Source organism: Eschscholzia californica, unplaced genomic scaffold (assembly GCF_041429995.1).
Source record: "Eschscholzia californica isolate CP2 unplaced genomic scaffold, dmEscCali1.0.p SCAF_4, whole genome shotgun sequence".
Classification (NCBI taxonomy): domain Eukaryota; kingdom Viridiplantae; phylum Streptophyta; class Magnoliopsida; order Ranunculales; family Papaveraceae; genus Eschscholzia; species Eschscholzia californica.
The window spans coordinates 33890980-34012368 of NW_028238461.1; the positions used below are offsets into that span (position 1 = coordinate 33890980).

At 38.6% G+C, this 121389-nt stretch overlaps 2 protein-coding genes, 1 long non-coding RNA gene and 1 pseudogene across 4 annotated transcripts; 1 reads left to right on the plus strand and 3 right to left on the minus strand.

Annotated features, from left to right (window-relative positions):
• Positions 1-10549: 10549 nt before the first annotated feature.
• On the plus strand, positions 10550-24803 carry LOC147544245 (serine/threonine-protein phosphatase PP2A catalytic subunit-like). 2 transcript variants are annotated; one of them, XM_086636359.1, is made up of 11 exons: positions 10550-11124; positions 11614-11670; positions 19423-19506; positions 20057-20128; positions 20894-20965; positions 22298-22338; positions 22995-23064; positions 23537-23713; positions 23826-23915; positions 24010-24117; positions 24214-24803. In XM_086636359.1, exons 1-11 carry the CDS (start codon positions 11038-11040, stop codon positions 24277-24279), a joined length of 924 nt encoding a protein of 307 aa, XP_086492485.1. In that variant the 5' UTR covers positions 10550-11037; the 3' UTR covers positions 24280-24803. The 2 variants fall into 2 exon arrangements, with proteins under 2 accessions (XP_086492485.1, XP_086492484.1); XM_086636358.1 differs by lacking the exon at positions 24214-24803 and having other exon boundaries at positions 24010-24199.
• A 6253-nt stretch (positions 24804-31056) lies between these two features.
• On the minus strand, positions 31057-33800 carry LOC147544246 (small ribosomal subunit protein mL103 (rPPR7)-like). Its single transcript, XM_086635267.1, has 2 exons — positions 32241-33800; positions 31057-32119 (listed from the first exon to the last, which is right to left on the minus strand). Exons 1-2 carry the CDS (start codon positions 32781-32783, stop codon positions 31460-31462), a joined length of 1203 nt encoding a protein of 400 aa, XP_086491393.1. The 5' UTR covers positions 32784-33800; the 3' UTR covers positions 31057-31459.
• A 2555-nt stretch (positions 33801-36355) lies between these two features.
• On the minus strand, positions 36356-106438 carry LOC147544247 (uncharacterized). The gene is made up of 3 exons (XR_015223497.1): positions 104882-106438; positions 83752-84067; positions 36356-39047 (listed from the first exon to the last, which is right to left on the minus strand). It is a non-coding gene; the product is annotated as an uncharacterized LOC147544247 (long non-coding RNA).
• LOC147544248 (syntaxin-112 pseudogene) lies at positions 44590-49584 on the minus strand (annotated as a pseudogene).
• Positions 106439-121389: the final 14951 nt, after the last annotated feature.

The following is a 121389-nucleotide window of genomic DNA, read 5'->3' on the forward strand; positions in this document are numbered from 1 at the left end:
ATATACTCTTTCATGCTTGAAAAAGTCACTTTAACTCTGTGGTATTAACCACTCAAATAACCCAAAACCATCTATCTTACATTTTAAATCTCTTTTGCCTAAAAAATAAAAGTATGAAATTCATAAATCTAGCTACATTTGAAAGAAAACCCAAATTTCCAAACAAGCTAATAAATTTCGAAAGTTATAAATTGAATCCTCAATAGAGCTTTGATATTCACACTATTGTTAAGGTTGAAAAATGTAGATTTGAGATGCGTAATGGGAACAGTAAAAGAAAACGAGGATGAACCTAGATAAAATAGTTGGTACCAACATCAACAAGAACTTTATCGGCATGAGCAGAGTTTTAGGTACATAGAAAGATGTAGTAAGTTGAACAAACATTTTCATTAAAACCATAATCAAAGTAAAGAAGTGAAAAGGGAAGAAAAATACCTCAATCTGCTGGAATCAGACATAACTTCCTATTTATATGTCGAACTTTCATGACGAATGGAATCAGAAATGTAAGTATCCCTGGATGAGCACTTGAATGAAATCGATTTCGATTCCTCTCTAACGACGCCCATTGATTGTGAAGGACGAGAAAGGACGGTAAAGACAGACTTCAAGGAGGTAAGCTGTATCATTTCAATTGAGTTACATTTCCTCGAGGAGATATCCAAATGCGGAAGAACATTATTGACCATAAAGATGATACAGTTTTTGGACAAGAACAACATACGAAGTGGAAAGAATATTACTTTCAGAATAACTAATAAGCACATGGCAGTCGATTTTTTTTCTAGATTGAACGGTCAATTGTGACGACATTAAAGAACATATAACATTATAATGTCAATATTTTAGGTTTGCGTATGCCGATTCTCAAATCTAATGTCGATTTTGTTAGGCTAGTATCCCATTGACTCTAATATAACATAGTGTAAAGATGCCGAAAGGTATTGTGCGGTTTTGTGTTATCCAATTAGACTGTAGCAGAACTTGCAGCTTATATCATGTTCCACTGTGAAATGGCACTGGTAGACTTATAGAGGGACAGTGGGTTTAATTTTGAAACAACCATATAAGCAAGGTTAATTGGCTTACCACTCCCTGACTTTATCCGATTTTGGTGTTTCCAGAAGCACCATTTAATGGAGTGTATTCCCAAATGTACCACCTAATTAAGCTCTGATTCTTGCAATATTCAAGGTACCCACTGACAGAGATCGCAGTACATGTTTCAGATACTATGTCTTACATGTTTAAACTCCAACGAAAAAGTATGCTAATATCTCATCTTCTTAACAGTATCAACATATTCATCCTTTGAGTATTATACTAATCAGAATACGAAATTTAGATACAAGCAAATGTTTTATTTAACTGAAAAGCGCAATAGCTGCTTCATAAATTAAAGAAAAGACACTCACTTAGCATTTTCAATAATCATCTTTGCATAGCTTCTACATTTGGGGTAAATCAATAACAAAAGAGTTAAAACATGTAGACAATAATAAAAGTAAGAGAGATAAAATGACTCAAACATTTCAATAGTTAAACATCAAATTACGTAAGGTATACATCCAACGATTCTTTCAAGTTCTACATTATCATGTTTTTTTTTTATGAGTCTCTACATTATCATGTTGATAGTAAGATAAAAAATCAGATTCATGAGATTCCACCCTATGAAGCAAATATTTCTTCTCTTGATCATTGAAAGGTTCATCATTCCCATTCAAAGCATTCACATGAGAATTTATTAGTAATTGAAGCACCTAATCAATCCTTCGTTAGCTTTCATGTATCTTTTTTCTTTAATACAGTAACATTATGCGAATTAAAGGTCTCTATAAAATAATCGTGGCGTAAAAGTGTAAGATTCTTAATTTATGACTTAATGACTCACCCGGGTAAACGAACGGTCTAGATCGTATTCAAGCTCTGAATTTGTTAGTCTTCTAGTGAACGTGAGTCATTTAGTTAAGTAAAAAATTGTCATTGTAGCACTCCCTATAAAAAAAACGCCAATAATAACATATGTATGCCCTTTAGAAGTTTTTCTTATATTTTCTGAACCATACCAAACACAAAAATAGATTTCTCATTCGAAAAAAAAAGTTTTCACCCACCAAATATTTTCTCACACAACAAACGGACCCTTAGCTACCTAATACAAGTGTTGGGTTATGTTGTATCCTAGTGTTCTAAGCGGATTCTCAGACATCTAATGTCTAACACTCATATCCCTTAATCTCATGCATAAGCTAAATATGAACTAAGTAAATAGAGATTGTTACCTTAACCGTTATTTTTCCCTCGAACCTTTCCAATCGAATGTGAAGACCAAGAACTCCAATTGTAGCTCCTCTACTTGAGACACCTGAGTAATCAACTTTATCCCTTTAATTGAGGTTAGATGAAGAACTGCTTCTTCTTTAGACTAGATAGATAGTTGGTAACTATTCTTTCTTTCTTTCTCTACTTGATGTTGTAGAGTAAGAAATTTCTTTGAGAATTTTCCACCCCTAAAATCTTCTAATAATGGCCTTATATAGATTCCCAGTTAGAGTTCAACCCTAATTAGGTTTCCTAAAAGACCAAAAAGATGAGGTTTGGGATTTTAGAAAATAGAAACTACTTTCTTTTTTCCCCTACACAACTATTTAGGCCGACCAAGACACGCCCTAAAAGGGAAGATCTGGCCGGCCCTATTAGTGTGGTCGGCCAAGCAAGGTCGAGCCCACTAATGGGCCTAAAATCCTCTTTTAAGTGCCCGACCCAAATACCCTTTTATTCGGGCTTTTGTACTATCTTTGTCTTGACTTTTCTTAGACCTTTTGGACATATTTTCGGATCTAATCCGTGTATATATGTCTCATCCCTCTAGTCATATCTTCCGATCAAGTAGACACTCTTTAATGTAACCCGATGTAGGATTCGGACAAAATTAGCCACAAATTACTTTGTAATTCGACGATCGTAGTTGGTTTCTAGCTAAACACTACGATCCCTAAATTGTCCGGACTTGATGATCTTCTTCATCAATTGTCTTACCCGACAAATTGCTCGCATTGCATCTTTGGTCGAAGGACATCTCCTTCAGTTTCTCACTTGTACTTTAAACAAGTGCAATGCTCGATTCCCGTGTCAATTTTTATCCCATCTGATACGTCATATCTTTCAGACTTTCTTGATCCCGAGTACAACTATCAACTAAACGATTAACTACTTAATCCGTTTGAGTGTGGCCACACATTTTCAGTTGATACTCATCAAGTGGCCCCGAGACACTGTTCCTAATCTAATTAGGATGACACAATCCATTCTTGTACTCCCACTTAGCTTCATGTTTATCATGTCTGACTCGGTGTCCGTCTTTATAACCTCCTTTTACGACGCGACGTTTAACGGAACCTAAGTCAGACATTCCTCACATAAGATGAGTGAAACACTCAAGTTTTGAGGAATCTCTCCAAGTTTGTCTGTGAGAGGTATTTGACGTTCATTACCCTCATGTTGGGTTATCCAGTGTATATTCCTAATATACACCCACGTAGATGATTTGAATACTTCTATTCCTATAGCACAAAAAACAATGTTATCTTGTCGATCCCACGTGCTAGTCTTCATAGGTCTTTGTTGTCCATGTAATGACCTGAACTAGGGAGATGATGACAAAACAATTACAAGTTCACTTAATAGGTTTCATTCATCAGATCACGTATCTGACAAACCTGTTTAGAATATTTCTTCATCGATGGACTAACGTTTAAATACTAAACCAAATTTAGACGATGAAATAAACAATGTTTTATTTATTGATAACAAGAGTTGGTAAATTTGAGTCTCCTTCGTAAACTACTTTACTCACTCAATTTACTAGTCTAGGTGGTTCTAAATACACCTAAGGCGTTAGGCCCTTGTATGACTTTTCATACTTTGCTTTGGGTGACAGTTTAGTTAAGAATTATCTTTTAAACCGAAGGTTGTTTCCTTCAATTTTCTTCGATAATCGCTAGTGTCTCTTTACTAGGATGAATGCTTCTAAAGCTTTAATTATATTCTTTCTTTTGTAGAGTTTGCAACAATATGTAGCTTGGAACTCTTCCAGCCTACTTTCCTTCCATGTCTGGAGGTTTGCAATGTATGACATTTTCAACTTTCCTTTTTCACTTTGTACCAAGAACTTGTCCTAAGTGCTTCCAAAGTTCTTTTAAAATGTTCTTTAGTTGTGGTTCAGTTTCTTTTTATCTGAATTCGAATGGTGGCGACTCATTATATGTCTTAGGCGAATGCTAATCATGTCATACATGATCGATCTTATGTCTAAGCACAAACATCTTTCTCATGCATGCTTGCTCGCCAGAGCCCATGGACTATGAGTCTTGCTTTAGCTCTTTGCCATGAGACTTGGGTCGAATATCTCTTAGAGTTTTCGCACTGGAACTTTCAAGAATCTTATCTAGTAAGTTTTCTTGATTTAGTCCTATCATCCTTTCGATCTATTCTTGTAAATATTTGATGCCCAAATTCATTTCATCCTATTGTGTGGTCCCTTATTAAGTCAGTTCTAAACTGTTTTCAACATCCAATGTTGTTCTCGATTTTAGTATGTCCTCCACATACTGGACCTGAAAACGGTATCATTCCCACTTACCTTCTTGAAAATCCTAAGGTTCAAGATTTTATTCGTTCTTTAGGAATCAGACATCTTTAATTTCCTCGTTGAACCGAAGATTCTAACTCTTACTTGCCTGCTTCAATCCATCGATGGATTTCCGAAGCTTGCATACTAACTTTTGAAATCAATAACTTTTAGATTGTTTCGAGTACACATCTTGTTTCAAAGGAAGTTAGTTTTGATCTTCATGTGTTAGTGTGATCTTTATGTACTTAAGCGACGAGAGTAAAGATCTTGTTATGACATTGGAGTTTGAGAGAGTAGGTGAGGCGGTGCAGGACTCCGAGATAGAGCTGGAATGCGGAGGTAGGTTGATGTCGGTTATTAGTGTTAGCGTATCCATGTGTATTTCAAATTTAGAAAGAGAGATACAGTGACGCGATGGGATTAGGGTTTTAGTGGCTTATATAAACAAAACCCTAAGGAGATATTGTTGTCTAATTCTCACGAATCTCTTGTGAGACTTGTTTGCTTATCATAGTGGCAACCATCGCGCCGTTTTCGTCATGGAGTAGGTCTCACCAACCGAACCACATAAATCTCTTGTGTTTTGTGTGATTGTTCTTTATTTCCTATTGTTTTTCTTGGATTACTCGATTTCGATCGTATTAAACCCCAATTGTCATAACAATATCCATCACTACCACCACCACCATCATACCTCAACAACCACCACCACCCAACCACCACAACCACTACATCTCAACTACCACCACCACCGCACCTATGCCACCACTATCCCATACCTCCATCGTACCTGCACCACCGCTACCACAATACCTCCACCACCACCATCATACCTCCACTCTACCATACCTCAATCACATCAAAACCACTACCACGCTCCCCATCACTATACCGATGCCACCACCACCACGATCGCCGATATCACCACCACCTCTTTCACAAGGGTAATAATGAAAATCATAAATAAATGTAATTAAAATCAAATATTTTTACGAGAAAGAAAAATAAAATAGAATAATAAATTACATTACCAAAATTGTTTTTTATTTATAAGTAATATTTTGGTCAAATCTATTTTCGATAATTTTGTATTTTTTTGAACCAAAAAAACTTTCCAAAGGACGTTTTTTTTGTTGAGAGTGATTTTTTATTTTTATTTTACGAGAACATCAAGAAACACAAAAGGTCGATCAAAGGAGAGAAAATTTCTCTCTTTGGTCACACAACTACCGTACCCTCTAGGGCGAAGCCCTTCTCCCACTCCCCCCTTTTTCTCTCTCTTAACACGACGACGACGACAATGATAGATTAACTACCCGATTAACTGCTCCAACCTCGGAACTCTTCATTATTCGGATAGGAGAGATCCATGTTCCAATAACCAGTTGTATTTATGTTTCAATAACTTATTGTAACTTCCATGTTCTAGGTAGTTTTATCCATGTTCAGGTAGTGGTATAGGCTTATAAAAGCCTCTTTGTCTTTGTAGTTAGATAGGTATTTTTCTGAATTTGCAGTGTATTAGAGTGGAGACGAACCAGTAAATTCGTCAATTTAATGTTAGTTCTATCAATCTGGTATCAGAGCCAGTTTAAGAATGGGAAAGCGCAATCGGTCTGCTCAAGAGATGGGAGGAATCGAGTTCGATTTGCAAGCTTACAGAACCGAAACAGACACCAAGCTTAAGGGGCTGCAAGAATCACTTGATTCTATTGTTACTAAGCAACATGAGTTTCAGAAAACAATATTGGAGGAGATACGGCAGCTTCGGGTAAGTCCGAAGCAACCGATTCATGACGTATCTGGGTCTTCTCAGTTTGTTCGATCTGAATCATCTGCTGTGATGGTTCGCCCTTTCAAATTAGACTTTCCGATATTTAATAATGGTAATCCCCTTGATTGGTTGTCTAGGGCAGAGAGGTATTTTCGGTATCATCGAATACCGGAAGACCAAAAAGTGGAATTAGCTTCTTTCCACCTTGAAGGTGATGCTACACCATGGATGGACTGGTATGAAACTAAACATGCTTTTACTTCATGGTCTCATTTTGTTGAGTCTTTTATGAGACGATTTGGTTCACGGGGACATGAAGATTTCAATGGGGCCCTTTCAAAATTGCGTCAAGTTGCGTCAATTGAGACGTATGAGACAGAATTTGTTCGGTTGGCTTGCCGTGCACATGACTGGACTGATGAACAACTCACTGGGTGTTTTATAAGTGGTTTGCAGGATGAATTACGTCATGAAGTGAGATCGTTCAAACCAGAGACACTCTCTTCAGCTATGGAATTGGCCCGTATTCAAGAGGAGAAATTGAATGCTCGCAGGCTCTCCACCAAATGGTCCGTAGTTAAGTCCCCAAATGTGGCTACATCAAAAGGGGCGACAAATTATAACTCCCAATTGGCTGTCAACAACCCATCAACTACTTCGATGCCATCACAAGTTCGTCGCCTCACTCCATCAGAGGTGCAGGAACGAAGAGCAAAAAATTTGTGTTTTAGTTGTGATGAGCCCTTCCGCCAGGTCATCGATGTAAAAAGCCTCAACTGTTGATGATGGAAGGAGAATGGGTTATTGAGGAAGAAGAGGACAACAATGATGAAACGGAGAGCAATCAACCTGCAAAAGTGGAAGTAGCTGAACCCACCATATCCATCCATGCACTAACAGGCTCACTTAAACCCCATGCAATGCGTCTTCAAGGATTTGCAAATCGACACAAGGTAAATGTATTCATTGATTCAGGTGCTACAGACAATTTTATGCATCCGTTTCTTGCTAAACAATTAGGATTTGAGATAGACTCAACCAGTACATTTCGAATTTTATTGGGGGATGGGTTTATAACTTACTCCAAGGGATGCGTTGCTAATATTTCTGTTAAACTTCAGAACTATCAATTCAAGGCAGACTTCTATTTATTAGTCGTTGCAGGGACTGATGTTGTGTTGGGTACTACCTGGCTACGGTCACTTGGCCCTATCTTATGGGATTTTAAGGAGCTCACCATGACATTTACTATTGATCAACAAACTTATACCTTACAAGGTAATACTACTACTCATACTGTACTTGTTGAATGCCATGTGATGCAAAGGTTATTGGCTTGTGAGAAATTTGGAGTTTTGGCACAACTCGTACCAGTCACTACGACAACGAAAACTCTAGCCAGTAGTGATCGACAAATTCATGAGTTGTTGGCAGCATATAAAGATATCTTTGAGACGACCATTGGTCTTCCTCCCCGTCGCTTATATGATCACAAAATACCACTAATTCATGGTACTTCTCCTATTAATGTGCGACCTTATCGCTACCCTCATTTTCAGAAATCTGAGATTGAGAAAATTGTTCAAGAGATGCTACACAGTGGTATTATACGTCCTAGTGTCAGTCCGTATTCATCTCCTGTGTTACTAGTGAAGAAAAAAGACGGGAGTTGGCGTATGTGCATTGATTATCGTGCATTAAATGCTGCCACAGTCAAGGATAGGTTCCCAATCCCTGTTATTGACGAGTTACTAGATGAACTTCATGGTGCCATCATTTTTACAAAGCTTGATCTGCGCTCGGGATATCATCAGATTCGTATGCACGAGGAAGATATACCTAAAACAGCATTTCGCACACATGATGGCCACTTTGAGTTCTTGGTCATGCCGTTTGGACTCACCAATGCCCCATCAACATTTCAGTCGGTTATGAATGATGTATTTCGTCCATATCTTCGCAGGTTCGTCCTTGTCTTTTTTGATGATATTTTAATATACAGTCGTTCTTTTGATGATCATGTGAAACACTTGACCGTTGTGTTTGAATTATTGAGGGAACATCACTTGTCAGTCAATATAAACAAGTGCATCTTTGGGGGCGAATCTGTAGAATACTTGGGTCATATAATTTCAGCCCAAGGTGTGGCTGTGGACAATTCTAAGGTACGTTGCATCGAAAATTGGCAGAAGCCTAGTACATTAAAGGGGTTGCGTGGTTTCTTGGGCCTAGCTGGTTACTACCGCAAATTTGTGAAAGATTTTGGCATAATTTCTAAGCCATTGTCAGATATGTTGAAGAAGGATAACTTTATATGGACTGAAAAATCTATCGCTTCTTTTGAAAAATTGAAGAGAGCTATGACTTGTACTCCAGTCCTTGCATTACCAGATTTTTCCAGGCCTTTCACTGTGGAGTGTGACGCATCTGCTGGTGGCATAGGAGCTGTATTATCACAAGAAGGTCACCCAATTGCATTTCTTAGCAAAGCTCTATCCGGAAAAAACTTAGCTCTCTCAGTTTATGATAAGGAGATGTTGGCTGTTGTCTTTGCAGTCCAAAAATGGAGGCCATATCTATTGGGTCGACCCTTCAAAATACTTACTGATCATCGTACAATTCAGTACTTTTTGGATCAACGCATCTCCACACCGGATCAGAACAAGTGGTTGCTGAAATTACTTGGCAATAACTATACCATTGAGTATAGACGTGGCAACCTTAATACTGTACCTGATGCTTTATCTCGGCAGCATGAGTTATTAGCTATGATGGGGTTATCTAGCCCAATATTCAGTGGAGTCAATGACATCAAACAGGCATGCCAAGGGGATCCAGAGTTAGTTACTCTTATGCGAAACTTACAAGCAGATTCAACGCCACAAAAAGGGTTTTCCCTCGTCAGTGATACACTTATGTATAAGGGTAAAATCTTTGTTCCACATGCTTCTTCATGGCGTCAAAAGATTATGTTTGAATTTCATTCTACGCCAACCTCCGGTCATTCAGGTTTTTTACGCACTTATAAGCGTATAACAAGAAACTTTTTGTGGCCTGGTTTACGCAAAGATGTGAAGCGATTTGTTGCTGAATGTGATGTTTGCCAACGTCAAAAATATGAAACTATTCATCCACCGGGGCTACTCAATCCTCTACCAATTCCTACTGAAGTTTGGCTTGATATTTCTCTCGATTTCATTGAGGGATTACCCACGTCTTCTTCAAAAAATGTAATTCTGGTTGTGGTAGATCGCTTGACAAAATATGGTCATTTTGTACCATTATCTCATCCTTATACTGCAGTTCAAGTGGCTGAATTATTTGTCAAAGAAATCTTTCGTCTTCATGGTATGCCTCGCACCATTGTGAGTGACCGAGACCCGATTTTTCTCAGCCAATTCTGGGAAGCCTTTTTCAGAATGCAAGAAACGCAACTATGTAAAAGTTCAGCGTATCATCCTCAGTCCGATGGTCAAACAGAAGTCTTGAATCGAACTCTTGAGAATTATTTACGCTGCTTCGTGGGCGATAAACCGTCAAGCTGGACTAAATGGCTCCCTTGGGCAGAATGGTGGTACAACACCACTTTTCAATCATCAATTCAGATGTCTCCTTTCCAGGCCCTATATGGACGACCACCTCCAACAATCCAGACTTATCTTCCTGGGTCTACTAGTGTACATTCCGTAGACATGGCCCTTCGTGATCGTGATCAAACTCTTGCCCTATTGAAGTCTAATCTGCAGTCGGCACAAGCTCGAATGAAAATGTTCGCTGATCGTAATCGGACGGAGCGCTCTTTTGAAATCGGAGAATGGGTATTTCTGCGGTTACAACCTTATAGGCAGCATTCTGTTGGTCGTCGTCAGTGCCACAAGCTTTCACCACGTTTTTATGGTCCATTCCAAATCATTGAGAAGGTCGGTTCAGTTGCATATCGTCTAGACTTACCAGTTGAATCGAAGATACACCCCGTGTTTCATGTCTCCTTACTCAAATCAAAGCTTGGGGCACATAGCACAGCAACAACTACATTACCACCCATTGCAAACTCAGGCTCAACACAATGGATTCCAGAGCGTATTCTTGATCCCGGCCTTGTCAAGCGTCACAATAAAGCTGTTACTAGACTTCTCATCCAATGGAAGGGGGTGCCAAGCGAGGATGCCACTTGGGAAGACGCCGATGTTATTCGAGCTCGTTTTCCAGAAATTCTGGACTGAGAACAGTCCATCTTAAGGGGGGTGGATTGATAGATTAACTACCCGATTAACTGCTCCAACCTCGGAACTCTTCATTATTCGGATAGGAGAGATCCATGTTCCAATAACCAGTTGTATTTCTGTTTCAATAACTTATTGTAACTTCCATGTTCTAGGTAGTTTTATCCATGTTCAGGTAGTGGTATAGGCTTATAAAAGCCTCTTTGTCTTTGTAGTTAGATAGGTATTTTTCTGAATTTGCAGTGTATTAGAGTGGAGACGAACCAGTAAATTCGTCAATTTAATGTTAGTTCTATCAGACAACGGGGAAAAAGAAATCTAGGGTTCGGATCTCGAATTTCTGTAATTTTTCTGAGGGATTTGGTAAGGTAGGTGATTAAAGAAATTAAAGAAGTTGAGTTATGGATCCAATTCCGTCGAACTCTCATGGACATCTTGACGAGCAGATATCACAGCTTATGCAGTGCAAACCCTTATCTGAACAAGAGGTCTTCTTCTTATCTGCATTTTCATTCTTATCTGAGCTGATAGATCCAGTGCTCACGACGGATCTGAATTCATTCTGGATTTGTTTTTACTACTAATGAGGATTTGGATCGTTTTATTGTTTGAGTCATCTGGAAGTGATTTAGATCATAATGTTGATATTTATCATGAATTGGAAGTATATTGCTTGGAGATCAAAGAAATTTGATGGCTTTTTCTTTAGTAATCTGAGTTCTTTTCTTAACCTAGATGCATGTGCTTTTTGCATTTTAGGTTGTTTGTTTGTGTATATTTTGGTTGAAAATTACATGGTTATTAGCTTCCTGCTTTGATAATTTTTAGGCTTTAGATCAATGATTAAATAGTATTGAGTTCTATACATGTTCATTTTTAATGCCCATTTTGGACCTTCTTGGTATATTAAGAAGCCTTGCTGTTGCGAGTTTAAGTGATTTTATTGAAACTCTGTTTCGTTTTTTTTTGTGGGTTAGGTCAAGGCATTATGCGAAAAGGCGAAAGAGATATTAGTGAAGGAAAGCAATGTCCAGGTTAGTCTTTCCTCCTTATTTTTATCTGCTGTCATTATAAATTACTGGTCTCTTTTTTAATTATGTTCATCTATATTCTGGCATGTTTGTTTCGTCAGCATTTCAAGTGATAATCCGCTTCTGCTATATACGAGTCTATGACTATTATATATTTGTTCGTATACCGAATGAACTCTTTGACGGACGCATCAGCGAAGGCTTTATACGAAGTTTCACATTGCACATAATAACAATTTGTAGTTTTTCTAGTAGATTTAAATAAATGTTGACTAATTTAAATATTAATTCATCCCAAAATTTCATAAAAACTCAATGAAGAGCTCTTTGTAAATCTTAATTCTCTTAACTCTGAAAGTAAAACTTGACCTTTAAAGTGAATCAAATGAGGCTATATTATAAATACATCTTCACTTGATCTTGGAAACTCTAGGCATGAAAATTTAGCTAAAATAACAATTATCCCAAAGATCATGCATCAAGTAAATAAGAAAACACTAGAAAATAAAGTAGAAACGCTTGATGGGTTTACTTTGGCTTCTTCATGGGTTTACTTCTGGAACAATGGCAAGAGGTGAAGAGAAGCAAGGAATCTAGAACTATGGAGCATGATTCCTGAGGCCATTATTTGGGGAATCTGAAAGATAGAAATAGCAAAATCTGTAAGGAACAGAATACTTATATACTTATAGTTCAATTGTAAAGATGATGTAAAACGTTTGCTGTTCCATTGGTCCAGAAAACTAAGTAATGTCAGAATGATTTCTTCAATGATTTAGTTCAAAATTGGAGGCTTGGATATCGTAACAATGTAACCTAGCCACTGATGTAGCCTAGGGATAAGTCATGTAGTGTGTGTGTGTAGTGTGTGTGTGTGTCTAACAGTTAGTTATGTTAGTTGTGGTATTTAGAATGGTTAGGAACTATTTTTGTTTAACTTGGGACAACAGCTAGAGTTCTCTAGAACTTGGACAGCAAGAGGCTACTTGGACAGCAAGGAAGAAGCTTCTAGAGACTTGGCAGCAAGCTGCCTCTTTCTAGAGACTTGGGCAGCAAGTTTTCTACTCTATAAATACCACCTCAACCTTCACAAAAGGGAGATCACAACTAAGAGTATTCAGCTATAGCTGCCTCCTAAATCCTACTTCTCAAGTTTTCTTCTTCCTCTCCATCATCTTCTTCTTCCCAGGTTCGTTCCTGTCCTTTCTAACCTTCTTTTCTCTCTTTTCTATCTCTCTCTCTCTCTCATCTGATTTCTTTCTCTCCTCTAGTTCTATTTTCTTCCTCTCTCTACTTTCTCTCTGAGCACCTTTCTTTCTCTCAATTTCTTTTCCTATTCTCTGACTTTCACACCTTTCAACCTTGCTGTTTTCACATCTTAGTACTTATTGCTTACCCAAGTATTGTTGTCTAGTGCTTGTCCTAAGTTAGTTATGTTTAGGAGTCGTTGTTTGGTAATGAGGTTGTGAGGACTAAGACTTATTGGTTGTTACCTGAACTTAACTTTACTACTTTTGTTTGCTTATTTACTTTGGGATTAATATAATTTGCTACTTGTTGAAGTTCTGGTTTACTCCCATTGTTATCTTTATATTTCTAAACCCTAGGATTGCATCAAGTGGTATCAGAGCATGGTTTAGTGTAGTTTTAGTTAGCTGAAATCATCATATTGCATTGCACATCAAGTGTTACATAAAACTCCAGCAAGCTTAAACTATAATTTATTGCATAGTTAGCTGTCTTAGGTTTAGATAAGGCCCTTCTCATAACATTTCGAGTCTTCTAAAGTGTCATCATTTAGTTTAGGCATTCTGCATTGCTGTTTTGCATCAAATGGCCAACCATAACCAAAATCCTCAAGGAGAGGCTTGGCATGAAGCCTTCCAACGCCAACAAGAGGCAATCACACAAATACAAAACCAACTAGCCCAACTAACCAACCTGGTCCGTGGCCTTAATGCTAATACACCACCTCCTAATCGTCACCATCATAGGATACCCCCAGAGGTCACTCCAGAAAGTGACGATGAAGATGATTCTGAACCAGTCATTCCAAATTGGGGTCGTAGAGTAAATAGAATAGTCAATAGACCTGTTATGACCACTGATAGGAATTGGGATCAGGGAATAAAAGTTGGGGTAATCGACTTTGAGGGGCGCTTGCAACCGGAAGAGTTCCTTGATTGGGTTGATGATGAGACATGGAAATGTCCCATCTGAGTCTCTTAATTTAGACGAGTTAGTCTCTCTAGAGCAGTTACTCTCACGAATTACTCTCTTTTATGTTCAGGTACCTTTTTACAGAGTTACGTGTGCGAAACGGATAAAGTCGGAAAGAATACAGACGAGGGGCATTTTGGTCATTTGTTGATTCTGATTTCTTGATCAAGATTAGTGTTCGGATGGAAAGTAGAGTCCAAGACGAGCCCGTAGGCGAAAACAGAAGTCGAATCGGGGTCCGGACGAGCAATTTAGGTGAGGTCAAAGATTTGGGTCAAAATCATTTGACCAAAACACCTAGAGCCACGTGGCGCAGATCCGTCAGGAGGACACAACGCAATCTGACGGTAACATGAGTTCACGGTATACTGTCGGGAAGCTTGGTGGGCTCTCGGGTGTTTTCGGGATCTTATACCAGCAGCAGTTGGGTGTGACATGGCCCATGGTACTATGATGCTCCCTTACACACGTCACATGGATCGACGGCCGTAGATATTTCCCACAGATCCCGTGTATGTGGCTCCTGTAGTAGTTTATGTTGGCTGCCGCGCGAAACACTGGATCGTTTTGATCTCTCCTCATCAGTACGTGATGAAGGTGTCATTATCTTCTCCGATTCTTTCTTAATCGAAGATACTCTTGAGAAGAGAGAAGACCCGAGAGTGAAGAGATAGGTTGGTTGGGATTGTAAAGTAGAAAGTTTAGAGGAAGAACTGAGATTGAAGAGAGAGAGAAGACCGAGAGATGGAGGAACATATTTTTTGAGAATCAAAACAGAGATAGACCCGGAAGAGGAGGAGATATATCAAAACCGTATTGGAGATAAAGACCCGAGAGAGAATCGGATCGAGAGAAAACCGAGAGAGAGATGGAGGAGATTTTGGAGATGAGTTCGAATCAAAGAGAGGTTGGTTGGGCTATAAAAGAGAAGGGAAGCAGAGGGTATCAGGATCACGAGATATAGAACAGAAAAGAAGAAGAACAGGGGAGAGAGAGAGAGATAGAACCGAAGCTTGAAGTGTTGATTTTCTTTTTCTATTTTTGATTTTGCTTTGTTAATCTTCTCTTCTTAGTGAGAAAGAGAGAGAGATTACAGAGAAAGAGAGATAGAGAGAGACAGAGAGATTAATATGAGAATTTTGTAGAGAGAGAGAGAAACCCGAGAGCTTTAATGGAGGTAACTTTTGATTTCAATTTTATATCTCTTTGTTTTTAATTACTTTGTCTTTGTGAGAGAGATAGAGAGAGAGAATTAACAGAAAGATTAAGAAAAGAGAAAGAAACTTAAATATAAAGAGAGAAACAGGAGGTTGAAGAAGGTGAGAAAATTATTTTCCAGAGAGGAAAATATTTCCGGGAAGACGAGAAAATCTTTTTCCCAGAGGGTGCGTTTGGCAGATTCTCGGGAAAAACAGAAGGAAATCAACTCCTTAAGGGTCTGTTTGGTGGGAAAATCGCAGAAAAGTAAGTTTCTTTCATCTTTTTCTTCTATTACTTCGAATATTTATCGAATCTAGCATGAGTAGCTAAGTCTTTTATATCTAGGGTTTAGATGAAGTTTAAATAACTATTCTAATAATAAATTTATTACAGTTTTTATTGTTTTAACGATAATATCTTCCGGGTTTTTAGACCGTTCATGGACTGAAAACCTGAGTTATACAAAGAACTATCAAATTAGACCAAAATTAATTTGTCCTTAGAATTGTTAGGAGAACGGATTCGAAAACCCTAGGTTCCCTTTTTCTGAATATCGAAATATTTATTTATTTATTTATTTATTTTCCTTGAGTTTTATATTATAGTTCTATTTCATCACCATCAAAACCAATTTTAAATCTCAATAGTTTTAAGGTTAGAATTAGTTTAACTTAGTCTCTGAGGAACGAACCGGTCTTACCGGAACTATTACTTGACGCCCGTATACTTGCGGGTGGAAACCTATTTAGGTAACTTTTTAGGCCCATCAGTTGACAGGGTCGACCAATTCTTTGAGTGGAAAGACATGCCAGAAGAAAGAAAGGTTAAGTTTGTGAGCTTAAAACTCAAAGGACATGCCCTCGTTTGGTGGAAGCAAGTGCAAGAAATGAGAATACGCAAAGGAAAGGAAAAGATTAGATCGTGGGATCGCATGAAAGCCAAACTTCGCGAGAAGTTCCTTCCGTCTGACTATCGCCAAAAATCTTTTCAGAAAGTTTCACAATCTGCGTCAGAACAACCGATCCGTTGATGAGTATACTGAGGAGTTTTATTTGCTTCAAGCACGAAATGATCTAAATGAGGATGAAGATCAGAGTGTTGCTCGTTATATCGCTGGATTACGCCTACCTATTCAAGATTAGGTTGACCTTCATGACATAACACGAGTAGACGAGGCGTATCGCTATGCCTTGAAAATAGAGGGACAACTCAAGCGATCCTCAAATCGCAATACCATATCGAGTTCAATGGAAAGATCTCAAGTAGGTAGCCAAAGGATCAATGAGGCCACAAACCTTCCAAATAATGCTAGGGCTAACCAAGTGATAGATGATAGGAACAAAGGTATCCTTGGCACAAAACCGTTTAATTGCTTCAAATGCGGTGAGCTAGGACATCGATCATCAGAGTGTCCTAAAAGAAAGTTTGCTCCACAATCAAATCTGATTGACCAAGGTGGCAATGACCCTTGTGACAAGGATGGTTTGGACCAAGAAGAATCACGTGGTGAAGAAGATGCCACCGAAGAGATTAACGCTGACACTGATGGTCAATTTCTTGTCATTCGTCGAATCATGATTGCTCTTAAGATCCAAAAGAGTGATAGATGGTTGAGGCGTAATCTCTTTCGCACTACTTGCACTGCAGGAGGCAAATTATGTTCACTTATCGTTGATGGTGGGAGCACCGAGAACTTTGTTTCCCAAGAAATGGTCGACAAGTTAAAGCTAAAGACGAAGCCTTTGACTGAACCATATAACGTCAGATGGTTCAAAGAAGGAAATGAGGTTCTCGTCACGGAACGTTGCTTAGTAAAATTCTCTATAGGGAAAAGTTATAAGGATGAGGTTTGGTGTGACATAGTCCCATTGGAAGTTTGCCATATATTATTAGGTCGTCCTTGGCAGTATGATAGGAAGACACACCATGACGGAGAGAGAAACACGTATACCTTTAAGAAAGATGGTGTTGAAATCACGTTGTGTCCTCAAAAGGACACCGAAATGCCAACAAACAATGTTGCTCTTCCTCTCCCCAAAGACTGATCGAAGCAAATCATGATCCTCAACTCACCCAAACTTGAGACAGAGGGGGGCAGTGTTGCTTGCCTTTTAGTTTGTAAAGAAGTCAAAGAACATTCACAAAATACAGGTCTTTATACACCCCTATCAATACCCAATAAAGCTTGGGATGACGTTAGTATAGACTTTGTTCTAGGTTTACCAAAGACTCTTAGAAAGATGGATTTTGTTTTTGTGGTGGTCGATAGATTTTCTAAGATGGCTCATTTCATTGCATGTCATAAAACATCAGATGCATCTCATATAGCTCAATTGTTCTTTAGGGAAATAGTTAGGTTGCATGGCATTCCCAAAACATTCACGTCAGATAGAGACACCAAATTCATGAGTCATTTTTGGGGATCTTTGTGGAGTAAATTTGGGACAAATCTTCAATTTAGCAGTGCTTATCATCCCCAAACAGATGGGCAAACGGAAGTAGTTAATCGCAGCCTTGGCAATCTGCTAAGATGCTTGGCTGGTGAAAGGCCACATCAATGGGACTTAGCTCTACCGCAAGCTGAATTTGCCTATAACAACTCTCCTAATCGAACAACTGGCAAGACTCCTTTTGAAATTGTTTATGGTTTTCCCATTCCACATATCCTTGATCGTTCCCCAGTTCCATATCATGGTCAAGATAGTGCTGAAGCAGACGATATTATTGATCATATAAGGAGTGTGCAAGAAGAAGTGCTTGAGAAACTGCGAGTTTCCAATTCCAAATACAAGGAGGCAGCCGATAAAAATCGCAGTGAATCTTCTTTTTCAGTTGGAGATTTGGTTATGGTTTATTTTAACCGGGAAAGATTTCCCGTGGGGGCATATAACAAGCTGAGTAAGAAAAAGTTCGGGCCATATCGTATTCTCAAAAGGTTAGGTGACAATGCATATCTTTTGGACCTGCCAGAGGATGTACAAACGTCCCCAATTTTTAATATTTCAGATATGTCAATGTTTAATGGTGGGAATCCACCAGAGGCAACACGTGTACCTGGAGTTTCTTCAGTCAATGCTACTAAGAGTAAAGATCTTATTGAAGATGTTGTGGACGTGAAGACTACCAAGACTCGAGGAGGAATACTACGAAGGTATCTTGTTCGATGGAAAGATAGGCCAATAACTGAGTGCTCGTGGATTGATGAGAAGGAGTTACAGCGACATCGTGAAGATTTGTTTCAAAGACTATCAGAAGCATTCTCGACGGAGTCGAGTTCTTCCCACATGGGGGAAACTGATGTAGCCTAGGGATAAGTCATGTAGTGTGTGAGTGTGTAGTGTGTGTGTGTGTCTAACAGTTAGTTATGTTAGTTGTGGTATTTAGAATGGTTAGGAACTATTTTTGTTTAACTTGGGACAACAGCTAGAGTTCTCTAGAACTTGGACAGCAAGGAAGAAGCTTCTAGAGACTTGGCAGCAAGCTGCCTCTTTCTAGAGACTTGGGCAGCAAGTTTTCTACTCTATAAATACCACCTCAACCTTCACAAAAGGGAGATCACAACTAAGAGTATTCAGCTATAGCTGCCTCCTAAATCCTACTTCTCAAGTTTTCTTCTTCCTCTCCATCATCTTCTTCTTCCCAGGTTCGTTCCTGTCCTTTCTAACCTTCTTTTCTCTCTTTTCTATCTCTCTCTCTCTCTCATCTGATTTCTTTCTCTCCTCTAGTTCTATTTTCTTCCTCTCTCTACTTTCTCTCTGAGCACCTTTCTTTCTCTCAATTTCTTTTCCTATTCTCTGACTTTCACACCTTTCAACCTTGCTGTTTCCACATCTTAGTACTTATTGCTTACCCAAGTATTGTTGTCTAGTGCTTGTCCTAAGTTAGTTATGCTTAGGAATCGTTGTTTGGTAATGATGTTGTGAGGACTAAGACTTATTGGTTGTTACCTGAACTTAACTTTACTACTTTTGTTTGTTTATTTACTTTGGGATTAATATAATTTGCTACTTGTTGAAGTTCTGGTTTACTCCCATTGTTATCTTTATATTTCTAAACCCTAGGATTGCATCAGCCACCCACCCTTGTGTTTGTACAGTCTTTTCCTATCTATAATGTTTTGAAGTTTAAAAAAAAGGGATTGGTTGGTTATCATTAAAAGCCATTTGAATCTGTAAAGTTCTTTCCCTCTTCTCTATAAGATTAACCAAGGGGTTCTGAATCATGGAAGAAAATGATGAAAAGAACTCGGTGGAATTCTTGCATAATCTGCTGGGAGCTGTGACATGTTAATAATTGGACTGTTTTTTAATTTGGTTCTATCTAATGGAATGGCAGCCTGTAAAAAGTCCCGTGACAATATGCGGTGATATCCATGGGCAGTTTCACGATCTTGCAGAACTTTTTCGCATTGGAGGAAAGGTACTTAATTTGTATATCATCTTTTCTGTTTTGTACTTTAATCATAGAATGGATAAAGAAGTTGTAACAGTATCTGGTAAAGAATTCTACGTGGTGAAACAATTTCAACTTTCGAATCTACTTGGATAAATATAAGGATTCTACATCTAAACTTAAATGATGTCTATTCTATTCTGCCTTGTCTGTCGAGATGCTTCTTTAGCATTTATGTACATCATGTTCATTCTCTGATTTATGTTTCGGCTCCTTTTATGCTTTCATATTATTAAATTTAGATCCAGTGTCAGGCCTGAGAAAATGAGTTTTAGAGTTGGTTCCTTAATTTTGTTTGATTTCTTTATTGTATTGAAATATCTTAAACCCCAAAAAGTACTTGTCATTAAACTGATCAAGTGTATGCTTTAATCTTTTCTTTTTTGCATATCCTAAGTTGTTAGTAACACCCTTCCTGAATCTTTCATTTCGCACTTAATACTTGTCACTTTTTGATGAGCTTAAATCTTTATTGTGATGACTAGATTTGATCTTACTTTGCTCTTTTGGTGACTAGTGTCCGGATACAAATTATTTGTTCATGGGAGACTACGTTGATCGTGGGTATTATTCAGTTGAAACTGTAACGGTAAGTCCAACTAGACTATTTCATTAAACCATGTTGTAGCTAGTCAACTTTGTTACGTTGATGAGATGTTTTTTTTTTGAAACTTTGAATTAATATTAAAAAGAATGGGAATAAAATACAGGAATGGAACACAAAAGACAATATACAATAAAAGGGAGGCTGAGAACTAGGTCGGCCTAAAGATACATAATGATCGCCTCCCAATCGGATACAAAGTCCATAAGCATTAGGTTCCTAGCCCCAAACTAGATTCCTGTTCCGTTGGAACAGGAACGCTAACACGACATCCACTGTCACTACACTTTTTGGGTTGGACTCTTTGAATATTATTTCCTTTCCATCTTTCGCAATTACCCAGATGATCGCTATTGGGATCATCGACCAGACTTCTCTTCTTGATTTTTTGGAAGATTCTTTTTGTTGAATCATAACCTCTTGAAGTTATTTCGTTGTTCACTGTTGCCTTTGATTTTTTGGTTTCTAGTCACACAGTTTTGAAGGCGTATTTCCTTTGTTTGTATCAGTGTTCGTCTTCGTTGGTATTCAATTTGATTACACTTGAGTTTACTGTCGAATGGATGTAGCATTCCTATGTTTCCGGAATATAATACATTCATTAGGATGTAGTCATATAGATACGATTGTTTATCCATGAGTAAACTTTAGATCTTGAAGGCCAGTTTATCAGTTTGCTTCCTAAGATTTGGTGTATATTACCACCTAATCACCTATAACTATATATACTATCGTTTTTTGTTCTTTCAGCTCCTCGTGGCCTTGAAAGTGTGTTATGCAGAGAGAATCACTATTCTGAGAGGAAATCATGAAAGCCGACAGGTGCAGTGTTTTCCTGTTACTTTCTTATTGATGCATATTTGCCGTGAACTGATTTGATTATAAAACAAAGTTAACTCTGGACAATTGATTTTAGACACATGAAATTCAGGGCACACTTTTCTTATCAATTTTGCAAATTAAGTACATATAGGATGTAGAAATGGTTCTACAATTTATGTGCCAAACTGCCAACTTCCTGTTTTTATATGCTACTACAAGATACAACTACTGCCACAATGATGCCTGTCTATTGTTTGATCGTATCAGTGTTGCCTGTTAAGTGATGTTGCTCCAGTCGTACTATACTGGTTTTGAAAGTAAACATTTGCAACTTACCTATAATATAATATATAATAAAAGAATATGATAAGTTTATGGCTTTACTGTAGTAGAATATTCTGTAGAAGTGTTTCTTTGATTAGTTTCTCATATCCGTTCGGAGGTTGCTTGGCACAAAAATGGACTATGCAAGGCTTTGTCAAACTCTACTGTATAACCAAATCAAGCTGTAAACTGTAGAATTGAACTTCGAAAGCTATTCTACTTTTATCACAAAATTTTGAGGAACATAGTATGTCCAAGTAACTTAAAAATGAGACTAGCAGTACCCTTTGAATCCATATACTATCATTCTCACTTTTATGAAAGAGACATAAGTATGCTATCTTGATGGGACTTGTACTGAAGATGAAGCGATCCAGGCAGTACTAAGATTTTTTGTGGAGTTCTTGTAAGTAAAATAAAAACAATCAAATACTACTTCTTGTGTTATATGAGTCACAAATGCACTTTTAGATCCTTCAGACATAGTGCCGAAAAGAATGCATGCCCTCCTTTAGCTTTATTTGTATTTTGAGTGTCCAACGTTTCTAATTGAACAGTTTTCGACCAATTATGTCACTACAATTAACTTTAGTGTTTTACAGAAACCTCGAGGAAACTTCACTGTTTGGTAATCTTGATAACTTTATTTACAACTTATCAATGTATCATTTATTTGTTGATTTAATTGAGTATTAGTTAGAGTGTATTAAATAGCCATTTTTTTATTCTTATTTGAGCTGAGACGTGAGACAGTATGTATATATGTAATTTTGGTATCTTGCTCCGCCTCACACCACTAACTTAGGCTTCGTGCCCTTGCGTTTCACTCTTGTCAGCCTCGGGTTTAGTGCAACATCACTGCATGAGCCTGAAGTGTATAAAAAAATTGCACATACCCTCTGTGTGTTATTTTTCTTCGTGCTTAGCAGTTCATGCTAGGAAGTTTATTTTAAACTGGATAGTGTATTTATAATTGTTGACTTCAAATTTTACCTTTACTTCATGCAGATAACACAGGTTTATGGGTTTTATGATGAATGTTTGCGAAAGTGAGTTTCTTGCATCCATCTTGCTCCTCATGAGTTCTGATATCATATTTTCCAGTTAGATCATTAAAATAAATGTCTTTTGTTAGTGATGTGGTTTTATGATGATTTGCTTCACTTACATTCTCTTGAACATAAGGAAGTGCTTTCGTGGAATATGGCTGGGTTAGTGTTTTTATTAGTCTTGTGAAAACTGTAATTTTCGATCATTGTTTGGTTCAACATAATTTGGGTTGAGTTCCATGTGGCTTCCACTTCTCTGGGAGATTGTGTTAGTAACTTCTATTAACTCTTGTATATTGAGAAAAAATATGAATGTCTCACTGGTGACAACAGGAACATAACTAGTTGGGTCATTTCGACTGAAAAATGTTGAAATTTAAAACCATGATCAGAGGGTTCAGTATTCGTGTTTTTCTTTATACAGATTTTCCTAGAAGTTGTGCGAGTTGTTCTTTTGCATGTCATGTCATTTTGCAATTCGATATCATATTCTTTGGATGTGGGGGGGGGGGGTGGGGGGGGGGGGGGGGGGGTAAAAGCAAGTATACGAAGTTTTTAGTTACCTGCTGTAGCTGAGCATTCTCTTTATTGTAGTTGTTTTAGCTTTTGTATACCATACTGATACTGATCATTTCTTATTGTTAATTAACTCATAGGTACGCCAATGCTAATGTGTGGAGGAAGACATTCACTGACCTTTTTGACTATTTCCCGCTGACTGCCTTGGTGAGTAGAACTGTTGGATTTCTGTTTAACGTGTTTCGGTTTTTGTCAGTGGTTTGATACTATATACTATATAAATAATCTGGGGTTAGATAAAGTGATGACATATCATTAGGATGGGATCTTTTTTGATAATTAAGTGATAATGCTCTACTTGACATGATATACCAGACTACTTATTTTTTGTATTTTTGTGTCATTTTCATGGTATTTTTTATTTAGGGATCATACATGTATGTAGAGTTACTGCTATATATATAAACCAGTTTTCACCAGTCTGGCTTTGTAGTTCGTCGACTAGCCTCGGACTGAGTTGTTAACTTACATTCATATGATGTCGCCGGGTAACAATAGAGAGATGAGGTGGTGATAGAGGTAGAAATATTGTACTTATAGTCTAACAGAGGAGATTTGTGGTGCACCATAGCAAAAGAAATTTCTGATAATATATTTCCGCTGTTTGAATATTGTAAAGGTTGAATCGGAAATATTTTGTTTGCATGGTGGATTGTCCCCATCAATTGAGACCCTTGATAGTATACGCAATTTTAACCGTGTACAAGGGCCCATGTGTGATCTTCTCTGGTCTGACCCAGACGACCGTTGTGGCTGGGGTATTTCACCGCGTGGGGCTGGATACACATTTGGTCAGGTAAGTTGAAACGCCTCTTAGCTTATACTTTTCTCATTTATTCAATTATTATTTCTTTCGGAAGTTCTAAATATGTATTCTCTGAAATAACGGTGTAATTTTGGTCTCCCAGGACATATCTGAGCAATTCAACCATACCAACAACCTAAAGCTGATTGCTAGAGCTCATCAACTTGTGATGGAGGGTTTCAACTGGGGACATGTAACTAGACATTCATCTATTATTTCTAATTCGTAAAGTTTGAAGTCGGAATAGTTCTCGTAATGTGAATTGATTATGGCGTTGCCCATGACAGGAGCAAAAGGTGATCACAATATTTAGTGCACCTAATTATTGCTATCGTTGTGGAAACATGGCATCTATTTTGGAAGTCGATGATTGCCGAGGCCACACTTTTATCCAGGTCTCTCTCTCTCTCTCTCTCTCACACGCACACACGCACACACGCACATTTATGTTGCTAAGACTGGAGGTAGAATAAGAATGATTTTTCTTGCAGTTTGAGCCAGCTCCAAGGAGAGGAGAGCCTGATGTGACACGAAGAACACCTGATTACCTCTTATAATGCGCTTCTTTATTGAGTTGTGGACTTCCCAACCTGCAAAATGTTCAATTGCTGGATGACGATGATGTTCTTGCGGATTGGGTTCGGAAAAATGTTCAATTGCTGGATGATGATGATGTTCTTGCGGATTGGGTTCGGAAGGTGTTTATCGGATGATAAGTTATTTGAACATGCTATCCTTTTGTTTCTGTTGGTGATTATTCTTGGCAGAAGATAAGGGCATATAAAATTAAGGTACCTACTAGAATTTAGGGCTCTCGTTGGGAAGTGATGCTGTATTTCCTTGAGAAAGGATGAGAGGCAGCAAAGCTGCAGGAGGTTGTAACGTTTTCAGCAAGACATGGCTAATTCTTATATTTGTTTTCTTTTGTTAATTTTGTTCTTTTTCTTTTCTTTTCTTGATTTTTAGAGGGAAGAGAGATGACATTTTTAGTGGTGCTCTCTTATTCTTCTTCTAAACTCTATTTATGTTGTATTAACTGATTTCTTTTTGTCTATGTGGGTCTATTCTTACCTTTTTCCTTTGTCTGTGCACTTATTGGCTACACTGGTTTCCGTTTTACTTGTAGAAAGCACTCGAAATGAGAAAAACATAGGGCTTTTCGTTGAAATGATGAAAGTAAGGCGAAGCAAATGACTAGCATCCTTAAGGTGCGAGTCTCTCTCTCTCTTGAAAAACGGAGCCCTTGTTGTCTCTTCTTTCACAATTAGTCAAATTCAAAAATCTAAATATTTAGGTAGATCTTTGAAATTCTTATTTTTTTATTTTTTTATTTTTTGAATCCAAGGGAAACATACCCATTAATAAGTGATAAAATCACAATGATACAAGGATGATAATTGTTATTTCTCTCCTCTGGATACCTCATGCGAATTACATACCTGTAACTGCAAATGCCTCCAGAAGGACAAGAAATTGGACTAGACACAAACGCAAGGGACCCTAAAGATCCGAGAAAAGAGATCCTAAAGATATGACAAAAACGAAATAATAATACTAAGAAGTAGACAAAAACAGATAATACAAAATAATAAAATACTAATCAAACATCTCCGTCACAGTTGCCGGAAAATCGCCATTGCCACCGGAAAACCGTCGTCGGAAAACCGCCTTCATAACCGGAAAACCGCCACCACCATAGGAAAAACTGTCATCATCACCGGAAATTATCCAAGAATCAGAACGAGTAGATCTGTAACCTTCTTGATCAATCTAACATTCAATCTTTTTCTGATCAAAACCCTAAATGAAAATCTGGACTTTCCAACCAACGACCTCCTAATAATAGTTCATCCATGAGATCCAAATCGATGTTGGTATCCGTGTACATGATGGTATCAAGATGAAATCTGCTCGCTCACTCAGAGTCTTCAATTGATTAAAAACGCAGAGGCGTTCAAAAACACGTATTCCCAAATCGAAACTCTCCTTTTCCAGCAAGAGAGTTTTATGGAAAGAAAAATCGAGAATAGCCAACATTAACTTGGGTGACAAAAACACCCAATATTTTCATGCCAAGGCTACTACTAGACATCGTAAGAATAAATTTCTTTCCATTAAGAGGGAAGATAATACTTGGGCCAGTGATGAAGTGGAGATATCTAACATATTTTCTACTCATATTCAGAAGATTTCCACTACAGCGGGCTCAACGATGTCCTCGAATATTAAAGAGTGTTTCTACCCTCAGATCTCTTCCGCTCAGAATGAGTCTCTCACAGCGATTCCACAGTATGAAGATATTCGGATTGCCACTTTCTCTCTCAAGTCAGGAGCAGCTCCTGGCCCTGATGGCTTTCCGCCCTATTTCTACCAGTCTAATTGGGATACCGTGAAGGAAGACATCCAGCTTATGACTTCCTCCTTTTTTCAGAACTTTACCTTACCGGCGATGTCTAATCACACTCACATCTGCCGGCTCCCCAAAACCAAAACTCCCCAATCTCCGCCAGATTATCGGCCGATAAGCTTGCTGAATACCACGTATAAAATCATTACCAAAATTCTAGCCAATAGGCTGAAACCTATCCTGGCCGATATTATTTCTCCGTTTCAAGGAGCCTATGTTCCGGGTAGACAAATCACTGATAACATTATTATCAGCCAGGAACTTATTCATTCCTTCAAAAAAGTTAAGGGTTCCAAGAGCTACTTTGGTCTCAAGCTGGACATGTCTAAAGCTTTCGATAGAATTGAATGGAGTTACCTAGAGAATGTTATGAGATTGATGGGTTTTTCGAGTACTTGGATCAACCTCATCAACACATGCATCTCTACAAGTTCAATGGTGGTTCTCATCAATGGGCGTCCAGGCAGTACTTTTAATGTCAGTCGGGGTATTAGGCAAGGCGATCCGCTTTCTCCGTTTCTTTTTGCCATTGCCATGGAAGGTCTTAGTCGCCTGCTTGAAAAGAATTTCAATGATTCCTCTTTTATAGGTTTTCCTATTCCTCATTCGAACATCTCTATCAAATGATCAAAAGTAAACTCTTTTATAGGTTTTCCTTTTCGCCGATGACTGTATCATTTTCGGGCAAAACTCTCTTGAGAATATTTTCAACCTCAAGCAAATTCTTAAGGAATTCAGTGAGGCTTCTGGACAAATGATCAACTATGCGAAATCGAACATTTTCTTCTCTAAGAACTCGCACCCTAAATTCAAACGCATGATTATTAGAGAACTTAAGGTCCATCAATCGTCTTCTGGTGATAAGTATCTGGGCACCAACCTCTTCATTGATCGCAATAAGAAACAGGCCTTCAACTCTACTTACTCAGATCAAAAGTAAACTTGCCAAATGGCAAACCAATCTCCTCTCGCAAGCTGGCCGCTCGGTAGTTCTCTCCACCATCGCAGCGGCTGTTTCCCGATACCAAATGCAGTGCTTTGCCCTACCCAAAGGCATTAGTGACAGCATTGAGTCTATTCAAAGGACTTTCTGGTGGGGAAAATCCAAAACATTCCATACCATTAACTAGCAATCTATATGCAAACCACGCAAATTTGGTGGGCTCGGTCTTCGTCTGCCTCATCTTGATAACCAAGCTTTTCTTCAGAAACTCAACTGGCGCCTCGTCACTAACCCGAATGCGATTTGGGTTCAAGTGCTTAAAGGGAAATAATTTCATAATTCCCATAAACCCAAACCCCCCAAAAACCATCAGTCTTGGACGTGGAAATCTATCTCCAAATATTACCCTCAGATTGAGAATCTTATCTTTTGGAATATAAACAAAGGCGAGAATATCAATATATGGGCTGATTACTGAATACCGAATTATCCACCCCCCATTACGAACCATACCGGCTGTACGTTGGAAAAGGTATCTGAACTTATTACGGATGGTATGTTGAATTTAAATGTTATTCATACTTGTTTTAATAATATATTTGCAGGGTCATTCTCAGCATCAACATTAATCCTAACCAAGAGGATAAAGCCATCTGGACACTGACTAAAGCTGGTAATTTCTCACTCAAATCTATGTACAACCATTTAAGAACTAATATAGAGCACACGATACAAGAACAGATGGATTGGTTCTTTATATGGAATATGAATACACTACCTCGCATTAAATTATTTCTCTGGAAATGTTGCACTAACAGCTTACCGGTGAACGCAAAAACTGGTAGATTTATTGATAATAATTACTCATGTGTTAACTGTTATGAGGATGAGACTCTTGACCATGTGATGCTGCATTGTACTTTCGCAAAAGCAATTTGGCATTATCAAGTTAGAACGAATCATATCACTACTACTATACAATGGATTCAACAATGGAAATCTCTAGAGGAAGAAACTATAAATCTATATGCTAAAATTTTATGGTTTATTTGGAAAGCACGATGTGAGAATTGATTTACGACGAATAAACAAAATCCATTACAAATGATCGAAAGAATTAACAATACTACGACTACACCGTTCAAGAATGAGTCCAATACTACAACAAATGCAGAGAAAAAATGAAGATTCAAACATGGAGACCTCCATCGACACCATTCATAAAGATCAACGTCGACGCCTCATTTATTAGTCTCAACGAACCGGCTGGGATTGGATGCATTATCCGAGATGCAGGCAAACTTTATAATAGCGGCAGCGGATACCGTACGCGGACAACACGCAGAAGAATGTGAAAGCTTGGCTATATTACATGGTCTTTTATGGACGATTCAACTAAAAATCTCTCACGTGCAATTAGAAAGCGATAATCAAGCATTAATTCAATATCTCAATAGCAATGGAGGAGGGATTCACTGGCAGTCGCAAAGAATCATCCAACAGATTAAAGACATCAACGACAAATTCACAGGAATAATCTTTTCTCATGTGTCAAGAACTTGCAATACTCATGCAGATGCTTTAGCTAAAAGGGGTCGTACACATTGTCAAAAGAAAATTTGGAATGATGTTCCCTCTTTTATTTCGGATGTTTAGTTGGTATGTAATTGACGTTAGTTTTTTTAATGGTATTTCTCTTCATCAAAAAAAAAAAAGATGAAATCTGCTCTCTTCAATTATATATAGGATTTTTTTTTCGATCATTTTTGTTTTCCAGAAAAACCCCATCACTTTTGTTGTTGGATCCCCAATTTCAAAGATCATATAATCTTAGGAACCAAACCAGAGAAGAATGAAGAACAAGAAGAATAACAAGAGGGATTTTCAGTAAGGGTTTCTTTTGTTGTTGGATCCCCAAATTTCATGTACTAATTTGTTATATTTTCCCATGAATCGCAATACAAAACCATTCAAATGAATTAGGTACCCATGAACATCCCTAATATGTATGATACCCTAAGTACAGTAAAAGATCAGATCTAAAAACAACAAAAGTAAACAGCAGCTTTTGAAATTCTTATTTGGGGTGTACCTAAAAATTATTGTCAAGCTCGTGTAGTCGGTGGTGTAGGATAGGTCATTTGCTTTCTTCCCAACAAGTAACAAGTTACTAACTCTCTACCTGCACAATCTATCTCTCTCCCACACAGGTTTTTCTATCGGCCAGCGCTTTGGGGAAAGCAAAATAGTTTCCGGAGTGTGAAGACTTGGTAAAAAATTGGTCAATTTTGTTTGACAATTTTATTTAGGAGAAAGCAAAATAGCTTTTCCACCTCAGCTCTCTCTCTCTCTCCACCTCACGTCTCTCTCTCCACCTCATCTTCTCTCTCCCTAACATTCTCTCTTCTCCGATTAGGTCGCCGGCCGGAAAATTTTCCGGTCGGCTACCTAATCGGAGAAGACAGAGAGGTGAGGTGGAAAGAGAGAAGTGAGGTAGAAAGAGAGTGAGGTGAGGTGAGGTGAGGTGGAGTGTTTTTTTTATTTCCCCGGAAAATTTCTAAAATTCTACATATTCCCTTTAAAATTTCACACCTCGGAAACTATGTAGCTTTCCCTAAAGCGCTGGCCGTTTCTATCACATAATTTTTTTTTTAATTTCTCATCTCATCTCTTTTTTTATTCCTCTCGAACTCCTAATCTAATTTGTCTACCTCCATAGCATCCATCTCTTATAAAAAAATCATATAAATAATTGATTTTTTTTCCTTTTAATTCTTTTTACGAAAGTCGAAAAAATCTATATGTTTAGTATTTATTTTGCGAGCCTACCTTTTTATTTTCTACTTAAATTCTAGAGCTAGACTTTGTACATAGAATTAAAAGTCTTCTTAAAATTTTATTTCCTGGAAAATGATACGCCAATAGTATAGGAACGTCATGAGCTTTCATTCAAAAATAATACTTTGTACGTAGAAATGAAAGCCTATTTAAATTTTTATTTTTCTATAGTTTCATATTTAAATAAGATTGAGATATAACGTTCGTTGTAATCTAAAACATTAGTTTGGACGGCTTAGATTTAAAATAATATAACTTCGATTCAAATAAAAGTTTCGAATTTTCAAAATTTTAATAAAATTTTTTTCGAACTTAATGATCAACGACTTTAATGAACCACACCTTTACAAGTTTTAAACTTTAAAATTTCTGAACATTCTAAGTTTTGAACATCTATGTGCTAGAGGTCCTGAACAAAAAATATCTAGTAAAAAGATCTTAACGAATAACAGAATTACCTATGATCACATACATTAATTCTAGTGAATGTCAAGTTTTTCTTAAGCGTTTCATGTTTGAATTATTAACAAAAACTTCACGTAGATCTTATTTGTTCTAATGAGAATTTCCAGAATCACTTGTTCTGGATTGAAAAGTTACAATAGATATAAGAATAATGATAGAAAAGTATACTATTCGGCAAAAACATTATGAGTTAGAATATACCAAAATAAAATTTTGCAAGTAACTTTAGGCTTATCCGGGCTAGCTTAAAATCCTAGCCCGGCTATTGGTTGTAGCTATTTAGCTATGTTGCTTCGCTCAATCTTTAGAATTTTCAAATTTTCTGCAAAACAAATTATATAATATAACCGCTACTTATCATATATTGATTGTAATGGTGGCAAACGGGTTGTGTCGGCAAGGAAACGGACCGGCACGGAACGTCGCGTGCTGTGTCATGCCGACCCGTCACGGGCCGTGGCGGGTCTGGGATTTTAAGCTCCCAGATTCGTCAACCACGACACGGCCTGTAGCGTTCTTAACCCGTCACGGCACGCTAACCAGTTAGAAACGGGTACTTCATTTACAAAACATTACTGTTATTTTGTTAAAATAGTTGTTAATTGATAAAATTAATGGTTAATAAAATGATTAAGTAATAAAATAAACATAGATTGTACAGTTTAAACAAAGATCACAACGTTTGACTTAAAAATTATTTATTGCTTTCTCTTGTTACGTTTGCCAACAACTGGCCCATTAGCCACGACCCGGCACAGAAACGGCTGGGACCGCCATGGAAACGGCACGGCAACGGCTGGGTCGTTACCATGGGGCGTTTCAGTGCCAAGACCTTGTCGTCTAGGCACGACACGACACGGCTCAAAGTCGTGCATGGCATGGCTGTGGCGTGTCAAACGGGTCCGTTGGCCACCACTAATTGATTGGGAATATAATAAATAGTTAACTAGGTAATAAATAGTAGTACACAATAAAATTTGACGTTTCCAAAAAAAAAAATCAAAAACTTACAAGATGGTGTCTCGGTCTGTCTCGGCCGAGACACCCAAGGTTCTCGGCCAAACGCTAACTCGGGATTTCGGGATTAGAGTAGTATCTCCTTCTCATCCACCTTCCTAAAATATTCTTTATGAACTACATGCTCCAGCACACCTAACCATTCAATCAAGAAACCATACGTTGAAGTCCCTGTCAGAACCCCTTCCACCTCAAGTTCTAAATATAGATGCAAGGCCTTATCTAAAAGATTCTTGTTCTCATAAGCTGCAAGCATGCTTGAAGTGCACCTATCATCTGGTCTATAACCCAATCTTATCATATTATCGATGTAGCGTCTTGCTTGTTCTGAATCACCATCTTGTCCATAGACATCGACAAGGAACGCGCAAGACTTCAAATTGGGTTGGATATGTGCTAACTGCATCTTGGTATAAATCGTTTGGGCTACATTTACGAAAGTCATGATAATCCATTTGTTGGTCTTCATACCTGATAGAAAATCCCGTCTCCTTATGATGTCAAATGATGCCTTTGCACGTTCGACATTATTTGTCTTGTTATACATCTGAACCAAGATAAGGAACGTGATGATATCAGGCGGGATAAACCAGCATTTATCAGTCAACTTCCTAAGAATTCTCTCGGCATCATCAAATCGATTATCCTTGGTATAAGCGTGCATGAGCTTCAAGTAGTCACGACTGTTTGTTTGGAAAGAATCCTCGTCCAAGACATGCTCCGCCATCTACACCAACCACAAGGACAGAAGTAGATAAATGTTTTATAATAAAACTACGGAAGTCAATCAAATAGTATTTTACAATGAAAACTATGGGTTAAAAATCAGAAATAAAAAAGTGACCGACCTTGAAATATAAACCCAAATTTCCTTGTTTGATCTTATCAAGCAAAGTGAGCCAATCAATCCTATTGGGTTGAAGAATCTCAGTGAATTCAGTCAAAAGTGAAGATGGTAAATCCTCAGTCTTCAATGACAAGATTTTTTCATGAACCAGCTTGCATTTTCCAGTGATCTCCTTGGGTTCTCCAGGGGCAATGAGCTTGTCAGCTTCATGAATTCTATCAACAACTTGAGCAAACCTTGGATCTGATAAATCAATACCATAAATATGATACTTAATCTTCCCTTCCACATTCACATTCTCCTTATCAACTGTCTCAACTCCAGCTTCTTCTTCTTCTTCTTCTTCTTGGGCTTGTTGTTGATCTTGATGAGCATGAAGAAGTTCTAATTCTTGAAATAATTCACATTTTCTCATTTTACCTCTTCTCCATTTGAATATCATCTCCGACAACATATCTATTCTTAAACGAGCTTCACTAGTTTTTTTTTTTAATATGACGAGCTTCACTAGTCTCTTCAACATTTCTCCTTTCCTCTGCAACATTTATCCTTTCATCAATTATATCTTCCAATACTGATGTACTTACTTCCCAAACTGTTTTCCACAAACCTTTACTAAAATTTTGAGATGGCTTGTTATCAAGACCATAAATATTACTATACTTAATCTTCCCTTCTGCCCGTGGAATAGAAACTTTCTTCTCTTCCACATTCTCCTTATCATTCTCAACTTCTTCTTCTTCTTCTTCTTCTTCTTCTTCTTCTAGGGCTCGTTCTAGATGAAAATCTGAATCAAGCATTTGTGCAAGTCCACCTTTTTCCAACTCAGATATTATAATCAAAAGCATTGCAAGAGTGGTTTCTTTATCAATATCTGGGTATGCATCAAAAAGCTTACCTTTCATGATCAAAGAGAATCTGGTTAAGAAGATAGTCATGGGACCACCATCTTCTACCCATTCTAATAAAGAATCTGAATCATTGATGGGTTGAGCATGAATCGACCTACTACTACTAAAGATGGATAAAGAAGAAGAAAACAAATTTGGGGATTTTATGTTTTTAAACAAAGGGGATGAGGAGGAGAAGGGTTTAACAAAGGTAACATATTTGGAAAAAGTTGAGGAGTTATCAGAGGTGGTGGTGGTGTTTGTAATGGCAGATGATGTATTTCTACTACTGTGAACATGAGTAGAAGAAGAAATAGAGGAGGATAATCTCAAATGTCGTTTCATGAGATTATTGATTGAATACCGTCTGGATACCGAGATGAGCTTTAGGTTTCTCATTGTTAAGAAATCAACGAGGAAGACAGTAGTCAATCTAGGGGGATAGAAAGTAAGATCCAGATGGAGGGATATATATATATATAGAGAGAGAGAGGGACGATTTGGTTCTTCAATGAGAACTAATAAAACCCTAGAGTTTTAGGTTTTGTTGATGTTAAACTGTTAAATGGGCTATGGGTGTTTCCGTATAAACGCAATCCTCCTCCCTAATTGGGACAAGGATCAGTGGTTAGCCGGATCGATACCCTTAGAAAAATCGATTGCCGACGCCCAACTAATAAGAGCCCATCACACAATATATTGGTAGGGCACTGACAATCTTCGCAACTAACAAGCATACTCTTTTTTTTGTATTAGTAAGCAGGGTTTAACGGGCCCAGACCCGGCTAGCAAGCGTTCTTGTGTTTTCTAGTAGGCATAAAATTTGGCACAATGTGGGGGTTGTCTTAGCCAAGGTTTGAATGAGTTCATAATGTTGATGTTTTCTTTTTTATTAACACAAAATGTGTTGGCCTATATAGCCATTTAATTACATCATTCAAAACCATAGGTAAGAAAGATTGTATTATTCCATTTCGCGTATACCGTTCATTTCAAATAAACAAAAGAATTTTTCATAGCATTCAACTATGAAATGTAGTCATATTAAATATTACCACAATAGTTCCCTATGTAAGAACCCGTATTTTTTCAAGCTAGACTGATATCAAATCAAACAAAAGAGAATGTGCAAGAAACAAGGCTATTAGGCAATAAAGTCCTCATCAAATTTATACTTGTATACTTGCTCATATATGTGAGTTTAAATTTAACATTTTGTATTACTATAACAGTAGGTGTCTACCGACTACCTCCCCAAACTTCCTATTCTCTAATCGTTTGTATACTTTGTCAACAACCATGGCTGGGCCTTGTTCACACGAGGGGCGATATTATTTATTTCACCACGGAAACTGATCTTAATTTTATTTTGAAAGAGCCCACCAACAAGAATGAATAGAACTAGGACAAAATATCTTGGGGAAAGGTTAGGGGCACTACTGGTTCTACTAATGGCACCCACAGTCTCTCTTTGACTTGGTCTAAAGTGTTGGACTAAAGTTTTGTTAATCTCACACCACAAGATGAGTAGTAGCCAAAGAGAGGTTTTTTCCGATGATGCATCCGAGAGTTAGAGAGAGATGTATCAACTGAGTTAGAGTGAGTGAGTATTACTTATAGAAGAGGTCGAGGAGAGAGAATTACATGAAGAAAGAAATGGGTGCTTCTAAAGGCACCGGATCAAAAGGCTATTAGCATCCGGAAATTTTATTAAGTCGGGTCAATGGTCATTGATCCAAGTTCTCTATAAGCACCGGTTTTTAATGTGGGTGATGTTCACCTTTGTTTGCTTCTTCCATCTTCTTCTCCAATAACAATGAATAACTGCCAAAACAAGAAATGTAACTCAAGTATTTCTCTATTGTTGTATCCATATAAGTGAAGATTCATTTACAAGAGGGTTACATGCATTCTTAATTTCTTATTGTGATAGCTTGCCGAAATTAGTTTACTCGAGCTCGGAGAAAGACATGTTTAATAAAGCTATGAAAAGGTAATTCCTACACTAGTTATATGATATTTCTCATTGAAACTGGATGATAATCAAAACTCTGAGATGAAAATTATAAATAATCTCATTCTCTTTATCAATATGTCTATTCCCTAATTCTTCATTAAAAAGGTTAATTCCTCGTTACCAAACCCTAATTCCTCAAAAATAAACTCTAAAAGAGATAGATTTTCTTGGACTTACAAATCTAAACCCTAAAATACGAATACCATGAGAAGATAAAATTGGGGCTTTCCGCACCTGAGCTTTATCGGCTAACTGAACGACAAGTGAAATTGTAGTTGATGCATTCAGATCTGAGATGCCTAGAGAGTACTTTACCATTAGGAGTAAGACCAACAATGGCAACACCGATATGATCATCGACCTTGAAGATCTTCTTCTGGTGAGAGGAAAGCTCTGGGTTAGCTTTGTTAACACTTGCTAAAACGATGTTTGTTTTTTATCGGAGACCAATTGCAGCAGAACCTTGTTTGACGGCTTTAATGGTGTACTCAACCTGAAACAATCGACCGGCTGGACTCCATGTCGTGATGTCGGTATCGCATTTGGGTGAGGGTTAAGTTGGCTTTGACCGGTGCCTACATAGTTGTACGGTGCTAACAGAGAAAGGAGTAGTTGGGTCTGGTGCTAATAAAGATGGATGCCAACAGCCTTTTGGCCCGGTGCCTTTAGAAGCACCCGAAAGAAATTTACCTATAATATATGTAAAATTTGAGACTAGTTCGGAAGATGGGCACTACCAAAAAGAATAACTGTTTCACCACATTGGAGACAAATAAAAGAGACATCTGGTCGTGGTCGGTGAGAAAGATGCGTAAATAATTAAGGATAAATATAATAAGGTAGAAGGAAAGAAGTCATAATGCTAAAAAAAAACAAGTACGAACTATTTTTGCTCTCAATTGTTTTTTTTGTTAGATTGAACTTTAAATCTGCAATACATCACGAATAATATTGATATATCATGGTTATATGTGTCACGAATTTGGATGAACATTATAACCACCAATTAAGACATATTTTGTAACACCCCTATTCTCTATATATATCAAATTAGGTGGAAATAACAAAAACTCTAGGTCAATTTGGGGTTGGGCCTAATATGAAGAGTAAGTTAGTGTGGGCTTGAGCATCATAAAAATAGAAGTGGGTTAGAAGGAAAACTAGGACTGCTTGAGTTAATTATATAAAAAGGGGTCTAGAGCTCTTTTTGTAGATCTAGAACAAAACTTAGAGAGAGAAAGAGAAATGGTATTCTTTAGAGAAGATTTTGATGAATAAGTTGAAGAAATCTATGTATTGTTTATGTTATGGTTAGTATATCTTCTTAATCTTCAACAAGCCACTTAGTGAATGAAGATTGGATAAAGAAGAAAAGAGGTAGAGATGGAGTTCTCTAGAGAGAGAAAGAGGCATGATTGTGGTCTTGATGTCATCTAAGGCAAAAGAGGTAGATTTCTTATCTCCTAATTATTTTGTAGGCTTTTTCAATTGATTCCATGATAGGTTTAGTATTGTTAATCACATAAAGTTCTATAAAGAATGATTGAATGATTTAGATATTAGTTCTATCTTGAATTCCATAAAATATCTATATAGGACAATGTTTTGGTCTAACTTCAAAAGTAGATCTGGATTTATTGGTAACGAATCTAGGTGTCTATCTAAAATGGTTGGAAATGTCTGTTTGTCTACTTTCTATTGGTTTAAACGGTGAGTTAATTGGAGTTCCGAGCGAAAAGTTACGATAGTTTTCGTACGAGGTGTCAGAGCAGTCCCTACTGTATTTCTGTCTAGATTAAAAGTAAATCTGGTATTGATTGGTAATGAATCTTGGTGTGTATCTTATATGTTGGAAATTTCTATTTGTCTACTTTCTAGTGGTTCAAACGGTTAGTTAATTGGAGTTCCGAGTGAGGAATTATAATAGTTTTCGTACGAGGTGTCACAGCAGTCCATACTGTATTTCGGTCTAGATTAAAATTAGATCTGGTATTGATTGGTAATGAATCTTGATGTGTATCTTATATGGTTGGAAAGGTTTGTTTGTCTACTTTCTAGTGGTTCAAACGGTGAGTTAATTGAAGTTCCGAGTGAGGAGTTATAATGGTTTTTGTACTAGGTGTCGCTACAATCTCCAATGAACGAATTGATTGAGATAATTCACATGGTTTCTATTCTTTAAGCAATGTATTTCCTAGGTATATGATACCTTATATTGGTGAGTCTATATTTGTTAACTATTATTGTTATTTGTTTGTTTAAGGTTGTGATCCACGTGGAGATCTATTATGAGCATCATCCATTTTGATTTGTCATGTGTTGTTGGCTTGAATGGTTTGGTGAACTTGTTTGTAATTCTTTATTAGAGCCAATATTTGTGGTGTGATGCTATTATTATTGTATGATGCTATTATGTGTGTGATGCGATGGATGTGATGGAGGGTTGAATGAGTTTATGTGGTTGGTTCGACCCTCTCTACCGGAAGTGATGTAGGTATGGAGCGTATGAGGTCGGTGCTAACACAATGGATGGCCTTGTGGGCCACACTCTCATTCGACTTATGTTTGTTGTATGATGCTATTATGTGTGTGATGTGATGGAGGGTTGTATGAGTTTATGTGGTTGGTTCGACCCTCTCTACCGGAGGTGATGTAGGTATGGAGCGTATGGGGTCGGCGCTAACACAATGGATGACCTTGTGGGCCACACTCTCATTCGACTTATGTTTGTTGTATGATGCTATTATGTGTGTGATGTGATGGAGGGTTGTATGAGTTTATGTGGTTGGTTCGACCCTCTCTACCGGAGGTGTTGTAGGTATGGAGCGTATGGGGTCGGCGCTAACACAATGGATGACCTTGTGGGCCACACTCTCATTCGACTTATGTTTGTTGTATGATGCTATTATGTGTGTGATGTGATGGAGGGTTGTATGAGTTTATGTGGTTGGTTTGACCCTCTCTACCGGAAGTGATGTAGGTATGGAGCGTATGGGGTCGGCGCTAACACAATGGATGACCTTGTGGGCCACACTCTCATTCGACTTATGTTTGTTGTATGATGCTATTATGTGTGTGATGTGATGGAGGGTTGTATGAGTTTATGTGGTTGGTTCGACCCTCTACCGGAAGTGATGTAGGTATGGAGCGTATAGGGTCGGCGCTAACACAATGGATGACCTTGTGGACCACACTCTCATTCAACTTATGTATGTTGTATGATGCTATTATGTGTGTGATGATGGAGTTGATGGAGGGTTGTATGAGTTTATGTGGTTGGTTCGACCCTCTCTACCGAATGTGATCGAGGTATGGAGCGTATGGGGTCGGCGCTAACATAATGGATGACCTTGTGGACCACACTCTCATACAACGTGGACACCAACTTGTCATATCATTCGACGAGAGTTGGATGATTGTGTGTGTTGGCATAACGTTTTGTCGACTTAATTGTTAAGTTAGGGTTCTATAATGGTCTATCTTGGTGAATAGTGTGATCTTTTTATACCTATTGAAAAAGAGAAAGATTATTATCACGAGAGTTAAAATTGGATTAGAATACGAGGACGTTGAAAGCCTAATAACCAAGAACATAAGTTACTAATTTCTATATGCGTGTGGTAAATCTCGTTGTATTATGTTAGTTGTCACGTTAAATTTCAGATAACGCTAATAATAAATATGAATGAAATACTTCCTTGATTGGGGATTGAGCTTGCCTACCCGAGACTTAGGTTTGAGGAAATCTACTGCAGTTGGGTTTTAACCCAGCTATTTCATTTTTCAGGTATTGTTTGTGCACCCATGGTAGGCGTCGCTCGTGGATCCAGTTTGAAGGTCTCAAATCTTCGATTTCAAGGCGGCTTGAGATTTAGGAATATGGGGCGCTACATATTTGACCCTAAAGGTCACATAAAGACTTTTTAGGGTCCACCAAAAGGGGATGAAAATCCGTCTGTTTCTATATCTATTTTATTAGTTACATAAATTTTGTGGAATAAATTTGATGACGAACTGTTTCGGGCAAGACTCAATCTGAAAATCTATTTTATTTATTGCTTAAATTATATGAAAAAAGGTCAAATAATGTAATTAAGCAATTTCAATTAATGGGTGGGCCGAGAAATTCACTTGTTCCTTTTTTTTGAAAATTGACTACAATGTACGATAGTCATTACGATGGCGTCGATACATCAAAGATGTGATAAGCACAATACTACTGTCAAATTTAACAAAAACATACCTAAAGCCCTACTACATTATTTATACTTGAATAATTCCAAATTCAATAACCTAAAGATTACACGTCTTCTCGGAATAGAATCCGAGACCGACTTTTGGAGTATATGTCAACACTTTAGAGCATCTCCAATGCAACACTCAAACTCTAAATCTTAGAGTGCCACATAGGATTTTTTACAGTTTTTCTATAAAATCCATCTCCAATGCAAAACTCAACATGAATCTCTAAAGTGATGTGTCAAGATTCATTTTAGAGATCCTTAGAGCATCTCCAATGCAAAACTCAAAATAAACTCTAAAAATCCTATGTGTCGAGATTCAAATGTCAATCTCTATTTTTTATCTTTCCTATTTGTCAAGATTGAGGTCCTCTATTCGGAGGACTTCTCCAATGCAACACTCTAAAACCTCAAAACTTGTTTATGTGGCACTTAGAGATTTAAGTATTATCATTTGTTTTTTCTTAAAATATATGAAAATGCTGAGTTGGCACTAAGAGATATCTCAAGAAGACACTCTAGAAATAGAGTGTCCTCTTGAGATATCTCTATTTCACCCTCGACACGTCATCTCTGAGATTTGAATTGAGTTTTGCATTGGAGATGAATTTTAAGATAAAAACTCTAAAAGTCCTACGTGGCACTCCGAGTTTCTAAGATTGAGTTTAGCATTGGAGATGCTCTTAAGAGGACACTCCTTAGAGTGTCCTTTTGAGTTTCTCTAAGTGCCACATAAGCAAATCAATTAGTTTTAAACTAAAGAGTTAATTCCTATATGACCCCCTACTTTGTGACCAGCTTCCTTTATGGCCCTCTTTTTTTCGTAAATTCAAATATAGCCCCCTATTTTCAAGTAAATGTCATTACTACCCTTCTTAATTCTAAATTTAAAATATTTAAAAAAAGTTATTTCCACCTCACCCCTCTCTCTCTCTCTCTCCACCTCATCTTTCTCTACAACTCACCCCTCTCTCTTTCCAACTCACCTCTCTCTCTCTCTCTCCAACTCACCCCTTTCTCTCCAACTCACCTTCATCTTCTCGGATTGAAGTCGCCGGCTGGAAAAATTTCCGGCCGGCGATTTCAAAAAAAAAAAAAAAAAAATTTCTCTCATCTCTCTCTCTCTCTAAAAATCCGGCGAAGGGGGTTTCCCTTCGCCGGAGCCGTGAACAGACCAGATCGGCCTGTTCACGGTTCCGGCAAAGGGAAACCCCCTTCGCCGAATTTTTAGAGAGAGAGAGAGATGAGAGAATTTTTTTTTTTTTTTTGGAAGTCGCCGGCCGGAAAAATCTCCGGCCGGCGACTTCAATCGGAGAAGATGAAGGTGAGTTGGAGAGAGAGAGGGGTGAGTTGGAGAGAGAGAGAGGTGAGTTGGAAAGAGAGGTGATGTGGAGAGAGAGAGAGATGTGTGGTGGAGAGGAAATGAGGTGGAATTATAATTTTATTTTTATTTTTAATTTTGAAAAAAGATTTAAAGGAAGGGTAGTTAGGACAATTACATCAAAAAAGGGGGCCATATTTGAATTTACGAAAAAAAGGGGGCCATAAAGGAAGCTGGTCACAAAGTAGGGGGCCATATAGGAATTAACTCTAAACTAAAATATAGGTTTTTAGAGTTTCTCTTGGGTGTTGCATTGGAGATGGTTTTGAAATAGAGTGTCTCTAAATGGTCAAATAGGAAAGAGACCATTTAGAGATCTATTTTTCACACTTGACAAATAGAATTTTAAAGTTTTTGTTGAGTCTTGCATTGGAGATGCTCTTAAATCACTTACCACTTCCAAGATCTTATGAATCGACCCTTTTTGGAAACTTCCAAATGGAAACGGAAACACATGGGAAACTTCCAAACGGGAACTCAAAAATGTGGGGATTGAAACCTCTCTTTGATACAAACAAACAACAAACTCAGATGATGTCCCTTTCTTTTACAATTGACACGTAAGCAAATTAAAGTATGACTATGACCCACTTCATTTTTAAGTACATCCAACAGTATATTCTATTTGGGAAATCAAACCGACCCAGATTTCCTTTTTCTACAAGGTAACGACTCAACTTGTATCCCAAGCCTTCTCTCAAATAAATACATACCAACTTGAAATCATCACCTTTCCATATGGCCCCCTACTTTTTGACCAGCTTCCCGCCTGGCCCCCACTTTACGAAAAATACCCATATGGCCCCCTTCCGTTATAACACCGTCATTCTCTCTCCTCCATCTCTTTTTCTCTCTCTGCCATGTCACGCCACATCATCTGTTACGCCACCTCATCACCTTCTCCGGCAAAGGTCGCCGCTCGGCGACCTTCAAACTAAATTTTTTTTTTTCTCTCCTCTCTCTCTCACTAAAATTTTTCTTTTTTTTTTCTTTCCCCTCTCTCTCTAGATCTAGAGAGAGAGGATTGATCCGTTCAAGGTCCAAACGACCTTGAACGGATCAATCCCCTCTCTCTCTAGATCTAGAGAGAGAGAGGGGAAAGAAAAAAAAAATATTTAGTGAGAGAGAGAAAAAAAAATTAGTTTGAAGGTCGTCGGCCGGAAATTTGGCCAGCCGGCGACCTTTGCCGAAGAAGGTGATGAGGTGGCGTAACAGATGATGTGGCGTGACATGGCAGAGAGAGAAAAAGAGATGGAGGAGAGAGAGTGACGGTGTTATAACGGAAGGGGGCCATATGGGTATTTTTCGTAAAGTGGGGGGCCAGGCGGGAAGCTGGTCACAAAGTAGGGGGCCATATGGGAAATAACCCAAAAAAAAAACTAGAAATCACCTCCCCACTTTCAAATTTCAACACTTCTCTCTTTCTCTCTCTAGAATTTATTCATCATTCAACCCTACTCTCTACTTCTATACACAATATGACAACTAGTTTGTGTAACTTCTTCCCCACTGATTTACTTCCTTCAAATTTCAATTTCACTCAGATGAATTGTCAAGTATAACTAAAACAAAAGCAAGCAGTCAACCCATCTCAAAAGGTTGACCAAGGAGATCAAATTAAGCAGAAGCAAGAAAGGCCTCCAATTTTGAAGATGAAGAAGATTCAATTTCATCCAAATCATCCAGTTTTTCCCATCTTTTTGGACCCTACGGGTAAAATCAGACAAAAGCAAACAGGGTCGGGTCGGGTCGGGTCGGGTCGGGTCGGGTTGATTTCAAGTTTTCAACTACTATATCTTTAAGAGCAAAACCAACGTGATGGGGGCTGGGGCTCCCAATTCAGCCCCCAGCCCGCGGCTTCCAGTCCGGGAGCCCCGGGGCTGGACTCCTGGTGGGGATGGGAGCACGGACTGAGGGGTTTCCAGCCCCAAATTATAACCGTTGGGAACTCCCAACCGGTTAAATGGGATGGGTCCCCCACCGTCTTTTTTAACTTTGAAAATGTAGTTTTATGAACTTCAAAAATGTAATTTTTTTTATGTAATATTTTTATGTAATATTTTTATGTAACTTTTATTAATGTATTTTTTTTAATAACACTTCATTGATTGAAAAACAAATACAAAATAAAGTAAACTAACTCCCAAACAAACACATAATCGAAATACAGAAAAATAAGTAAAATAACGATAATAGTTCCATCAGTAGTCCACAAGTGCTCTACAAGATCTACCCTTAATTGTGTATGAAAATCGTTGTTCCCTATCTTCTAACTCGGTTAGATACATTTCATATAAAATTTCATCATCTTCCATATCTTGTAACTCTTATTGAATGACAATATTTGCCAACTCATAAGTAAGATTCATTGAAGGGAGAGAGAATATGTAAAAAAATGTAGAAAATTTAAAAATAAATTTTTCATGGTTGAAATTTTTTTGGAGCCCATAATTTCATGGTTGAAAAATTAAAAACAAATCTCACACACATACACCACACATACACATATTTTGGTTTTGGGAGACCAACGCTAGAATTGAAAAAAGCTCCTGGACTCCCAAAATTCAGGAACTCCCAAAATTGGGAGCCCGAGCCCCACATTGGCTTTGCTCTAATAGAGGAGAATTAATAGTGAACCAGACAGATTTTGTGACTTTTTCTTTCTATTTTCTATTTTTCTTGTATTATTTCGGAGATTTAATGGGTATTATATGCTAAATTGAACACCGATTTGTCTTGTTATGTTCCGGCAGTACATTAATAACCTAATTTATTTCTGCTTTTAGCTAGTTAAATTTCGATTTTCGTTGCTAATTGTATTGATTTCATGTAGAAACTAGAATTGTAAACTACGTATGCAGTTAACAGAAACCCTAGTTGAAAAACAATGGCCAGTTGAAAGTGAAGGATAAGTGGTAGGTGGAGTTAATGATACTATTAATCTTGATAATGATTGTTGGTGTTGTGAAGAATAAAAGACGGAAGAAAAATAAGTGAAATAGAAGCAAAGAGATAGAGACAAGAAGAACTAGATTGTATTCATATGTTTGTAGAGAATTTCTCTACTTTGGTACATTGGTATTAGGTACACTAGTACTTTGATATATTGGTATATAAAGTGTTTTGATCCATTAGCTAAAGACCTCCTTATATAGGCCTTTGAAGAGATACACATCTAATACAAGAGTTACATGTAATGAATGGTGTTTAAATACAAATAGTGGTGGAGAACTTATGGTGGTGGGAGTTACAAAGTGTGGTGGTCATCCACCATAAATCAAAGATTTATAACACTCCCTCTGGATGTCCACCGCATCAGAAATTGTCTCATTAAAACCTTACTAAGAAAACCTAATGGGACAAAACCATAGTGAATGGAAAAAAAGTACAAATCCTTTCTTCTTGTAAATATCTGATGAACATATAATCTGCCTCATTAAAACCTTGTCAAGAAAAACTTTGTGGAAAAAAAAATCTTAACGAAGGAAAAAAGAGTACAGTGTGAAAATATAGTATACAGTGCCTTCATAAACATGCTACCCCTCATGAAGGTTGAGGGCATTGTTCAACTTTTTAACATCAGCTTCTTTTTGGTATATATACACAAAAATATAATAAGTAGCATTTGACATTGCATTCAAATAATGTTTTAAAGTTCATGCATACTTTAAATTGAAGTTTGTTAAATCCTTCAGGGATATCAATTGAAGTCACTATTTAGTGATCCGTAGTTGTGTATCATGTACATCGGTAAGACCACTATAACATCTTCTGGAACTGACGTACACGCATAAGATGGTGTTTAATTCATCATTCGATGATTATTGTTTAAGATGGAGTTGTCTCGCCAAAACCTTGTCAAGAAACCCCAACGGGATAAAACCTGAACGAAGGAAAAAGACTACAATAATTAGAAAATTAATTTTCAAGTACGCATAGTTGCCTCATTAAAACCTTGACAAGGAAAACCCAGTGGGACAAAATCTTGACGAAGGAAAAAGAGTACAACGCGTAAAATTTTAACACTGATATCATATATCATACTTCCTCTTATAATATATTAATCAGGAGTTCATCCTTCTACAAAATATATGAATTATTGTCCTTTCTAAAATACAATACAATGTACGTTATGTACTGTTTGTACCAAGTTAGGTACTTCTGGACCTTAATTTTTTATGATAGATGAAAACTCGAGACAATATTAGTTGCTTTGAAACTTGGAGCTTTTTAGTGTTTCAGAAAATATTTATTTTCAAGATTTTCTTTACTCGAATAATCTTGTTCGATACTTTACTCTGAATCTTTGATAAACTCTCCAGGAGTCACAATATGAGTTATCAATACTTCATAATATAACTCGAGGATTTGCAATTCATATAGAAAATTTATGAATGGATGTCAACCCTTTATAGACTAAATGACCTTTCATTTCTTACATATATCTACTTTATTACCTTCAGGGTAATTCTCATTTCGTGCTCCGACTTCGGGTCTGAAGACTTAAATATTTTGTAGAAAAATCCATAAGTAATGAATTATTTCGTCAAAATTTAGTCAATTACTTTGAGTAATGTAGGATCAATATGATCATATTAGCTACTATTTTCAGAAAATACATCGTTTCTAACGATTTTATTTGATTTCACAAACTTCCACAAAGTGCATATGTTTTAATGAGTTTTCTCATTTGAGTATGTGTGCCTCGTTAAGGGCCATTGTCTCTTTTCAGACATATCCTCTTCAGGCATTTTATTTAGGAACATGAATCACATTTTTTCTAAATTGATAGCCTCTTCAGGAGGATTCTTATATAAACGTGTTTCTTCAGTGCCCAAGAGTAAATGCTACTTTGATAAACTCTGATCATTTTCCCTGACTTTTATCTTGTATATGAGCATATTACGCTCTGAAAAAATATTAATATTTGGAGATAGTAAATTCTCTATTTATCAATTCTGAATGAGAGAAACTTGATAATTTTCAAGTATTTAACGACATTGAATCTATGACTTCCTCCCCCTAATGTCGATAGATTTGTCTCATTTGATAATAAAAATCATTCATCATATGCACATATACATCAAGATTGTGACAAAGACGAAAGAAAAATCAATTAGTTCACGCAAATTTTGATTTCTATTTTCATATCATATGATCTGTAGGACCAAAATTGCTATCTAGTCACAACTTCAGATGTGAGCAATTTGGTGTAGTATCACAGCTTCAGGTGTGAGCAATTTGTTATAATATCACAACTTCAGGTGTGATTGATTACACTTGAGATATATTATCTTAATGTAATTTTTCTATTAAAATCAATCATCACTTTCTTTTTGGGTATTATAATTTCAGGTATAATATGAAAGCGGATATTCAACAAATTTTATTTTCCAAGAATTTACAACTCATCGTCGTCTAAAGACGCGAAAGAAAATAGGGTTATTTCCCAAATTTCCCCAACTTTGTGACCGATTTCCTGCCTAGCCCTCTACTTTATCAAAACTACCCAGATGGCCCCCTTTTTCAGTTACCATTATAATTCCGTTAACTAGTCATCACCTCTCTCTCCTCCATCTCATCACCTCTCTCTGCCAGCTCATCTTCTCGCCACCTCATCGTCTTCACCGGCGAAGGTCGCCGACCGGCTAATTTTCCGGCTCGCGACCTTCAAACATAAAAAAAAAAAATCAACCACCGAAAACAAACCTTCTCTATTTCAAACACAGTGACCCTGTTACTACCATCAGCCTCTTAAAGTCCACCGTATAAATATCCTCAAGATCTTGCTCAGGTAAACCCTTAGATAGACAAATAAACACAGCTAGAGAGAAAGAAGATTAAGATAAAAATGAAGAAGCTGCTACTTTGTATAGCTTCGATCTGGAACTTGAAGAAAACTAATGATATTACTTGATTGATTTGAGATCTAAGATTTGGATTTACTCTGTCAATTCGTCAAACGCAGTTCAGTAAGTGAGTAGTTCGATTTAAAATTTGGAAGATAAAGAATTTCAAGTTTAGGTTGTTGAGGATTTTGGTACCGATTTGAGATTAAGTTGAGAGTTTTTTAGGGTTCTACTGTTGATTTTTCATGCACAGGAGAGAACAATGTGAATGAAGTCTGTTTTTTGAAGTTTGACCAAGAAGTTAGATGAGGTTTGCTCGATTCCGGTATTAATAAGAAATGGTGATCTCGTGAAGAGTCGGTCAATGCAGGAATTGTGGATAAACTTGTGGGGTGGGGTGGGGGTGGGGGGGGGGGGGGGGGGGGGTTCTTTAGTTCTTCTTTCTCAGATCCACCTTCTTTAATCATCTTATCAATGAATTCTTCACTTGGTACTTCTCCTGTTGCATTAATATACCTCTTTTTCAATCCTTCCTTATGTTCTAAAATAATTCTTTCTCTCAAATTCTTGAAATCATTCATCTGATTCTTAACACATTCGTTAAAGAAATACGAGTTCGATCTACTGGACTTCTGATGCACCTGAAAAGGTTGCACACCCAAGCGGAGGTATCAAGTAGTACTCCGACAAAGTCGGGTCGATCCAAGGATAGGAAGGTAGTTTGGATATCGAGGGGTCTAGTTCACCGGTTTAAGTGTCACTCGCCTACTTAGACCAAAGCGGAAAAGAATAAAGATAAACGGGGGGTTTTGATTGAATAAACAACAAAAGGATAAAGATAAACGGGGCGTTTTGATTGAATAAGCAACAAAAAAATAAAGCAAGTAAAACTAACTAGGTTATCAAAGTAAAAAAAAAGGGCGAGGGAGCGAGTTGAGAATAAGATTGACTAAGAGAGTTGGGTGAGAGAGGTGTTGAGGGTCTAAGAATCCGTAAAGGCGATCTTACGACTATGTACGGTCCGATCGAATGTGTCGATACAAAATCTAAGCTCATTTCCTAAGATAGATGTCTATAAGCACTATGTATATCCATTGATCATACTTAGTCAAACAAACGTCCTAATCGGCTAAACCCGAGTCATCGAAGGTGTTGTCTAGTCGCCTAACTATGTGAAGTGCATGACAAGACACATGAAATTTTGACTTAGACTACTATCAATATCGAATACTTCGCTTCATCTATTAACTATGTGAGGTGGATGACAAAACACATGAAAATACGATGGAAACGATAATCGAAATAAAAAGAGCATCGATTTATTATCGAACATTCAAACATACATACATCATCGCTTAATCAAAATACATCATCTTTTAGCCTCGACAACAAATAATTAGCTAACCATGGCATGGAGTTATTTCACATTAAAGCAAATGAAAGAAGAGAATTAAATAGCTAGAGTTTGAGAATCCCCCTTTCGATTTGATCGCAAAAGCTATGGTCGATAGAAAGATAAACCATGTAGTTGCAGCCGATCTCCCTATAGCAGAAATATGGGTCCCCTTAGCAGTGAAATATTAGCTCCCCTAGCTGAAATCTTGTTTTCCCCATATCCACTTCATCTTCTTCCTCAAAATAGTGTAACTCCATGAAAGCTTAAATGAAGCTTTCTCTCTCTAAGAATTAGAATCAAAACCAAGTGAAATCAACCCAAAACTATTAGATTCAATCCTTTCTCGCTCTAGAAACCTAGATCTAAAAGAAAACAAGAAGATTCAAGAAGAAATGGTGGTGGAAAGATGAAGAAAAGATGAAGAAAAGTTGAAGAAAACAAAGGAATAGAAGGCTAAAAGAAAGGGGTTGAAGGGGGTTGCTTTGGCCGAACCAAGCTTGCTTGTTTCCGGCCAAGCTGCTCGCCGGAAAGCTAATGCCCGGTCAACAGTAGCTCTGGCCGAACAGCAGCTCGGCCAAGCTATGGCTTGGTCGGCCAAGATCCTCTCTCACTCCTTTCTTCCTTCATTCTCTTCTTCCCTTCCTCTTCTTGCCTCTCTCTCTAACTCCCACCAAGAACACTCTCCAAAACCCTAGAAACTTGATTCCGAAGATGATAGAATGGCTGGCCTCTTTTGTTTCTCTATCCAAAAAGTAACTTTATCAAAATGCCCTTGGGCTTAATTAAAGAGGGTGCCTTCAAGATCATCTTCATTTATCTTATCTTCTCTTCTTTCTTATTTCTTTTTTGTCATGGGCTTGGGCTTTGGTTGTCATTTAGAAACCAAGAGGTGCCTCCATATTTTGTCTCTAATCTCTAATTTTCTGAAAAGGACCAAAATGCCCTTTGGCTTCTTTCTTCGATAACTTGTCCGTCCTAACTCGGAATTGACTTCTGTTTTCACCGTCGGACTTGTCCTTGACTCCAATTGTCATTTGATTTGCTTGAAATTATTTTCTCTCGTTTTGGGCACATGAAATGATAGCGACTAATGCTTCGTTTTATTCTAAATAACATGCTAAACTCCAAAATTGGTACCTAACATGGAAAACACATAAAAGATTATTGATAACACTCGAAAAGGACTAATTAGGCTAAGTTAGGCGCTCCAAATGTGACATTTTCGTGTCACATCAACTTCCTTCTCTGTATGTCAAAAAAATTTCTGTGTTTGATACATTTGATTTGTCTAGTGATTAATTGATGTTTTTGGCTCTTAGAACTGTAACCATGTCTGAATCCATTCGATCTCTTAAACCACGAAAAATTTTAACACCGTGAGTTGTTTTTGTCTCTTCGTTTAAGTCTTGAAGATTGACGAGTAAGTTTTTAATTTCTTCCATCTCTTTCTTGATTAAACCAACTTCTTTGAAGAACATAAAAAGGTTATCTGTATCAGGACCCATATCGATATCTTTCGTACCTTGTTTCTTCAGTTGTACATAACTCATATTCGATTTGGTCATTAAATCATTAATTTCTACCAAAATTATGAATCCACCAGCAAATAAAAAATAAAATCAACCATAAAATTGACTAAGATTTGATATTAAAGACAAGAAATTTGCAAACAGAATCGACCCATTCTCAACAATTCGACCCTATCTCCTCCTCCTCCTAACGAATCTTGTCAATGGAATTATAGATCAAGAACTCGACCCCGCCATTTCTAGACTTGTCTATGTAACTTCTGATGGTTGATTTCTAGAAATCACTCTTCAAATCTATGTAACTCGACCCTTTATTTTGTTGATTTGTTAGTGTTTTTGATTTTTTTTCTATTTTGTGTATAAAAATCACTCTTGAAGGTTTGGGTTTTCTTATGTTTGAAGGGAGAGGGAGAGGGATTAGTTAGAGAGAGAGAGCGAGAACAGAAGAGAGATTTTTATTTTTATTTTTATTTTTAATGATTGAAGGTCGCCTGCCAGAAAATTGGTCGGCCGACAACCTTCGCCGGTGAAGAAGATGAGGTGGCGAGAAGATGAGGTGCAGAGAGAGGTGATGAGATGGAGGAGAGAGAGGTGATAACTAGTTCACGGAATTATAACGGTAACTGAAAAAGGGGGCCATCTGGGTATTTTTGATAAAGTAGGGGGTTAGACAGGAAACCGGTTATAAAGTTAGGGGCTATTTGGGAAATAACCCAAGAAAATATTATCGCCACTTAATGAAAATTTTATTGCAATACAAGTGCAACGAAAATTCTGATCTTGTATTCTCCTTAAAAGAATTTCACAAAAATTGTCTTCCTTCCACCATGAAGAACTTTTTCAAATTTAATCAGACTATATGTTGATATAATGAAATGAGTTTTTCATTTTTGCCACTTCATTTTTCAATCTGAACTCGGTGAAATATTTTTCTTGCAACAAGTTTAATTATAATCTCTTAACAAGAGATGGAAAATAATTGAAGTATTGAAATATCAATGTTTTCATTCTTCAGGAATGCATTGATAAATTCGTTTTGCAAGTGATCGCCCTTTTGGTGATAATTAACCAACTCATAGTGGTTATGTATTTTCATCCTTCAGAGATTTGATTTATTATCATTTCATATAATTTTTATACTTCAAACTCTTCCAGTTTTTTTTTGTTGAGATTTGAAGACTTATTTAACACAACCCAAACTTCAGGTTTGGTAATCTCATATTCAAACATGTGTTTCAATTTGGTTGCAACCAAAATCAGATGGTTAAATTTTCTTTCTTAAAGAAAATTGAAGTACTTATATGAGATAATCAGGGCCGTGGCTGAGAATTTCGGGGCCCTGTGCCAAATTTGAATAAAGACTTTTCGAACAATAAAAAGATATAAGTAAAAACTAATCAGATTGCAAGATAGCTAAACAACAGAAGGATGAAAATCATAGTTGAATGCAAATGTGTTTCAAAGAAATCAAGATTATTCGTAAATAAATTAAAAAAAATCTATTTATTATATCTTAGACTATTCGTTTATAAATACAAATAACACAATGAAATTTCAACTATTATAAATTGTCTGCATTTTAATATAACATTGTATTGAATATTTAGTTTTCAAATTATTAAAATAACTAATCCAAAATGAATATAATTTATTCACAAAAACAAGATGTAATGGAGCAGAATTTAGAAGTTAGTTAACAATTGTAGTAGAAAAAAGTAGAAAAAAATAAAGGGATTTTGGAGGTAGAAGGACTTGAACCTGCGTCACCAATATGGAAGTTGGGATTTCTTACCAGTTGGGCTACTATGCTTTGGACGTTAATTATAGCTCCAATCACATAATGTACTAGTCCAGTTTCAGAGATGGGCCCCTAATGCTGGGGGCCCAGTGCGGTCGCCCTGCCTGCTCTGGGCCTTCCACGGGCCTGAAGATAATTTTATCATAGATTGTAAAATATAAGCAAAAGAAAAATGAGTTATAAGAGTAAAAATTGATTAGATTGGAGGCATAACTTCCCTTGACCTTACCATAGGATGATTCATATTAATTTACAATATTAACCCTTTGGTCATTATCATCTATGAAATTCTCATATCCTTTTGATATGATTCGATATGTCTCAACAACCATAAAACTAATGGTTAGCAGATCAAATAAGAATAATAAGAAAGTTTTAATAAACAACAAGGCAAAATCCAAATACCATGTAACTTACCAATTACAATTGAACAAACTTACCAATCTTTATTTTGTTTATATCTTGATCAAGGAGTTGATAATTTCTTCTTCCCTTTGATTGTAGAGCAATTCATGCTGATAACATGTTGTGAAAAATAAAAGGAGGGAAGAAGAAAGATAAGTGAAATTGAAGCAAAGAGATAGAGACAAGAAGAACTAAATTGTATTCATATGTTTGTAGAGAATTTCTCTACTTTGGTACATTGGTACAGTACTGGCCCTGACTTTTGGGGGACCCTAGGCGAACTATCGACGGGACCCCTACACTTTAAGTCGAAAAAGTATAAAAACTAAAATATAATTGCAAGTCGTGGAAGTCGAACCTCTGACCTTAGGTTCACTAATAAACTACTCAACCGACTCAACTACCCAAACAGATGTGATGTACATGTGCATAAAATAACACATATAATAATATTATTTATATATATAATGTTACATAAATCGGGGGCCCTCTAAATTTGGGGTGTCGCCTGGGTCGCTGATGGGTCATGAAAATGTCCCATCTGAGTCGTTTAATTTAGCCGAGTTAGTTCGTTTCGAGTGTTTATTATAATAAAATGGTTGGTTTTCTTGATTAGGTGATTTTTGCAGAGTTAAGTGTGAAAACGGTTAAAAACGAGGAAAACATGCATGAAGGGTATTTTGGTCATTTGGGGTAAAGGAAATTCTGGTAATTTGGTCAAGGTCAGTGCATGGGTAGAAATTGGAGTCCAAGATAAACCCGTAGGAGAAAACGGAGGTCAAATCGGAGTCCGGATGAGTGAAATATGCTAAGTCAAAGTTGGAGTCAAAGGAAGTGGACCAGTGGGACATTGTTGGGTTCCATTCTGGCTTGTGGGATAATAGCGGGCGACGTGGCACGTCCAGAGGCGTAGAGCATTAGTATTCGGTGTACCCTCTGAACATTGAAGTTCCATCCCAAATGCACAAACGGACAGAAGACATGTGGTCCCTCTTTTCTATTTTTTTAACCCCCAAATTTACCATTTAGCCCCTCCTTTTTGTCCCACTCAAATTTCAGCTTATAACTAATTGACAAGTGGCCATCTTTTCACCATAACTCTCACCAGAAATTTCATATTTGCCCCCAATTGTACTAGTTGATTCCTTAGCCAATGCTTATCTATTTCTTGGAGATAAAGTAACCAAACCTTTCCATTTTTACCTTTTTCAACCTTATCATCTAAAATCCTAGCCACCACCAATATAAATAAACCTCTTCCTCACATTATTTGGTAGACTTAAAAACCCTCTCATACTCTCCCCTCTTAGCCACTCTCTCCTCCTTCTTGTAGTAGTAAAACCCTAAAACCATTTATTTCTTTAGCCTCCCTTTCCAATCTCCATTTTCCTTTCTAACTTCTTCTCTACAGTTTCTTTCTACTTCTAATTTCCTCATTTAAACTTCTAATTTCTCCATCACTCATCTCTAAATCTCTTCTTCTATTTCTCTTCTATCATCAACTAAAGGGCAATTATTTGGATTTGGAGCATAATTTGGATCATACTTGGGAATCATTGGAGCAAGGAATTGGGTGCTTTCTTTTCTTTCCCTCATTTATTTCCATGTATTTTTTTTTTATCAATGAATATGTATCTAAATTCAATGACTAGCTAATCTTGTATCTAGGGTGTAGAGGAAACCCATACTTGGGCTGATTTTGAGATATGTTATTAATCAATGAATCCTTATATTGAGCTTCAGTGCCTATTGATTGTCATTTCATGTTGATTCTATGATATTTTCATCATTCATGCATTATAATTAGATATTTCATGCTTTTATTGAGTTATTAGATGGGATATGCTTTTTAGATAATGAATGATAGTTTAGGAATTTAGTTTTATATGATAGTCAATCAAATATTCTTGATTTTGAATCGTGTTATTAAAGAATATTATCCGAAACCTAATTAGTTCATTAAGCTAGGTTTTGAGTTATAAAAAAAAGTGATTTGTTGATTGAATGCTTGTCTTAAGTAGTCCATTTATGTGGTGAAATCGAACACCCTAGATTCTTCTTCTCACCTTGATTTCATTCTTATTAGTCTATTAGTATTGTTTTCCTCCTTTAAGTAGTTTCCAAATGAAACCGAAAATTCGAAAGGGGTTTAATTCGAGATTTAGGTAAAATAGCTTGTCCTTTGGAACGATACTCGATCTTATTTTAAATACTATAACACTTGGGGAAAAGACCTAATTTTAGGCCTATCAAGTTTTTGACGCCGCTGCCGGGGACATGTTTAATTTTATTTTCAATCTTGAATTAGGTTTTTTATTTTTTTGTCTCTTTTGATTACTTTGACTTGCTTTTCTTTTATTTGTGTAGATTCACAAGAGAGCTAAAGGGAAGAAGCATCAAGGAGGAGGACATCAAAGAAGACCACCTTTTTAGTTATTTTAGTAGTTTAGTTTTTATTTTTGGTGAGAGTGTGTTATAAACTCTTTTTTGTATTTCTTTATTTTTGTTGTTTTGTTTTACGACCTTTATTGTTTTGACCCTAAATTGGAGGGCATTTAATTTTGTAACCGAAACTAAGAAGCCTCGGGTTCGCACACTTGCGAAAAGAGTGGCCCGGGTCGTCTGCAAAGGTCGTCGCCCGTCTTGAACGGGAGGTAACTTCTAGATCACCCACGAATCTCCTGTAAGTGGGTACTTGTGATGTTTTTGCTTGCCTAATTGATTGCTGAACTGTTAGTTTAATTATCATATTAGTAAGGGCATTAACCCATTACAAGATAGGAGTCGGATTTCATCACCGGTCTCTTGCCCATTTAGGTAACAACATTGCGCGATCCCAAGCCTCACTTAAAATTAAAAATTGATTTAGAAATTGGCCAAAGGGTAACGAGCTTATAAGACCTTCTTGACAAATCTCGAACTTGATTAGTAATTGGAGTTTTTCCAGGAAGAGGGAACGATCCAAGCGCACAATTCTTGATCGTTGTATTGTGACGGAGTAACTCCTTATAAGAATCATAGTTCAAGCTTTGGAAAGAAATAGAAGCTGTCTAGATTAATTTTTAGGTGAAAAAGACTACCCGGTCGTCTAGATTGTGTCTAGGTTGCTTGGTGGAGTCAGCTTGCTTGCTTCGTTGTTTTCCTTAGGATCTTCGTAGTTTCCTTACTCTTTTTTAGTTTCAAAAATAAAAAAATAAAAAGTTTTTCAAAATAGTCTTGTCATTTGGTTTTTGCTCCCTAAGTTACGTGATGGGAGGGGTCATTTTGTTAAGAGTCTGATTTGAGTGTTTTACTTGAAAACCTTTCTTTAAGCGAGACTATGGAGGATCACATTGATCAAGCTAGGGTCGAGAATCAACCTATGACTCTCAAAGATTACATGCATCCAACTATGGTGTGTCAGACATCATGCATTAGGTTACCTGTGACTAACACTTATTTCCAGATAAAGTCGGGTATTATCAACATGCTTCCGGTGTTTCGTGGTCTAGAGAATGAGAACCCGTACTATCATGTTAGGGAATTTGAGGACGTATGTAAGACTATGAACGTCTCTAACTCGATAGATGTCGTTACACTTAGGTTGTTCCTTTTTTCTCTAAAGGATAAAGCAAAGTCTTGGTTTTATGCCTTAAAACCAGAGTCTATTTCTACTTGGGCAGAACTTAGTGGTGTTTTTCTACAAAAATTTTTTCCCACGCATAAAACTAGAGCTTTAAGACTGAGTTTGCTTAATTTCGAGCAACTCGAAGGCGAGTCTCTCCATACATATCTTGAGAGATTCAAAGATGTTTTACTAGAGTGTCCACACCATGGGTTCGAAAAAATGAAACTAGTCCAACTATTGTATGAAGGACTAGACTATCCTACCATATCCCTGGTTGAGTCATTCTGTAATGGCGGGTTTTCTAATAAAACTGCCGACGAGGGCATGGCCTTTTTAGAGGAACTAGCCGTGCAATCTCATCAATGGGGAACTTCGAGAGAACTTGTGTGTAATACATATAATCTAAGCTGGAGAAATCATCCCAATCTCTCTTGGTCTAAAGGTCAGTACCAGAGTCAGCCTAGTACTTCTATGAACCATCCTGAGTTCATTGCCTCTAGCGATCCTTATGCTCAATCCAGTGTCCAACGCTCTTCTGAAAAGAAGATGACATTAGAGGACACCATGAACACGCCAGAGTTTATGCAAGCGACCACCCAGACATTGATTAGTCTAAAAACCCAGGTGTGTCAACTTCAAGAAGCCTTTAGTCAGAGAGAAAAGGATGAGGTTCTGAGTCAACCTGTAACGTCCCGTGCTTTCGATTCAGAAAATATAAGACTAAGGTTAGGCGAAGGGCCATTTGAAGTTTAGAGAAAGTTAGGACAAGGACTAAATAAACAACTGGTGCAGAATTTAGGATGTTTTCTGCGACCAGGAAATATTTAGGGGCTGCTTTGCAAGTTGATAGAAATTGAGGGACTAAACTATAAATTCGAGTGGATAAGTTGTAAACCAAAAAAATCAGATTTTCTTTCTCTCCTTAAACCGATTGAGATTAGGGCTTAAGCTCAAGGGAAGAAATTGATTAAGATTGAGAGTTTGGGTGAATTTTAAAGAGAAATTTTGAGTTCAATCAAGAAGTAAGTGTTGTTCTTAAGCTTTTTTGTTTAGGTTTTTGATGAAAACTTAATTTTCTCTCTCTATGATGTTGAATTGAGTTTTAATGGTAGTTTTCTTCATGATTTGAAGAACTTGGTGAATTGAAGAGGAATTACAAGAGACTAATCAAGAGGAAACTATCTAAATCAATTTTATTGGAATCAAGGTAAGGAATTTTGATCCCTATGGTTGTATAATGAATTTTTAAGGGTATTTCCTTACCTTTATGTGTGATTCTATGATGTTAGTTAACTTAAAGAGTTATGAAGTTATGTATGAAGAATCAAGTGGATGAATAGGTCAAGACTTGATGAAAAACAGTAGGTTTAAGAACAAAACTGCTACTGTTTTTGGGTGTTTAGACAGTCTTAAAGGCTTCGGAAGAATTTCGAGTCTTCATATATATTATAGCTCGTCTCGTTCCGATTCCAGAAACATATTATAATGATTATTCGGAGTTCGGATGAGGATGATATGATGGTTAGAGTATGCAGCATACGAGCAGTAAAACTGATGCACTGCTGCGTATCTTTTACGTTTTTCCGGTATGTTTTAGTCGTAATTAGGAGAAGACACCTGAGAATGAAACGCTAGGAGTGAAGTTAACTTTCCGAAAACTTAAGAATCAGTTGAATCGGATTAAGGACTAAAGAGTATTGTTTGTTTGAGTGCGCAGTGCGCAATCAAGACTACTTTGTGTGTTTATGCATTTTGGATACGGTTCATTCGGATTTTAGCAAAGAGAACCGATAAAAATGTTAAAGGGCATAAATATACTTTAAGCGATATATGATTCAACTTAATTGAGTATGACAACGAAAGTTTTTAAATGGTCGAAAGTACTCGGTATAGTCGATTTCGTTACAAGGAACAACTTCGGAATAGTTTGGTTTATAACGGAACCTAATATAGGTTGGATTTGTATATTAAGGGTGTGAATAAGATATTCGTGTTGCCAGAGTGAAGGTGACTCTTGTGACCTCGGAATCACATAATAGACTTTATGGAATCGTCCAATGGTTTAGGACGCAAGCTAAGTAATGAATGTTATATCGTTTATGGGTTCTTCAGATATATTGTCTTCTTAGTTTGCAAGATCTCCTCAGACAGTTTTCTGACTGTCAATTGACCATCTTGTTCCTTGTACTTTCAGCAGGAAGCGAATACTACGTAGAAGAGAGACCCGAGGAGTCCGAATCTCAGGTGGACGACAACGAACCGGAAGTGTACTACATCTGAGGTAGGATCCTATGAATCTTACTTGGAGCACGGGTATTCCCCGTTTCACCATTATATATATAGTCATTTTCTTCTCTTTATGGTTCTCTAGTTCAATTTATGATATGATATGGTATGATATGAATGTAGTGGTGTGCTATATGTTATGGATGTATTTCTTTTCAAAACAAATTGGTTTTTTTCTGAAAAATAATCACATGGAGGCGGAATCGCTTGATCTGTGTGATCGTTTTGTGTGAATTGTAAACACGTGGTGGCGGAATCGCTTGAGCTGCGTGTATAACATGGAGGCGGAATCGCTTGATCTGTGTTACGTGTATTGATTGTTTGACGCCGGGCATTGGTTGGTCCCCTTGTTTATATTTCTGTTATGGATTAGCCATGAATTCATGTTAAGGGTTACACTCGGTGCGTGTGGCCAGCCGTTTGGTAACGACCATTCTTGTTTACCCGGAATGGGGTCCGAGAGAGATTGGGAGTTGGGGTATTCCGACCCTTGGAGTGATTAGGGGACTGACCAGTGCCATGTTTGTTTATTTATTCTGCTAAGCCACTGGTGTTTGTGGTTTGAATTCTGTAATGACTTGTGGTTGATACTTACAATGTTTTCACCAAACGGAAAGTGGGTGTTTACCCGAGTTTTTTTTTAATAAGAAAATACTTAATCCCTTAAAGTGGACACTTATAAAAGCTTGGCTTTAAACAGGGTTTACCCTACCTTGAGAGACAAGAAAGCTCTTCTCCTTTGGGTTGATGGGACCTTTAGGAGGGCTCTGTTCTTGTAGCTTTGGGAGCCTATCAGATCATTTAATATTATTATAGGTTCATGCATATGTTTGGGTATTCTTCGAATGGTCAATGAGTTACCTTGCGAGGAAGCGTCAGATCTGGCCGGAGATAGGACGCGCCTCAAGACGAGATAATTGTATCGCCGTGGGTATATGGCTCTACTAAGCGACGATACTCTTATAGTCGTCTGGGCAAGTCATGACATATTCTAAGCGTATCATTGTTTGGGTGAGATTTACTATTCGATGCGTATTGAGATCACAAGTTAGCCCGATGGGCGATGATGACGAAGGGAGAGTTACGGAAGCTCTTACCGGGGTATTACGTGGATCCATGTGTACACTGCAGTAGTCAACTGTTCGATAAGGCGCCGCCTGCCTACGTACTAACAAAGGCCTAACGGTTCTTCGTAGCCGAATAGTAGGTGACCCCGACTGAGGGCGTATTCAGTCATGATCTTGGTAAGCTAGAAGAATTATCTTGCTGTATTGCCTTGCTTGATGTGCATAATATCTATTTGTACTATTGTATCACCTAAACTATCGTTTTATTAAAATGTTGATGTGTGGTGCGGGTAGGATGTCTAGGTATCCTACTGAGCTAACTTTCGAGTTATCTCACTCCTTCATTTGTTTTTGTTCAGGTACTATAGTTCCAGATCGATCTAATCTTGCTTGTGAGCAACTGGTGATGTGAGATCGATTTGTTTTTGTATATTTTGAAGTTATGTATATTATCAGAACGAACAATATATATGTATCACTGTAGTATATAGTAGGTGCGAGATGTTTGGAGTTTGTAGTTTGTTTTGTCAGGATATGAGTTTATGTGCATGTATATATGTATGTTTTGGCAGGTTTTACAGGTTTTATAGACTCAATTTACAGAGGAAACTCTGCCGAAATTTAGTCTCGTCTTTTTGACTTTTAGTTCGTTTTCAAAAACTATGATTTCTTATTAGATTTCCGCTGCTTCATTTTATTTGTTTGATAACAGAGATAAGTGGGTTGGCTTTGGTTTATTTTAGAAACTCTGTTTAAGCGAGACTGAGACTTAGTTTCTTTTATAAACTGCCGGGCAAACCGTGTCTCGGAACACGGGGCGTCACAGTTGGTATCAGAGCATGAGTACGTGCATTGGGCCGACTGGCATCAGAATATATTCTGTGCAATAATGAGTGAGGTAACTAAAAACACCAAGGCTTGATAAATTCGTAAAAGCTTCAAGATAAAATATGAAAAGATAATAATATTGCTGATTTTATTTTGTTTTATTTGAGATTTTAAGATTTTGATTCTATCTTTGCTGACTTTTATGTGCTCAGCACATCTGAGTCAGGCCTACATGAAGGTCCCACTCAGATATCATAATGTGAGTAAGGTTCCTTTAACGGTAGGTCACTTACATTGTGATTTTGTTTGCCGAGCACATTGCCTGCAGAAGATAGTGATGACAATCAACTGAGCATTATTGAGGTACGAATTGCATTCATATTAGGCTTAGGTTCATATCATTGGTTGGTTGTGGATAGACTTCTCTGATTTTCGATACTTCGATGTACTCTGAAAATGAATACTTGGTGAACGGTTTACATTGGTCGTTTGTTTCCTCGATTATTGTGCAAGGTGGTACAAGTGTCCGATCAAGTATTGAAAAGATGGTTTGGTATAAAGTTTTGGGCAGGACGGCATATTGATGTTGTGAAAGTATCAAAGACAAAAGCGTTTGAGGAGGTTAAGTGTAGTTGACTCTTGACAGTATACAAGTTCACAAGGATCGACAATAGGAAAATGTTAAGAACTTTACGAGATGAACATTGATATATTAGTTCATTTAGGACAAGGATAGTGAACTAGTAAGCTAATCTCCATAGAAGGACAATTTGGAAATTTGCAACGACTCAAAGAAACCGAAGCAAGAAATGGTGCTAACGACCAGGTGTCCAGCGACAATAACCTAGGACATCAGTCAAGGAATAATATGCGTGGTCAACTTATCTGATATGGATGAATTTGTGGTAAAATTTTGTGAGCCTAAGTTACTCGAGCAGGTGATTCTCATATGAAGACATTGCCAGGAGTAATTAACCTAGGTGAATCGGTAATATGAGAAATGCTATCGAGTAATGAAGAAGCTACAAATTGAACCACTAAAGAAGTATTGTGATCACAATGGTGCGAAAATATCTCTACGAAGGATTAACTAGATGAGTCGGACCTTTTGTGTTATGGACCTCATGGTAGTTGTACACCTTCTTTCATTTATGAGTTTCGATCAGATCAATTAGAGAGAGTTGAGGTTGACTTTGATCGGTTTTGTTTCGAGCATGTATTGTTTTAGTTTGACTACAAATAAGGTATGGTCTGGTTGAGAGAGAGTTATATGATAGAGACACATATCTTTTTATTGACTATAGTTGTTGGTGGTAAGATTTAGAGGAATCGGTCACATAACCTTATCGATAGATTCACCAGATGGTAGTTCGTCACCTGAAAATAATAGATGTGTTGGTCTACATATTTATAGATGTGACACAAATGTTAGTTATGTCCGGGGTTTTAGTCAGTTGTCAAAGTATTATCTGTGAGAAGGATAGTTGCCTAGGTTCAGTTGTTATCTGGTACATCTTTTCATTCAGCTGGACTATACGAGATGGTATTCTCAAGTTATGGGTTGACTCCACGATATTGAGTTCGAATTTTCTGAAGGATATATATTTTTCATATAAGACTATTATGGTTTTCATCGACAACATTCAGCTTATTTAGAGATTGAGGAATTATGGCTAGCAAGTTACTGTTGTACTGCTAAGGCTAATGTGTAAGGTTGAGTCATATTGAGTCGACGAGATATTTTGATATTGAGATTATATTGATAGAGGCTCAACATAAAGACTGTGAATACGCAAAACTGAAAGCCATTGCAGACAAAGAAGATCAACCTGATTGGCGTTTGACTGAGGATGGGGCATTGCAATTTCAGAGACGGCTTTGGATTCCTGCAGATTCAGTATTAAGGAATGATATTTTGGCTGAGACACATAAGTCAAAGTATACGGTGCATCCAGGAGGAACAAAGATGTATCGAGATCTACGAAGAAATTTTTGGTGGCCAGGTATGAAGAAGGATATTGCGCTATATGTAAGCAGGTGTAACACTTGTCTGCAAGTTAAGGCGGAAGATCAGAAACAAGCAGGAGAGTTACAACCACTTCAGATACCAAAATGGAAATGGGAGCATATCACGATGGACTTCGTAACTGATTTGCCACGGAGCAAGGAAGGATTTGATGTTGTGTGGGTTATAGTTGATAGATTAACCAAATCAGCCCATTTTGTACCTATCAGTATGAAGTTTACACCAGAGAAGCTCGGTTGGCTATATTCGGAACAGATTGTTAGACTTCACGGAGTTCCAGTATCCATTACCTCAGACAGAGATCCGAGATTTACTTCTAGATGATGGGATAGTTTGCAGAGAGCTCTTGGTACTAAATTGAATTTGAGTACAGCGTATCATCCTCAGACAGATGGGCAGTCGGAGCGGACTATTCAGATTTTGGAAGATATGCTTCGTGCTTGTGTTTTAGATTTTGGAGGACCATGGCAAAGATATTTACATTTGGTAGAGTTTGCTTACAACAATAGTACACAGTCAAGCATCGGAATGGCACCTTTTGAGGCGTTATATGGTAGACCATGCCGATCACCAGTTTGTTGGTCAGAGGTTGGAGTAAGATCTTTGCTTGGGCCAGAAATGGTGGAGGAGACTACTGAGAAAGTGAAATTGATAAGGGAAAGAATTTTACGAGCACAAAGCAGACAGAAGAGTTATGCAGATCATCGAAGAAGATTACTGTCTTTTGAGGTGGACGATCATGTCTATGTGAGAGTATCACCAAGGAAGGGGATTCGAAGGTTCGGACTACGAGGAAAGTTAGCACCAAGATATGTTGGTCCCTTTTCTATTTTAGAACGCATTGATCAAGTAGCTTACAGGTTAGCCTTGCCCCCACATTTAGACAGGATGCACAATGTGTTTCACGTATCTCAATTGCGGAAGTGCGAGCCAGAGCCAAGTCAGATAATCAGATGGGAGAATTTAAGTTTAGATGAAGATGCTACCTATGAAATCCACCCAGTACGGATAGAGGGTCGAAAGGATAAAATACTTCGGAGTAAGGTTATACCTTTGGTTCGAGTTTTATGGCGACATAATAACGTAGACGAATCTACTTGGGAGACAGAAGCAGATATGAGAGCACATCACCCGCAACTGTTTGATACCGAGGTATGTACTTCTTTTGATTTTCCTTCTCTACGTTCAATTTCGAGGACGAAATTTCATTTAGGGGGAGAGAATTGTAACGTCCCGTGCTTTCGATTCAGAAAATATAAGACTAAGGTTAGGCGAAGGGCCATTTGAAGTTTAGAGAAAGTTAGGACAAGGACTAAATAAACAACTGGTGCAGAATTTAGGATGTTTTCTGCGACCAGGAAATATTTAGGGGCTGCTTTGCAAGTTGATAGAAATTGAGGGACTAAACTATAAATTCGAGTGGATAAGTTGTAAACCAAAAAAATCAGATTTTCTTTCTCTCCTTAAACCGATTGAGATTAGGGCTTAAGCTCAAGGGAAGAAATTGATTAAGATTGAGAGTTTGGGTGAATTTTAAAGAGAAATTTTGAGTTCAATCAAGAAGTAAGTGTTGTTCTTAAGCTTTTTTGTTTAGGTTTTTGATGAAAACTTAATTTTCTCTCTCTATGATGTTGAATTGAGTTTTAATGGTAGTTTTCTTCATGATTTGAAGAACTTGGTGAATTGAAGAGGAATTACAAGAGACTAATCAAGAGGAAACTATCTAAATCAATTTTATTGGAATCAAGGTAAGGAATTTTGATCCCTATGGTTGTATAATGAATTTTTAAGGGTATTTCCTTACCTTTATGTGTGATTCTATGATGTTAGTTAACTTAAAGAGTTATGAAGTTATGTATGAAGAATCAAGTGGATGAATAGGTCAAGACTTGATGAAAAACAGTAGGTTTAAGAACAAAACTGCTACTGTTTTTGGGTGTTTAGACAGTCTTAAAGGCTTCGGAAGAATTTCGAGTCTTCATATATATTATAGCTCGTCTCGTTCCGATTCCAGAAACATATTATAATGATTATTCGGAGTTCGGATGAGGATGATATGATGGTTAGAGTATGCAGCATACGAGCAGTAAAACTGATGCACTGCTGCGTATCTTTTACGTTTTTCCGGTATGTTTTAGTCGTAATTAGGAGAAGACACCTGAGAATGAAACGCTAGGAGTGAAGTTAACTTTCCGAAAACTTAAGAATCAGTTGAATCGGATTAAGGACTAAAGAGTATTGTTTGTTTGAGTGCGCAGTGCGCAATCAAGACTACTTTGTGTGTTTATGCATTTTGGATACGGTTCATTCGGATTTTAGCAAAGAGAACCGATAAAAATGTTAAAGGGCATAAATATACTTTAAGCGATATATGATTCAACTTAATTGAGTATGACAACGAAAGTTTTTAAATGGTCGAAAGTACTCGGTATAGTCGATTTCGTTACAAGGAACAACTTCGGAATAGTTTGGTTTATAACGGAACCTAATATAGGTTGGATTTGTATATTAAGGGTGTGAATAAGATATTCGTGTTGCCAGAGTGAAGGTGACTCTTGTGACCTCGGAATCACATAATAGACTTTATGGAATCGTCCAATGGTTTAGGACGCAAGCTAAGTAATGAATGTTATATCGTTTATGGGTTCTTCAGATATATTGTCTTCTTAGTTTGCAAGATCTCCTCAGACAGTTTTCTGACTGTCAATTGACCATCTTGTTCCTTGTACTTTCAGCAGGAAGCGAATACTACGTAGAAGAGAGACCCGAGGAGTCCGAATCTCAGGTGGACGACAACGAACCGGAAGTGTACTACATCTGAGGTAGGATCCTATGAATCTTACTTGGAGCACGGGTATTCCCCGTTTCACCATTATATATATAGTCATTTTCTTCTCTTTATGGTTCTCTAGTTCAATTTATGATATGATATGGTATGATATGAATGTAGTGGTGTGCTATATGTTATGGATGTATTTCTTTTCAAAACAAATTGGTTTTTTTCTGAAAAATAATCACATGGAGGCGGAATCGCTTGATCTGTGTGATCGTTTTGTGTGAATTGTAAACACGTGGTGGCGGAATCGCTTGAGCTGCGTGTATAACATGGAGGCGGAATCGCTTGATCTGTGTTACGTGTATTGATTGTTTGACGCCGGGCATTGGTTGGTCCCCTTGTTTATATTTCTGTTATGGATTAGCCATGAATTCATGTTAAGGGTTACACTCGGTGCGTGTGGCCAGCCGTTTGGTAACGACCATTCTTGTTTACCCGGAATGGGGTCCGAGAGAGATTGGGAGTTGGGGTATTCCGACCCTTGGAGTGATTAGGGGACTGACCAGTGCCATGTTTGTTTATTTATTCTGCTAAGCCACTGGTGTTTGTGGTTTGAATTCTGTAATGACTTGTGGTTGATACTTACAATGTTTTCACCAAACGGAAAGTGGGTGTTTACCCGAGTTTTTTTTTAATAAGAAAATACTTAATCCCTTAAAGTGGACACTTATAAAAGCTTGGCTTTAAACAGGGTTTACCCTACCTTGAGAGACAAGAAAGCTCTTCTCCTTTGGGTTGATGGGACCTTTAGGAGGGCTCTGTTCTTGTAGCTTTGGGAGCCTATCAGATCATTTAATATTATTATAGGTTCATGCATATGTTTGGGTATTCTTCGAATGGTCAATGAGTTACCTTGCGAGGAAGCGTCAGATCTGGCCGGAGATAGGACGCGCCTCAAGACGAGATAATTGTATCGCCGTGGGTATATGGCTCTACTAAGCGACGATACTCTTATAGTCGTCTGGGCAAGTCATGACATATTCTAAGCGTATCATTGTTTGGGTGAGATTTACTATTCGATGCGTATTGAGATCACAAGTTAGCCCGATGGGCGATGATGACGAAGGGAGAGTTACGGAAGCTCTTACCGGGGTATTACGTGGATCCATGTGTACACTGCAGTAGTCAACTGTTCGATAAGGCGCCGCCTGCCTACGTACTAACAAAGGCCTAACGGTTCTTCGTAGCCGAATAGTAGGTGACCCCGACTGAGGGCGTATTCAGTCATGATCTTGGTAAGCTAGAAGAATTATCTTGCTGTATTGCCTTGCTTGATGTGCATAATATCTATTTGTACTATTGTATCACCTAAACTATCGTTTTATTAAAATGTTGATGTGTGGTGCGGGTAGGATGTCTAGGTATCCTACTGAGCTAACTTTCGAGTTATCTCACTCCTTCATTTGTTTTTGTTCAGGTACTATAGTTCCAGATCGATCTAATCTTGCTTGTGAGCAACTGGTGATGTGAGATCGATTTGTTTTTGTATATTTTGAAGTTATGTATATTATCAGAACGAACAATATATATGTATCACTGTAGTATATAGTAGGTGCGAGATGTTTGGAGTTTGTAGTTTGTTTTGTCAGGATATGAGTTTATGTGCATGTATATATGTATGTTTTGGCAGGTTTTACAGGTTTTATAGACTCAATTTACAGAGGAAACTCTGCCGAAATTTAGTCTCGTCTTTTTGACTTTTAGTTCGTTTTCAAAAACTATGATTTCTTATTAGATTTCCGCTGCTTCATTTTATTTGTTTGATAACAGAGATAAGTGGGTTGGCTTTGGTTTATTTTAGAAACTCTGTTTAAGCGAGACTGAGACTTAGTTTCTTTTATAAACTGCCGGGCAAACCGTGTCTCGGAACACGGGGCGTCACACAACCTGCAAGGATCAGAATGTACATTGGCTAGACAACCACTCGATCAAGCTAATGTAGTTACCACCCTTAAGAGAGGTAGAGTTCTTGACAAGAGAGTAATAGTTCCTGAGGATAACAAGTTACACCCTCGTGATAATCCTGAGAAGGCTCGTGAGTTTGAGAGTCCACCTCCAATGTTTGAACCTTATGTTCCTAGAGCTCCATACCCTCAACGTCAAATGGAGTCGATGAAGTTACCTCAATATGATGAGGTAGTGAAATTGTTCAAACATGTCAACATCAATGTTCCATTATCATACGAGTCCATTGTTGAGCAAACTCTTGAGCCACTTTTGGAAGATCCAAAAGCTGAGTCTGTATTATTTCTTGATTCTCAATCTTTTACTACACTTAGTCATGATGATACCCTTTTAAGTCCAATTGGAGGCATTACAGAAGATGAAGATCATGAACTATGGCTTGCAGAAATGTCTAAAGAGAGTGATGACTCATTTGACTTAGGTGAAACCTTAGAATTCTTTAAGGACACCGATGACATCATAATAAGATAAATTTTAGAAAGTTTTTCAGAGTCTTTACCTAAGTCAGACTCTGAGGAGACTAGACCTAACTTGGAGGTAATTTCAATACAACAAGCCAATGAGGTCATTTTAGAACCTCCTAGTTCGAGTGTTGAAGGGGCCTTTAGCCTTTACAAGAGCTTATTTACTTGATCCATTATGTGTTGACATGCTTAAACCCTTTACTATATCAATCATGCTTATCTACGATTTGGATTTTGGATCCTTGTGTTTTTAAAACCATGATGTTTGTGGGTGTCATCTATGGAAACCCTCACGAGACCACACTCGTCCACTAGGGCAACCTAGGGGTTTAACGGCTTGTTGCATATGCTAAATGCAACCGGGATTCCTCCGAAAGTGAGTTAGGTTTTTCTTTTATTTTGTTTTGCTCGAGGACTAGCAAAATCTAAGTTTGGGGATGTTTGATGGGTCATGAAAATGTCCCATCTGAGTCGTTTAATTTAGTCGAGTTAGTTCGTTTCGAGTCTTTATTATAATAAAATGGTTGGTTTTCTTGATTAGGTGTCTTTTAGAGAGTTAGGTGTGAAAAACGGTTAAAGACGAGGAAAAGGTGCATGAAGGATATTTTGGTCATTTGGAGTGAAGGAAATTCTGGTAATTTGGCCAAGATCAGTGCGTGGTTGAAAAGTAGAGGTCGAGACGAGTCCGTAGGAGAAAACGAAAGTCAAATTGGAGTTCGGATGAGTGAAATATGCAAAGTCAAAGTCAGTCAACATTTGGTGCACATTTGGTCAACACTCGGGACAGTGTCGGGCACAGATTTGGCGCGCGGTACACCAAGGAACACGTGGCGCGCTATGGAGGCTGGTGCATCTAAATCCCGTGTTTCCGCTAAGCAACGAAATGGACCCTATAGGCCTGATCCGGTGGAGCGCGCAACAACTTAACCCGGTAGCCCCACTTCAACGTCTTAATCTTGACCGTTCTTCTCCGCGTGTCCCAGATTGACGGTTGTTGAGCGTCCTTCTCAATTGATGCTTCTGTGTAGCCCGTTGCAACTTAACTCCGTGCACCCGGAAGCAACGTTTTAATCTTAGCCGCTCCCTTCCGCGTGTCCCAGATCCGACGGCTTCCGTAAGTCCCGTCCTTTATTCCATTCCCATGTTGCCCGTAGCAGCTTAATTGGATGCATCCGATCATGTCACTCTCCCGACCCTCCAGATCCCGCGTTCTTTTCCATCCGACGACTACTGAATCATCTCACCCTATTATCTTATAACCTGGTACACCAAATCACCCGAATTCCCACTTTAAAGCCCTAGCCACCTGGTTTTGTCCTTTTTAACCCATTAAATTCCAAAATTAACCCTTCCTTTTAATTCTTTTTACCATTTAACCCAACCAAAACCCTAACCCATCTATAAATAGCACCTTTCTCCTCCATTAAAACCTAGACTTGCAAACCCTCTCAATCTCCTTCTCCTCTTTCTATCCCTCTTCTCTATTCCCATACCTCTTCTTCCTCTTCTCTACTCAACCTATCCCTCTTCTCACCTATTTCTTTCTCTCTTTTCTACTACTAAATCTATCTTCTCCATTATTTTTCCATCTTTCTCTACTACTACTTTTTCTATACCACTATTCTTCCATTAATAGTCTTCTCCTTCTTTCTTCCATATTCTTCTATCATCTTTATCCCCTTTCATCTCTTCTTTCCAACCTCTATCTACATCTAATTTCTTCCTTTTCTTTCTTTTTCTTATTTGAGTTGCAATAAAATAGCTATTACTTGGATTTCTTGGAGTACAATTCTTGAACACAAATGGAGCAAATCTTGGATAAAATGGAGATACATGGGAATATGGATTTTGAACATTCTTGGTGATTTCTTTCCATTAATTTCTTAGTATTTTCATTTATTATACAATGTCAATGAATGTCACTCTAGATTCCATGTATAGTTAATTTAGCAATCTAAGGTTGTGAATGAAACCCATTTTGGATCTTTATAATACTTGTTCTTGATTAATTAAATCCTTTGATGTGCTTTAATGTCTATTGATTGTTTATCTATATGGATTGGATTTTCTTTCCATTACTCATGCCTCATAATTAGATATTTCATACTTTCGTTAAGTTGTTAGATGGAGTATGCTTTTTAGATGATGAATAATAGTTAAGTGATCCGAATCTTTATAAGGAAGACAATTAGAATTAGTAATTATAAAATTGTTTTATCTAGAATATCATCCGGAATCCAAATAGTTCATTATATTGGATCCCGAGTAAATACAAAAGAGATTTAAGTAATTAAGTGCTTGTTTTATAAAGTGAAATTATGTGGTGGATTTTATAACCTTAGATATCTTCTCCCCTCTCTTAGATAGTTTAGTTAGTTTCATGTGTTTTCTTATTTCTTATATATCAATCATCAATTTTATGAGGGGTGTGTGTGTGTTTTAGTCTAAGTTAGATATTGACATCTTGATTATTGGGTTAAACTTGCCGTTAATATCTGAAGTTACCTACCTATCCCTTGGGACGATACTCGATCTTATTTTCAATACTATAACTTGACCCCGTATACTTGCGGGAATAGTCCTATTTTGGGCCTATCAAGTTTTTGGGCCGCTGCCGGGGATAGGTTTAGTAGTTAGGATATCGGTTGCTTGTTTGTTCTATAGTTTAATGTTAATTTCTTACTTAGACATTTTTTCTTTATTTGTTTTTCTATTTTCTTAATTGTATTTTCTTTTAGGTACCATTTCAAGGAAATAGCCAGAAGAGACATAAGAGCGAAGGAAAGGAAGGAATCGAGAAGTCAAGCGAAAAGTCGATAGTATCGCATTTTATCTCTTCCTTCTTACTTTTGTGCGATTGTTTAGTTCTATAATTGTTAGTTCCCATTTTGTCATTATGTGTTATCATCTTTGAGTACTGTTAAATCATGGCCCGTTCTTATAACGGTTGGCCATTCGATGTTGATGATGATGAGCTTATTTCGAGGATTCCCCGCACTAGCCGACCTGATATGACCCTAGGTGAATACCAACAGATGTGTAGGGATGTTTCGATTAGTGAGGGGAATAGACCATTTGAGCCTGACCGATCTCGTATGACCCTAGGAGAATACCGATGGATGTGTAGAGACGATCAGATTAGTGATGTATATAGTCCGACATCAAATATATATGAGAGACCTTACATGTCACACTTTTCTGAGACAAATGATTTTAGAGGTAGGTATCATCCTAGCGTGTATGGTGGGATTATCAACAAGAGTCTTCATCTCGTTACACTTATGAGCCTTATCATGAAGAGACTCTTGAAGATAGTTCTCAATTAGAGTTTATGAGTCGTCTGACTGAAATGATGTTACAACTTAAAGAGACACAAGATCGATTTGAACAGATGCAGACTCAAATGCAGCAAGAGTTACAACAAACGCAGACTCAACTGCAACAAGAGTTACATCAGAGGTTTGAGTCTCTAAATCATCAATTAGAGTCTCTAAATCATCCATTAGAGATGATGATGTCACAGTTATTAGCCGACGAGGAAGGGTTTTTACCACCCCAAACTCAAGAGGGTACTAGGTCCGGTGGCGAGGGTAATACGTCTAACCCTAGTACTAAGTTAAATGTCGACGAATCAACTGAGAGGACCCAAGAGCTTGAACAAACTGATAACCTCGTTGTCTCGTTTCCTCAACATGTGTCGTCTCATCATGATAGAACTATATTAGATTTTGAGATTCAAGATGGTGGCTCTATGAACAAGTTTGGGGATGACACTCTTTTGAACTTTCAGATTTTCGACACTTGTAAGGAGTCAGTCTTAGATGCCGTACATGATGCTATAATTGATTATGAAGCCTTAGATGCCTTTGAGGACATCGATGACATAGTACCTAGAGACATGTTGGATAGTTTGTCGGTCAATTTACCTAAGGAAACCATGGACCTTGACTTGGTCCCTGAGCCTATTGCCTTACCCTTAGAGTCCAGTTCAACCTTTCACGTCATCTCAGACTCGGTCGTTGATTGATGTGACACGAAAATGTCACATTTGGAGAGTCTAACTTAGACTAATTAGTTCTTTTCGAGTACTATAAATAATGTTTTATGTGTTTTTCATGCTAGGTACCTATTTTGGAGTTAGACGTGTGAATCGGAATAAAGGGAACGAATTGTCGCTATCATTTCATGTGCCCAAAATGAGAGAAAATGACTTCAAGACAATCAAATGACAAGTAGAGTCAATGACGAGTCCGACGGTGCAAACGGTATTCAATTCGGAGTTCGGACGGGGAAGATATGAAAGAAAGAAGCCAAGGTCTTTATATGGAGGCACTCTCTGGGTTTCTAAACCAAAGCCCAAGAGCCCAAAGAAGAATGACAAGGAATAATTATATGGGCACCCTCTCTTTATGGATCAAAGTCAACAAAGTCTAAAGAAGTTGACTAAGTCAAGGGACCCTAGGGTTTGAGTAGTAAACACAAGTTAGAGACACTATTCATCATCTTCTACCTTGAAAAGAAAACAAGAAGGGAAGAGAGAGAAAGGAGACAAGAGGGTTCTTGAGTACAAGGGTTTAGAGTTTTAGAGGGTTTGAGGAGGAGAACAAGAGAGAAGGAAGGAGACCGGCCAAAGCTTGGCCGGCCAAGTTAGGCCGGCCAAAGCTTTGGCCGGACATAAGAGCTCGGGCTGCTCGGGACTGCTTGAGATGGAGCAGCAAAGTGCGTGCACGGGAGGCTACATGAGCACGGCCGGAACAGCAAGAGCAGCAGCTGCTCGGGAGAGCTGCAACAGCAGCTGGCCGGCACGGGAAGCTTTCACGGGCTGCTGGAGGCTTTCACGGACGCGTCCACGGGAAGCTCTCTGTCACAGCCCATCTAAAACACCCCCAAACAGCAGCCTATACTTGGGCCGGACAGCAGCTAAAACGCCCAAGAACAGCAGCCAAGCAGCCTAGACAGCAGCCTAGACAGCAGCCTAGACAGCAGCCCAAACAGCACCATTGGACCAGGCTGCACTTGTACATAGTTGGAGCACCTTCTTTGGCCCAGCCCAAGGAGTTTTCTAGAGATGGCAAGAAGATATTTCCTAGAGATACTTGGAGCCCAAGTAATCTAGAGATTTCCATCACCATTAGATGTGTTACATGTGGATAAATCTTAGCCATCCATTGTATATAGGAACTAGTATAAATAGGGGATCACCCCCTCATTTGTAAATCATCCAAGCAAGGATTCTAAGCAATAGTGTGAGAGTTGAGTGACTTGGGAAACGTGCCCAAAAGCCTTCTTGTATACAAAGAGTTCTTAGTAATAAAGATCAAAGTTCTCTTTAGTTGGTGCACACTTTTGAAGCTTATCTTTCTTGGGTCTTTGCCTACTTAGTCAAGGTTACTTAGGCATTTGGGAAACTTAAGGCTTAGACTTGTACTTAGGAGGAAGCTAGGTCAAGTGCCGCACGGTGCTAAAGTAGGAGCGAAAACTTTACCCCGTGACAGTTGGTATCAGAGCCACGTCGGAACTATGTCAAGCGAAGTGGAGAACGTTCCTCTGCCAGAGCCAAGGAAGGAAGGACGGTCCAAGACCAAGGGTGGTAAGTCTGCTAGAGAGAAGTCTGCAGAAAGGGACGCGTCCATAGAGGCAAGGTTGGAGCAACTAGAGACCAAGTTTGACATGTTGCTGGGACGTGTCGTGAAGGTTGAAGAAGCCTTTCCTGACCTCAGTGAAGAGGTAGAAAAGGTGATGAGTAGTCAGAATGAGGCTATAGCCAATCTTGAAAAGTCCGTAGAGACTACTGTGGACGTACTCAAGAGGGAGATGGCAGCTATAGCCAGACCTTCCACTGCGGTCGAAAGAATGCATGCCCAGTTTGAGGAGTTCAAGACCCGGATTGCTTTACTAGAGAAAGCTGTGGCAAATAGTGAAGGACCCTCAACTAGGGAAGGACCAAGGGTCAAGGTGCCTGACCCTGAGAGCTTTACTGGAGCCAGGAATGCTAAAGAGGTTGACAACTTCATATGGCATATGGAGCAGTACTTTAAGGCTATCTATCTTGAGGACCCAGAATCCATGGTGAGCACAGCAGCCATGTACCTGAAGGGAGATGCCTTAACATGGTGGCGACGCAAATCAGGCGACGTCGAGAAGGGACTTTGCAGGATGGACTCTTGGGAAGACTTCAAAAAGGAATTCAAAGCGCAATTCTTCCCAGAGAATGTTGAGTATCGGGCCCGTGATAGGCTGATGAATCTCAAGCATACAGGTAGCATCACCGACTATGTTAAACAATTTAATGCCCTTATGCTTGATATAACCCACATGACCGACGAAGACCGACTTTACTTCTTTCTCCATGGTCTCAAACCCTGGGCGGCAACCGAGCTACGTAGAAGAGGGGTTGAAGACCTACCCACCGCCCTTTGTACTGTAGAGAAGCTTGATGACTATACATATAGGTCTGACCAAAGTGCCAAGACCAAACCATCTAAAGGCAACCAGGGCAAAAGTGGGGGAGAAAGCAAGCAATCACCGAGGGACACCCGTAGAGATGCCCCTAAGGAAGGTCAGAAGGGCCCGAGGGACTGGAAGGGCAAGTGGAAGACGACGGCCCGTCCAAAGAAATGCTTCCTGTGCGCAGGAGATCACATGTCATATGAATGTCCCATGAGAGCTAAACTCAATTCTCTCCTGACCGAACCTGATGAGAGTCAAGAAGAGCCACACATGGGTTCCATTAGTCTCAATGCTCTCAAAGGAACTCAACCCACCAAACTCAGGAAAGGAAGGAGCCTTATGTATGTTGACATCCTACTTGGTGGGAAGTCTACTAGGGCCATGACCGATTGTGGAGCCACAGATAACTTCATAGTCCCAGATGAGGCTAGAAGATTGGGACTTAAGTATGAAGGAGACGCGAGTAAGATGAAGGCGGTGAACTCGCCTCCTAAGACCGTGCATGGAGTAGCACGGAACGTACCACTAAAGATTGGCACCTGGAGTGGTACTGTGGACTTCATGGTAGCAGACATGGATGACTTCAAGGTTGTCCTTGGGTTGGATTTCATGGAGCATGCCAAAGCAACCATTAGCCCTTACTTGAATGTTGTCAGCATCCATGATGAGAAGTCACCGTGTATGGTACCTGCCATCCGGGCAAAGGCAAAGGGAGGATCTCTTTCAGCTATACAGCTTAGCAGGGGACTTGCCAAAGGAGAAGAGACATTCCTTGCCACACTTAAAGAGGAACCTGATGGGGCAGAAGGACCAGTCCCTACTGAAGTTCAAGCAGTACTTGAGGAGTACAAGGACATTATGCCAGATGAGCTGCCTAAGAAGCTTCCACCAAGGAGAGAGGTGGACCATGAGATCGAGTTGGAGCCGGGGTCCAAGCCACCTGCCTTGGCCCCTTACAGGATGGCACCTCCTGAGTTGGCAGAGCTGAGGAAGCAACTCAGGGAGCTACTTGATGCAGGATTCATCCAACCTTCCAAATCACCTTATGGGGCGCCAGTGCTCTTTCAAAAGAAACACGATGGGAGTCTACGTCTATGCATCGACTACCGAGCACTGAACAAGGTGACAGTAAAGAACAAATACCCTATCCCTCGGGTGGAAGACTTGTTTGATCAATTAGGTGGTGCAAGGATCTTCTCAAAGCTAGACTTGAGGTCAGGCTACTATCAGGTACGAATAGCCGAAGGAGATGAGCCCAAGACCACTTGTGTCACCAGGTATGGAGCTTATGAATTTCTAGTTATGCCCTTTGGTTTAACAAATGCTCCTGCCACATTCTGCACCCTAATGAACAAGGTATTCCATCCTTACTTAGACAAATTCGTAGTTGTTTACCTTGATGATATAGTAATATATAGTCGTACCATGGAGGAGCACCTTAAACACCTACGAATTGTCTTTCAAGTACTAAGGGAGAACTCTCTCTATGTCAAAAGAGAGAAGTGTTCCTTTGCTTCCACCAAGGTTGCCTTCCTTGGTCATTGGATAGGAGAAGGGAAAATATGGATGGATCAGAAGAAAATACAAGCCATTCAAGGTTGGGAGGAGCCAACCAAAGTGACCCAACTAAGGTCATTCTTGGGGCTTGTTAACTATTACCGGCGGTTCATCGAGGGATATTCCAAAAGGGCTGCCCCACTCACTGATCTTCTGAAGAAGAACCAAGCTTGGTTGTGGACTGATAAATGCCAAGCTGCCTTTGATGATCTAAAGCAAGCTGTCATGAAAGAGCCTGTACTTAGCTTGCCAGATCATACTAAACCTTACGAGGTATATACAGATGCTTCTGACTTTGCTATTGGAGGTGTTCTTATGCAGGAGGGTCATCCTATTGCATATGAGAGTCGGAAGCTTAACGATACGGAGCGGCGCTACACGGTCCAAGAGAAAGAGATGACAGCTGTGGTGCACTGCTTAAGGACATGGAGGCACTATCTTCTGGGCAACTTCTTCACAGTATACACTGACAATGTTGCCACAAGCTACTTCCAGACCCAGAAGAAATTAAGTCCTAAGCAAGCCAGGTGGCAAGACTTTCTGGCCGAGTTTGACATGAAGATGGAATATAAGCCAGGTCGCACCAACCATGTTGCTGATGCATTAAGTCGAAAGGCAGAGCTAGCATCCTCAAGGCTTTGTGCAATAGTCAGTCAACCCGACACTTTATACTTGGACCAGATAAGGGAGGGACTTCAACATGACTCCCATGCACAGAAGCTAATGCAGGCCGCTCGTGAAAGGAAGACCAAGAAGTTCTGGGTAGATAATGGTCTTCTCTTTGCAAAAAGGAACAGGCTTTATGTGCCAAAGTACGGGGATCTCCGTCGGACACTCCTAAGGGAATGTCATGATACCAGGTGGGCAGGACATCCAGGCCAGAGGAGGACTATGGCATTGCTCGAGCTGAGGTACTATTGGCCAAAGATGATGGAAGATGTGGAATCCTATGTGAGAACCTGTCTCATATGCCAACAGGATAAAGTGGAGCAGAAGAAGGCAGCAGGACTATTGGAGCCACTTCCTGTAGCAGAGAAGCCTTGGGCAAGTGTCTCTTTGGACTTCATTTCTGCCTTACCCAAAGTTGATGGGTTAGGTTCCATACTTGTGGTAGTTGACAGGTTCACCAAGTATGCTACCTTCATCGCTGCACCTACCGACTGCACTGCCGAACAAGCCGCAAGGTTATTTGTGAAGCATGTAGTCAAGTATTGGGGTATACCTGCCAACATTGTTAGTGATCGGGACCCAAGGTTCACTGGCAAATTTTGGACGGAGATATTCAAGTTACTTGGGTCGGAGCTATCTTTCTCTACGAGCTTCCATCCTCAGACAGATGGGCAGACGGAACGGGTCAATGCACTCTTAGAGCTATACTTAAGGCACTTCGTCACAGCCAACCAAAGGAATTGGGTGGAGCTCCTAGACATTGCCCAGTTTTGCTATAATCTGCAGAAGAGTGAATCAACTGGGCATAGTCCGTTTGAGTTGGCTATAGGCCAACAACCACTTACCCCACTTACTCTTGCAGGTGGGTATAAGGGTGCAAGCCCGGCAGCCTTCCAGGTTGCCAAAGGATGGCAAAAGGAGCTTGACGTTGCCAGATCCTACTTGGAAAAGGCCGCCAAGAAGATGAAGAAATATGCCGATCTAAAGAGGCGTCCATTGGAGTTTCAGGTTGGAGACTTGGTGATGCTCAAGTTCAACCAAAATCAGTTCAAGTCCCTTCGAAGGGTGCACAAGGGGCTGATCAGGAGGTATGAGGGACCATTCCCCATACTTAGGAAGGTCGGGAAGGCATCTTACAGGTTGGAACTTCCAACACATCTCAAAATCCATCCCGTCTTTCATGTAAGCTGCCTCAAGCCATATCATGCGGATCCAGAAGATGCAACCAGAGGCCAGAGCAGCAGAGCACCAGTGACAATGACTACCTCCTTTGACAAAGAGGTAGAAAGCATCGAGTCCCATCGGCGGGTTTCCAGAGCAGGACGCGTCTATAAGGAGTACTTAGTGCGATGGAAGGGGCTACCAGACAGTGAAGCAAGCTGGGAGCATGAAGACACCTTATGGCAACATAGGGATCTTATCGCCAAGTACCATGAGGAGACCGCAACGAGGACGTCTGCGGCTTAAGTGGGGGAGAATGTCACAGCCCATCTAAAACACCCCCAAACAGCAGCCTATACTTGGGCCGGACAGCAGCTAAAACGCCCAAGAACAGCAGCCAAGCAGCCTAGACAGCAGCCTAGACAGCAGCCTAGACAGCAGCCTAGACAGCAGCCCAAACAGCACCATTGGACCAGGCTGCACTTGTACATAGTTGGAGCACCTTCTTTGGCCCAACCCAAGGAGTTTTCTAGAGATGGCAAGAAGATATTTCCTAGAGATACTTGGAGCCCAAGTAATCTAGAGATTTCCATCACCATTAGATGTGTTACATGTGGATAAATCTTAGCCATCCATTGTATATAGGAACTAGTATAAATAGGGGATCACCCCCTCATTTGTAAATCATCCAAGCAAGGATTCTAAGCAATAGTGTGAGAGTTGAGTGACTTGGGAAACGTGCCCAAAAGCCTTCTTGTATACAAAGAGTTCTTAGTAATAAAGATCAAAGTTCTCTTTAGTTGGTGCACACTTTTGAAGCTTATCTTTCTTGGGTCTTTGCCTACTTAGTCAAGGTTACTTAGGCATTTGGGAAACTTAAGGCTTAGACTTGTACTTAGGAGGAAGCTAGGTCAAGTGCCGCACGGTGCTAAAGTAGGAGCGAAAACTTTACCCCGTGACATCTCGCCGGCGCGAGCAGCAGCAGCAAGGACGCGTCAACGGGACGTGCACGGCTGCAGCTTGGACAGTACTAAGGACGTGCACGGCTGCAGCTCAGACAGTACTAGGGACGTGCACACTTCCATGGGAGCTGCTGGCCGGATTTCTTCTTTCTTGGCCGGAAGTTGTTTTGACGGATTTCTAGGGTTCCGGCCACTTTCTTGGCCGGAAATCTAAGGGCTTTCACTCCCCATGTCTTGATCTAGCTACCCATGTGATTTGATTTGATTTTGGACTTCAAATTTCTAGAGAGAGAAAGCTAGGGTTAGCTTTAATGGAGGTTGTGTTCTAAATGGAGAAGATGATGGTGGTCGCTATGGGGAACCCAGAATTTGCTAAAGGGAGATCGGCTGCACCTTAAAGACTCATATTTTCCGACGACCTTAGCCTCGAACCACATCGAAAAAGGGGGATTCTCTCATCATTTCCTTTCCATTTCTTATTCAATCATCATGTTTAGCTAACTTTAGTATGTCGATTATATGAGATGAAATGTGATGAATTCATGATTATGTTTAATGTGATTTGATGTTGTGATTATAAATTGATGTTCATTTATTTCGATTATCGTTTCGATCGTATTTTCATGTGTCTTGTCAAGCACTTCGCATAGTTAATAGACGAAACGAAGTATTCGATATCGATCGTAGTCTAAGTCATATTTTCATGTGTCTTGTCATGCACTTCACATAGTTAGGCGACTAGACGACACTTTCGATGACTCGGGATTAACCGAATTAGGCGTTTGTTTGACTAAGTATGATTTCCGGATATACGTAGTACTTAGAAACATCTACTTTAGGAGTCGAACATCGATTATACTTCGACACATTAGATTGGATCATACGTAGTCGTAGGTTTATCATTATAGATTTCCGGACTTCGACACCTCTCTCGCTTATTTGTTGCCCGAATCGAGTCTTACCGTCTCCCGACTCTTGCTCCTCCGACACTTCTCTCGAACCTTTCTCGCCCGTTTTACTTATATTGTTTAGTTAGTTTTGCTTGTTCTCTTGTTTACTTATTCGATCAAATACCTCCATTATCTTTGTTTCTTTCCTTTTTAGTCTATGTTAGCCTTTAATATCAAGACCGAGGGATAAGACCCTTCGACATCCAAACTACCTTCCTATCCTTGGATCGACTTCGGTTTTACCGGTTACTACTTGATACCTCCGCTTGGGTGTGCAACCTTTTCGGGTGCATCAAGTTTTTGGCGCCGCTGCCGGGGATAGGTCTAGTAGTTTGAATTTCGTTTACGTGTTTTGTTCATTAGTTTAGTGTTATTTGCTTCTTAGGCATTTTTGTTTATTTGTTTTTGTAGTTTCTCTTACTTTCATTTTTTTAGGTACCGTTTTATAGAAAAGAGCCAAAAGAGACATAAAGGCGAAGGAAAAGGAAGGAATCGAGAAGCTTAAGAAGAAAGGCGAACGAGAGGAGCACTCGATAGTATCGCATTCTATCTCTTCCTTTTTACTTGTGTGTGATTGTTTAGTCTACAAGTGTCAGTTCCCATTTTGCTATCGTGTGTTTGCATTCTTGAACAGTGTGAGATTATGGCAAGTCGGTCATTTGATGAGAATGACCTTATGTGAATTCTTTCCAACACTAGTCGACCATCCACAAGTCATCAGGACTACTCAAACTTATATAGGAATGATTCGACTAGTGATAGGAATAGGCGAGTTGAGCCTGACCGACCTAGGATGACCATGGGTGAATATCGACGGATGTATGGAGTCGGTCAGACTCGTCATGAATATGGTTTTAGGGATTATGAGCATGAGGGTAACCAACCCCGCAGGAGTCTTCGAGACTATCGACAAGAATTTGGGATGACCACACCTTCATGTATGGATTTGTCATTTGATGATAACCGTAGCTCCATTAGTATTGATCGACCACGTCGAAGTCTTCGTGACTATCGACAAGCATATATGAACGGTTCATTTAGTGATGACAATTCCCGACTCGATGATTCCACTCAAAGAGTCGAGTCTAGGTATCTACATGAAGGTACTGAAGAAAGGACCATGGAGACCATTAACCCGGTTTGTGCTATTTCTTTCATTAACAATGGAGAAGGATTCAGAAATATTTGAAGGAGAGAAGATATTTTCTAGAGAGAGAAAGACCTCTCGGCTGATTATAAAAGAAAAGAGAAGAACAGCCATTGAGGGTATCTCATCTTTGGGGAGGTTCAACCTCTTCTTCTCTTGAACTTCAATGCCATAATCTTTAGAGAAGAGAGAAAGAGTTAAGGAGAGACAGAGAGACAGAGAACATCATCTTCTATACATTATCACTGTTCTTTAATTATATCTATCATCATCTCTTCTCTTCTTCTTCCTCTGTTTTTCTTTTAGTGAGAGAAAGAAAACAGAATAGAGATTGAGAATCACCATTATCTTCTACTACTTTCTTTATTTTTGTGAGAGAAATAATAGAAACAGAGAGTGAGAGAAATTGAGAAAGAGTGATTTGTAGAGTGAGAAAGAGAGAAGAATAAGAGAACAAAGATTGACATTTGATTTTTAGTTTTTATTATCTATCTTCTTTTCTTCCTCTTCTTCTTGTTGTTATGGTTTCTTTTGAGAAAGAGAGAGTGAGAAGAAAAGAGAGAAAACAGTAAAGAGAGAAATCAGTGGAGAAGATGACAAAAAGTGTCTGGAAAATAATTTTCCCAGAAAGAATACACTTCCGAGAAGACGAGAAAACTATTTTCCTTAGGAGCGCGTTTGGCTGCCAGTGGAAAATCAGTGAGAAAAGTTCTGTTTCCCTCCATATTTCTCTTTTATTTGTCATATTTATTTTAAACTTTTATTATGAGTAGCCAATTCTCTATCTAGGGTAGATGATGAAACCACGTTCAAAGTTTTAATCGAGTTTTAACGAAAATATCTCCCGGAATTAGGATAGTTCATTATCCGAAATTCAGAGTTATAAAAAGAAAGTGATTTAATTTGTCTAAATATTTTTTCTTAAAAATGATTTTATGTGGTGAATTCAGAAAACCCAGACTCTCTCCCATTTGACTTCTCCCCATTTGAGTTTCACCTTTTTAGTCATTTTAATATTTTATTTATTTTATTTTAAAACCAAAACCAAAAACCATACTAATTCTAAGTTTTAGAATAGTTTAACTAGTCTTTGAGGAACGAACCGGTCTTACCGGAATTTATTACAACTTGACACCCGTGCACTTGCGGGTGTAGACCTATTTAGGGTAACCTTTTAGGCCCATCAGGCCTCTGAGCGTAGCTTGGGCTACCAGAGGTACTCGTTTTCGTTGGCTTGAGCACGACTAGTTTCGTCAGGACTTCTATTTGAGGCATCTGGTCGTAGCTTGAGCTACCAGAGCTGTTGTTGTCGGCCTGAGCACGACTAGTTTCGTTAAGACTTCTCCTTGAGGCCTCTGGTCGTAGCTTGGGCTACCAGAGCTATTTTCATCGGCTTGAACTCGACTAGTTTCGTTAGGACTTCTCCTTGATCGAGTTGTATTTCTGTTCAAAAAAATACCCTTTATTGATAAAAACTCTAGCTTGTAGCGCTATTCTCCCGCCTAGTGGCTTTATTTGTCAAATAGATTGAAAATAGGATAATGTACTAACCGTTCGTCATACCTGGGCGGCTTTTATTCTGGCATATCCGCTGTGGGGTCTCTGTAGAAAAATTCATTTCCTCTGACGGTCGCCGGGTTGGTTGTCTCCTCTCCACAGTCCTGGGCCGAGATCAGAAAGCATTCCCGAGCTACTTCTTGATTCCCTCTCGCTGTCCCTACGAGGTTGTTCCCGGGACTGGGAATTTTATCATTAGGTGGTTCATGGAGATTATGGCTCTGGATTCCCTTAAGAAGTTCCTTCCTAGTATGATGTTGTAGGCGTGCATTTTGTCGACTATGGCGAAGTTTAGTATCATAACCTTTTTTACCTCGTCTCCTATCAGTATAGGTAACGACGCCGACCCAACGGTTTCTACTTGATTATCACCGAAACCTGTCAAACAAGATTTGTACGATTTAAGGTACTAACCCCGAGCTCTTGAAAGCATGTACGGCTCATGACTTCGGTTGAAATTCCTGTGTCGACTAGAATGCGTCTGACATTCCAATTTGCCACCACTGGTGTTATTACCATCAAGTCTGTGTGTGGAGTGATTACTCCTAGCAGGTCATCATCATTGAAGGTGATGGGCGGCATTTCCTTGCTGGGCCTGCTGAACAGGGCTGGCATGCTTTTTGCCTCATTGGCATATCGGCGTTGTTCTCCCTTGGCGTTTCCGCTAAGGGTTGCCCCCGGGATTGGTATTGATGTTGCAGATTACTCCGGCATTCGCTTCTGATCCTTTAGCCGCTTTCTTGGAGCTCGTGAAATGTGTTTTGGTGTCCAATCCCGACCCAATTCCTCCTTTGCTTGCTGACCTCTGGTTATTATATTCAGGCATTTGTTGCTCTTTCGGGAAGTATTTGTCTAGCTCTCCTTTCCTTACCATTTCTTCTATGAGGTTCCTAAGGTGTCGACAACCATCAGTGCTATGACCATATCCTCGTTGAAAAGCACACCATGCGGTCATGTCTCTGGTGCTGAACTCCTCTCTGTCGTCATTTGGTTTCGGCAGCTCTACTTTTCCTTTTGACTTAAGTATCTGCAGAATTTTCTCTTTACCCTTTGTTAGCGGGGTGTACTTGATGAAATCGGGTATTGATCTTCTGCTCCGGTCTCGTTCTCTGGTGGGATTTAGCTTCCTCTCGCTTTTTCCTCTTGAGTGACTCTCCTTCGTATGGGATGTTGGCCACTTCTTTCATTCTCCGATAATCTTCCTCTTTTCTTATAAATTGTTGGACCTTTTCTATCAGTTCTCCGAGCGTGTCTGGCTGTCGGCTGGAGATTTCTTTTATGATATCATCCTGTCGGAGACTCCTTTTCAAGGCGGTGAACGCAATTTTTGGTTCCAATTCGGGAAACTGTACCATGAGGTTCTGAAACCTTTGCCCGTAGGTAGCAAGGGGTTCATTTTTTCTTTGGACGTTGTTGTTCGTTTTGTTAAGTCGGAAACTTGCTAGTGCGCTTTGCCTTCCCAGTTCTGGGCGTAAGGCATCGACCGAACCTACGTGGACCCCCCTCATTCCTTTAGAGACACCATGGCTGATTTGTTCATTCTAAAGGCGTTACAGGGCTGGTTTCCTCTAGCTGACCTTCCAGTTAGGGGAGTAGGTGACGGATCGTCAAGGGTTCAGCTGACCTGCTACCTTAAGCCGGGTTGACCCGATGGACTTCAGGTCTGATCTTGAATCTTCAGACGTTCGTCAATGTCGTGACATTTTGTGCATCATCAACACTCAAATGGATTAATAAAGTTAATCATTTGTTTTGTCAGTTGTTCTCTACACCAAGAAAGTCTGAAAGGTATGATATATCAAATGAGATACAAAGAGACATTGGAATCGAGCATTAGATTTGTTCTAAGAACAAATAGGAGACTGAAGGATATATCCGTTTTGTCTGAAGGAGTGTCCTTCGACCAAGATAACAATGCGCGCAATTTGTCAGTTTGGGTAATGATGAACAAATCCGGAATATCATCCAGTCTAGTTAATTTAGGGATCGTAATGCTTTGCTAGAAGCCGGTTATGAACGTCGGACCACTTAGGTGATTCACGGTAACAGAGATCGAATGCTATAACGGGTTATACCAAAGAGTGGTGACTTGATCAGAGAGATTTGACTAGAGGCAACTAGGCTAAAGATGGATTCGATCAAACTAAATATGCCAAAAGGGTTCGAATGACGATTTGGAACAAAGATAACAAGAACGGGGCTCGAAAAGGGGCCCAGAGGACGGCTCAAGGGGGTCGGCCATGTGATGGCCGAGCAAGGTGAGTGGGCTGGCTAGGTCAAGCCTCACAGTGGGCTGATCTACCCGGCCACATTAAAGGGGAAATCCTAAATTACCCTGAAACGGTATTAAGGGTAATATCTTTTCTGTGATTCAATTGAAACCTAATTTTAATTGGATTCATATTTTAGGTTTTCTATGTAAGGACCAGTTAGAGAACAGAAAAGGTGTGGAATTTTCTCATAGAGAAAATCACTCTCTTTAAACAACTATTGGAGAGAGATAATTTTAGAGAAAAGCTCTCATTCTATCTATCTAGTCAAGAATAATGGTTCTTCTCAACCTTCCATTAAGTTCTAGCAAACATTAAAGAAGGGAGATTAGGTTAACCTAGTCTCATGTAAAGGAGCTACAACTAGAGCTCTCGGTCTTCTTAAGCGATTGGAATGGTTCGAGGGAAAAATAGCGATTAAGATAATATTTTTCCAGATTCTAGTTCATTATTAGTTCTTGCATGTGATCATGGAAACCTAGTGTTAGACATATAGACGTTTAAGATTCCGCTTACAACACTAGGTGACACCAAAACCCAACATATTAATGCCTTTGCTTTTGAAGGACGGATTTCATTCCTTTATTCTTAGATTCTTTGACGTCAGGCATCTGATCTTCTAATCACGCGCTTTCTGAGTTTATCTTTTGGATAACTGACCACGGTACCTTCCCTTTCAGATGAGGGACTGTTGGTTTTTGGTGTCACCTACTAAGGGGAATCTCAGACATCTAATATGTCTAAAACTAGCTACCAGGATCACATGCAAGAACTAAAGATGAACTAGAATAAGATAATAAATAACCTTAATCGCTTTCCTTCAAAGTAATTCGATGCCTTTATCCCGAACATGCGAACTTCAATTGTAGATCCCCTACTTGAGACACCAGAGCAAGTTGACTTAATCTCCCTTCTCTAATGTTAGCTAGGACCTTATGGAAGGTTTAGAAGAAGAACTCTTCTTCTTGACTTGATAGATAAAATAAGAGTTTTTTCTCTAAAATCTCTTTCTACTTGATGTTGTAGATATTGATTTTCTCTTTAAAACATTACACACCTTTTATGTTTTATAATGGTCCTTATATAGAGAACCCTAATTAGAATCATAATAAAATTAGGATTTAGTAAAGACCACGAAAAAGATAAGACTCAGAATCCTATTCAGAGTAGGATTCCTAGATAGAAGTTCTTTACATCTAGGATTCCTCTTTGATGTGGCCAGCCAGACCAGCTCTTTAGTGAGCTTGGGCTGGCCGACCTATTACACTAGTCGGCCATCACATGGCCGACTCCTATATCTTGATCCGCGCCCAGTTCTTTCTATCTGTGTCCGGATCCTATCTAAACCTTTTGGGACTATTTAGTTGGATCTAATCCAACCTTTTGCCTTGTTCCCTCTAGTCAACTTTCTCCGGTCAAGTCATCACTCTTTGGTGTAACCCATTGTAGGATGCGGTCTATGTTAGCCGCTAATTACCGAAGTGTTCCAACGATCGTAGTTGGCTTCTAGCTAAGCATTACGATCCCTTATTCGACCAGACTAGAAGATCTTCTGGATAAAGTCATCGTTAATCTATTTGACAAATTTGGCGCATTGTCATTTTGGTTGAAGAACACTCCTTCAGAAGGACATCTCCTTCAGCTAAAAACAACCCGACACACAGAGCTCAGGAAATCAAATGCATAAAGGACGTCCAGTCTTCACGCACAAACCAGGTCTAGGTATATTTATAATCCTAAAGAGGTCTGCCACCTAAGCCCTGAATTGGGAGGTCAGCAAGATCATCTAAGGAGCTCCAATCCTACCCTGCCTCAAAATAACCAGGTCTTCCCTGGGATTTGCAAGAAGTATAAGGAGGTCCATGTAAGCCAGACCGATGCCTTACGCCCTAAACATGGGAAGGCAGAAGCGCGCCGCACGCTTACTAACTTAACCCTAAATCTTCCTAACGATCTCAATCAGCTACGATCTTAAGAATCTATCAACTTGGTAAGATATCTACGAAGGATCCTTGAACAAAGAAACTTCTAAATATTTAAGATACGAGGTAAACCCAAAAGGAAATCCTAAGTATGAAATACTAATTCTAGTACAACACGGTAGATCTCAACTGCGTCAATATCACCGTCTATCAAGTCGGTCCAAAGCAGCCTATAAAAGGGCATCTCATCACCTTCAATAAGGTAAGTTCTCCAAGGATCAATCAATACTAAATACTTTAACTGCAAAGGGCAATCTGACTGTCTTGAGCGTCAGAGAGGTTTCCGTTCCCCCACCCCTCCCCCTAGATTTCTAGGAGCGGGAATTGAAGGAGCAGTAGCTTTCATTTGAACGTGATCTAGCTTCGAGTCTCTTATTTCAGATTGATAACCAGATTTCCATTTTTAGACATCAACACCTACCACCACCACCGACCAATTTTTTTACTCTCTCCTCCTTTTCTTCCCCTCTTTCTCATCATCCGATTCTCTATCTCTTTTTTTCTCTCTCTCTCTCTCTCTCTATATATATATATATATATATATATATATATATATATATATTTATATATATTATATATATCAAAATGATCCCTAGTAGATTTGAGATATATTTAGAGAATGACTAAAACAAATAGGAACACCCTTTCGTCTCCATCATATCGCTACATCATCACAATATATCAGCTCCGCAACTGCTATGACGAAGGGGAAACTCCCTATCGTTCAGGATTTTTAGTGGGGGGGGGGGGGGGGGGAGAGAATAAAAGAAAGAAAAATACGAGAGAGAGAAGAGAGAAAGTGAGAAAAAAATAAGTGGTGGTGGTGGCGGAGGTGATGGGTGGTTGTCGAAGGTGTTGGGTTGTGGTCGGAGGTGCTGGGTTGTTGTGGTGGTGCAGGTGAAGATGAAGATGAAAATTAGGGGGTAAGTTACAAAGTTGATTTTTGGATTTAAAATTAGGGTTATTTCCTTAATAGCCCCCAACTTTGTGACCAGCTTCCTGCTTGGCCCCCTAAATTAGCAAAAATACCCATATGGCCCCCTATTTCCGTTAACTTTAACTTTCCGTCACTCTCTCTCCTCCATCTCTTTTTCTCTCTCTGCCAAGTCACGCCACATCATCTATTACGCCACCTCATCATCTTCTCCGGCGAAGGTCGCCGGCCGACCAATTTCCGGCCGGCGACCTCCAAATTTTTTTTTTATTTCATCTCTCCTCCTCTCTCTCTCTCTTTAAAAAAAAAATTTCATCTCCTCCCTCTCTCTCTAAACTCCGGCGAAGGGGGTTTCCCTTCGCCGGAGGAAGGTCTGCCCGAGCAGACCTTTTAGATCTGAAATAAAAAAAACATTTTTTTTTAGAGACAGAGAGAGGAGAGATGAAATAAAAACATTTTTTTTTTAATTTGGAGGTCGCCGGCCGGAAATTTGGTCGGCCGGCGACCTTCGCCGGAGAAGATGATGAGGTGGTGTAACATATGATGTGGCGTGACTTGGCAGAGAGAGAAAAAGAGATGGAGGAGAGAGAGTAACGGAAAGTTAAAGTTAACGGAAATAGGGGGCCATATGGATATTTTTGCTAATTTAGGGGGCCAAGCGGGAAGCTGGTCACAAAGTTGGGGGCTATTAGGGAAATGACTCCTAAGTCAATTTTGATGGACCATTCTTTATGCCTCCCATAATATTTTAGTTGAGATCTCTATACCATCCAATGTACCGAGTCAAAAGTGTTGCCACCGCAGTTTTAGGTCTTTGGCTTCACCATAAACACTACAATTTACAAACTTATACTACGAGTATCATATAATAAGAGAGTTCGCGGTCGGGCTAGATAGACTCTGATAACAGCACTGGATTCACTTTTTTATTTCTTTTAACAAATCCACTGGATGATATAAAATCAAGGGTCAGAACTGAAACCTATTCTCATCAAAACTCTTCTTATACATATTTTCTTTATAAGGACAAGCAGAAGGAGGATTCTATATAGTTCCATATGTAACTTTGAAGAAGAAGAAGATGAAGATGTCTAATGTTGTTGTGATGATAATGATGATGATGATGATGTTGGTACGTACAAAGTCAATAAGTGATGAAGTGAAGACTCTGCTGCAAAATTTTACGAGATTAAAGATGATAGAAAAAGATAATAGAAATGATAGAGATTTTGAAAATCCAATGGAAACTGAGCGTCGGCGTCAGTTGAAAGCTGGAGGGCCTCACATAAGGAAAGGAGTACTGATGAACTCATGTTCAGAGAAAGCTATTTGTTGGTCGCCATTGGATTACAATCTAGTTGAAGCTGAATATTCATGTGGAATGCAAGTCTCTCTGACTGCTAGTAATGAAGTTTTCTTTTTAGATGTTAATGCATGCTGTCATGTCATATTCCAAAATATTACTGATCGATGTTGGCAGCTAATGTATCCTGGATTCCCTAGGTTTCCTATCCTTCTCAAGGAACATTGTATACGCAGTGGAATCGAACCTCTTCTAGTATCTTCTAGTATCCTACCTAAGTACTCTCAGTCTTCCCAGTGATTAATATATGATGTTTTTTTCCAGTTGATGTTTGGCATTAGTAGATTCTTCTATAAATCTGAAGGCCTCAATTATTGTTGTTACTTATGTTTGATGATTGATTACATCATAAACCACTATTTTACATAGTATAGTATTCATGACATATATACATCCATGTAAAGTAACCTAATCGATTCAAATTGGGGTCGGGATCTCACAAATATTTCGATACACACATCTATATCTTAAATCTGATTTATTCTTAACAAATTAGTATTCGAAATTTGTGAGGGCTACTCTAGCTATATAACAATAACAAATAATAAAAAGATAAATCAATAACTTAAGAACTCCATATATCTATTGGAATTGAATCTAGGGATGTTATCTGATTACGTTGGAAATAAAACTAGATAAGAGAAGAAGGAGATGGCTAAAACTCTTTACTTTTATTAAAACAAATTACAAGTTTCGGTATTTATAGATGTCCAAGTTAATTTTAAATTACTTCTAACTAAATGCAAAAGACTCTTGACAAGCTCCTGCATAAAATTATATTTGATACGAATATGCTTTATTCTTCCATGAAGTACTGGATCCTTAGTGACAGCAATGGTTGAACTATTATCACAAAACAATGTTGTTGTAATAATTTGGTCATGCTTTAGATTTTCCGAAAGACCTCGTAACCAAATAATTTGACATCCCGCCAAAGCAGCAACTATATATTCAGATTCGACGGTAGATAGAGAAACAATAGGTTGTTTCTTAGAGCACCATGAAATTGATCCGCTACCAAGACTAAATAACCTTCAGTACTTTTGCTATCATCCAAACTTCCAGCCAAATCACTGTCTGTATAACCAACAAGATTAACGAGAATATTTGCTTTGTTATGTTTTTTGTCTGTTTTCTTTCAACACATTATTTTGGACTATCATTAGAGTCGCTTTATCTGGAATGGTGAAACCTTCCTCAACAAAACTCCATTAATCCATCAATTTAAGCAACACTTTAAAATTCTTGCTCCAATAATCATAATCCTCTCCATTGAAACGAGGAATTTGTGTAACCATGTTGTTACTACTACTTGCCATCTCAAACACAAGTTTTTATCAAAAAAAAAATTTCTCAATTTTTTTTCTCCCAATTTGTTTTGAACCTTACTCGAATACCACTTTGTTGGAAATAAAACTAGACAAGAGAAGAAGGAGATGGCTAAAACTCTTTACTTTTATTAACTTTCTTTCACACTTCTTGCTTGAAACAAGATTATCCCCATCCAAAAGAATTATGCTGGTTATTTTGTTGAGCCCATTAATAAAGCGGGAATCCTGGCTTTTTACTGGAAACATCACTTGGACGTCAAGATTACACAAGCGGATAACAACATTATTAAGGCGGTGTTGCAGGACAACACTGATCATAAACACATCAATATTACGGGTTTTTATGGACCCCCATATAACAAGAACAAGCTCAAAGTTTGGAAGAACCTCAGACAAATTAATCATGACAAAGATACCCCTTGGATCTTGATAGGTGACCTGAATTGCATTCTAGACCTAACAGAGAAAAACGGAGGCAACAATGGTTCCAGCTCCCTCACTGCTAGGATTAATGAGATCATTAGTGATCATGGTCTTCTGGATATAGGATACCAGGGTAACCCATACACCTGGAGCAACAAGCAGTTCGGAGAGAACCTTATTCAAGAGAGATTAGATCGAGCCCTCGCGAATCTCCCTTGGCTTCATCAATTCCAATCATATGGAGTCACCCATCTAGAAGCAGTAGGATCTGACCACTCACCTATCCTCTTAGATAATAAAGAAGGTAGTCATAGTAGTCCTAAACCTTTCAAATTTATTAGAACTTGGATAACGCACCCGGATTGCTACAACTTTATAGCAGATAATTGGAATGACATTAAGAACTCTCAAGATCAGAACAATATTCAGACTGATCTTAAAAAGCTTAGTAAGAGACTTACTAACTGGAATAAGAAGGTTTTTGGTAACATAGAGAACAAAATAAACCAAATCATCAAGAAGCTTCAGATCACTAAGTCTAAGGAAGATCACAACAAACTTAATCTAGATTTAGATGAGCTTTATAATCAGCAGGAGAGTTTTTGGAAGGAAAAATCGAGAAATAATTTCCTTACTTTAGGAGATAAAAACACTAAATTCTTCCACTCCCAAGCCATTCAACGCAACAGAAATAACAAGATTAACGCGATCAAGAACAATGAAGGAGAATGGAAAGAAGACTTTAAAGATATTCAAGATACCTTCACCTCGCACCTGCTGAGTATAAACACCACTAGCAACCCTAGAGAGGATCCCAATTCTCATAGTCTATTCACTCCTTCTATCTCCTCAGACCAGAATAATGCTCTCTTAGCCACTCCTAGTACAGAAGAAATCGATAGGGCTATACAGAGTCTCAAAAAGGAGGCAGCCCCGGGGCCGGATGGCTACCCGCCATTCTTCTTTCAATCCAACTGGGATACTATTCGAGAGGATATTTATGACTTGGTCAAAAATTTCTTTCATTCCACGTATCTCCCCCCTAGTATAAACCATACGCATATTTGCCTCATTCCCAAAACATCCTCCCCCCAAACCCCAGCAGACTATCGGCCTATCAGCCTTTTAAATACCACCTATAAGGTCATCACCAAGTTGTTGGCGGATAAATTTAAAGCTACGTTAAATCCCATCATCTCTCCCTTCCAAGCTGCTTACGTCCCGGGGAGACAGATAACGGATAATATCATTATGGGTCAGGAGATAATCCACTCATTTAAGAAAATGAAAGGAGTTAACGGTTACTTTGGCCTTAAGTTGGATATGTCTAAAGCGTTCGACAGAATTGAGTGGAAATTCCTTTCTGATACCATGGAAAGTTTAGGCTATGATGAACATTGGATTAGGATGATACATACTTGTATCTCTACCTCCTCCATGTCAGTGCTTATCAATGGTCGTCCAGGGCAGACTTTCTATCCCACTAGGGGAATAAGACAAGGTGACCCTTTATCTCCTTTCCTCTTCACGATTGCTATGGAAGGCCTCAGTAGAAGATTAATGTCGAAGAACTGACATAAGAGGTTCCAGGGGTTCCCGACGTATCACTCTGATCTTGAGATTTCTCACCTCCTCTTCGCAGATGATTGAATTATATTTGGTAAGAACACTATTGACAATATTCACAATCTGAAGGATATCCTGCAAGATTTCTGTGAAACCTCAGGGCAAATGATTAACTATGCCAAGTCTAATATCTTCTACTCGAAGAACACGCACCCAAAGTTTAAACGTCTCATTATGCGTGCTCTTAAAGTTAGACAGGCTTTCGCTTCAGAGAAATATCTGGGAGCACAGTTATTTATAGGAGCTCAGAAGACGAAGGTGTTCAAAGATATTCTTGAACAGATCAAGAATAAACTGAGTAGGTGGAATCATACGTTTCTATCTCAAGCAGGTCGCACGGTGGTCATCTCGACCATAACTGCGGCTGTACCCCGATATCAGATGCAATGCTTTGCTATTCCTAAAGGAATAAGTAAAAGCATCAAGTCCGTCCAACGGAATTTCTGGTGGGGTAAGTCTAAAGGTATATGCACCAAAGCCTGGTCATATATTTGCCTTCCTAAAAGCCATGGAGGGTTGGGTATTCACTTACCAGAGTTGGATAACACAGCCTTAATTTCTAAAATGGCTTGGCGTCTCAAAACTGAACCAGAAGCGATTTGGGCCAAACTTCTCAAAGCTAAATACTTCCCCAAATCCGATACTCCGGGGGCAGCGAAAAATAACCACTCGTGGAACTGGAAAACTATAAGGAAACACTACAACCTCGTAGAGGAGCTCTCCATGTGGGAGGTGAAGTCTGGAAACGACATCAACATTTGGACCGACAATTGGATCCCAGAAGTGAATGGTACAGTTCCCAATAGCAACAACTCCACTCTTACCAAAGTAGCTCAACTGATCACTAACTCCAACTGGAACGAAGACGCCCTATGATCGAATTTCGAATCCCATATCCAAGAACTCATAAAAGTGATCCCGCTTAACAGTGACGGTAAAGACCAACTAAAATGGAAGCTTACCAAGACGGGCAAATCCACAGTCGCCTCTATGTATCAACATTTAAGCACTAGAAATATCAGTTGTAATCCTAGCACTAAGAACTGGAAATTTATATGGTCTCTTCCAACCATCCCCAGAATCAAGAATTTTATATGGAAAATCTGCAACAAAGCTCTACCAGTTAGAGAGAGAATTGGTAAGTACATAAACAACAACATTTATTGCCCGAACTGCAATATCATCGAATCTATAGAACATGCGCTGTTGCACTGTGCACTGGCTAAAAACATTTGGTTCCATTTTAACATCATTTCTGAGAATATTTTGTCCATCTCGGACTGGATTTTCTCATGGGAACTTAATACTCATCTTTGCTACACCGCGGAAAATATTCACTTCTCTACGATTCTGCGGATTTTATGGAAAGTTAGATGTGATCACTGCTTTCAGCATGAAATCAATGATCTACATAAGATCATCAATATGATTGCAAATTATCCAAGAATCCCCAATAAATCAGGAAAAATCACTTCCAGGACTAACCTCCCCAATATATATGAAAAATGGCAACCCCCTCAAAATAATTTTATTAAGATCAATGTAGATGCATCTTTTATGAATATAATATCCAATATGGGAATTAGCATAATTGCTCATAATGCAGAATCGAAGTTTATCGGCGCACAGGTAAAATCTTCTAGAGCTAGGAACAGTGAAGAGAGCGAAGCTAAGGCAATCTTACTTGGTATTGAATGGGCTAAAGTAATGAATCATACTTTCATCATCATAGAAAGTGACAACATCAACCTTATCAAACAACTGAACGACACACACCATGCAATACAATGGCAATCTATCAATCACATAAAGAAAATACAGGAATCATATCACACGAATCATAGCGGTCACATTCTGATAAGTGAATGCTCCATTCCATGTATTACAATGCATTATGCTCTCTAACTAAGCACTTGATGAGCATAACTTCTGAATGAGTAATTTCTGACAAAATTACTCAGGTCCTCTTTTAATATCACACTGGATATAAGATGGTTATTCATTATGTGCACAAATATGGTGATCTGTCCATAATAACCAAACATATCAAACTGTCAAGGAAAGTACATAGTCAAGCATTACATAAGTTAAGATCCTTTTGCACCACATGATCTAAGAACAATTGTGCCGGCAATGTCTTAGTAATAGGAATGCAATATCACTAACTTATTACTTATATGCTTAGTGGCCACATTATGTTCTTTAACTTTCCTCTGACAAGAGATACTTTATGTCGATAAATTTATTTCTGCTTCCACTCTTATTACCTAATGAGAGGAAAACTATTGCTGAATTATCATAAAGAATCTACAAATGTCTCTCTGTAGTATCAACGATTTTGAGACGAGAAACGAAGGTTCTCAACTGTATTTCTTGTGTCATTGCTTCATAGCGTATGAGGTAGCAAACTCAAATCACTATTTACAAGTATATATCATCTACATATAAGACTAAAAATGTATACTTTCTCCCACTAACCTCAAGCTATGTAAGCTTTAATACCATTAGTCAGATGCAAGTCTTAGTTTATACATAGACTTCTTGAGCTGGCAAACTAAATAGTGTTTAGAATCAATCTTTCTTTTGATGTTCAACCCTTTTGGAGAAGAAACATTCCTAAATGACGTAGTTGTTTCTTTCTACACATTGTTGACATGGTTGCCCTTCTTGGTACTTTCCTTAGCATGAGAAATAAAATAGGCACTTTAAAGTTTCTCATGTTTTGTTCTCTCTTCTTTTGAACACACATGGTCAGGAGTTCATTGATTGACCAATTTTCCTTATGTGTGTTGTGGGAGGTTTTGAAAAAACCCATATTCCTTTGGAAGATGATTAAGTACCAAATAAACCAAGAATGATTCCATAATCTCAACAAATGTTGAGCAAAAGTTCTCTGATTTCCATAATGTGCTTACACACGCCTTAGTATGGTAAAAAATTCATCCGGATAAACTCTGCATTACGGTGTTAGATTGTGTTTTATTTGAGCGAACAAATTGTTCCTCAACTACTTTAAGAAAGTCTTTTACGTGAGGACAATCAGGTGTGGAACCCCGAATGCTCTTGTTCACGCGTGACTTAATGAGCATCAAACTTAGGCGATTAGATCGCTAACACCGCTCATAGTCCAACCTTTCCTTGGGCGTACTTTATTTCTTGCGGACATGTGGTATATCCGCATGAAACGCCAAATTAAAATCCATACACATTAATGTAAAGAGTATTTTTGTTTTAATCAGAGAAATCAAGCACTTACTCAAAGCTATGAAACATATACCTTTATTCTAAATGAACCCACGTCAATTTAGTAGTAAATTCTAACCTTCCTGTGGGCAGAGGCTACAACCGCATAAGAATTTACTATACTATATTAACAAGACTAGTAAAAATAAAATATCAAATCCGTAAAATTTTCATACCTGTGGGCATAGAAAATTCACATTTAATATTTTATTTTACTATCTTATTCCAATATAATCTTACAAAACAATTACCTCCCTCTGGGGCAAAGCAATTATTTATAAAAAATTACATCGTAATTGGAAGTGTCATTTTAACTTGATGCGGTAAACAAATAAAATTTATTATCGCACGTCTACATGTTTTAAGATGCTATGGCTACTCTAAAAACATGCAATGTCCAAAATAAATGACAATGTCTCCATATTCGTGGATAATTCCTCATGCAGTTTGACATAGTTTAGTATCATGTCTTCAAATAAATATATGACATGTCAAATTGCCAGCCATAAATAATTGCACATAATTAGGTCATCAGTTCAACCTTAAATGATGATTCCCCCCAACCATGAACTTGTCCTTAGGTTCATGTAGTTTGTCATTCACATTTATATTTTGTGTACTATCACATGAATCATGTGATATAACTTATCAAACCATAACATAACATAATTGAATAGAATTATATACATATCTCTAGATTTCGATACAATTAATTTGTAGACATATTGCATTACATAATAATCTCATTTATCAAGGTCAATCTAACCACGAACAATGTATATTTGATGAAATAAACAAAAATATCATCAAATCTGTAGAAGTTCCTGATTAACTTAAAATGAGATTCCATAGAAATTTTTTTATTAAAATACGATATTAATTTCTATCGAAGTTAGTATCTATGGAAATGAGTTCACTAGAAATCTCAACTGGAACTATATTAAGGTTCATAAATGTTAGATAGATAGAGAGACAAAAAGTCTCTCCAAATTATCATGTATATCACATGGAAACAACAAGGTAACTTATCAAAATTCATGTATCAAACTGTATTTTAGTTTTATGAACAACAAAATGGAGTATAATTGAAGTTTCTCTCTCTAGAGAACGTATTTATACTATAAATTACTGGTCCCATTTATTCTAGTGGGTTATTATTATGAAATAAATTTATTTTGTACACTTGTACGAGAAGGAATCAAACAATAACCGTAAAACAAATGCCTCAAAAAGAACCATGTAAATACCCCTTTTAAACACTATTACGTGATGAGTATAGGTTACAATTAGGCACCATACAAACATTACTGTCAATTTTTTTTTTTTTTATGAACATACTGTCAAATTGGTTTATCCTAATTTATACCCCTTAGAATTAATACCTCAAACTAGTTTGGAATCTTATTGAAAACTAATTCCACTATTTACTCCAACAGACTATCAAAATTTCAAATAGCCGAGTATCTAAAATCACAGATAGCCGAAGTTCGAAATTGTATGTTGTTAATGAATAGTAACCGAATGGTATTTAAAAGATCCAAATGTCCAGATTTAGTTGACATTTTGCTTTGTAAAATCTCAATAATAATACCTTTAACAACATACAATTTAAACAGTAAAACATGAAACAATATTTTAATATATATAAGAATCAAAGGAAAATTCAAAATCCCAACCGAATTGTAGCCGAGTCAAACATCACATATGTGTAAACAATGTTTTTAATAAGAAGTCAATCAAAATTCTAATCAGTAACCAACTTTATCACCCAAATAAATTCCCAATACCCATGTTACGCATTTACAAAATTCAAATCAATAAATGGTCAAACCAAATTAGAGGGGAGTTTGGAGTGTGGGCCACCCTTAGTCTCTAATAAAGAGACGTGTCCAACAAAACAATCTTACCTTTTAACCCATATATCGTACTACTAATAACGATTTTGGAGAGAGAGAGAGGTGGCTATGGTGGCAGGAATGGTGGTGGTTGGAAGTTGTGTTGGTGAAGGTGATAAAGAAGATGAAGGTTAGGAGGCAATATTTGATCAAGTGAGTTTTCAGACTAAAATAAAATATGACCCAGAGAATATACAAAAAAACATGAATTAGAATTTATTCTCTGGAGATTATTCTTTATGTCCCAAAGTCGCAGCCTACTTTAAAAGCAAGAATTGTGGGGTTTAGAAATATGTATATGTAAAAATTCTTTGAGTATACAGGACGAAATTAATGACTTTTTAACGTTAATCGTAATTAAAACGATCTAAAGGTTGATATTAGTGCCGACCTGGGACGAACGACTGGATTTACCTCTATGTTTGTCTCATAATTTGTCTTTGAGTTTGTCAATACTCAATACATTGGATCACTTGGGCAACCAATTGTTGACGGATAACAAATTTGTTGACTCGTAAGTCAATCGTATTTTTTCTCTAAATTCTATACATATTTTCGTTCCAGTCTTTAATTTAAATACGATTATGATTTTCACTCCCATACCAATGCTTATGGAAAAATTCCGACTTAGGGACATGGGCTATACCCTAGTAGTTTCAAAACTAAAGTAGTTGAGATCTCTATACATCTAATGTACCCAGTCAAAACTGTTGCCACCGCTATTTCAGGGCTCTGGCTTCACTATCTATTATATATAACACAATGGTGTTTTTTGAGGTGAGCCGTAGATTTATGTCATGGATATTCACGTCCATCCGATATTCATCAAGAATTATCTAATCTAACGACTAAAATTGAATTTCAAACCCACTAAATCAGAGCCTCCTTAATTCTCTCCCACTTTTTTGATAACCAACCACAAAAAATCACGGTTTCTCACTGCTAAAAAATAACCACTCACCCACTATTCTCTCCTCCCACTTTTTCAGAAAATTAGTTACAAACCACCCACTAAATTCTTTTCCTCCCCACTTCCTACTTATTTTCACACGAAATTATGCCGTGACGGAGGCACGGGCTATACCCTAGTATATATATATGTTACAAACTTATACTGCGAGTATCATATAATAAGAGAGTCCTTGCCTCCTTGGGCTAGATAGACTCTGATAACAGCACAGGATTCTCTTTTTTATTTCTTTTAACCAACCCTTGGATGATAAGAAATCAAGGGTCAGAACTGAAACCTGTTCTCATCAAAACTCTTCTTATTCATATTTTCATTATAAATACAAGCAGAAGGAGGATTATATATAGTTCCATATGTAACTTTGAAGAAGAAGAAGAAGAAGAAGAAGAAGAAGATGAAGATGTCTAATGTTGTTGTTATGATGATAATGATGGTGATGATGATGTTGGTATGTACAAAGTCAATAAGTGATGAAGTGGAGACTCTGCTGCAAAATTTTACGAGATTAAAGATGATTGAAGAAGATAATAGAAATGATAGAGATTTTGAAAATCCAATGGAAACGGCGCGTCGGCGTCAGTTGAAAGCAGGAGGGCCTCACATAAAGAGATCTAAAGGAGGACTGATGGACCAATGTTCAGAGAAAGCTATTTGTTGGTCGCCCATGTATTACAATCGATTTGAAACTTATGAGACATGTGGAATACAAATCTCTCTGTCAGCCAGTCGTGAAGTTTTCCTTTTTGATGTTAATGCATGTTGTCATGTCATATTCCAAAATATTACAGATCGATGTTGGCAGCTAAGGTATCCCAGATTCCCTCGGTTTCCTCTCCTTCTCAAGGAACATTGTATACGCAGTGGAATAGAACCCATTCTAGTATCTTGAAGTACCCTAACCTAATGATACTCGCAGTCTTCCTAATGATAAATAGATTATGTATTTTTTCTCAGTTAATGCTTGACCTATTTATGTTTAATTAGTAGGTGATTCAGTGATTCTTTTACAATTTTAATGTGAATAATATTAGAGGAAAGAACACTTTCCATGTATCCATCCAATGAAACAGGGATGAAGAATTTGCTCAAATGCCCTCATTCAAGGGGCACTTTGGGTAATGCCCTAAAACTTTTCAAAACTTGAGAACGCCTACTTTTTCTTTGTTTTCTTGTGCAGTTTTTACTCTATTACAAGGTTCCTACCGGGCCTTATTGGCGAGGTAGATCCCTCTTGGCTAATGCCGTTGTGGTTTATTGCGGCCGGTCTTATGCCTAGGCGTGAATGTCACCCACTATTTATTTATAAACCGTCAAACATAATCTATTATATACTTTATAAATGTATATCACGATTTCTTTCCAAAACAAAAAAAAATTCATTAAATCTGAGGAAGAGAATGTTGAATTAATCCAATGCAATAATTAGCATAGACGTAATAGAACATTTTCATGAGAGATAAAAAGAAGAAACACCTCTCTCTAATAAATGTACAATTTTAATTAAACCTAAAATCTTAACAGAATATTTGAAGTAAATATTGAATCCAACCTAATTATACAAAGTGAATGATGCACTACATCATTAGAACTAAGAAATACACCGATCCAACTGCCCCTTGTATAATCGAACGTAAGAAATATTTTAAAATTGGAATAACAAACAAATTCAAAATAAATTGATCATATTTGTGTTTGAATCAATTTTTCTTCTTTTTTACTTTTCCAGCCTCTTCAAATTTCCAAATTTGTATTTTTTGGTGCCATGGATATTAACTCTACAAAAAAAAATCAGATATCCCAAATTAAAACTTGATTTTTTTCCTTTGTGTAAATTTGTAAATGGTAGAAATCAGCAAACTACTAGAACCCAAGATTGAATGGAAACTTCAACCCTTTTCTTAGTTTATATAGTTTAGGAATTTAAGTGAGATATCTTTAGAAACATAATAAGTTAAAGATAATAGGGGAGATATAAAAGGAACTAGAGCATGGCCGGTTATGATTTTGTAAAAAGTGAATAAAATAAGGGTTATTTTCCAAATAGCCCCCAACTTTGTGACCGGTTTCCTGCCTAGTCCCCTACTTTGTCAAAAATACCCAGATTGCCCCCTTTTTGAGCTAACGTTATAACACCGTTAACTAATCATCACCTTCTCTCCTCCATCTCATCACCTCTCTCTACCACCTCACCTTCTCGCCACATCATCGTCTTCACCGGCGACCTTCAAACATTAAAAATAAAATTATCTCTTCCTCTCACTCTCTCTAAAAAAAATTATTTTTCTCTCTCCTCTCGATGAAGGGGTTTTCGCTTTGCCGGAGTACTTAGAGAGAGAGAGGAGAGAGGAAAATAAAATTTCTTTTTTTTAGAGAGAAAGAGAGAAAAATATATATTTTTTATGTTTGAAGGTCGCCGACTGGAAAATTGACTGGCCAGCGACCTTCGCCTGTGAAGATGATAAGGTGGCGAGAAGGTGAGGTGGCAGAGAGAGATGATGAGATGGAAGAGAGAAGGTGATGACTAGTGAATGGTGTTATAACGGTAACTCAAAAAGATGGCCATCTAGATATTTCTAACAAAGTAAGGGACTAGGCAGGAAATCGGACACAAAGTTGGCGCTATTTGGGAAATAACCCAAAAGATAATATAGAAATTAGAGTGAAAAACAATGGTATGTACTATTACATATGGAAACAGAAAGGTAAATTTAAAGTAGAGAGAATTAAAGAAATACAGCAGTTATAGTAGTTTACTAACAACTTCCCTTACTTAATTACAATTTTGTGGGCCCTCTAGGTTGCGAGGCCCAGTGCGGGCACCCTGCCCTGTAGAGACGGAGGGGTTGAATCAAATTTACATCAAAAAAGTTAAGAGTATAAAAACTATAAGATTGAGTAAATGGCCTATAATTTCTTTTGTTGATGATTTTTATTTTCCTTGTAAAAAAAATGAAACATATGAGTTATATCTATATCACAAATGACATAAGAATTATATAAGAAACTAATGAAATATAAGAAGAAAGGAAGAGAGAAATAAACAGATAAATTAAAATTTATGAATCAAATTAACTTACCAATAAAAAACTTTGATCTTCACTCTTTAGAAGAAGAGAGAACTGTTTAGAAGAAGAGAGATCGAAAAAAATAAATGAGTTACCAGAAAAAAATAACTGTATGATATATAATTTAGAAAGTCGCTAGTTAAAATAACCGGTTGAATTTCAAATTGAATGAAAACGTGAGAGAATATCAAGGAAGTTAAGATTTCTGATTTTCAAATTCAATTTTAGTCGCTAGATTACTAAATCTTTCAGCTTTAAGTAAAACGTGAGAGAATACGTGGGTAGTATATAGGGATATCTCAATTGATTTTGGTCGATTTACATTACTATCCTTCTGTTTTAAGTAATATTACACGAAAGAATTTTATATGAACTGTTCGATCTAATCAAAAGTAAATGATGGACGGCCAGACGTATCCCTCCTCTAACCGACTTAGCTGTTTTAATATAATAGATGTCGGGATATCCAAAACTCAAGCAAACCTCTTCCCTCTTCTTCTCCCTCTCGGGAGTCCTTTTTTCATCTTTCTATTTCAAAACCCTCTTGAAGTGTATATTCTTCTCGATCTACTTAATGGTTTGATTTAGACCAAAATCTATACTTTTTAATGTACCAAAATCTAGGATTTTACAATAATAATTTGCACAAATATTCATTTCATTGTGCGTTCATGTTCGGTGTTTCATTTGATTTAGACTAAGCTAGTGAAGTTCAAATCGATGGCTCCGTGTGGACTCCTTTCATGGGAATTCAAGCTGGGGCCACCTGTACCGACTCTAGTATGCGATGGGGAAAGTAAAGATGATGGTTGAATTTAGTTCAGGTGATAATGCTGGACGCAATCATCTTCATCATCATAAAAAGAGTGAGAAAGTGAAGAATCACCACCACCACGAGGGGAGGGGAGAAGTGGATGGTTTTGTATTTCGGCAGAAACGACTTGATATGTGGATTGAAAAATTGTTTTAAGAACATCTCCAATGTCAAAAATCACTATGTCCGAGGTGTCAAGTGTAAATGAGAGAAAACAGGATGGCCCAATTTAGGGCATGATATTTGTTAGAAGTGACTTGAATATGGATTGGTATCGAACCCGGTACAACGTACCAAAGCTTGGACCCATTAGCGGAGCTGATTACTGAGACAGAGCTGGTATGCGAAGCAGTGCTCTGAGGGAAAGCTGGACTCCGAGACAGAGCTGGAATGCGAAGCTAGGTTTATGTCGGTTATTAAAATTAGCGTATCCGTGTATAATGTCAGTTGTAAAGAGAGAGTTGGTGAGGCGGTGGGATTAGGGTTTAGTGGCTATATAAACTAAACCCTAAGAAGATATCAGTAAGACACAATCTCACGAATCGCTTGTGTAAACTTGTTTGCTTATCATAGTGGAAATCATCGCGCCGTTGTCGCTGTGGAGTAGGTCTCACCAACCGAACCACGTAAATCTCTGTGTTCTGTTCTTTGATTGTTCTTTACTATTCCTATTGCTTGTCTTGGATTACTCGTATTGTTCACATTAACCCCGATTGGGCATAACAAACTGGTATCAGAGCTGTGGTTTTGAGGTTTCTGTGATGGCGAAATACGAGATAGAGAAGTTCGATGGAAGTAACGACTTTAATCTTTGGAAGATTAAGATGCGGGCAGTATTAGTTCAACAGGGTCTGTTGAAGACGTTGAATGGGAAGGCTGCACTCGCTGAATCACTTTCAGAAGCAGAGAAGGAAGATCTCATGGAGAGAGCTCATGGTCAGATTCTACTCTGTTTGAACAATGAGGTCTGGCGGGAAGTAGCGACGGAAAATACAGCCGATGGGCTATGGAATAAGCTGGAGACAAGGTATATGACGAAATCTCTAACTAATCGTTTGTATCTAAAAAAGAAATTATTTAGTTTACAAATGTTAGAAGGGGAATCGTTGAAAGACCATATGGATGAACTCAACCGAGTATTCTTAGATTTGGCAAACATAGATGTCAAATTCGAAGAAGAAGATAAGGAAGTACTATTGCTTGCATCCCTGCCACCATCATATGAAAGCTTTGTTGATTCTTTTATGTCTGGAAAAACAACTACAACCTTTGAGCATGTTAAGGCAGCATTGAACTCGAAGGAGTTGAGACGGAGGTCAATGGAAGAAAGCAGTTCAGGTGATGGTTTGGTGGTAAGGGGAAGGTCGCAACATGTGGTTGATAGGAAGGGCCATTCACTCTCTAAATCGAAACCTAAGAAGTACAGATGCTTTAACTGTAAGAAGGAAGGGCACTTCAAAAGGAATTGTCCTGAGCTTAGGAAGAAGCCAGCAGAGGCAGCAGTCATCAAAGAAGATGATGGTAGTGTCTTGGCAATCATTGAAGAATGTGATGAATCTATGGTTCCGGCAATCAATGCCTGCTTCGCCGAAGATAGGTGGATTTTGGACACTGGTTGTACATTCCATGTATGTCCTCATATAAGGAATGGTTTTTTACTTACACAGTCACTAAAGGCGGTAAGGTGTTAATGGGAAACGACACTCCTTGTAAGGTGATTGGAATTGGTACTATTCAGATCAAGATGCACGATGGTGTTATGAGGACTATAATAGACATCAGACATGTTACAGATTTCAAGAGGAATCTAATCTCTTTGGGAACTCTGGATGATAATGGTTGCAAATATGTTGGTGAAGGTGGTGTTCTTCAGATTCCTAAGGGGAGTCTTACAGTTATGAAGGGTTTGAAAAAGAATGGTCTATATATGCTACAGGGTAACACAGTTACCGGATCTGTAGCGGTGTCATCATCAGACAAGGAAGTTGAGACTACCAAACTATGGCATATGCGGTTAGGGCATATGAGTGAAAGGAGGGAGGGCTATACTGAGCAAGCAGGGTTTACTCTGTGGGCAGAAGGTTGGAAAACTGGAATTCGGTGAACATTGCGTCTTCGGGAAGCAGTGTCGGGTAAAGTTCAGTACAACGGTTCATAATACAAAGGAACTCTGGATTACATCCATTCAGATCTTTGGGGTCACTCTCGGGTCAGCTCACATAGGTGGGGTAGATACATGTTAACCTTGATAGATGATTTTTTCAGGAAAGCATGGGTCTACATACTGAAACGCAAAGATGAGATATTCGTCAAATTCAAGCAGTGGAAGACCTTGATCGAGAAGCGGACTGGAAATCGATCAAACGCTTGAGGACTGACAATGGCATGGAATTTTGCGGAAACAAGTTTAATAGGTTCTGTGTAGACGAAGGGATAGTGAGACACCATACGGTCAGAAAGACCCCACAACAGAATGGGGTGGCGAAATGTATGAATAAAACTCTATTGGAACGAGCTCGTTGTATGCTTTCAAATGCAGGGCTGCCAGAGGTGTTCTGGGCTGAAGCAGTGAACACGGCAGCGTATCTGGTAAATATTTCACCCTGTACATCTATTGAGTGTAAAACTCCTAATGAGGTATAGTTTGGTTATCCTGCTAAGTATGAGAACTTAAAGATTTTTGGTTGTCCGGCTTATGCACATGTCAAGGAAGGTAAACTTGATCCGAGGGCTAAGAAACGTGTATTTCTTGGGTATGAGCCTGGAGTTAAGGGTTATCGGTTGTGGAATTCGGATGGAAAACCGAAAAAGTTTCTCATAAGTAGAGATGTTACTTTTGATGAGTTAGCCATGGTAACTCAGAAGGTAACGGCTGTAGATGCTCGGGAGGGTGTTGGTAAACAGGTGGAGCAGGAAGATCATAGGGAGCAGGTGGAGTTTGAGATAGACACTCCGGAAGAGGTTCGGCCTCAGGTAGATGAGCAAGCTGAGGAAGCTGAACCAGAGCTGGTTCAGTACATTGTTGCGAGGAACAGGGGAAGGAGAGACATCCGGGCACCGGAAGGTATGGGATGGCAGATATGTTTGCATTTGCACTTAGTGTGGGAGAAAGCATAGATGGAGGTGAGCCATGCACCTATGAAGAAGCTATGAGGAGCGATGATTCACGACATTGGTCTCTTGCCATGAATGTAGAGATTGAGTCTCTTCGGATGAACCAGGTCTGGAAATTAGCCGAGCTGGCTAAGGGTCAGAAGACTTTTGGTAGCAAATGAGTTTTCAAGAAGAAGGAAGGAATCCCAGGGGGTGGAAGATACACGTTACAAAGCACGGTTAGTAGCTAAGGGGTTTACACAACGAGAAGGGATAGACTTCAATGAGGTATTTTCTCCTATTGTTAAACATAGCTCTATTAGAGTGATACTTTCTATGGTTGCCTTGTATGATATGGAATTGGAGCAGCTTGATGTTAAGACTGCGTTCTTACATGGAGAGCTGGAGGAACAAATCTATATGCGTCAGCTAGAGGTGTTTGAGATTCTCGGGAAAGAAGACCAGGTATGTTTGCTAAAGAAGTCTTTGTATGGACGTTTTGACACGTTTATGGTTAAAAACGGCTATGACAGAAACAAGTATGATAGTTGTGTGTACCACAGGAAACTATCGGATGGTTCTTATGTGTATCTACTCATCTATGTGGATGACATGCTGATAGCTTGCAAGGATATGTCGGAAATCCACATGTTAAAGGATCAGTTGAAGGGTGAGTTTGAGATGAAAGACTTGGGTGCCTCAAGGAAGATATTGGGTATGGAGATACGGAGAGACAGATCTGCTGGGAAACTGTTTTTGTCTCATAAAACGTACATCGAGAAGGTGTTGGAACGTTTTGGTATGACTGAGGCAAAACCTGTCAGTACTCCTTTGGCAGCGCACTTCAAGCTTTCGAGGGAACTGTCACCAACAACTGATGACGATACAAAGTACATGTCTCGGGTGCCTTATGCAAATGCAGTAGGTAGCATTATGTATGCTATGGTGTGCACAAGGCCTGATATTTCACATGTTGTTAGTGTAGTAAGCAGATACATGGACAAACCTGGGAAAGGTCATTGGCAGGCTGTGAAATGGATACTGAGGTATCTGGGAGGAACTGCGGAGCTTGGTTTGGTTTACGACAGAAGGGCTGACACTTCTGGTTCGGTAGTTGGATTTATAGATTCGGGTTTTTCGGGGGATCTTGATAGGAAGAGGTCACTGACGGGATATACGTTCACACTCTGCGGGAGTGCCATTAGCTGGAGAGCAGTGCTGCAATCGGTGGTAGCGCTGTCTACAACGGAAGCTGAGTACATGGCAGTAACAGAGGCAGTGAAGGAGGCAATATGGCTAAGTGGTTTAGTTCAGGATTTGGGCCTGAAGCAGGAGGTGCCAGAGGTCTACTGCGACAACCAGAGTGCTATTCATTTGACCAAAAATCAAATGTATCACGGGAGAACTAAACACATTGACGTCATGTATCACTTTATCAAGGACGTGATTGAAGAAGGGAAGATCACAATGAAGAAGGTTTCTACGGCAGAGAATCTAGCGGATATGCTGACCAAGGCAGTTACAACTTTCAAGTTTAAGCATTGCTTAGACTTGATTAGGATTTCCAGATGTTAGCCCTAGCAGGGCTGGAGCGACGACGGCTAAGAGGCCTGAGCTATGATGGTGGCAGATCTAAGTCAAGAGGAGCATATTCAAGTCAAGGTGGAGAATTGTTAGAAGTGACTCGAATATGGATTGGTATCGAACCCGGTACAGCCTACCGAATCTTAGACCCATTAGCGGAGCTGATTACTGAGACAGAGCTGGTATGCGAAGCAGTGCTCTGAGGCAAAGCTGGACTCCGAGACAGAGCTGGAATGCGAAGCTAAGCTTATGTCGGTTATTAGAAATAGCATATCCGTGTATAATGTCGGTTGTAAAGAGAGAGTCGGTGAGGCGGTGGGATTAGGGTTTAGTGGCTATATTAACTAAACCCTAAGGAGATATCAGTAAGACACAATCACACGAATCTCTTGTGTAAACTTGTTTGCTTATCATAGTGAAAATCATTGCGCCGTTGTCCCCGTGGAGTAGGTCTCACCAACCGAACCACGTAAATCTCTGTGTTCTATTCTTTGATTGTTCTTTACTATTCCTATTGCTTATCTTGGATTACTCGTATTGTTCACATTAACCCCGATTGGGCATAACAATATTTGTTATTGATAATAACGACAAAGAGATTACATGACAATTTATTAATTTACACTAATACACCCCCCCCCCCCCCCCACCTCCAAATACCCTTATACAATGTAGAGCGATAGTTCGACTGTTAAATAGTTGAATCTTGATGATGGCAGACTATTTTCTTCTATCGAAGATTCACCAAGAAGATAATGAACTTTTAAGTTCCCGAAAATGACTTGTGAACGCACAAAGTGAAAATCAATTAATTACTGAACTTTTAAGGGAAAACCCAGATCTATAACGTATCTTTTATCCAAATAAGGGAAAATCTCGGCAGAAGTTTGGGCCATAATCGTATATTCCACCTCAATCGACGATTAGGCAACTGTACGTCGAGTTTTTTAGGCCCAATCAATTAGAAAGAGCCTGAAGTCGACCGCCGATCATTAGGCCATCTTGCCCAATCAACATAGGAATAACCAAGAAGAACATTCATTTGAGCTTACTGGAAAGATATACCATTCTCCAAATTGCCTTTGAGAAATCGCAAAATACGTTTGGATGCTGATAAGTTACTAGTGGTTGGCCAATGCATGAATTTTGATACTTGGTTTACTGAATATGCAATATCTGGCCTTGTTAAGGTAAGATATGGCAGAGGTCCAACAAGGCTTCTAAACTGTTGTGGGTCTTGCAATGGTTTGTTGTCTATTACAGAAAGTGTCGAGTCGGACTGGAGTGTTCACTTATTTGGCATCAAGTAAACCAAGTCTTCGTAACAAATCAAGAGGATACCTCTTTTGAGTGAGAAGTAAATCTGATGAATTTGTTTTTGCCTCCATGCATAAAAAATAGGATAAATCCCCAATTTCTGTCATCTCGAACTGATTCTGTAGAGTGAGAATCAGATGTTGCAAATCTAATGATGAAGACTCAGTCATTATGATGTCATCGACATATTGTACTAATACCATAAAATTTGTGTTAGTCCACCTGTACAACATAGCTGGATCTGAGATGGAGTGCTTGAACAAGAAGGGTACTGCATCGATGATGCCAGGCTCATGGAGCTTGTTTCAATCCATATAAATTATTGTTCAATTTACAAACATGATCAGGCAATGCAACACTTTGAAATCCTTGGGGTTGAACCATAACGACATTCTTTTGGAGATTTCCACTCAAGAACGCATTCAAATTTAGCTGTAAGATCTTCCAATTCAGAGTTGTTGCTAGAGATAAAACTGTTCTTTGTATTTGGTCGAAGCACCAGACGGAAGGTCTCCACATAGTCAATCCCTAGTTGTTGAATAAAACCTGAGCCACAAATAGAGCATTATAACGTTGTATTGATCCATCAGATCTCTATTTAACCTTGAATATCCACTTACAATCTATAACATTCATTTGAGGATATCTAGGAACTAAGATCCATGTACCATTACGGTGAAGAGATTTGATTTTTTCATCCATGGCATGTTTCCAGTGATCATATTTGCACGCTTGAGTGTAAGTTCCTGGTTCATGGAGTCTAGCGTCTTCAGTAAGGGAGAGAATAGACTTAGGAAGACGATGAGAGAAAGTAAAAAGAACTTTTGGTTTACGTGTTCTATCTCGAGTTATTGTAACTATTGGATGTGTCGATGTAGATGGGTTAGATGAAGGATGTCGGATAATAGTAGGTTTGTCAGGTAAAGCAGATGAAACAACACATGAAGGTAAAAGGTCTAGCTGACCTGTCTCACTGATTTGGGTAAATGGAGCATATCTATAGGGAACCACAAAAGAAATAGTAGGGGAGATAGATAGAGTAGAGTTATTAAGAGGTGGGACCATCGCAGAGACATGTGGTAGAAGAAGATTAACAGATAAGGGAGGCAACAATATAGATGACGTTTGTTGAGGGACAGTGATGTTCCCGAAAGGCTCCACGCCCAAGCGGAGGTACGTCAAGTAACACCCGGAAAGACCGGGGTCAAGCCATAGGGATATGTTGGTAACTCGGATATCAAAGGGTCTTATACACCGGTCCAGATATCACAAGCTAACTTAGAAAAAAACGGAAAGAACAAAGTAATGAGGGGGTTTTTATAATTGGAAGTGATAAAGAAGCGAGAAAGTTTGAGAGAAGATGAGTGAGACTCGGAGGAAAGGGAGTTGGTGAAGGATATTCCTTTGTAAAGGAGATGTCCTTGAAAGAGATTTCCTTCAACCAAGAATGCAATATGAGTAACTTGTCGGATAGGACAATAGATGAAGAAGATCGTCAAGTCCGGTTGATTTAGGGGTCGTAATGTTTAGTTAGAAACCAACTACGATCATCGAATTACGAAGTAATTCGCGGCTAACTTCAGTCGGATCCTACATCGGGTTTACATATACAAATCGCTATTTAATCGGATGATATGACTAGTGGGAATGAGATATGTAATCATGAGAGAGTGCCATAAATATGTCTCATAGGCCTAAAAGAAGTTTAGGCAACGATAGTACGAAAGGCCCGAAAAGCGGGATTTTGGGCCAGGGCACAGGAAGGGTGATGATATGACTAGTGGGAATGAGATATGTAATAATGGGAGAGTCTCATAAATATGTCTCATATGCCTAAAAGAAGTTTAGGCAACGAAAGCACAAAAGTCCCGAAAAACGAGATTTTGGGTTGGGGCACCGGAAGGGTGTTTTGGGAATAAAAGGGTGGCCGACCATGATGATTGGTGTGCCCTAAGGGGACCAGCAAGATCTAAAGTTTCCCCCTATAGGGGACGGCCACAACTCAAGGGAATGGGAAAAATAACAACTAGTTTCTATTTTTTACTATTTCCTTAAATCTTATTCAAAAGGGCCTTTTAGGAATCTAATAAGAGTTGGACTCTAACTTAGAACTCTATATAAGGATCTTTAGGGTATTGAATAAGGTGTGTAATTTTTCTAAGAGCTTTCTTACTCTACCACATCAAGTAGAGAAGAGAAAGCGAGCTAATTGCCAAAAGCTATCAACTAGTCATTAAATAAGGAGTTCTTCTTATCAAACCACCATTGTTGTTCTAGCTAATAAACAAGGTGGGAGATTAAGTAGACCATTAGGTATCCCAAGTAGAGGATCTACAATTGGAGCTCTTGGTCTTCGAAAGCGATTGGAAAGGGTCAAGGGAAAACAAGCGATTAAGGTAATCTTTAACTCTTAGTTAATTATTAGCTTATGCATGATGATCCTGCTAATACTAGTGTTTGACATTAAATGTCAAGTTATCCGCAAACAACACTAGTAGGTAGGGGTGGGAATCGGACGGGCTCGGACGGGCTCGGGCTTCAAAGTGTCGGGCTCGGACGGATCGGGCTCGGATAAGCCGAGCCCGAGGTAAGGAGTCGGGCGGATCGGGCCGGACGAAACACGCCATCTAAGTGTCCGTAGCCCGTCCGAGCCCGGCTGCCCGAGCGGGCTCCAACGGGCTCGGGCCGGACGGGCTCGGGTTATTTTATTAAAAAAATATAATTAAACCGCCAATATTTCTAATATAAAAAACGATTATTAAATATTTAAATCTTATATTATTAAAATAATTAACACCCTTTCTAATTTAAAAAATAAACAACTTTTTAACCAAAAAAAAATAAACAACTAATATCACACAATTACATTTCTTCTTCATTAACTTACATATCAATCATCATCTTCAACAGTTAGTACAACGAACATGGCGAAGAACTTAGATAGTAGATAACCCATTTCTGACCTAGAAATGGATCGTGGCTTGGTGCCGATTCAATTAAGGAAGAAAAAACAAACTATTTTTAAGATTATCAGAGTAAACTAGGTTAACCATATCGCAAACCCATTTACCTAAAAGAGTTCATATAACCCTAAAATCTGTCAAACCCTTTGATTAACCACATGGTCCACATCACTACAGTATCCGAGTACATCTTTGATCATCACCATTAAAGCTTACATCATCAAAAAAATTTACACCACAAAAAAAAAAAAATTACAGATCCGAGTAAATCTTTGATCATCCAACGACCTCTATCCGATCTATTTGATCAGACAGATCAAAGGTTTGTCTTTGATCTGTCTGATCAAACAGATCTGACTCGTTAGAGTCTGAGATCTTCACATATAAATGATATAATCATAACAAATATTATTATATACATTATTCATCAGATTACAACCTTAAAAAAAAAAAAAAAACATTAAAAATAAAACAAATAACATCATAGATGTGTTCGAAGGCTTAACCGCATCCTTTGATCCGAAGATCATCAGCGTATACCCATCATGAACACATCATCATAGAGATCAGAGGCTTCAACCCACTTTAGTCAACTCGAAAATCACAGAGAGGCTTCACATTAAAATGATATAATGGTAGTTTTTAATGGAGTAAGGGTCTACTCGAAGAAGATGTACTAACCATTCGTTAAGAGTCTACTCGAAAATCACAGAGAAGATGTACTAACCATTCGTTAAGAGTCTACTCGAAAATCACAGAGAGGCTTCAACCCTAATTCTTTAATGGTAGTTTTTAATGGAGTAAGGGTTAAGGGTTAACAGAAAGAGAGAGAGAGAGGGGCGGAAGAGAGAGAGAGGGGCGGAAGAGAGAGAGAGAGCGGCGGACAGAGAGAGAGAGCTAGGGTTTCGAATGAGCTAGGGTTTTGGCTGAGAAATGAGGGGTATATATAGGGTTTCGAATGAGCTAGGGTCGGGCTACACATACGGGCATCCTATCGGGCCGGGCTTCGGACGGGTTATACGGGCCGGGACTCGGAATTGAGAACCTGACCGAGCCCGGCCCTATTAGCCCGATCTATCGGGCCGGGCTAACCCGGCTCGGGGTGCTTTCGGTCAGCGGTCACTCACGGTTCGGGCCGAACGGGCCGGACCGCGGGATTTCGGACCGTTTTCCCAGCCCTACTAGTAGGCGATGTCACAACCCAACAGTGGTATCAGAGCCTCTTGCAAATAACCAATCTTTGCTAAGTTTCGGACTAATCCATGATTGATTAGCTTGATAGTTTTGTCTTAAAGTGTTTTAGACATTCAATTTGATTATTTTGAATGGGATTCAAAAGTTTTTAAGTTGATTTTCAAAGATTGATGATTGAAAAGAGTTTCAAAAGATTCAATCTTGATTGATTTCGGTATTGAAAAGTGTTTTCAAAAGTGTTGTTCTTCATGGATTTTGGAAATCTCTCAAGAACAAAGAATTAGGTTTTTAGAAGTTACTAAAAGATGGGATTAGTAGCTTGAGAAGCAAAAGAAAACAAAAAAATAATTTGGAAGTTTCTAAAAATTTGAGTTGCCGAAGCTACTGGCCAGACGCGTCTCGACCAGAGCAGACGCGTCTCGGTCTGCTGACCGAGACCGACTCGGATTTCATATCTGAGTCGGTTGCGTCTTTGGATGCTAAGGGCACGTCTGGGACACGCTCCAGGTAGTTTGAGAGTGTCTCGGTCTAGGATCGAGACACATAAGACTCCACAAGACGCGTCTGGGAAGCTCGAGTAGTCCGAGACGTGTGGAAGCTTCCACCAGACGCGATAGAACGCGTCTGGTGAATCCTAAGCATCTCGGTCTAGGACCAAGATGGCCTAGGTGCTTCGGCCATAGGCCAGACGCATCTAGATGCGTCTGGGACGACCTAGAGTGTCGCGGTCTTTACCCGAGACACCCATATGGCTCGGCCATAGGCTAGACGCGTCTAGGACGCAGCTAGGCCTAGGCTAGCGTCCTGGCCTAGGGCTAGAACGCATCCTATGCCTCGGCTGAGACGGAGATGCATCTAGACGCATTTGGCTCGGCCGGATTATGTTGGGCACGACCCTCAAAAAATCAAAACACTAATATAAACACGCTCCAGGTAGTCTGAGAGTGGTAGCTTGATCGGAGAGAGTTGATGTTTGAGATTCCGCTTACAACATTAGTTAGATGATTAGTATGTATAAATACGTACAAAACCTTATAGTGGCATCTGAAGGAGTTGAAGGAGATGTCCTTCGACCAAGGTGACAATGCGAATAATTTGTCGGATAGGACAATTGATGTGGAAGATCATCAAGTCCGATTGATTTAGGGATCGTAGAGTTGTAGCTAGAGACCAACTACGATCGTCGAATTACGAAGTAATTCGCGGCTAACTTCGATCGGATCCTACAACGGGTTACACATAAGAGTGTCAAATTGATCTAGGATATGACTTGTGGGAGTGAGATATAACAATGGTAATGTCCCATAAACATATCTCATAGGCCTAAAAAGAAATTAGACAAAGATAGTACAAAAGGGCCAAAAACAGGGTTTGTGGGCCTAAGCCGATTCGGGCACTTTTAGGGCTCGGATTGGGCTGATTTTTTTAGGGACGTTTCCTTATGTTATGAACATTAAATCTGCCAATTTTGGCTGGGCTTGGATTATTATTAGGGTTCTATATAAACACTCTTAGGGCAGAGAATAAGGTGTGGAATTTCTCTCTAAGCTTTCTTACTCTACCACATCAAGTAGAGAGGAGAAAGTGAGCTAATTCCCATTACTATCTATCTAGTCAAGAAGAAAGGTGTTCTTCTTCCAACCACCATTGGTGTGCTAGCTAAAAAACAAGGTGGGAGATCAAGTTGATTGCTCGTATCCCAAGTAGAGGAGCTACGCTTGAAGCTCTTGGTCTTCTCATAAGCAATTGGAAAGGTTCGAGGGAAAACTAGCGAATAAGGTATTTATCTTTCTAGTTTTACTTAGTATTATTATGGGCTTATGCATGTGATCCTGGGAATACTAGTGTAGACATTAGATGTCTTATTTCCGTTATAAACACTAATAGAAGGGTGTAAAATCCAACAGCATCACGAGCCGTTTGCATGTAACTAGTTTTGGCTAGAAGGAATTAGATTCAAACTTGATTTATTAGATAGATTAGTTTGAATAGATATTCGAACACGTTTTGGTTAGTTTAAATTAGATTTATATGTAATCAAAACATGGTTTTGAAAGGGTTTCAAAGCGTAGTATCATTGGATTTTGAGTTTGTTGAAAAGAGTTTTATAAAACTAAAGTTCTATGGTTTTGGACTTTTGACTTAGAGTTAAAAAAACCACTATTTTTTATGAGTTTATCATCAAAAACAGCAGCTAAAAGTAACAGCTATGGCAGAAAATGGGAGGAAGATGATAGAATTTAGGATTTCCTAAAGACTAGGTGTCTCTGCGAAGTTGGTCAGACGCGTCCAGAACAGGGAAACCTAGTCCTACCCGGACTAGGTGTCCCATCCTCCCTGGACTAGGAATCCTAGTCCGTCTAGGACTAGCATGCGCATCCCGACCTTCTCGGAATAGGAGTCCGAGAAGCACATCCTTGACAAGGTCGCGTCTCTTGGACGCGACCATGAGTCAAAGACGCGTCTCACGTGAAACGCGTCTAGAACCCTCTACCTAGACGGGTCTAAGACCCGTCTGGAGAGTCTAGAAGTTGATGCCCAGACGCATCTAGGACACGTCTGAAGCATCTGGAAGCCTCTAACCAGACGCGTTTAGGACGCGTCTGGGGACGTTTCGAAGCTGTTACCAGACGCGTCTGGGTGTGTCTAGGCATCCCAGACTTCATATCCGAGATGACCTATGACTCGGTCTTGGTCAAGACGCGTCTAGGATTCCAGGACGCGTCCTGCCTAAGGCTTGGACGCGTCTGGACCGAAAGACCAGACACGTTCAGAACATGCTATGATTGGTCCGATCAGTGTTGAGTCATGCTTTGACTTGTCTTAGGCTCACCGGAGACCTAGTCAATGGGCTTTGACCAAGATGTTGACTTGGGTAATTTGATTTTGACTCGGGCCTTAATGGGCCTTGACCCAAGTGAGAGTTTTTGGTTTTTTTCTCTGATTTTCTCCTGGTTTCACCCAAATTTTTCCGAAATTGACCCGAGCCATCCGAGGGCCCAAACGGATTTTTTCCTTGAATAGATTTTAGAAATCATTAAGGAAGAAACATAACGTGCAATTAGTCCATATTTTACGAAAATTAACTTAGAAGCATGTTAGACATATATATGTTACAATTTCCCACAAATAGCGAACCTAGAAACGGATCTAGGATACATACTTTATTTTATGAATGTCATATTTTGTATGTATATATATATATATGTTAATGCGTAGAATAGTATTGCCTTCAGATGAGTAATTGAGTCTTGTTTTAAGCACAAGTGAGTATGTGCCCGAATAATACTTAGAGCATAGGGTCGTAGAATCCATTGATGAAGCGAACGACTAGATCATGGTTCAAGTGGGAGTAATCAATGGAGGTTGAAGGACGTAAATCTATAAGAACCATAGGCAAACAAGAGGTAACCTAAAAGATTAGATCTTTTAGGGGCTATACTAGTAACTAAGTAATTCTTAACGCAAACTCACATAAACTTTACGTAATAAGTCATGAATAGTTATGATAGAGTTCACAGTAACACATACTTGATAAATTACGTAAAAAGTCCCCAAAAATAATTTTGAGTAAAGCCTACCCATAATTAGACACCTGTTGAGCCCTTGTTCATCGATGGCGGGTCTGCCTCCGCAGGGCGCCATCTTTTACCTCGGGACAGTACGGGCAGATCTTTGAAGAGGTCTACAAGTTTAACTGGTTATTCTCAAGGAGTCAGCAAAAGGGTTTTGGATTTCGAGGCAAAGGATGAATTGAACACATAAATTTGTTATTCATCAACCAAGAGTTATAGGAGTATGATCAGTAAAGAGTTACTCACCCAGGACGATGGGTTTAAGGGCAGTGCCGTAGCACGCTTAACCTCAAAGAAATGTGGTCTTAGAATCGCATTATTCAACCGGGGACGGTTCATTGAATAATGTGGCAAAACACATGATAATAAGTTTTAGGATTTTGCTTTTTCTTTTAATGTACAGTATATATGACTATTAGAAAATAGTTTTCCAACCTTCGTTCATTCCTTGAGAAGGAATAAAACGAAACTCATTTCCTTGATTGGATTAAAATCTGAGAAACGCTTTAGAATTCGAAACAAAGAAAACGTCCGAGAATATCTCATTCCTAATGTTCACTATAACCTCAGTTTGTGAACACAAACTGAAAAGAACATTGAGGAACGTTTGAATGTAAGAAACAAGTTCTTAAAGATTCAACAAGCAAAGGAATATAAGAAGGGTTTTTATGATTCAAAGGGTCAGAGCTTTTGGCCATTACAAGAAACTACCCTAACTACCTGGAAGACAAAGAAACGGAATTAAGAATTCTGGTTCTTGCATCCTTTTTAACAAAGTTAATCTAGCGAGTTTAGTAAATTTCCTTCATGGAAATTACATACTTGACTAAAAGGAGAAAAATCTAAGAGGGGGCTGAAGCAAGTAATTGCTAAGGATGCTGAATTGGATCAAAGTCTTCTTTTAGACACTGATCTAGCTTAGAACTTAATAAGTGTTATTATGTTCTTCTAGAAACATCTACTATTTTAAATCAGTGGTAAATTTACAAAGTTGGTTCTAGGAGAACTAAAGCGTTAACAGTGATACAATAGACTATAATCAAAGGATTCAAACCAGTCAACTCTTGTTTTATCATTGCGTCAAATTGACATAAGACACATGTGGAAGATCCAATGGTATGGCCTGCTAAGTCTAATGATTTTGAATCATAGGACACATGTGGATTTTGTTCAAAAGGACTATTTGACAAAGTCACCTTTTCGAAAGGAAGCTATGACTAGTGAATTAATAAGTCCTCATTCATACGGATGTATGTAAAACTATCAATAAACTAACAAGAGTTCATCAGAATCCACTTGACAAAAATATAAGTCATTCGATTGGATCGAGATGGTGACTCAGAAATTTGATGACCATCAAGAAGTTGAGAAATAGTTTCTCATCTTGCTCTGAACACATCATGTGGGTGATGAGTCTAGTGGTAGTGGTCGAACATGTTAGACATGAGTCGATCAATGATGGGAATAGGCCAATCTTCCAAACACTTTATGCGATATGTTCTCAAACACGGTCGTTTATCCTACCTAACCACATTCCATCAATAGTTGAAAAGATATCATAAGAATATGGGTTTGAAATGGTTCCAAAGCGGTATTTTCTCAATGTCTAGAGATATGAAACTAACGTAAATGGTTACTGACAACCAAGTTGTCATATTAGACAAAATATTTCTTTATGTGATAAAGAAATACTGGAGATTCTTCCACAAACAATTAGAGAACAAGGTATTTGTTGCTCATGATGCTTTCTCGCTTGAAATAAGAGCTATTCCAAGAAGACAAGTGGGAGAAACTTAAGACATCGTATAAATTTGATAAGAGCAACAAACTGAAAATGGTATTACAAACCAATAGTTGTGTACGAATGTCAGAAATTACGGTTATTATCTACTCTAGCCGATAGATATGGAAATAGAGGTAGAGATAATAGATCTCGGAGATCCTTCCGCATAAGTTGAATTCGATTCGCAGGAGAGCCCTCAAAGAGTTGAGAGCATGTCAAAGTTGTTCAAACCCCTCGTAGGCCTTGAAGGCTCATAGATCTGTCTCAGAGGACAAAATCTTGCTGAAGAAGAGATGAGCTACCTACACAAAAGCTATGACGGAATCACTCTGAAATATGGCTTCAAGTCATAAGATCAAAATAGAATCCATGCCCGGAATCAAGTTTGGAACTTGATCTATTTTCTTAAAGGAATAGTTCATGTGAAGTACAAGTAGGTTTTTCAAAGAGTTTGAAAAACGGACAAGGATCAAAACATTAGTGTTTCCCAAGGCTAGACTAGAAAAGAAGGTCAAAAAGTTCTTGGTTTAGACTATGAAAAGACCATCTCTCAAGTCACGATGCTTAAAACCATAATGATCAATCACTAAGCAGAAAAATGTGCACACGACACATTCCGAATGAGAGTAGAACCTCCTGAAAGCTAAGTGACAATTGCAAGCTTTGAAATCCATCGAAGGATTGAAGCATGCAAGTCGGAGTAGGAATCTTCGATTCTGCAAAGTAATCAAAAGTTGGTTTCTTTAAGAATTCGGATAGTTCAAGAAGGTTAGTGGGAGTGACCCAGTTTTCTTTGGTCCAGTGTGTAGAAGACATACTAGAGACTGGGAACAACATTTGAAAACAGTTTAGAACTGGCTCAATAAAAGGACCACACACAAAGGTAAAAGGCATTTGGGCATCAAAGATCTATAGAAACAGATCGAGAAGATGATAAGACTTATTTAAGAAAAGTCTCAACTAGAGTATTTCTACCCAAGTCTCATAGAACACAACTTAGCAAGATTCAGCATCTGAAAGATTCTGATGAGCAAGCACACATGAGAAAGATGGTTATGCTCAAGGCATAAGATCGGTCATGTTGGACATGATTAGAATTCGCCTCGACGTCTCCAAGTACTTGAAGTATCTATGGTCGTCACCAATCAAATTCAGAAAAGATGATCTGGATCGCGTAAAGTTTTTGAGATGAACTTATTCACGATAGGAAAATAAAATGGCTGAAAAGTCATATGTTGCGAATTTCTAGAATAAGATGACAATCTTGACTTGGAAGAACAGCAAGCTGGAAGGGTTCCAGGCAAATACTGTTGCGAACTTTACAAATAAAAAAGAGTAGTTAAAGCTTAAGAAGCTTTAATTTAGTATTAAAATAATAAAGATTATCATAGGGATAATAACCAGCAAAATCCGCATTTGATTAGATCTACTAATTAAACTGTCACCTTAGATTATGTACGAAAGTCATACTAGGGTCATAAGCATTAAGCTTTCCTGAAAAATTTAGACCGGTAAACTTGAGGGTGTAAGAAGTTACTGATGGGCCTAAAAAGGTTACCCTAAATAGGTCTACACCCGCAAGTGCACGGGTGTCAAGTTGTACTAAATTCCGGTAAGACCAGTTCGTTCCTCAGAGAGTAAGTGAAACCTATTCTAAGACTTGGAAGTAACTCGGTTTTTCTTTGAAAATTTGTTTTGGTGATAAAATATTTAAATAACGGAAATAAAAATGAACTCAAATGGGGGGAGAAACCTAGGATTTTAGAATTCACACATAAAATCACTTTTAAGAGCAAATAATTACACAAATTAAATCTTTCTGTTTAGAACTCAAAATTCAAGATAATGAAGTACTGAATTTCGGAAAATGTTTTCGTTAAAACGTGATTGATAATCATGAATGGTAATTGTTTTACTTCGAAAAACAAATCTCTAAACTATTGACTATTAATCGATAAGCATACACCATCAAAGAACTTAATCTAAGCATGGTGTATCAAACTAAAAATATAGGCAATGAAAAGAAAATAAGTTTAACTAATTAAAACAACTTAAACTTTTAAACGCAATCAAGAGAATTAATTATACAAAAATATATCTCTAAAAGATCAAAAATGGGTTTCATCGTAAAATCCTAGATGGAGAGTCTTAATCATGATCGAGATTTAAATAAATATGAATAATAAAAGAGAATGGAAGAAAACTTAACTTTTTCGCTATTTCCAAACCAAACAGGGCCTTAGGGAAATGATTTCCTTCTGTTTTCCCAGAACTCTGCCAAACGCACCCTCAGGGAAAACGATTTTCTCGTCTTCTCGAAAATGGATTCCCTTTGGGAAAATTATTTTCTCTTCTTCTCCAACTCTCTTTCTCTCTCTAACTTTCTGTTTCTCTTCTCACTCTTTATTGTGTTTTCTTTATCACTAATAGAAACTAACAGAAATCAAAAGAATAATGTCAATGATGCCTCGGTTTTAATTCCTGCTTGAGATTATATAGATAAACAAAATAAAAGATGATAGATAACTCTCTGTGATCTCTCTTTATCTCTCTACAAAACACTCTCTCTCTATAAATCTCTCTTTCTTCTCACAAAAAGAAGGATTACAAAAGAAGAAGGATTGAAATGAGAGATGATGATAATAATGGTTGTTCTTTCCCTCTGATTTGAGTTCTTCCCCAAAAACCGAGCTGCTCTTTCTCTCTTTTATAATTCTGTTTGAGCTTAGAGAGAATTCATCCCCCAACCGAGATGATTTCTGGTTCTGTTTCTTCCCTCCTCTATATCAGAGGAGATGACCCCCACATCCCCCATCAGTAGCAGCTCCCTCTCTCTCTCTCTTATCAATCAATTCTAGCTGAATCCCAGCTATCTTCTTTCTGTTTTAAAGAGAAAGAAATATCTCTCCTTCTCTCTAAAGCAATGCAACAACCGACCTACTCCTTCTCTCTGTGTTGATTATTCTTTCCATGATTTCTCTGCATAATGGGATTATTCTCTGTGCTGATTTCTCTCCATAATGGGTAGGATTGAGATGAGAGAAAGATGAAAAGAAAATAACTACCCAATCCGGACCTGATTTGCTGGCCAAAGGAGTAGATTGAGTGCATCGCGGGCTAAATGAAGAGGTTGCGACATAAGCATAGATCCACGGGATTTGAGAGGGTATTTATCAGCCCTTGGATTCAGTTGGCTTGACCGAGACCTGCTGAAGTATCTTGCACCCGCATCCACGCAAGCTGAGCCTTCGGCAGTCCAAAAACTGTTCCCAAACCTAACCGACAGTGTACCGAAATATTTATCATGGCCGTTGGATTGTCTGCCACGTGTTTCTAGCTGACTTGGTCAAATGATTTTGACACCAAAATTGACTTGCTTTATATTGCTCGTTCGGACTCCGTTTTGACTCTCGTTTTAGCCATTGGGTTCGTCTTAGACTCCACTTTTCATCCGAGTATCAAAATTTCCAGAATACTCTAATCTACAAATGATCAAAATGCCCTCAAATGCGTCTTTCTCCCGTTTTTACTCGTTTTCCGCACCAAACTCCTTAGAAGACACCTGCGTAAGAGAAACAAAGAATTCCTGAGAGTAACGGCTCGAAATGGACTAACTAGCCCAAGTTTAGAGATTTAGATGAGATATTTTCATGTCTCATCAAACATCCCCAAACTTAGATTTTGCTAGTCCTCGAGCAAAACAGAAAAATAAAACTAAACCCAATTCACCACTTTCGTAGGGAATCACGATTGCACTTAGCCCGTGCAACAAGCCTTTAAACCTCTAGGTTACCCAAGAGGACGAGTTTTGTCTTGTGAGGGTTTGCATTGAATATACCCACAAAATTCAAAGATCAAAAATGCAGAAGGTTCTAAATATGATGTGGATTAAAAATGTTCATCCGGTAGATTTTCGGAAATTAATAGAAATGAAATCCAAGTCAATCAAACCATACAAACGCTAAAAATCTCTTCACTAGTAATCAAGATTCGAAGTGTACGTGACCAACCAATATGAGTATCATTTCGGTTTTGAAAAGACAAGACCTTGATTACCGTCTCGATACATTTCGCCTCGACTACTGCCTCACGGTCATACACTCAAAAATTAAAGTCACTCAGAAATGGCTCACTCAATGTGCGAGTATGAGTATGAAAAAAAACTCAACACATTACAAAAGATGGACTAAATTTCTTTATGAACGACTGATCTCATAGGAAGGAAACAACCACTAATACGAGATGGGGAAGCTAACCAACTCTTCTTACCTGATCTACTTTCTAACAATGCTTCCTAGAGGTCGATAGACTAAGGATGAACTAGAACTCCTGAGAACTCGACGTCTTTAAATCTTCAAGAACTACTTTGGGATAAACACTTAGACAAAACTAATCAAACACTTTATTCTTTGATTTTTCTATTTCTTTTTCTTTTTTCTTTTTTTTTTTTGTTTTCAATACGCTTCTGGTAATAATACTCAAAATACAAATACTTCTTTCTTAACACTTTCCTTGGGTATAATTCTCTCCACTTTGCTTCATGCCTTATTGTTTTAAGTGATGAGGTTCCTATCTTCCTCTAGTTAACACTGTTTTCAAGTTTCCAGACTACAACAGAAGGGTTCACTTCCTGATGACATCCCTAGTGGTTGTAAAACTTGAACTCAGGAGATCAAATGAGTTCTTC

What these genes read in the sequence shown, in the direction of transcription:
- LOC147544246 (XM_086635267.1), bottom strand. Translation starts at nt 32,783, where the DNA reads ATGTTGCAGAGGAAAGGAGAAATGTTGAAGAGACTAGTGAAGCTCGTC. An exon ending in ATTTGGGTTTATATTTCAAG is followed by an intron (nt 32,120 to 32,240) that starts GTCGGTCACTTT and finishes TGGTTGGTGTAG; the next exon opens with ATGGCGGAGCATGTCTTGGA.
- LOC147544245 (XM_086636358.1), top strand. Translation starts at nt 11,038, where the DNA reads ATGGATCCAATTCCGTCGAACTCTCATGGACATCTTGACGAGCAGATA. An exon ending in AACCCTTATCTGAACAAGAG is followed by an intron (nt 11,125 to 11,613) that starts GTCTTCTTCTTA and finishes TTTGTGGGTTAG; the next exon opens with GTCAAGGCATTATGCGAAAA. An exon ending in GAAATCATGAAAGCCGACAG is followed by an intron (nt 20,966 to 22,297) that starts GTGCAGTGTTTT and finishes TACTTCATGCAG; the next exon opens with ATAACACAGGTTTATGGGTT.